General features: G+C 40.0%; 2 protein-coding genes and 2 non-coding genes across 4 annotated transcripts; all 4 read left to right on the plus strand.

Moving 5' to 3' along the window:
• Positions 1–20189: 20189 nt before the first annotated feature.
• HIF1A (hypoxia inducible factor 1 subunit alpha) lies at positions 20190–66718 on the plus strand. The gene is made up of 15 exons (XM_037132376.2): positions 20190–20625; positions 41014–41204; positions 41833–41978; positions 42062–42146; positions 46121–46233; positions 47307–47509; positions 54920–55026; positions 56143–56290; positions 57100–57320; positions 57981–58267; positions 60891–61013; positions 61129–61559; positions 63949–64057; positions 64625–64751; positions 65428–66718. Exons 1-15 carry the CDS (start codon positions 20591–20593, stop codon positions 65577–65579), a joined length of 2478 nt encoding a protein of 825 aa, XP_036988271.2. The 5' UTR covers positions 20190–20590; the 3' UTR covers positions 65580–66718.
• On the plus strand, positions 41528–41691 carry LOC119039637 (U1 spliceosomal RNA). Its single transcript, XR_005080647.2, has one exon. It is a non-coding gene; the product is annotated as a U1 spliceosomal RNA (small nuclear RNA).
• An 18833-nt stretch (positions 66719–85551) lies between the features above and the next one.
• On the plus strand, positions 85552–105393 carry SNAPC1 (small nuclear RNA activating complex polypeptide 1). Its single transcript, XM_037132427.2, has 10 exons — positions 85552–85732; positions 88142–88301; positions 88462–88602; positions 89501–89605; positions 92826–92984; positions 94579–94647; positions 95308–95370; positions 98748–98898; positions 100423–100521; positions 102560–105393. Exons 1-10 carry the CDS (start codon positions 85605–85607, stop codon positions 102610–102612), a joined length of 1128 nt encoding a protein of 375 aa, XP_036988322.2. The 5' UTR covers positions 85552–85604; the 3' UTR covers positions 102613–105393.
• Positions 89830–89960, plus strand: LOC119039638 (small nucleolar RNA SNORA24). Its single transcript, XR_005080648.2, has one exon. It is a non-coding gene; the product is annotated as a small nucleolar RNA SNORA24 (small nucleolar RNA).
• Positions 105394–144179: the final 38786 nt, after the last annotated feature.

A 144179-nucleotide genomic window follows, 5' to 3' on the forward strand; every position in this document is an offset into this window, starting at 1 on the left:
TATAATTAGAATCATGAATAAAACAAAGTCACATAGTAAATATGATGACCTTTTCAGAAAACTTCACATTGATAAGGAGCAATATGTGAGGCTCCTTCTACAAAAAGAAGTTAGATGGCTCTCTGAAGGAAAGTGTTGAACAAAATTTGTAAACCTCTTTGATCTGAAAATTCATTTTTCAGAAAGTAAAGGAGACAGATTCAGTAAAGGAGATCAGCACACACACAAAAAAACAGCTTATATACTATGATTCATGTTTTTCAGACATAATAAAATATCATTTGAACTTTAAATAAAATTATAATATATACATTTAGCAAATTTCACTGAAAAACTGAAGAAATTTTAGATCAATTTAATGAGAAAATGATTTCATGGCATGCAAGAGTTAAGTAAAATGAATAGATTACTCACTGAGAATAAGCTTGACAATTTTTCATAGTTTATGAAGTCAAACTTCTAACCAAAAAGCAAACTAGAGCTGCATGGTTTAAGAGCCAAAATCCAGGGGGGAAAAATTCCTTGTCTTGAAATCCTGCACAACTTTTTTGTTAGTAGAAGATTCCCACCTGTTTAGATAGAAATTCTATTCCCCAAAGTATTTCTGAGAGTGGCTGAGGAGTATCTCATATGCATTAGCTAATTAATTCAGGTCATTCATGGCCTCTGCCCTGCTGGGGCTCTGCTGTGATTAAATGCCAGTTGGAGATCTGCTTAAACGCTTTGGCTCGCTTCTGCATGTTGATGTTCTTTACATGAGGTTCAGATCCTTGCCGAACACTAGCTACCAGTGCTCTTAACCCTTGCTGAGCATAATGGTACAGCGGCAGTGAGCTGCAAGGTGAGAACAGAAACAGCTTTCTCCCCCTGCGCTGGACTGGTAGAGGGTCTCACAGCAACATTCTTAAATGCTAATGTGTTTTTCAAAAAATGCGGAACTGCTTTCTTCAATCCCTTAGTTTATGTTGCTAAACCCAATCCACACCAGACTTCCTCCCTACGGGATGAATAATTGTCTGAGAGTCAGCTGTCCTTTTGTTGTAGTTTGCCCCCACTGGGTTTGTTGCAGTCTGTAGGTGCTTATTATACATGCTTGAAATCCAGTAATTGACACTATGCCAATTACTTCCCCCGAAGGCTTTATCAACACCTGTAGAAATCAAATCAAATAGAATAGGTGTGGGTAGAAAGGGAGTTGCCTGTCCTTGCCCATGGCTGTATTTGCTACATAACTTTATATATATATATACATATATATGCAAACTATTACAATGAGAATTTTTGAAATTTTGGATTCTAGTCTTATGTCTTTTACTGACACAGACTCCACTGCCCATAGTATCCACAGTGTTATGGCTGAGACGAGACAAATTTACAAGGACTACTGAGTCCTGTGGAGGAAAAGGGGTGGCACAGCTACTCTCTCAAGGGGGGAGCACCTCAGAGCCCTCGGCCACTCTCTCAAGAGGAGAGCGCCCCAACCCCTGCCTTGACAGGCTTTCGTTGGATTCAGTTTGCACAGGAATACAGGTTGTATACGTAAAGCTCATCAATCATTGTCAGGCAGTAGGAATCAAACAATAGATAACATTCAAAGAACTATGAGGGCGTATTTATTTATTTATTTATTTATTTTTTATTTTGTTGATTATGCCATTACAGTTGTTCTATTCCCCCCTACATTCCCCTCTGCCCTGCACCCCCCACCCCCACCATTCCCCCCCTTTAGTTTATGACCACGTGTCTCAAGTTCTTTAGATTCTACATTTCCCCTACTATTCTTGCCCCCCCATCTATTTTCTACCTACCATCCATGCTACTTATTTTCTGTACCTTCACCCCCTTCTCCTCCTCCCACTCCCCTGTTGCTAACCTTCCATGTGATCTTCATTTCTATGGTTCTGTTCCTGATCTAGCTGTCCTCTTAGTTTGCTTTTGTTTTAGGTGTGGTTCTTAATAACTGTGCGTTTGCTGCCCTTTCACTGTTCATCTTTTTTATCTTCTTTTTCTTAGATAAGTTCCTTTAACATTTCATATAATAAGGGCTTGGTGATGATGAACTCCTTGAATTTGATCTCATCTGAGAAGCACTTTATCTGTCCTTCCATTCTAAATGAAAGCTTTGCTGGATAGAGCCATCTTGGATGTAGGTCTTTGGATTTCATGACTTGGAATACTTCTTGCCAGCCCCTTCTTGCTGTAAGGCCCCACTTGAAAAATCAGCTGACATTCTGGTGGGAACTCCTTTGTAGGTGACAGTCCCACCTTGAGGGACAGTCTCTATGAGGGCTTATTAGAGTCAGGGTCAGATAGTTAAAGGGCCATAAAACTTTGGGGAAACAAACTCATTTCGTGCTTGGACCCTTATCATTTAAATTGAGGGCATTCTTAGCAAAGTGGGTTTCACAGGATTTTATGTGTTCTTTCTTAGGCCTGATTGCCCCAGGGAACCTGCCCTTTCCAGCACAGGGCTGCACCCACCTCCAGCATTGTTTCAGGCTTAAGTCAGGCAGGGGAAGTAAGTAAGCCAAGAGATTAGGAGACTTCTTGCAGACAGAATGAGGACTCAGGCTATGTCAAAGCCAAAAAGTGAGGGTCCATCACCCGCTTTCCCCATAGCCCCCAAGTCCTTTCCTGAGTGCCTCCACGTGACCATGCCTGTCTTATGTCATCCCTCCCTTGAGAAATCTTACCTGTCCTTGGCTCACTAGTCATCCACTGGGGGCCAAGCAGGGTGAAGTAAAAGGGGGCAGAGGTAGCACCCCTGCCAGGGGGATAAGCTTTGTCTCCCTAGCGGCTTAGGGTCCCAAAGTCCCTTACTCAGCCTTAGCCATGGGGGGGGGTTGGTTACAGCTTCTGAAACCAGGCAGGGCAGTTCCCAACATGTTACTAGTTTTCTGTGTGAATTCATGTCACGAACCTATTTTTTAATACACTAGGTTAATGTGTCACAAGGTGGCTTTGAATATCAAATGGGATGATAGATGTAAATACGCTTTGAATGTGCTTTGAAAATATTAAGTACTGTTCAAATATGAAAGATTCTTATTTTATAATGTTTAATTAAAATTTTGGTCTTTGACTTTAATTGTTCCCCTACTAAGGTATTACATTCATTCTGTTTCTCAGTCTTATTTCTTTAAAGGCTATGTGAGATAATTATTTTAGAGATTGCCATAAAATTTTATAGCTGGAAGGGGCTTTAAAGATTATATAGCTCAGATCACTCAATTTTCAGATGAGGCAATTGCATCCCAAAGAAGGGTAGGTTATCGAGATTGTAGATGGTGTAAGAGGCCAGGAACCCAAGATCCTGATCCATACACAGTACTCATTTCACCACATTGGGGAAGAGTGATCTCAAGGACATTATATCTCCCTTCTTATAGATTATTCAACATGAACAGTTGTCCACCATGCTTATTCACTGGGCCCCCAAGTAGCTATGTGATATTTACTCACACCATTCCTTATTTCCAGAGCTTTTACAAACCTAGAGTTCACAGAGCTCAGTTTTTAGGAGATCAACAAAATTGAATTTATTGGGCTGCTTTTCTGTGCTAGGCGCTATTCAAGGCACTGAAGATATAGCTTTTAATAAGACAGACCTATTATTGCCACAATAGAGTTTATATTCTACTGAATATTAGACATAAAAGCAATATATGTGTTAAAAGGAAAGTAACCTGTTCTCTCAACCTTATAGGACAAATAGCTAATACTCTCCTTGACAGTGTACTTCTTTAGTTGGAAGTCTCTATTGGAACCTTCCTTCTCCATATTGAACCAATTTTTAAGTTTCAATCTTGTTTGAGGTGGTTTCCAAGTTCTTAGGCCATATAAGAATATACATATATGTGGAAGCCCACATGTAATATAAGAACCATTTTATGTCTCATATATTTGCCTTGTTCTCAATGACACACGTATTCTGCTAATATTCTGGGTTGCTTTCATTCCCTAAACATGGAGCAATTCTTGGTTGAGCAGGAAGGAGCAAAGAGCCAGCTTTTACATCTGTATTGAGCCATTTCATTTTCATTCCACATTTTGGAGCAGAGGGAATTCATTCAGCTATTCTGTCTTCCTGAATTCTTCTCCTGTACAACAGCCGACAATTAGCTGCTGCCCATATTCTTCTAGTTGATGTAGTGAGAACAGGGTGTGTAAGGCTCTGAAAAATGAAGCTGGGATCCAGGAGCCAAGGGGCCATAGACAGAGCCAAGATGAACAACCAAAGGGTGGGCTCTTGACAGCATAGACAGTTGAAATATAGCCTGGTGGGAATGATACTAACAAAAAGGTTAGAAATTAGAAGGTGGTCAGCCTCTTTATAATAGTGTCATTTCTAATCAACTTTACTCAGGTATAATTTACATACAATAAAACTAACCCATTTCATGTGAATTCAATGTGTTTTAAAATATGTATATGCTTGTGTACCTACCACCACACTGATATCATAGTATTTTGGATTGAACTCCTGTTTTCCCACCACATAAACTTCTCAGCTATTCCCTTCTGCAGGTCCCAGGTTATCCAAGCTCTGGGATTTGTCTTTGCTTCAATGGAAATTATCAGTGAAATACCAGTAGCAACAAGACCTTGAGATAAACTCCTCCCTGAATCTAATTGCTACAGATCTTGCTAACAGGATTTGTAAAAGGTTTGGAGAATATCCACACAGCAGGGATCACGGATGTTCTACTGCCTGGCCACATGGTCAGTGTAGAGGGAGCAATCAATTCGTAAGTCCAGATACTTATCTGTCCACATACAAAAACTTTTAACAACTCACTGAAGTATCTTTCTTTTATCCCTCATAATCCCAAAAGAGTGGACAGGAAGTGGGGGGTGGAGGTGAGGGTCAAGACTAGAAGGTGTTGATTGAAGTAATGATAGACAATGTCTGTAATTCCCAAAATTCACCCCAACCCTTGGCACACAGTGCACATTTAATATCACGAGCCCTGATAATAAGATAATGCCGTGAAGCTTTGGCTTGCTTGGTAGTGCCATGTAATCTACACACACAGGAGCGTAGCTAACCTGTCTTTGCAAGTCCAGGTCTAAAATTAATCAAATTCTGTGGCTGCATCTGGTTCTTCATAGACAAGTTCCAACACACTTAACCAAAGGAGACTTTTTCACGTTTTCCAATATAAGAGCCAAACAGCTAATATTTCTGCATTCCCCACCAAAGAAATCAAAGGGAAAGCACTACCCACCCTAAATTTGGAAAATATGAGTTGCCAGTTGCTTAGTGCACAAGGAAAGAAAACCAGGCTAGGATAAATATTAAGCAATGTCAAGAGCTTCTTTTCTTTCTGCTTTAATTTCTCTATCACAGTGTTTCATTTAAAATGGTTATTTTAAAATTACTGAGTGAAAAAGACACAACTTGTAGTGAAAATTAACACCTGGAGGAAAATACCTTTTAAATGCCACATTCACTGGAATTTTTAATGTTCTGGTGTTTTGTTTGTTTGGTTTTTTTTTACTGATAGAAACCACAATTGTTTTGGAGAGAATGACTATATCACACAAACAGTTTCTAAAAGTAAACACTTCAGTTCTAAGATTTATTTTGAGATTCTCTCACCTACCCTCCATCGTCTGACTGCCTGGGTTATAATATGAAAAAAAAAAATTTTCCTTGTAGCATCGAAACACATTTGGATGGCGATGCACAATGAGCTGCTGCACATATTCTTCTAGTTGGAGGAGCAAGAGCTTATCTTTTAGCAGGGTTTGGGCCGAGCTTCAGTGGGCTGTATGTAGAACTTGAAGATGTGTCTCCTCTACAGATATACAAACAAATCTGAATTTTGGCCCTAAATAAAAAGTAATTATGTAATATTAATTCATATCAGAGCCATAAATGCTCAAAATCTAGCAAGAAAAGTCTTAAAACTCCTACTGTAGAATTCTTAGATTCATAGTGTACTTTTCACTCCTCACTTTCATAGAAATCAGATGAAGATAAGGTGGTTTGAAATGCATTTTGAAATTGTTAGTTATTTACCACAAAGAGGATTTGTGTCCTTGCATCTGAAAAAATGATGCATGCTATGCAAAATTAGAAACATTCAAAATTATTTGTTCTAGAGTTAGTAAGGACAAAATAATGTTTAACTGGTTAGGATAGTGAATATAGGTAGAAAGCAATAGTCTCTATTTGTAATACATTTAATGTTGGTGGATTTCACAAATGGATAAGAAAATTGAAGCCCTGGCTGGTGTAGCTCAGTGGATTGAGTGTGGGCCTGCGAACCACACAACAGCGGTTTGATTCCCAGTCAGGGCACATGCCTGGGTTGCAGGCCAGTTCCCAGCAGGGGATGCACGAGAGGAAACCATACACTGATGTTTCTCTCCTTCTCTCCTTCCCTTCCTCTCTAAAAATAAGTAAATAAAATCTTTTTTAAAAAAAGAAAGAAAATTGACATGGTAGGGTTTTTCCAAAGCAAACTATTATATATTATAAAAGTTTGTTTTTCTAGCTGTTGTCTCTCTGATAACCTGCCTACAGAAACACAATTTTATATATAATCAAATTGAAAAAATCTTTGTTCATAGATATTAATATTACATTAATCTTATTAAAATTATTTATGATTGTACATTCTACTTCACTGTACATCTGTTTATTATAAATATTGAAAATATTAGATATATATGAACTGATTAAGAGATAATCTCCAAACAACATTGTTATATGAAATAAATTCAAGAAGTACACAAAGTAAAGTGTATAATAGTGTATCATTTGTACAAAACCAAAAGAACACAAAAAGGTCTTTCAATTTTCTAATTCAATATCTCTGGACAGACCTACAAATAATTGGTCGCAGTGGTTCCCTCTATAGAGAAGGAAGAAGCAAAGGAGGCCAAGGGCACTTTTCATATTTGCTCATTTGCTGTATTGAATTTATTGTAGCAAAATGCATAACATACCCATAAACACAGACATAGTTACACATTACTCAATTTATCCTCATTCTAAAATGGATACTCTAGGGAAGATGAACTATGGTTTTGTCCTCCCTACATACACCTTTTATACCCTTGAGCATTTCCTGACACACAGACATCACAGTTTGAGTGAGATAAAGGAGTGGCATGCTTTATAATACTGCTCCCACTGATTCCTAGTTTTATGACTTTTATTTTTACCTCTTTGACTATTAACTTACTAATCCACAATATGATCACCACAATTCTTACCTCACAGGGTTGTCATAGTGCTTAAATGAAAGCATATCTAAAAATGCTTAGCATCATATTTAGAATGTGGCTGGTGCTCAAGAGATTACTTGTTCCTTGTGTGCTCAGCATCATCCTAAATTCTGAGGCTGCTGAGATAAAAGTGTTTCGATCCATAAGGAAGTCACACTCTACAATGGCACACAAACCTACAGATTAAACAAACCTACAGGTTAAAAGGGTTAGTTTTCCTCTTAAAAACCATATGTCTGGTCCATGACAGAATGGACACAATATATGCTGAATTAAAGAATAATATAATGATATACTGTAAGTATGCCAGCATATTGGTATGGCCTGGGATGGGGAATAGAAAGTGGGCAAGGTAGATTCTTTTTTTTTAATTTCTTTTAAAGTTGTTTCTTTTTTAAAAATATATTTTATTGCATATGCTATTACAGTTGTCCCATTTCCCCCCTTCACTCCCCTCCACCCTGCACATCCTCTCCCACCCACATTCCCCCACTTTAATTTATGTCCATGTGTCATACATACAAGTTCTTTAGCTTCTACATTTTCTATACTACTGTTACCCTCCACCTATTTTCTACCTACCATCTATGCTCCTTGTTCTCTATACCTTTTCCCCCTCTCTCCGTGTCCCACTCCCTTCTTGTTAAACCTTCATATGATCTCCATTTCTGTGGTTCTGTTCCTATTCTAGTTGCTTGCTTAGTTTGCTTTTGGTTTTGTTTTAGTTGTGGTTGTTAATAATTGTGAGTTTGCTGTTATTTTACTGTACATATTTTTTATTTTCTTTTTCTTAGATAAATCCCTTTAACATTTTATATAATAAGAGCTTGGTGATGATGAACTCCTTTAACTTGACCTTATCTGAGAAGCACTTTATCTGCCCTTCCATTCTAAATGAAAGCTTTGCTGGATAGAGCAATCTTGGATGTAGGTCCTTGCCTTTCATGACTTGGAATACCTCTTTCCAGCCCCTTCTTGCCTGTAATGTCTCTTTTGAGAAATCCGCTGACAGTCTGATGGGAACTCCTTTGCAGGTGACTGTCCCCTTACCTCTTGCTGCTTCTAGGATTCTTTCCTTCATTTTAATCTTGGCTAATATAATGATGATGTGCCTTGGTGTATTCCTTCTTGGGTCCAACTTCTTTGGGACTCTCTGAGCTTCCTGGATTTCCTGGAAGTCTATTTTCTTTGCCAGATGGGGGAAGTTCTCCTTCATTGTTTGTTCAAATAAGTTTTTCACTTGTTGCTCTTCCTCTTACTCTTCTGGTACCCCTATAATTTTGATGTTGGAATGTTTAAAGATGTCCTGGAGGTTCCTAAGCCTCTCCTCATTTTTTTGAATTCTTGTTTCTTCATTATTTTCTGATTGGGTGTTTCTTTCTTCCTTCTGGTCCACACCATTGACTTGAGTCCCAGTTTCCTTCCCATCATTATTAGTTCCCTGTACATTTTTAAAATTTCACTTAGCTTTCATTTGTTCATCCAATTTGTGACCAAATTCAACCAATTCTGTGAGCATCCTGATAACCAGTGTTTTGAACTGTGCATCTGATAGGTTGGCCACCTCTTCATAGCTTAGTTGTATTTTTTCTGGAGTTTTGATCTGTTCTTTTGTTTGGGCCATTTTTTTTTTTTTTTGTCTTGACGCACCTGTAATGTATGAGGTGTGAAGCCTTAGATGTTCAACTGGGCAGGGCAACCCCCCTTGCTGGGTTGTGATGCTGTATGTGCGGAAGGGGTCTGAGAGGGAACAATGGTGCTTGCTCAGCTCCCCCTGCCAGATTTCAGCCACTTCCCCCGCTTCCCACAAGCAAACTGGGTCCTTCTGGTGTTGATTTTCATGTGGATGAGCTTGTGTATGTTCTAGGACCCTGTGGGTCTCTCCAGCAAACTCTGCTGTGAGGCTGGGAGTCTCTCCCTGCACCTCCACCCACACAGGTGTTTTCAATTGGTGTTTTGAGGCTTTATTTTCCAGCACTGGGACCCTGGGTTGAGAGCTTTATCTCGCTCCCCACTTTCTCTTGGTTTATCTGCATGTGAATGTGGGAACTCCAGGTCTACCAGCTGCCTTGCGCGCTGCACCCCGTTCTACAATTTGCCACCTCACTGGTTCCACCAGCTGCCGCCTGTGTGTCCGAGTCTGCCCCTCCTGCCTGTCTGGATGAATGTGACTTCTTTAACTCCTTTGTTGTCGTGCTTAATTTTAACTTTTAATGTTTAAAAGTTTAAATTTTCTGTAAGTTCTGGTTGTTTTTTGTTTTTAAATTGTTGTCCTTGTTTTGGTTGTACAAGGAGGCAGTGTGTCTACCTCTGCCTCCACCTTGGCTGGAAGTCCATGGATTCTTTTTTGTTTTTTAAGATTTTATTTATTTATTTTTAGAGGGGAAGGGAAGGAGAGAGAGAAATATCAGTGTACAGTTGCCTCTCATGAGTCCCCTGCTGGGAACTGGCCTGCAACCCAGGCATGTGCCCCGATGGGGAATCGAACCACGATCCTTTGGTTCACAGGCCTGTGTTCCATCCACTGAGCTACCCCAGCCAGGGTCCAAGAGAATTAATAAACATCTTTATTTGTTTACTGATGTACCAACTTATATATAGGTGGAAAAAAAGATGTTGAAATCCTATAAATGGAACAAGAGGTAGTATTACCATTAATTTTCAAAGGTATGACTATTCTTTTTTCTCTGGTGTTTTTCTTTATAGAAATGGAAATATCTTATGGAGCTATGGCTTTTCAGAAACTTCCAGTTGACTTTGATATTGGAAAAGTATCCAAATATCATTTTTCTTTGTAGTCAAAGGGATGTTTCATGAAGTTTCATTCTTACTAATTTAATTTAGGAAGATATGAAAACTTGACTTTGGAATGATATTCCTTTTACCTCTTATAATGAATAGACTTTATTTCTTGAAGTAGTTTTAGGCTTACAGAAAAATTAAACAGAAAATACAGAGAGTTCCCATAGCCACCCTCTTCTCCCACACTTTCCCATCTTATTGACATCTTATATTGGTTTGATACATTAGTACAACGGATGAAGCCAATATTGATAGATTATTATTTTTAAAAGTCCATAGTTTACATTAGGGCTCACACTTTGTGTTTTAGAGTTCTATGAGTTTTGTCTAATACACTATTATCATGCATCCACCATTAGAGTATCAGACAGAATAATTTCATTACCTTGAAAATCCTCTGTGCCTCACCTATGCATCTTTCTCTTTCTCCCCCTAGTTCCTGGCAACCACGGATCTTTTTATTTTCTCCATGGTTTTGCCTTTTCTGGAATATCATATAATTAGAATGGTACAGTATGAAGCTTTTTTAAATTGGCCTTTTTTACTTAGCAACATGCATTTAAGGTCTTCCTTAAATACATATTTAATGTCTTTTGGTGCCTTGATAGCATTGAATAGTATTCCATCATCTGGATGTAGCACAGTTTATCAAATTACCTATTGGTATGTCACACTTGCTTTCAAGCCTTGGCAACTATGAATAAAGATGCTATAAACATTCATGTGCAGGTTTTAGCGTGAACATAAGTTTTCAACTATTTGGGTAAACATCTAGAAATATGATTGTTGGATTGTATGGTAAGACCATGTGGCGGGGGGGCAGCTGCCATGGATGAGAATAAATCTACCAAGACATGATCTGCTTGGGAAGGAAAGGTGGCCAATCTCTCAAAGGAGAAGGGCCCAGAGCCTTTTCCTCAATGGGCTTTTGTTCGGTTCATTTGCACAGAAATACAGGTAAAAGCTCATTAATCATTGTTAGGCAGTAAAGATCAAACAATAGATAACATACAAAGAACTCTGAGGGCCTATTCTGAGTCAGGGTCTGTTAGCTAAAGGGCTACAAAACTTTGGGGAACAAACTTACTTCATGCTTGGACCCTTATCATTTAAATTGAAGTTGTTAGCAAAGCAAATTTCATAGGATTTTATGCATTCTTTGTTAGGCCTGATTGCTCTAGGAAACCTGCCCTTTCCAGTACAGGGCTGCACCCACCTCTGGCAGTGTTTCAGGCTTAAGTGAGGCAAGGGAAGTAAGGCAGCTAAGAGATTAGGAGACTTCTTTCAGACAGAATGAGGACTCAGATTATGTCAAAGTTGAGGGGCGAAGGTCCATCACCCCCTTTTGCTATAGCCTCCCATGTCCTTCCCTGGGGCCTCCATGTGATTGTGCCTGTCTTAGGTCATTCCCCCCTTGGGGAAGCTTACCTGTCACTGGCTAACTGATCAGGCATTAGGGGCCAGTTATGGATGAAGTAAAAGGAGCAGAAGCAGCACTCCTGCTAGGGAGATAAGCTTTGTTTCCTTAGTGGCTTACGGTCTGAAGGTCAATCACTTAGCCTTAGTCATGAGGGGGTTACAGCTTCTGAAACTAGGCAGGACGGTTCCCAACAAGACCATGTTTAGCTTTGTAAGTAAACTGAAAAACTGTCTTCCAGAGAAGGTGTAGTAAGCATTTTACATCCTTACCAGCAATAAATGAGTTTCCTATTGCTCCACATCTTAGTGAGAATTTGGTGTTTCAGTGTTCTGGACTTTAGCCATTTTAAGTGTGTAGTAGTATCTCATTGTTATTTAAACCTGCAATTTCTTGCTAATGTATTATATTGAGAATATATTCATATGCTTATTTGCCATCTGTATATCTTAGGTGAGTTGTCTGTTCAGATCTTTTATCTAATTTTTAATTGGTTGTCTATTTTCTTATTGCTGAGTGCTTGTATATTTTGGATACAAGTCCTCTAAAAGATACAAGTCCTCTAAAAGATATTTGTAAATATTTTACAAATATTTTTCCTAGTTTGTGGTTTTATCCTCTATTCTCCTAATAATGCCTTTTGCAGAGAAGTTTTTAACTTAATGGAACAAAATTTAGCTGTCTTTTTGGGTCATGCTTTTGGTGTTGAAGCCAAGGTCACTTAGATTTTCTCCTGTGTTATCAACAAGAAATTTTATAGTTTTGCATTTTACATCTAGGTCCAGAATCCATTCTGAGTTAATTTTTGGGAAAGGTATAGTAAGGTCAGAGTCTAGATTCAATTTTTAATGTGAATGTCCAGTTATTTCAGCATTTTGGTTGCACTGAGTCTATAGATCAATTTGGGGGGGGGTTGAATCTCAAAAATATTAAGTTTTCATATCCATGTACACAAAATATCTTTCTATTATTTAGATTTTCTTTGATTTCTTCCATGAGAGTTTTATAGTTTTCCTCTTTATAGGTCTTGTACATATTAAGTTATATTTATACCTAAGTATTTTCTTTCTTTCTCTTTCTTTCTTTCTTTCTCTCTCTCTCTCTTTCTTTCTTTCCTCCTTTTTCTTTCTTTCTTTTCTAATGCAAATGATACTGTGTTCTTTCCCCCCAGCTTTATTGAGATATGATTGACATGTAACATCATATAAACTTAAGGTATACACTGTGATGATTTGATACACATATATAATGCTAAAGGCTTACCACAATAGAATTAGTTAACACATCCTTTATCTCACATAATTACCATTTTGTTGTCATTTTTTATGGTGAGAACATTAAATATTAAAGCTCAATTCTCATAGCAACTTTTGAGTATACAATACAGAATTGTTAATTATAGTCAATGGTTATGTTTTTAACTCAAATTCTAATCGCTCATTACTGTATAACAGAAGTAATTGACAATTGACTCTTCTATGTTAAATTTATGTCCTGCAATCTATTTTTTTAATCCTCACCCAAGAACAGTAATTTATTGCTTTTTTAGACAGACAGAAAGAGAGAAACATCAATTGTTTGCCTTCTCATTCATGCCCCAACTGAGGATGGAACCCACAACCTTGGTATGTGCCCTGACCAGGAAACAAACCCATGACCTTTCAGTCCATGGGATGATGTTTCAACCAACTAGGGCCTACAATCTTGTTATTGCTTATTCATTCCAGTTTTCCTATTTGTTTTATCTTGTCAGTTCTTTAAAATTTTTTTGCCTTTGTCCTTTCTTTTTTGTCTTCCACTGTTTTTCTGCCTTCTTTGGTTTAAAAAGAAGCATTCCATATGACTTATTCTGTATGATTACATTGCTTTTCTCTCTGAGCATATCAGTTTGAGTTTGCAATATATGAGGTCTGTCCAGAAGGTTTCAGCCATGTAATACGAAAAATAGAGACATTTACTGAAGAAGATACAAGATACAAGAAACACTGTACATAGGATGATGATGCCTCAGTCCCCTTCAAGGTAGGCATCTTGGGACCTCATACAGTTTTCCCAATCATCATATATTCCTGAATCTCATCAATGGTCTATCTTCCCTTTCTAAGGTGATTTTAATTTTGGGAAAAGCCAGAAGCCTCAGAGCATCCAGGTTGTAGGGGGGCTGAGTCACCTGGGTGATTTGATGTTCACCAACAAACTCTGCATGAGATGTGATGCATGAGCAGGAACATTGTCATGGTAAGGCTAACAATTACCTGTTGCCTTAACTGCAGCCTTTTGAATCATCCGAATAGTTTCCATGGAGGAGTGTAAAGTTTGATGCAGATTCATTCCTCTACTTGCTCAGTCATTTTGAATTTGACAGCCACACAGTACACATGCTGAGTCAACAGCATCTACTACTCTCACCGACCAGTACAGTGAAGTCGTCATTATTCACACATGTGCATTCCAGTCCACTCTCCTTGGATACCAGGTTACACTGATGTCATTCAAACTGTTCTCATTTTATTAACGGTGGCTGGACTTTTTCCAGGCAGACCTTGTACATTTATGGCCAATCCAAGTCCACTTTCAAATAACATTATATTACCTCACCAGTAATGCAAACACTTCTTAGGATAAGTTTCCCAATTCCTCTGTGTTGTCCCTTTTAACATCGCTGTCATTCATTTCACTTATCTCTAAAGTATAATCATAGAATATATTTTTACTGTTACTTTTCTGAACAGTGTTATTTGCTAGATTAACTAAGAATATGAAAAAAATTTAATTTATATTGCCTTTATTTATTCTTTCTATAGTGCTCTTCCTTTTATTGTGTAGATTCAAGATTCTAACCTATAGTATTTTTCTTTGCTCTGAAAAACTTCTTTTAACATTTCTTACAAGGCAGTACTGGCAACAAATTTCCTCAATTTTATTTCTCCTTCATATTTGAAGAATAATTTTGCAGGATACAGAATTCCAGGTTGGTGTGTTATTTTTTTCTTTCAACACTTTAAATATGTGACTCCACTCTCTTTTTGCTTGTGTGGTCCCTGGAGAGAAGTCCAATGTAATTCTCATCCTTCTCCTCTATAGGTAAGGTATTTTTCACCATTTCCTTCCACACCCCACTCCCATCCGGCTTCCTTCAAAATTCTTTCTTTTATTTTCTGCAGTTTGAATATGATATATTAATGAGTCTTTTGGTGGAGGGGGAGGGGGAGGTATTTATCCTGCTTGGTGTTCTCTGAGCTTCCTGGATCTGTGGTTTGGTATCTGGCATTAATTTTGGAAAATTGTCAGCCACCATTTCTTCAAACATTTCTTATGTTCCTCTCTCTTCCCTTTCTGGTATTCCCATTACAGTTTTATAATTGTCCCACAGTGCTTGGATATTCTGTTGTATCTTTTTTATTAAATTTTTTCTTTACACTTTAGTTCTCGAAGTTTGTATTGATGTATCTTCAGCGTCATTCATTCTTTCCTCAGCCATGTCCAGTCTACTGAAAAGCCTATCAAAAGCATTCTTCATTTCTGCCACACTGATTTTCATTTCTAGCATTTTCTTTTAATTCTTTCTTAGAGTTTCCGTGTATCTCCTTACATTATTCATCTGGTCTTATATGCTGTTCACTTTTTCCATTTGAGCCCTTAGTATATGAATCATTATTCATTATTTTAAATTTAGGTGTGATAATTCCAAACTCTATGCCATATCTAAATCCAGTTTTGATGTTTTGTTTCTCTTTCCAGACTGTTTTGTTGTTGTCATTGTTGCTTTTTTTGTTTCTTGCTTTTTAGCATGTCTTATAATTTTTTGGTTGAAAGGCAAATATATTGTATCAGGTAAAAGGAACTTAGGTAGACAGGCCTTTAAATAAAGTCTTAAGTGTATCCGGCTAGGAGTTAGGCTGTGTTTCTGTTTACTGCATCTGTGGTGTCAGAAGCTGAAGTTTACTCTAGGGGCCTTGTTTTTGCTTCTTCTTCTCTTGTCTTTGGATGTCCCCAGTGACTCTTTCAATGGGTCTGATGCTTACAGTTCTTTTAGCTATAATCCCTGTTATTACACAAAAACCCTACAGTTGTGGTGTTATGGTAAGGTGTGGGAGGAGGGACAGCATTCTAGAGTCCTATGATTAGGTCTTACTCTTTCAGTGAGCCTGAGTTGAGTATTTCCCTCCTCCCATGCTGAAGGCTAGAGAGGGCTGGAATTGGGTGTTTCCCTTCCCCTCTGATAAAAGTTTCCTCTTGAGGGAAGAACAGATGGCTATGGGAGTATTTTGAAAGGGTTAGTTTTCCCCTCCTCCTAAAAAAAAAAAAAGCAAGAGGAGTTTTTTTGGTTTTGTTTTTTTCTCAGATTTTCACAGTGAGACTCTGTTATGGTTCCTGGAGGTGAAACTCAGAAAACCTGTGGGGACCCTCTAAGGCTGAGCCCCCTTGCAGTTTTTAACTCAGGCTGGTCCACACAGAACCTCCAGCAATTCCTCAGTTACAGTTTAAAATGTTCCAAAAGATATTGGCTTCCCTCAACTACAGTTTAAAGTGAGGATGGTGTCGGCAGCTGACTCCCACTCCTGGTAAATTGTGATCCTCCCGTAAGCTGTGATTCTCCATTTTTCCAGTTTCAGGGCAGGAGTTTTCCCCCATCACCTCGATATTCTCTGATGATCTAAGAAGAGTTGTTGGTGTTAGGTTTATTTAGGTTTTTTTTCCTTTTTGTGATGATGGGAGCCCCCAAACTCTTTACATTTTGGACCAGAAAACAAAAATCCCTTCGTATTTCTTTGTGAATTTATGCTTAAAATGTCTCATAATTATAAAATGCTAGTGACAAATTTTGAGTTTATTCTTATTCTCTACAAATTCAGATGCGTATTTATTTTGTTTCAATCCCTGGGAAAAAAAAGGATTTTTAATGTCTATTATCTTCTAAGTAGTTTCCATCTAAATGATACACATTTCATTGTGTATCAATGAACAAATTTCGTTCATGTTCTTGAACTAGATTAGGACAAAGGGAGGGGAGTGAAAACTAAGGGTAATAATACTCCCCAAAATAAGTTACTGACTGTTAGGTTTTCTTACATAGCTTGATAACATTCTAAATTATCTGAATCTGTTGTGTTTCAGTCTTTAAAAAACTCAGTGGCCTATAGTACTGATCCAAATTTCAAGTTTAACTTGCCTCCTCTTGAATCACTGCCCGTAACCTATTGACCCTTAGCCCATATTCCTACTAAATGTGGGTTAAGAGTCAATTGAGTCATATGCATGTAATCTTTCAGTCTACTTGGTTCTGCAAAGTAGTTTGGAATAAAATTTGAACACTTACAAAGATTACAAAGTGATTGAATTAGGCTGTTTGTTAAGTTTTATTTACATTGTAATAACCTAAATACATTTATTAATAGTTGATTTAAAGAGGATGATTTAAAATTTTTCCCACAGAAAATTTTTCCTTTTTGATTTTTAAACAGGATCGATTACGTTTGGGAATACTATTTGGCTCCTTTATAATTGTGTGAAAACAAGTTGGTTGAATATTACTGCTTTTCACGTTCATATGTGTATGTATGTATACGCATAAACACATAAATACCATTTTTAATATTTTTTTGAAAAGGGAAATTGAACTTTGGGGCAAATTTAATGAATGTTCAAAAATGTCTTTTGCTATTGAACTATTCTGCTTTAAACTTTTGAAATGCTTAAAAAATTTAAATGACTTAGATTTGCTATTACAAAATGCTCAGGTTTTTTTTGATGTACTATTTCACACTTACACTATACTCAGTGGTCAGAGAATTTCTTACAAGTGTAATGAGAAAGGAAATGATTAAATATCTCTGCAGCCCTGCTTTTATGAGGGTGAGAATAATGTGGGCAGTTCCAAAGTTGAAAATAGAGAATATATGTAGATTTATATTGCCATAATTGGAATTCTTTAAAAAAAAATTGTTGTTCAAGTATAGTTTTCTGCCTTTTACTCCCATCCTAGCCCACCCCTATTGCCCAGCCCTCCCCAGGAATTCTTGATAGTTAAAACTGGCTGAATTCTGGCAGAAGCCCATGTAACTGCTATCAGAGGCACAGATTTGGAGTAATAGTAATCATAAGAATAATAAAAGCAAGGCCACCAAAAATACTAATGGCTAACATTTGATTGCCATTAGTATTCAAATGTGGCTTGATTGCTTACTATGTTCCAGGTATTGTTCTAAGTGCTTTACATGTATTATTTCATTTAATCATCCCGTAATTCTGTAGCATGGACACAAATGAGAAAACTGAAGTATCGGAGGTTAAATGACTTGTTAGCCAATGTCAGAGCCTGTATCAAGCTCACTCATGACTCTCACTCCAGAGTTCTTTTTTTTTTTAATTTTTAAAAATAATTTTATTTAGTTATTTTTCAAGTACAGTTTTTTGTCTATTTCTCCCTCCCAGCCCCTCCCCATCCCGTGCTCCCCACCTCCCTCCCATTTCCACCCCCCTTAGTTCTCTTCCCTATGTCCTTCATATTTGTTCCTCCAAATCCCTCCCCTTTTTCCCCCTTAAATTCCCTTCCCTCTCCCCTCTGGTCACTGTCCCCTTGTTCTCTATTTCAGTGTCTTTGTTTTTATTCTGCTTGCTTGTTTGTTCTGTTGTTTAGCTTCCTGTTAAAGGTGAGATCATATGGTATTTGTCTTTCAACACCTGGCCTATTTCACTCAGCATAATGCTCTCCAGTTCCATCCATGTTGTTGCAAAGGGTAGTAGCTCCTTCTTTCTCTCTGCTGCATATAATTCCATTGTGTATATGTACCACAATTTTTTGATCCATTCATTTACTGATGGGCACCTAGGTTGCTTCCAACTCTTGGCAATTGTAAATTGTGCTGCTATGAACATTGTGGTGCATAGGTTCTCTGAAATTGCTGTTTTAGGATTCTTAGGATATAATCCTAGCAGTGTAATTTCTGGGTCAAAAGGCAGGTCGATTTTTATATTTTTCTGAGAAAATTCCATACTGTTTTCCATAATGGTTGTACCAGTCTGCAATCCCACCAACAGTGAACTAAGGACCCCTTTTCCCCACAACCTCTCCAACGTTTGTTGTTTATTGCTTTGTTTATGATAGCCATCCTGACCGGTGTAAAGTGGTATCTCATTGTGGTTTTAATTTGCATCTCACTCCAGAGTTCTTAACACCATGTTTTCAAAATGTCATAAAGTTTGCAGTCGACAGTTGTTCTTTCCACAATTAAAATAGAAAAATGACTAGCTATTATATGGTCCTTTCCTTTTTGGGGGCATTTCTCACAGTACTTTTCAAGAAGACATGTGACTCAGCATTACAGATCTGAAAAAAAAAAAAAAAAGATCAATATTTAACCATTATTTTTATGAGTTTATCAACTAGTTAAAAAGACATGGAATGTGAATTGTTTGTTGTTTTACCAGGATTTAATACTTTATTACATAGATCATTGTTTTTACACACCAATATAACTGAAATTCAATACAGAAATTCACATTTACTTATAACCCAAAGATAGATTGTAACAATATTACTAACAAGGCAAAGGTGAGAAGTGAAATAAGCTAGTATTAAGTGGAGATATATATGCAATACTTCTTTTTTGAGCTCAAAATACGTCCATTTTACTGACAGGTTTGAAATGCATGTTCCAAAGGCAAAAAGCGATTGTCCTATTATTCAGTAGCTTGCAAAGTCATGTTAGCAAACAGGTAATACAGGCCGCCAGCATTCCCAGTTAAGTCCGGTTCAGAGCTCTCTTGCTTAAGATTTGGTGGGGGTATGGAGAATCCTTCCTCTTTCCACTCCGTACAGTGAACTCAATTCCAGGCGGTTAAGTCATAAACCACGGGTCATTTTCCCTCACCCCTCCCTTTTTTGAATACATCTAGGATTATTTTTCACTTCTTTTGAAGCAACAAGAAAGCAAAATAAAAGTCTACCTAAAGCCACTTTTCTTACTCTGTCCCTGAAATTCAGGTTTATGCGCTTTAATAAAAGCCACTTACACCTGTTTGTAAGTGCTTAAAATAATTTCAGATTCGAAGATTTCCCTACTACCTTAACTACTTCTTTAATGCTTCCTTCCTATATGAGAGGATTACACATACAGGAATTTGTGATATATATGTATTTGCTTTCACTCAGTAATCAAACTTCATCACAAAAATTTGGTGGACAAGGAGAGTACCGTTGTATTCTGGCAGAGTGTGGTCGGCGACCTGGCCCGTACCTGGCCAGAAAGACCCCATTGTAACACATCTGAGCAAAGAGACTGATGGGTTTGCTGCCATGACTCGAAAAGTGTGCTTTTTAGAACTGGGACTGGGAAGAGCCGGCGGCAAACAGACACAGCACAGCCTTCAAGGAGCAAGAGAGCGGGAGAGCAGGAAGTGTAATGCAGACTTCGGACCCACAAACTGAGATCCCTTCTCAGCAGCGCCTCCCAAAGTCAGCCACTGCCTTTCCAGCGCAGGGTCCCCAACCCAGGCTGGCCGCACCCCAGATCCTTTCTCTTTTCTCCCCGGCTGCACACAGATGAGCACGTGAGCGCGGTAGCGCGTCCCAGCTGTGTCTCAGCTGACAGGCTCCTGATTGGCTGAGATGGCCGTGGGCTGGGGTGGGGCCTGGTCGTCTGCGTCCTTCACCATTGGCTTTCAGGGAACCCGCCTCCCCCTCAGGTGAGGAGGGCTTGCGGGAGCGCGCGCTGGGCTCCGTGGGCAGGCGCGTCCCCGACACTCTCCTCCCTGCTGGCCTGCGCGCCCCCGAGCGCGCCTCCGCTCCTGCCCGCCCCCTGCCGCTGCCTCTGCTCCACAGTGCACAGAGCCTCCTAGTCTGAGGGGACGCGAGGATCGCCCTCGTTGTGGCTTGAACCAGTCGTTGGCCGGGCCTTGACAAGCAGCCCGAGGGAAGGCTCTTCTGAGCCCAGCCTGGAGTCCTGCGATTGCCGCCTGCTCCTACAGCCTCAGATCTCAAGAGGGGGTTCGCACCTCTGGACGTGCCTCCTCTTCTCTCCCCGCGTGTGGAGGGAGCCAGCGCTTAGGCCGGAGAGAGCTTGGGGGAGAGAGCTTGGGGGGCGACGGCCGTAAAGGCATCGCGGTGACCGACTCGGTGACCGACTCGCCATGGAGGGCGCCGGAGGCGCGAACGACAAGAAAAAGTAAGCCCTCGCCCTCCTCCAGCTCGCCTGTGTGCCCGCCACCCCGGGCTCGCGGGCCGGCCTCGGCGTTCCGGGGGGCCGTCTTTTTGTGTCTGCCTCTTCTCCCCTCCCCTCCGCTCTCTCTCCCCCAACCTCGCGGGCCGGGCTCCCCCTCTGTCCACGTCGCCATCTTGTTGTGGGGGGCGGGAGGCGCATCAAAAGCGCTTTCTGGGGCTGCGGGCTGGACGCAGCTCACCCTCCCTTCCCGGCTGCCGGGGCCTCGCACCGCTCTTCTCGTAGTGCTCTAAAAGCCAGCGTGCCCTGTGCCCCCACCCGGGTGGACTTCCCCTAGCCTGAAACCCCGGGAGAAAAAGGAGCCGCAGCTCGAACATCGCGGTTTGTAGCGAGCTTCCGCTCCTTCCCGCCCCCATCCTCTCGGTTCCGTAGAAAACTCGGCCCCAGGGCGGAACCTGCAGGTCCAGGCTTCCCGTGGGCTCGCCGCCCTGGGTTCCCGACCGAGGAGCTCGTGTGGTCCGATGCGACCCTGCCCTGAGCAGTGCAGCCGCGGCGGGTGTCTGCCTTTGTGCACGAGAGATTTGCCGCGATGGCCTGAAGATGCTAACTTTTTAGTTTGCACGTGTAGGTTTTGGTTTGTTTTAATCGCCTCGAAAAAGTTGCCGAGACTGAGTTGGAGTAACGGGAATTTAGAGAAATAGCAACATTTTAAAGAGGACATCAGAATTGGGTACTTGTGTTCTCTCTCACCTGTCATGAGAACCAAGACGTTACAAATGAACATGCGCCTCATTCTGGGAAGTATTTTAGTGAAAATGTAGCGGCTTTTTCTATTAAGGCAAACATTCTTAATGAGATTGAAAAAAAGCATGTGATCAAAGCAAATGAAATGCACTACTAAAATTTTTAGAAGTCTCATTTTCCTGAAATTGAAGTATATTAAGAGAAAACCTTCAGAATATATCCGAAGAAAATAATCATTGTTAGAACTTAATGTAAGTTAAAAAAAACAAACAAACCTTGAAGGTCTAAGTGGTATATCACAAGATTAAGAATCATTAGTTGGACGGGTGGAATTGAGTGACCATGCACCCCACATACACAGTTTGATACACTTTGGTATTTTAGCCTTTGAGGAAATCATTTTAAGGAATTGAAGACTTACAGTAAGAGTTATGGTTAGTACAGTAGATTGGCTTTACTGTTAAGTCCTTCTGCTCTTCAAGGAGAGATTAATGTTCCTAATCAGTATCAGAAGATAAACTTCTTTATGTTCTTGCTATTTTGTAGGTCCCTTTTTGGTCCTTATTCAGTAGAATGGTGCATTCTCAGTTTGTGTACACCAGGGAAAGCATTTATAAAATTCAAAAAGTGACTAAAGAGGTTTAGACTTAATTCCAAGAGTTACCAGTAATAAATTGCAATTAATTTTGCAGAAATGATTACAGTGCTTTTGATGAAATGATGTGGCTGTGATATTGTAAACCTAAGGCAGATTACCTTTGTATGGTGCCAATTTTCTGTCCTTTTTATATGCTGAATCATACATAATACTGTATATCAGGTTATGCACCAATCACTTCTTTTTCATAGGCAATATTGTACTCATTTTGCCATTCATCAGCTGAGAATGTCATAAGCAGCTTTAATATAAAATGAATTAATTAGGTACTGTACATCACCCCAAGTCTAAACTATTTCTTAGATTTTCCTGTTACTTCAGAATTTTTCTCATTTGAAAATTTAGCAAATTTGGGTCAAATTGAATCGTATTTCTTAATATAGAGGTTCTTAAAAGTGAAAAATTAAGCTAGACACTTAAATGGTGGCTGCTCATTCTTGTTGGATGCTGTTTATTAAAGATGTTTGGGTTTTGTCCTTTTCTAAGCAGTAATTAAAAATTTTTTTTGTAAAGATAACAGATTGTGGGGCAGGGGTTTTCTGTTTCCTTACATTTTAAATGAGACATCAGGATTTGGGCAAGGGACACAAACTTGTCTTTTTTCATGAAAGTCTACCACTTTGGCTGGTGTGGCTCAGTGGATTGAGCACTGTCCTTATGAACCAAAATGTCTCTGGTTCGATTCCCAGTCTGGACACATGCCTGGGTTGCAGGCCAGATCCCCAGTTGGGGTGTGCAAGACGCAGCTAACTGATGTTTCTCTCCTTCACATTAATGTTTCTCTTCCTCTCTTCCCCGCTCTAAAAATAAATAAAATCTTTAAAAAAATGATTTTAAAAAAGAAAACACTAAAGAAAGTGTAAGAAACTTATAGCTGAAGGATTGGAAGAAATCAGAACAGAGGATGGTTATAGTAGATGTAATACAGGGCCTTGGATGTCGACTTCTTAGCGATAGGGGCTGGCTTTAATAGAGCACTGATACAGATTTTCAGATTTCAGAGGAGTGTCAACGGTCCCCTGTTTGGTTTCAGGTTTCAGCCCATACTTCTTCAGAGTTTCCAAAACAGTTAATGGATCATTAAAGTAAAATCTCTGAGAATGAATATTCCTTAACTTCGGTCATTAAAAGTCAAGAAGCTCTCTAGTTTATTAGTCATCTTTTTTATTGTTAGATTTTTACTTTTATTTTTTTATAACTTTTTTTTTTTTTTTAAGATTTTACTTATTTATCTTCAGAAGGGAAGGGAAGGGAAGGAGAGAGGGAGAGAAATATCAATGTATGGTTGCCTCTCATGCGTCCCCTGCTGGGAACTGGCCTGCAACCCAGGCATGTGTGTGAATGGAAATTGAACCGCGATTCTCTGGTTCCCAGGCCTACACTCAAGATTTTTACTTTTATTTTCCACTTGTTTGAAGACCTGCATGCATGGTGGCATAGGATCTTGAGCCAGACACCTCTGAGTTAGAGTCCAGCCTTTCACTTTGTTAGCTTTGTGAGCTTGGACAAATTACTGAATGCCTCTGAGTCTGTGTCCTCTTTTTGAAATAATGATAATAACAGCAGCCAAATTAACAGTTATTGTGAAGATTAAATGAATGAAAATTATGCCCAGTGCCTGGTTTAGGAGTCTTGGTAACTTTTGAAAATGAGCGTTTAAACTAGAACTTGTTAAAGTTCTAGTTTAAACTTCCACACTTAAAACTCTTTTTGCAAGTCCTTCCAAGCATTTGTTTTAGTTTTTCTCATCACCTCATCCATCGTTTCTATACCTCCTAAAAATGAAAAGACTAACATTGGATCCAGATCTTTAGAAGGAGTTCTGTCTGGTTAAAACAGTACATTCCTAGGTTATGTTGGCATCTAGCATCAGTTATTCTTTTTGAGCATCTGATCTGCTGTCTATTTTTGGTCCCCCTTTTCACAGTTTCATACCCCTTATTTCCTCCCCAAGTAGGTCACTTTGAATTTATTTTGCAGTTTAGAGACTAGAATCATAAACACATTCTAGTCATACAGATCATTTTAGCAAGGTATTGTGCAAGGCACTGCTGTCTTGGGACTGGCAGTAACTTAAAACATTTTTGTCTTACTGCTGCAGTTTAGACAATTTTATCAATATCAATCTTTGCTAAACATGCCTTGGTAAAGTATTTATTCCCAATAAAGCGTATGGACCTACATGGTAGAAAAACTATCCTTTGCTTATGAATTTCTGCAGAGTTAAGACCATTGGCTTCCAGCTCAAGGCAAAGCTTCAAGCATGTATTGTCAGTCTAATTTCGGGGCTTGATTTGCATGAAATCTCTATTACTCTTCCACATGTATGTATTTACTGATATATATTGTTTTAGATTGATTCAAGTGTGGTAGTTGATTGCTGTGGTCCACTGTAAAACATTTTGTGCATTTTGGAGAATGTTTAGTTTTTTAGTGTTCATGTTGACTTCCGTTGTCTTTGCAGCTCTGCCTGCGTTTAAGCTCAAGTTTAAGATTTTTGTGGTTACATTTTATTCTTTTTATGTTAGGAATGGTGCTGGTGCGTAGGAAGCCCAAGGGGATTGCTCTCTTGACTGATTTTTTTAAATTTATTTTTTGAAGAGCTTGTAATAATTTATTGTGTTTGGTGGTGAGATTAAAAACTTATACATAGATGTTACAGAGTTGGGTTAGATTACTGTGCTTGTTCATAGATGTGTCTTAAAATATAATTTAAAAATTTGAGGTACTTTAAAAGATTAAAATCTTATCTAAAATTGTTAACATGTCTGTTTCTCAGTTAAGAGGAGAAATAATCTAAGTTAAATGTGATGTTGGATTACTTTTCTACTAAATTCATCTTAATTATTAAAAAGAAGTCTTTTTTCTTTTTGTTTCTTTTTTGACTTTTTTTATATGTTGGGACTATAACTACATCTAGTTGATAGATTTTACCCAGCCTTCTGCTACTTGGGTATGTTTTCTGCTTACCTAGAGGGTTGGAAAAGGAATTGAAACTAAGGTAAGCCAGTCTTTTTGTTGCTCAGTATTTTTGGTACAAGTAGGATGAGGATTTTTAAATTAACTATAGGTATTGGAATTGTAAAAATAATTGTATCTTTCTGTGTCTCTTGGAGCATGAAGAATTAACTATTTTTGTTTGTGCATTGAGTTTAACATTAAAATTTGTGTTTTCTGCAATAAAAATAAATAAACCCATATCTATTTGCCAGACATGACCCTTTTTGAAAAATATGTAAAATCTAAATTTAACTGTGGTAAAAAGAAAAGCCCATAACATTTCCCATTTTAATAATTTCTTATTATAGTTAAATAGTGTTAAATATATTCACATTGAAGTAACCAATCTCCAGAACTCTTCCATTTTGTAAAACTGAAATTCTATAACCATAACAACTACACTCGATTTACCCTCCTCCTCGTCTCTGGCAACCATCATTCTACTTTCTGTTCTTATGAATTAGACTACTAAATACTGCCTATAAGTGGAATCATACAGCTTTTGTGACTGGTTTATTTCACTTAGCATAATGTCCTCAAAGGTTAATCTGTGCTGTAGCATGTGTAAGAATTTCCTTCCTTTTGAGACTTCCTTCAGTTGTATACCACATTTTGTTTATCTGTTCATCTTTCTATGAGCAATTAGGTTGCTTCCACCTGTTGGCTATTGTGAATAATGCTGCTATGAACATGAATTTACAAATGTTTAGGATCTTGGTCGTAGTTATTTTGAATATATCCCCAAGAGTGGTGTTGCTGAATCATACAGTAACTATTTTTAGTTTTTAGTTTTAGTTTTTTTTTTTTTTTTCTTAAATTTTTTATTTAGCCCTGGCTGGTGTGGCTCAGTGGATTGAGCGTGAGCCTGCGAACCAAAGGATTACAGTTCGGTTCCCAGTCAGGGCACATGCCTGGGTTGTAGGCCAGTTCCCAGCAGGGGACACACAAGAGGCAACCATACATTGATATTTCTCTCCCCCTCTCCTTCCCTTCCCCTCTAAAGATAAATGAATAAAATCTTTAAAAAAATTATTTATTTATTTATTTATTTTTAGAGAGAGGGGAAGGGAAGGAGGAAGAGTAGGGGAGAAACATCAATGTGTAGTTGCTTCTTATGTGCCCCCTACTGGGGACCTGGCCTGCAACCCAGGCATGTGCCCTGACTGGGAATCAAACCGAGACCCTTTGCTTCACAGGCCCGTGCTCAAATAACTGAGCTACACCAGCCAGGGCTATTTTCAGTTTTTGAGGGAACCACCATACTGTTTTTTCATCGGTTTGTTTGTTAACCAACTTAAAGCTAACAACAGAGAACAGTTGCCAGGGGAAGCTTTATCAGTAGTAAAGTTAAGCACCTCTAAAGTAAGAATTATGTTTTCTTAATGACTTAGATTTGTTTTGCCAGTACTGTTTCAGAAAAAGTTACTATTTAAAGTGTTCTATACCTATTCTATTGTGGTAAAGCCCTATTCAAATAGTAACTTTGTTTTAAAAGATTTATAAAATAATTTAAATTACTTAACTTTTATAAGCAAACTGTCCCCAGAACTAACTAACTTAAATTTTAGTTATTTGGGTAATCTCAACTGTCAGTTTATGAGTGTGTCTTCAATTTTAAAATTTCACTTGGTTGAAATTATTAAACATAAAAATCATTTCAAAGTATGGTTTTCAAAATTTATTGTTTTATAAATGGGACAAAAATAGTGATGGAACATACTACAGTTCTTCACCCACTCGTTTTGAAAGTAAAAATATATTTAGACAAATTACAAGTGTTTACTAGTTAATGTTGCAATTTTCACTCATTTGTGACAGTTCTCTGCATTTCCCCTTTTCCTAATAGTTTGTGAGAATTTGTTTTTTCAAATGAAAAATAATATGGTAAAAATAAACAAAAGGTTTAATGGTAGAAGGTTTAGCCTTGACTGGCGTGATTCAGTTGGACATCGTTCTGGGAACCAAAAGGGCGCCAGTTCGATCCTTGGTTGTGGTTGTGGCGGCTAGAAGAGGCAAATGATAGATGTTACTCTCTCACATTGATGTTTCTCTTCCTCTTTCTCCCTTCTAAAAATAAATAACTAAAATCTTTTTTAAAAGGTAGAAAGTTAAAGCTTTTAAGAATTAGAGTGTATATATGTCTGTTCTTATAGACCTTTCCTTGTAATTTAGATGTTAAATAAATTTCTTTAACCTGACCTTCTCCTCCCTTTTCAATCATAAAACATGTTTCACTGGGCAAGAGCACAAATAGACTGAATTTGAAACTTATGATATGAAAGAGAATATTGGCACATAGTGCGTTCTTCATAAATATTTGAGCAAAATGAAGCAATAAAAGAATAATTGAACAAAGAGAAAGGTTTTAAGATTTTTTAAAGTTTTTTCGGAAGTCATTGTTCTCTCCTATGTCCTACTTTTCATAGAATTTTTTTTTTTTTGATGCTTAGGAATCTCTTATGTTACTTTGAGACTTTCTTGAATTTTGACTTTTAATTTTTTGGTCATTAAAAATATAGTATTTTTTAGAACTAGGCTAGTAAACAATTTACTAATAAATACATCTGTGTAGTATGTACTTCGCATTGAAAGTAACTCAGTACCCTAGTTTAAGGTATGTTAAAAGTTAGTGCCTGCCCATCTATAATATATATGAGAACACTGAGTAAAACGTTTGCTAGAAGAGGCATATGACTACGCAGAAAATCAGCCAGGTAAATGTGTGGAAAGTATCGTTGCCCTTATTTTATTTTCAGAAAACTACTCAACTCTCCTACAAATGTCCAGAAAGTTTGGGCCACTTTGTATTGCAGCAGTATAAGAGAATGCCATTTTCTTTTACTTTATCATCATTAAGTCTGTTTTTAATTTAAAACACTGCCAATTTGATAAGTGTGCTAGGATTCTTTTTATTTCAAGTGATAAAACACAAACTAGTTTAAGGGGGAAATAAGGTAGTTATGGGCTCACACAATTTAGTTTTGGTTTAAGGGACAGTTAGATCCCGGGTCTTAAGTGCCATCCTCAGAGTATCATCCCTGATTTTCTCTTGAAAATTATGAAGTTTACAAGCCTTTGCTCTATTTGCACGTTGGTCTCATTTTGCCACTTACAGGCCATCTATATGATACGCAAGATGGCCCACTAGCATTTCTGCGCCTGTACCAATATAGTTTTTGAAAATAATAATCAAAAGAATCTTTCTTCTGTTATCCTTATATATCAGTTTTCTGAATGAATGTTGGTTTGCCCTGCTTAGGCTGCTTATTTTTCACTATGCTGGTGGGATTCCCTGATTTCATGAGCTGAATGTCTTATTGTAGATTATTTGATTGTCTTGTTGCAGATTATTATCTCCTTATATGGTACTTTTGATGAGTGCTGGTATTACAATGAATGAACTATAGGTTTTTATTGCAAATCACCTGAATTCATATTCTACAGAGTTTCTGCCAAGCATAATTATTCTCTAATTGCTCTTCCTTTGCCTCTTTGGGAAGCTCAGAGTCTCTTCTACCATGAACTAGGGTTTTTGTTTTATTTCCTTAAGAAAGAGGTACTGATGATTAATGGCTGAGTTTAGGCTCTAGAGATTGCCTGGTTACTTTGCCATTTACTAACTGTGTGATCTTGCACAAGTTGTCTTACGTCTTTCAACTTCTCGCCTTCTTCATTTGTAAAGTAGGAGGATAAGAATAATCGCCTTATTATAGGATTCTTGTGAGGATAAAAAATATTAACCCATGTGAGACATTCAAAACATTTCTTGCTATAAGGTAAAGACTTCATGAATTAGGAACTGTATATTATTATATTCATATTATTATAATACTTATTAAGATATTTTCAGAAAAGTTTTATTCCCTGGGTGTCTCAAGATGTTGCTTAGAATCATTCAAACCTTCTTTGAGACAATCTGACAAAGGCTAATATAGTCCTTTGGTCCAAACTATCAATGAACTTAGAAAGTTAGTACTACTTTTCCTTTACATCTGTATTTTTTCCCATGAGTATCTGGCCTTTGCAAATTAAATGAACTTTGTTTGTTTTTGTACATGTTATTCTAAAATAATTTTCCACATCGATAATAGTAAAAGAAGAAATACATTCTAAAAGGTGTTTATCTGACTGTCAGAAGATGAGAACCTTATTTTTCTGTGCTCTTTTGGTATTAGTTCATTAAATGTTCTTTATTTAATGTGTTGGCAGAAAAAAAGTTGGAAATTGCCCACCTTTGCAGAGAATGTAGCCAAAATGTTTAAATGGGAGACATGTCAAACAAGTCAAAGCATTTGCTGCAAATAGAGGAAAGGGTATATCTTGGGTAATGTAAATAAGTTGATTATTTCTGTGGTTTAAAATTTTTGTCAACCATTTACCTAACCTATTAGGTAGGTCAACCTAGTGTAGCACCTGACCACTCTAACCTATAATGGATTATTGTTTATTAATTTATTCAACCAATATTTGTGCCTCTAATTTGTCAAGCAAAGCATTGAATTGTTGATGGCTCAGACCACAGCTGAATATTCAGTTTCCAGTGTTAAGTGATTCATCCATAACATATGCCATTTTTTATTTTTTAGTGCAGTGTGATTTCAAATTATAGATTCTTACAAAATCCTGAGTTAAAGACTTAAGGTTTTAAAAAATTTAATATAAACCATCACAGGAGCATCTTCTATAGTTGTGTTTACTAATTTGGCCACTCTGCTTTAAGAATTTTCTTAGACACACAAAATTTTTTTCAAAAGACAAGTCTAATTTTTTCGGCAACTGTAAATATCAGAACCTTCTTTATTCCAGTATTTTTCAACCCTGACTAATGTTTAGATCTCTTTCAGATCAAAGGAATCTTTGTAATCCTTTGAGATGTGCCCAGTGACCTCAGTCTGATACCTCATTAAAAAATGTAGCCCTGTTCATTTGATACCAATTTCATCATAAATAAATTAAGCACAGAAGAAGCTTATGGGAAGAATATAGATCTATATAGAGATCATATAGATAATCCAGAATATGCTTTTTCTTTTCACGTGACCAACAGAATGAAAACATACTTTTTAAATTCTCATAGTTTACCATCAATACTACTTTAACTCTACTGAGCAAAGCCCTGCCATGTGGTAAGTCCCACTTGTTAATCACTGGAGTTGCATAAATCACCAAACCTGTCTTCCATTTGACATCCTTTTCAAATATCTGAAGATATTTATCATATCTCATTTTTCTATTTCTAAGTAAAAATGTCCCCAAATTTTCTTTAATCTTTAAATTAAAAATTATATATTGAGCATGTGGTCTATAGATAGGCATGGACTATATTAAATATGGGGAATTCAGTCTCAGGTGGGATCTGAGACCTTCCACTTACTAATAGTGTCATTTACCTCCTTTTTATAGAGAAGGAAACAGGAGCAGAGGATTATTTAGGAAAATTTATTTGGTAGCATTGGATAAGATGGATGAATATAGGTAGAGAACCAAGACATTTGCCTCAGGAGAGCTTCTCCTTTGTCATTGTTTCCAGAATGTTCATCATGATGAGGGCTTTAAACTAAATAGGAGAAATCTTTCAGGTATGATTTCTATGTGTATACATTTATTCTGATACATATGATTTTTTATTATATAAGTACTTGATTATTGTAACTTAAGTATCTTCTATTATATTTAAGTAATTAGGGACACATTCTTCTCAATACACACATACACACAAAACACAAAGTTGAGTGTCACTGACCCCTTAAAGTTCCAGTTTCAGTTCTGTTAATATCAGAAAGCATATAACAAGGGAAATGCAAAGAAAAGTATTTGCTGGCTGAGAGGGGGAGGTAATGGAAAGGGAAGAAGAGTGATAGAGTAAGTGGTACCATTTTGGGAAAGCCATTAACACAGCTGTGACTCAGGGACATTTGATTTTTAGGGCATTCATAAAGGCAATGAAATAATACTGTTTTAAAAATTATTTCAAAGAATTGAGAAAACTATCCCACAGTTAACACAGTTACCATTTTTCATTTGGTCATCTTTGAATCCTAATCATGATCTTATATTTTTGAGGCCAAGTTACTAGATTTTATTAAGCACACACTTTATTACTGGCCTGTCCTTGAACTGTACCTCTAGCTTCTTATTCTCGGCAATTGTACCTTGCTCTGTGTAGTATTGTCCAACCCACTCAGTTCAATGTTCTCTGCCTGACACAGTTGTCATATTATACATATGTAGTTGCAGGTAAAAATAAGTATTTCTTACTTTTTCATAATTTGCTGAATCTCTGCTATAAGATCTGCTAATGGTTCTGAAATTTGTGTTGCTTAAGAATCACTTGGGGATTTAGTTAATATAAGGGGTCCCAGATACCCACCCCCAAAGATTCTCATTTGGTAGTTTTCAGATGGGACTCAGGAATCTGTAAATTTTACAAGCACCCATAGATGAAACACAAACCTGGAACAGATGAAAGTGCTCATCAGAATCATCTTTGAAACTTTTTCAAACAGGCATGCCAGATCTACAATTTGAATTTCCAAGGTTGTGATCTAGGCACGTTTGGGAGGTAAAAGTTCTGTTGGTAATTGTGATATTTACCACAAGTCAGCCATTGACTAATTTAAGTCCTTAGTGTATTTTTATAGTCACTGGGTTCACAGTATGTGGAAATGTAAGTGTTTTAGAGGTTGCTCATGTTTCCTGTATTTGTAAAGCATGTGGACAGAATTTGTAAGAAAAAATTTTAAAAATCCATTTTTGAGTGGGTATGAGCAGTCTTTTATTTTTTTGGGCATTTTTGAAGCACACATATAAAAGTATTGTCTTAGAGCAGAGCAGCTCAAAGCATTCTCCGGACAAGCATCATTGATACCACCCACTAACTTGTTAGATAGAAATGAAGATCTTCAGGTACTGTCTTCCTGAATTAGAAATTGGGGGGAGAGCCCAGTAATCTGTGTTCTGAGTATCCTCCAGGAGATTGTAATGCAAGCTAAATGTTGAGAACCTCCATCTTAGATGAAGAGTTTCATATACACATTTTTGGTTTTATTTACCTGGTATTATACATAGTAGGGGATCAAAGAGTCTTTGCAAGGCTCGTTACCAATTTTGAACCAGGAGAGAGTTGATTGAAATCATTATTTAGGAATAATCATAAAACAAAAGCATATTCTTTTTATAAACAACATAGATACACATTAATGTAAACAGATGTGAATCTGTTAGTTAATTAATACATTTAATTAAGGTATAAGTAGAACATTTACCCATTAATGCTACCTCAGATGTGATACAGATTTCATTTTCAGAATATACCCTCTAATTTAAAACAGTGATTTGTTTTTCCCTATTTATTTTTCTGCAATATTAGAATACCGAGTATTTATTTTTTAAAGTTTTTATTTATTTTTACAGAGGGGGGAAGGGAGGGAGAAAGAGAGGGAGAGAAACATCAGTGTGTGGTTGCCTGTAGAGCACCCCCTACTGGGGACCTGGCCTGCAACACAGGCATGTGCTTTGACTAGGAATCAAACCCAGGAACCTTTGTTTCACAAGCCAGCACTCAGTCCACTGAGCCACACCAGCCAGGGCAAATTTTATTTCCAAAGAGAAGGGGAGGGAGAGAAAAACATCGATGTGAGACAGAAACATGGATTGGTTGCCCCCAGTCGGGACCTGGCCCACAACCCAGGCACATGCCCTGACCAAACATTGAAGCAGGACCCTTCATTTTGAGGAACGGTGCCTGACCCACCAAGCCACACCTGTCAGGGCCCCAAGTTTCACTTTAAAGTACATTGATAATGATTAGAATTCAGAAGACATTTTCCTGGAGAAAATCATTATAAATAAGAGGTAGTTAACTCTTGAAAATGTAATCTGTATTTAATTTGAAATGTCAGATTTCATTTTTGCTGTTTTTTCATTAAGTACAGATTTTAAGTTACCTGTTTGAAGTACTCTGGTTTTGCAGCAATCCTCAGATGGAAAGTATAGCAATAAATCTTATTAATAATAAGAATACTTGTAATAATAGCCCTGGCTGGCGTAGCTCAGTGGATTGAGCGCGGGCCTGCGAACCAGAGTATCGCGGTTCGATTCCCAGTCAGGGCACATGCCTGGGTTGCAGGCCAGTTCCCAGCAGGGGATGCATGAGAGGCAACCATACATTGATATTTCTCTCCCACTCTTTCTTCTTCCCTTCCCCTCTATCAAAAAATAAATAAATAAAATATATTTTTTAAAAAGATTACTTGTAATAATAAATATAAAATAAAATGCATGTCTAAGAGTAAACACCCCCCCCCTTTTTTTGCAGGTAAAAGCCACTAGAATTAGAAACCAACTTAATGAAAAACTTTAATGTCTTAATGATGGAAATTTCAACATTTTCTTGAAAAAGACTGTAGGAAGGCCCTGGCTGGCATAGCTCAGTGGATCGAGCCCGGGCTGTGAACCAAAGGGTCACAGGTTCAATTCCCAGTCAGGGCACACGCCTGGATTTTGGGCCAGGTCCCCCATGGGGGCCACATGAGAGGCAACCACACATTGATGTTTCTCTCTCTCTCTCTTTCTCCCTCCCTTCCCCTCTCTAAAAATAAATAAATAAATAAATAATCTTAATTAAAAAAAAGAAAAAGACTGTAGAAAAACAAAATGCTTCAATCCTTGTTTCTAGCTGGGCTAGGAGGACATTTATAAAAGTGTTAAAGATGTTGATTGTAAATTTGTTAACAACATTAACTACAACTGATATATTTTCCTGACCACATTAGCTTAGGACAAAATAGTAACAGAAATTATAGATTGTAGTGATGAGGGAATAATCTTAAACTTCGAACCTCATTTTAGTAGTCTGGTATCCTGCATTCTCAGCTCTCTCTCCTTGGGTCTAAATCTCCTCACTGGCAAGGTCACTTACTTAACTCTCCTGATGATATTGGTGCTCTTCACTGTAACACTGTTTGCTGGTTTTTTTTTTTTAACCAAGTCCTGTGGAGGAAAAGGGACAGCATGGCCACTCTCTCAAGAGGAGAGCATCCCGACCGTTGCCTTGACAGGCTTTTATTGGGTTCAGTTTGCACAGAAATACAGGGTGTATACATAAAGCTCTTTGATCATTGTCAGGCAGAAATGATTAAACAAAAGATAACATTCAAAGAACTCTGAGGACTTATTCTGAGTCAGGGTCAGATAGTTAAAGGGCCATAAAACTTTGGGGAACAAACTCACTTAATGTTTGGACCCTTATCATTTAAATTGAAGTTGTTAGCAAAGCAAGTTTCATAGGATTTTATGCATTCTTTCTTAGGCCTGATTGTCCTAGGGAACCCGCCCTTTGTAGTACAGGGCTGCACCCACCTCCAGCATTGTTTCAGGCTTAAGGCAGTGTTTCAGGCTTAAGTGAGGCAGGGGAAGTAAGGCAGCCAAGAGATTAGGAGACTTCTTGCAGACAGAATGAGGACTCAGGCTATGTCAAAGCCAAGGGGTGAGGGTCCATCACCCCCTTTTTCTAGAGTCCCCCCAGGTCCTTCCCTTGTGACCATGCCTGTCTTAGGTTGTCCCTCTGAGGAATCTTGCCCTTCATTAGCTAACCAGTCATCCCACCAGGGGCCAAGCACGGTGAAATGAAAGGGGGCAGAGGTGTTGCCCCTACAAGGAAGATAAGCCTTGTCTCCTAAGTGGCCTGTGTTCCCAAGGTCCTTTTCTCAGCCTTAGCCACAGGGGATTACAGCTTCTGAGACCAGGCAAGGCTGTTTCCTAAAGTACTGGCATTGTTATGCTGTTTAATTATTATTGTAATCTATAGGATTTCAGGAGCACTGATGGAAGTGCCAATTCCTGGATCTTAAAAAGAATGTTGAACGACAGTCACCCTTCCATGGGCAAACAGCAGATTTGGGCCAGTACTAAAGCCAAGTAGAATTTAGGCACATCCCTTCTGAAAATACAAAGGCAAATGAGGCAGGTTCCTGTCTCCAAGAAGCTTTAAGGATTGTAGAGGAAGGTAAAAAAATAGCAAAATAACCAAAATGGTCAGATCTAGGAGGGGGAACAGTTTTAGGAGACAGAACAGAAACAAAGTGATGCTGGTGTTAAAACTTGAAATTTTCTCACAAAAATTTACCAGGTTATATATTCAAAAGTGTACTCGAGGCAGAGAGTGTGTGGTGAGTGAACCAGAAAGAATGAAAGCTTATGTTTTTGATTAACTGCAGCAGGGCTGAAAAATCTGGGAAATGACAAGGATGGGGCAAGGAACTACGTAAGGATGGGTTTCATTGGGAAATGATACTTTGTCTTGTGTACTTTTGATGAGATGATAAGCAGGACATAATATCAGATTTCTTATTTTGGAAGGATCATTGTGGTAGTAAGTTGAGGGAGAAATTAAAGTGAAATAAGGGAAGGATGAGTTCCGTCAGTGGTTCCCAAATCCCACTATACATACACTTTTGCAGTTCTTAAAAACCCAGATTTTGGGGTCCTGCTTCAGATTACTGAATCAGAGTTTTAAAAGTTAGAGCCCAGGAATTTGAAATGTTGGCCAGTGTCCCTAAGTGATTATGATGCAACTAAGTGACTAATATTTACTAAGTGACTATTTCTTGACTGAGAGTAAATTATTCAAAGGTTCAGGAAGGCTACTTCCCACCTCGTATTTTGGTACTCTCTAGAGTTAATGATTATTAAATGAGCTAATATATGAAAACACTTAACACAGTGCCTGGTACATAGTAGTACTCAATAAATGTTAGAAGAAGGAAATTCTCTTCATTTTTTTCTTTCATGGTATTTTGTATGATTAAGTATCTTAATAAGGCTTATGCCCAGCCAGATCTCTTGGAGTAGGCAGATTGCTCTTATTTTGGGAATCCAGATATTGAGCAAATAAAACACCAACAATAGTGAGCTAAGATGTTCAAATAGTTTCTCTGTGTGAATTAAAAATATAGTGGGAGTATATGAGGTAGACTGTCCTCTAATTCCCCTTTGTGGTTGGCAATACCCATTAAAGACTGCCTTGCTTTGAAGAACTGGTGGACAGTGAAACAGAGGGCATTGCCATTGTAGATGCCTTTCAATTAGGATTTTGGATTACTGACAGACTCCAGGAGAGGGCCTGACCATGAGTCCCTCTAAATAACTTAGGGTCAAATACTAAATTTAAAGCCAACCCCTATAACTTTTTTTTTTGGCCTTTGGAGATGTGAAGAAAATACATTTTGAACTTTATAATAATGACTTATGAATATTTAACTTGGTAATTAGAATGGGTTTCTGAGAAGCTGTATAGACAATTATTAATAGCATGGTTTTTAGAGCCAGACTTGAATTTGAGTATAGGGTCTACCATTTAGTAACTCTTCGATCTTGGGTAAACTGTTTAACCAGGTTCCTTATCTGTAACATGGTTATGATAATAGAGATTAAATAAATTAATTGATGAAAATGTTTAGAATACCACTGTGTACATACAGTGCACTGTGTATAAATGTTTGAATTTAAAGCTGTAGGCTAAAATGCCAACTAAGAAACATGAAACTTTCCTTGGAATTCCCTTTGGCCTGAGACTTTAAAAGTACGGGCAGTTAAAGTAATGAGGTACAATTTTCACCTATCAGCTTGGCAAAAAGTAGAGATACAAAAGATCTATAAATTACATTACTACAGAGTGCATGGGAAAATGTTTACACACATTAATGGATTGGCAGAGACAAAATTAGGTATAGAACTTTTTGGAAAGGAACATCTAAATGCCACATCATTTTTTTTAAAGATTTTATTTATTTTCTTAGAGGGGAAGGTAGGGTGAAAGGGAGAGAAATGTTGATGTGCAAGAGGAACATCAATCAGTTGCATTTCCATGCCCCAAACCAGGTACCTGGCCCATAATCCAGGCATGTGCCCTGACAGGGAATAGAACTTGTGAGCATTTGGTTTGCAGGCCCATGCCCAACTCACTGAGCCACACCAGACGGTAAAATGCTACATCCTTTAGATCATGGAATTTCACTTCACAATGGCTGTCCAATAGAAATGCTGATTCAAGAAGTACAAAGCAACAACATATCTTCATGGCCCAGAAAGAGTTTTAAAATCACCAAGTATAAAAGAGTTGAGAGTTTTACAATAACTCTGATCATCTTAACTTCTTCAATGATTATGATCTACCTTCAGTTCTTAAAGTCATATTTACAAGTAGGAATACTCACAGGCTTTTCTTTTGCAACCAGTAGGCAACACAGATGCCTTCAGATATCTGTGATTATTTTGTGTTCTTGTTAATCTGAAGATTAATAGTAGGCATTCTCTGTCAAGTGGTTATTTCTTATTCATGAACTCTATACACAAAAAGCTCAGTAAGATAGTGGCTCTAAATCATCTTCGTACGTATATTTCTTATACAAAATAATTTCAATATAAAATTGTTAGTTTCTTGTCCAGTAGTGTAAGTTAAATAATAATAAAATATATAAGTGTATAATAACAGTACCATGAATATTAAGAGTGAGCTGTTTTGCTAGTTTACTCGAACATTGTTCTAGGACAGTCATGGAATTGGGTAAGCAAACTATTCAAAAGGCAGAATTTTTACTGTACTCCTAATTGATTTCCAGTACGACTAGCAGTCTGTGCAATAGCACCTTATACAGATATGTAAGTAGCAGAAAATTACTTGATCTATACTCAATAAAATAAAAACCTAGGTAATTAAAAATTTTGAGTAATACAGTGAGCATATTTCCATGCTGAAAGTCTGCCAGTCTACAAACCTTTTAATGTGGTATCTTAAGTAGTAAGTAAACAAATAAGTACAGGATTCATCTCTTCATTCATCACATGGTCTAACAAATAATTCTTGGTCAACACTGTAATTCTGTGGAGTATGACCTGATAAAAAGAGCCTTCTTGTGAGTACATAAGAAGTTGGGCAGTGCAGATGCTGAAACTCATAAGAACTTGGGAATCTTTAAGCCAGAAGTTATTTAAGAATTCCCATAGTCACATGTGAAGAACATCAGATCAGTTTCTTCATTAAATTTTTATTACAGTTCTCTTAATTGCTTTATGTCCAGATTGATTATGTAGTAGAGGACCTACTGATTTTCATTACCTTCTTCATCTAATTTAGGTTTGTTAACTCTTGAAATACTATATTACTTGTTTTATTGAGGCTTATTTTTCTTCCAAAATCCTGGCATATGCTCAAATTCTTATTCTTATAGACTTCACTGGTTTGAATATATTATCCTTTAAATGTTTTATCCAAGCTCATATTTCTAATAGATTTGTCTTATAAATGTAGTTGCCATATCTTGGACAATCATAATCTTCAAAGTTCTGGACAATACAAGTATTTTTAAAGGTATGGAGATAATCCATCTCCATGGTTAGCTTGATCAGATACAGGTAATAAAAGGATTTAAATGTTTCATAAGATGTTTCATTCGTTAGTAGCTTAGATTTGGTTGAGTAACTAAGCGAAAGGAATAGTAAGTCTGAAAGGTGCTGATAAAATTCTGATCATCTAGACTGATTGTGGTGTTTGAAATAATATTCAAGTTTATCATGAGATCATTGATCAGCACTCTTTTTGTTAGTTTTACTTGAACCAGATTATAGTCTGTTTCCCATTGCCATCACTGCCTCTCACTTGCCAATTCAAGAGGGAAAAAGTGAGGGAAACAGTATCAAAAATGCTAGGGCCAATGGGGACTCACTTGACCTGTCCCCCAAACCCTGCCCCCAGGACCTCTAGTATATATATAAAATAGGTTTTTAACTCTTTTATTATTACATGTTTTTATTTGTAAATTGAAATTTAAAACATTTCTTTAAAGTCAGTGAGAACAATGAGGCAGTTCTAATGCACATAAAAAATGAAGTTTCAGATTATTGACATTGTTGTGTTTACATGATAAGCCCCACATCTAATTTATTTTCATGTTTTTATATAAACTGTACAGTATTGAGAAAACCCTGGTTCACATAAATCAGTAGTTACAAGTAATAATAGTTTTTAGTGGCTTACCTTAAATCTGAAGATACTCAAGTTAAATTAATCTAGATGCTTGAGTTGAAATTTTTTCATATTGAAGTTCAGTTCTAACATGAAATGTTGATATTCCTCATTAAAATACAAGGGTTAGATGAGCACATGAAATTGAGTAAGTGGTAAAAACGATATTATTGCTAATGTCGCAATATAACTGGAGCATGTGCTGAGTGCCCTGCCTGTTTCTTGAGAATGTTGCTTCTAGGATTGAACCTTGCAGCTCTGCAGATCATTTGGAGGAAGGAGAGATTTGAGGTGAAGACAACTATGTACATTCACTCATAGAACATAAAGGACGATTAAGTGAAATAATGTTGTCAAAGTCCTTAGCATATTGCTAAGTCCTCAATGAATGGTAATGGCTATTTTCAACATTTAATAAATAATTGACTTAACAGGATTAATTTGAGGTCATAGGAGAGCAGTCGAGTATTTGTGATAGAAGCGGCATTCTACATTACAAGATAAAACATTACAGAAAAGCAAAGACTTTGGAGGAAAACAAAAACACCTGGGTTCAAAATCCTGTCTCCTACATAATGGCTCTTTTTAACCAACTGCATCCCAGTTTCCTCATCTATAAAATAGGGATGATATTTAACCTACATATGCTGTGTTTTTAGGACTATAAGGTGCACCAAACCACAAGATGCACCTAGGTTTCAGAGGAGGAAAATACGGGGGGAAATTTGAAGCAAAAAATGTGGTAAAATATTTAATAACCTGTGACCCCGCTCCACCACCTCCCCCCCAACAGTGAGCCAGGTAACCTACATTCGGAGTATAAGATGCACCTTCCCCCCTTTTCCTCCCAAATTTCGGGGGGGTGCATCTTATGGTCTGAAAAGTATGGTGGGTTCTTAAGAGAGAACTAGGCACCTAGTTCGGCACATAGTAGGTTTTAATAGGTGTCTATTAAAAAAGAAGCTAAGGACAGAGTCTAGTTTAGTTTTGTTTACCTTTATTTGGGTCAAGAGGAATAGATGTTGCTATGCAGTTAAGCCAAGAATGTCAGTTCTGCTTGGACTGACTTTATTCTTGGAATACTTCCCCAAAGATACATCACTGTATTGACACCTTTATTAATCTTTGTTAACCCATTCCTTCAAATTCTTAGTATTGTGCTATGTCTTTGTTTTTCTCCCATCACCCTGCATTTATTTATCACCTATTGTGCTAGTGTAGATGAGGGGCTGTGAAGGCAGTAAGCAACCTGAAAACGGTAGCTTATTATATCTGCTAATATAAATTCCTGTACCTTACAGTCGCATTGCTCATATACTAAAGTGAAAGGTAGGAGAGTATTGGAGTCAAAAGAAACGAGTCAAAAATCAGTTCGTAGCTATTACTGTTCCATCTGCTTGGGATAGCCAAAGATCATATATGCATAATCCATAAACACAGACAACACTGTGGTGATGACCAGAGGGAAAGGGGGTTGGGCATTGGTTGCAAATGGCAAAGGGGAGGAGGGGATGGGGACATCTGTAATAGTGTCAACAAATTTTTTAAAAACACCTGTTTTCAAGTTACCATGCACAACTTCCATTTATCTTCATGAGTTGTGATTTCTCTATGTTGAGACTTTTTGAATGGCAATGAAGGTGCAGCCTTCATATACAAGGCAGTGTTTCAGATTTGGGCTAAACAAAAACATCCCTTTAAATTTGACATGCTAGGAAGGAAACACCTACTTCAGACAGGTTTAAAGCTTCATCTTGGACTTTTTATGAGACTTCCTTGTGTCTCAAGAATCCAAAAATTTGTATAAGTGCTCCATTAAAAATACTTTCATGTAGCAGACAAATCTATATAATTACGTAGCATCTTCTGATCCTTCTGTGGTAAGCAGAATGTAAAATATGGTCAAGCAAAGGCAAACTAACATAAAATTTCCATCTGTTTTCCCCACCCCCTTCTTTTTGTTAAATAGGATAAGTTCTGAACGTCGAAAAGAAAAGTCTAGAGATGCAGCCAGATCTCGGCGAAGTAAAGAGTCTGAAGTTTTTTATGAGCTTGCTCATCAGTTGCCACTTCCCCATAACGTGAGTTCGCATCTTGATAAGGCTTCTGTTATGAGGCTTACCATCAGCTATTTGCGTGTGAGGAAACTTCTTGATGCTGGTGAGTTGTTTTACAAGGATATAATAGGCCTAAAAATTAGAAATTAAAAGTAATTAGAAACTACATTTAGAGGATGGTTAATTCTTCCTTAATACTACAGCCTTTTTATTACCTGCTTTTAAAGCTTCTGGCCTTTTCCTTCTATTTTCTGCCCCACCCACCTACCTACCTACCTGTCTACCTGTCTTCTAATAACGTGGCCCTTCTTTTCGCTTTTCAATTGTTTGCCTTTCTGTGTTACTTTAAATAATTATTAAAAGCAGCTGGCAAATCTAATTTTAGTTTTCCTGTCCTCTGGCCTTCACTGTTATGTGTTTAAAAGTATACTTAACTGGCAGGAGAGATGCCCTGATCATGAAGGTGGTTTTCCCAGGGCAAGGCTTATCCGTTGCCCTCTGGATGTGCTGACCCCTGCAGTTTCCCCAGATGTGGGAAACTCGACTGCATAATTTGTGGTAGTGGGGGACTGTGTTTGCACTTTCTGCTTAAAAAAAATACGAGTGATGGGAAAAAATATAGGTTGTGAATATTAAATAAAGTATATGGGGAACATTATTAAAACATCTAAACATTATTTAAGTATAACGTTTAAATGAAAATTTTCTCTTTTCTTGTGCTTTGTTTTTAGGTGATTTGGATATTGAAGATGAAATGAAGGCACAAATGAACTGCTTTTATTTGAAAGCCCTGGATGGTTTTGTTATGGTTCTCACAGATGATGGTGATATGATTTACATTTCTGATAATGTGAACAAATATATGGGATTAACTCAGGTAAATACCCATATATTCAGAGTCCTTATTTATATTTTTATAATTTTATGATACAGATCTAATTTTTGAAAATGTGTTTGCAGTTTGAACTAACTGGACACAGTGTGTTTGATTTTACTCATCCGTGTGACCATGAGGAAATGAGAGAAATGCTTACACACAGAAATGGTGAGAAGAAAAGTCTATTGTTTAATTTAATGTGGCAGGTGGCGTTACCTGATCAGATTTGTTACTAATTTTTAAATTTTGTTACTGTAGTAATTTAAGGCAAAACATCATTTTATGTTTAATAAAATGTTACTCCGTTCTTTGTTAAATCTATTATTCTGGTTTTTATAGGAATTTAATTGAAATATGTGAAAAAAAATTTAAAGCCCACATAATGCATATGTGCTATGTGTGTGTGTATGGGGTGTATGAGTAGATGAAATGGAAGAATAAATAAAAACAAGAACCAAGGAAGTTATAAATTAAGTACAACTTTAAGACAAGAAGTCATAATACAAAAAGCAGACAATAGAATCTTTAAATTTATTTTTATTCTTTTAAAGATTTCATTTATTTATTTTGGGGGGGGGCGGGAGAAAGAGAGGGGGAGAAACCTGTTGCCTCTTCCACCTCCCCTGAACTGGGGACCTGGCCTGCAACCCAGGCGTGTGCTGTGACTAGGAATCTAACCGGCGGCCTTTTGGTTTGCAGGCTGGCACTCAATCCAGTGATCCACACAACCAGGGCAGACAATAGGATTTTAGACTTATTGAAATTGAGGTGCATGTTTGGATTTAAGCTTTCTAAAGGCCCAAAGGGGGGGGAGAAGGTGCACCAGGTTTTAAAGAACATAATTTGCTTATTTGACCTTTCATGATGTTTACAATAACTTGAGACTATGTGGTTATATTGCAAAGTATTACATTATGGATACCCCCACATTAGTAGCAACAAAAAAAGACCTCTAACTCTTAAGGTATTTTTAAAAATAATCAAATATTCCAAGATTTTGGGAAAGGGTCTCTTTTTTCCCCACAATTTAAAACATGAATGATTTATTTCTGGAATTTTCCATTTTTTATTTCTGAACCTGAGGTTGACCATGTAATTGAAACTGCAGAAAGCAGAACCACAGATAAGGGGGGGACTACTATACTCCCAGAGCACCCTCTATCACTGCCTCCTATTCATTTTGTGGTGTGTAAAGAAAGTTTTTTCATACCTGTGCTCGCTTAGTGTCCTGATTATAATTTGTAAATTTTCGTTGAATCATTCATGACTGAAATTTACAATGAAAATTTGTCATTATGCTCTATAGTTGCTCTTTTCAGCTAAGTGTACTTCTGTTTACTTCTGTATTAAACAACCTCAAATTTACGTACTTTTGAATAGTTTTTTATGGTTTCTTTTTCATCTCATCTCATTTACAATAATAGTTAACCTCTACTGAGAGAGTATGCTGTGTCAGGACACTGTTCTCTGCATTTATGTGTTTAAAGTCCTTTATTCCTCACAACCCTGTGAAGTTACTGTTATTTCCATTTTCCTGAGGAAACCAAGGCATAGAGTTATCGAGTGGCTTACCAAAGATGACTGGGTTAGTAAGTAGCAGAGCATGTGTTAAACTTGGGTGGACTGGCTCTAGAGTCCACACTTGTTAGCACTTTGAGAGTTCTTTTCATGTTCACCAACTCTCACTACATTTTACTGCCATTTTTCACCTTGTTAGCAGGACCCCTCTACTGTTATTAAATTTCTTACTGTGTGTTTACTGTGAACTTGGAAAGCAAATGCATACTGTTTAAAGGAGGAGTAAATGCATTCTGAGCAGGGACCTAAGTAGGTTGTCAATGAATTTAATATGAGTTCAGGTGGTTAGACTTGAGGGTTTGTAGTGTCTGCTCAGTGCTTCCTTTAGGCTAGACTATAAGTGGATAGATATTAGGAAGTCTTGTTTTGATTTGGTAATGATGTTAATTAATTATTTTAAACCATCTAAGTTGGATATAGTCTGCTTAATATAATTTAAATGTATGTTTTTAACCAAATTCATAAGCACATGAACTTTTTTGAAGTCATTTCTGGTGCATTTATTTATTTATTCATTCATTCATTCACTTATTTTGAGAAATAAAAATGCAGATTTTCACTTACAAAAGCTGCTACAGTACATTACATTTTAATGATACACTAGGAGCCACAGGTATATTTATACAACATAGTCCTATTATTCTTTCAATAATGTTAAAAAAGATGATTTATTTTTAGAAGGCTGAATATTTATTTATTGAAAATGCTTTTTCCATTAGGAAAATACTAGTACTTCTCCACTACCTTAGCATTAAAATTTATGTTTATGTCCCAGTTCAATAGCTTTGTATTTTCAAAGATTGGTCCAATTCAAGCTTAGATTACGAAGTACTGAAAATATCCCAGTTTACATGTGGATCACTGCTGTCACCCCCACCAGTACCACTTCCCCATCCCCCAAACACACACCATTATACTATCACCAAGACCAGTGTGATACTGTTGCATCTTTTTAAAATCCACTGTCAGACACTTCTCAGGAGGGCAAATCCAGTCCTTATTTATATAAACCCGAATAACTTGTATCAGCACCAAGACTGCCCTAACTTGCCTAGTTCTGTTATTATAAGTTTGAACCCTAACTCCTTCCATGAGCCCAGCCAGCATTTCCAGCTAATTAGGCCTGCATTTAAATTTAATTTGATTCTTTTTTAACTTAACACCTTTCTTTCTGAATATTGTCCTTAAAAATCTACAGATTGTAAAATTTTTCTGCTACTTTATTACCATCAGTTTTTAAGTTTATAGGTTCTATTCTACTTCTTCATTTATGTTTTGTCATCTTTTTACTTCTACTGGTCAGGCACTCAGTACCATGATGTATTCTAATTCTTACACATCTTATATGTTGCTGCTAGATTGATGTACTTTAAGTTCCTGATTGTGTTTCTCAATTCATAATCTTTTAGAAGCTCCATGTTGTATACTTAAGGCTGAGTTATGGCTCTAACCTTCTTTTCTAAGTTTGTCTCATTACTCTTCTGCATGTACTTTATATTGTGGCCAAAGTGAACTATCTACTACCGTTCCCTAAATGTGCTATTTTTTTTCCACCTATGTGGTTTTCATTCTCTTCCTTCTGCCTAGCATACCCTTCTAACTCATCTGTACTTATTGAAATTCTAATGTCTTTCTCTAAGAACTTCCTGATTTCTCCATTATTAGAGCTTATTTTCTAAGCTCTCTCTGTACTGGGTTAAAGTGTTCTCATAAGTCTTGGGCACTGACTCTGTCGGCATTGAATTGTTAATTGGCTTCCCTACGTTTGCCAAATGTTTAACTTCTTCAGGACAGGCGGTGTGTCTTATTCATCTTTGTATTGCTTGCAGTACCTAGTCTAGTTCTCGAATAATGAATGCTGAATGAAACTGATCAGTGAAGATAAGAAATGAGGTTGCTATTTGCTTAGTCACCTGAGTGTTGTAATCTCATTTTTCAGTTATGTTAGGTTTGGAATATGAGTAAATAGACCTGAATTGATTTGATTCTAACTTTTCTTTGAAAAGTCATTTACTTTTTTCACCTCGTAATAAAATAGAAATAATTTCTTACCTGCCTTTATAGGGAGATTTAAGGGAAAATCAGATATAAAAAATTGTTTATTTACTATTAAAAATAAATTTTATATTTTAAAAGTTCTATAAATAAATGGAGTGCTTATTATAAATTGAACTAACATTTAGTGAAGGTTTAGAAGAGTTTGCTGAAGCTCCTTCTTTGGGTGTATGATTATACACTGATAGGACATTTACAGGACAAATTTATACCATATTAATATTTCTTTGTAATTTGACCAACTTTACTGGCTTGAATGTGAAATGATTAACTGTTACCCAACTGTGGATACTCTTCCTATCAAATGAGTTAATCACTGCCATTGAAAACCTGTTACTGACCGAGGGGTTAGGTTACTGGATGTGTTGGAGTGGGCAGAGTGAGGGTGTTTCTCTTTGTTTGTGCTGGAATGTCGAATTGAACAGCTCCCAGTTGGACTGTGCTACTCTTACTATAATAAATTTGCATATTTAGTTATGTTTTTTAACTTTATTTCATACTTTCCTTAGGTCTTGTAAAAAAAGGAAAAGAGCAAAATACACAGCGAAGCTTTTTTCTCAGAATGAAGTGTACCCTAACCAGCCGGGGGAGAACTATGAACATCAAGTCTGCAACGTGGAAGGTAAGTAAAAATGATCTGTGAGTGGTGATGCACTTACAGATAATTTCATGCATCTTGACATTGCTAGTATTAAGGTAGCTTTAGAACTGTGAAGGAAAACTTAGAATTGTCCTTTGGCATGTGCAGGTTTAACATCCAAACAGTATAATTAATTTGCCAGTTTAAGACATGAACTTAAATTATGTGAATTATGACAACTGGCTTACTGAGCTAATAGTCAGTTGGCTTTGCCAGCCATCCAGTGTTTGAATCTTGATAGAACTTAATTTTCTATTCATTGTTGTATTTTTTTTGCTCAGTTTTAAAAGTTATTACAGTAAGAAATAACCATCAAACAGCTACAATAACCAGATGAAAGAAAATTTAAGCTCAGGTTTATATGAGGATTTTTTAATGTTTTTTTCTTTTTTATTGCATTTATTGGGGTGACATTGGTTAATAAAATTCTGTAGGTTTCACGCGTACAATTCTATAATATGTCACCTTTATATTGTATTGTGTGTTCACCACCCCAAGTCAAATTTCATTTCATCACTATTTATTCCCCTCATACCCCACACCCACCAAACTATTGTATGTGTCTGAGGTTCTTTTTTTTTTTTTTCGTCACTGTTTTTGCTTCCCTTCACCTTTTTCACCCAGACCTGCAACTCTCCCTCCCCTCTGACAGCTGTCAGTTTGTTCTCTATCTATGGAGTCTGCTTCTATTTTGTTAGTTTATTTTGTTCATTAGATTCCATGTATGAATGAAATAAATTATATGGTCCTTATCTTTCTCTGACTGGCTTGTTTTACTTAGCATAGAACTCTTGTGTCTATCCATGCTGTTACAGAGGGTTAGATTTCCTTCTTTTTCTTTTAAAAGGAAAGATAATTTGTGGTACCTGAGGGGTAGGTCATGGGTAGTTCTGTAGGGAAAATATTTGTTGATTTCCAGAAATATAATTAATCTACTAAGGGCAGTATATATTATCAAAGCTTACTTTCCATATCAGACTCAACTACTTATCTCTGAATTTTTTTTCTAGCATTGTATATATACATTTTTTAAAACTGCTTTTCTTTATACACAGGTGCTTCATTGCACAGGACATATTCATGTGTATGATACCAATGGTAACCAGTCTCAATGTGGGTATAAGAAACCACCTATGACATGCTTGGTGCTCATTTGTGAACCCATTCCTCATCCATCAAATATTGAAATTCCATTAGATAGCAAGACTTTCCTCAGTCGTCACAGTCTGGATATGAAATTTTCTTATTGTGATGAAAGGTAAATGAGATAAAATATAACTTGAAACTTAATTAATCCACAACTTTTTAAAAGCTATTTACTATCTATGAAGACTACTTCCACTACGCTGAGTACCATGATACATCTTAGAACTCTGTAATATCATACTAACTTTGCCACATTGAACATTTACTATGTGCTATGAATACTTGCCCCAGCAGGTGCTTTTCGGAAATTACTAAGATAAGGTCTTTTTCCTTTAGGGACTCTAAACAGGAAACAAGTGTATTTCAAAGATACAATACGTAATTTGAGGAAGGTAGATTACTTTGGTTATAGACTAAAAATGAAAATCCTTGGTCATCTCCTTACCTATGTATTTCCCCTGAGCAGCTTTATCATCTATTGGTTTCTATTTCCATTTCCTAGTTTATAGTCCTAACTATTTCTATTTAATTGCCAATTTGATTATTTTTTCCTGGATAGATAGATACTCATGTGTATTATAAATGAAATATTTCTGTAACTGAACTGTACCAATACTGCCCCAAACAAAAACTACAGCTGGTTTTCTTCCTATAATGTCTACCATGGTTAAATATACCACTATAGACAGATGATTCAAGCAAAAATTTGGAAGTCATCCTTAACTTTTTCTTTACCCTCATTATCTACACTTAGTTGGGCTTTACATTTTATAAATTTACTATCTACTTGTATCTCTTGATCCATTCCCTGCTTTTCACCTTTGTTCTCCTGTCATTGAATTTTTCACCTCATTACTTTTGGCTTAACTGTTGATGTAATCTCTTAAACTGTCTCTCTACCAACAGATTTGTATCCTTTTACTCTGTCATCCAGGTTTCTAAAAGGTGGACTTCCTAATGTGAAAATCAGTTCATGTCATTCTCTGTTGAAAATGCCTCCATGTTTTTTCTTTCATCTTCATATACAAAAACTTAGTTTATAAAATTTTTAGCCCTGGCTGGTGTGACTCAGTGCATTGAGCACCAGCCTGTGAACCCAGAGGTCACCAGTTTGATTCCCAGTCAGGGCACATGGCCTGGATTGCAGGCCAGGTTCCCATTTGGGGATATACAAGAGGCACCCCATCGATGTATCTCTCACACATCCATGTTTCTCTCCCTCTCTTTCTTCCTTCCCCTCTCTCTAAAAAATAAATAATAAAAAATTTTAAAATCTTTAAAAATTTTTAGAGGAGGGCAGGAGAGTTTTATTTATCAAAGAAGACATGCATTTTAAAAAGCCAAAAGAAAAACAGACTATAATATCTAAACTTAGCATGGCAAACAAGTGTATTTACAATCTGGCCCTTGCCCACTTCTTCAGATTAATCAGGAGGGGGGAACCCTTCTGGTGTGTGTGTCCTAAAGCCAGAGAGCTCCATATGCTATTTTGTTGTCTTAGTACCTTGCACTTACTTTCCCATTCTGTGGTGACGTTTTCTTCAACTCCTAACTCGTACTTACCTTCTGAGGGCCACCCACTGCAGTTGTCCTTTGTGAACTTTTCCATGTTACCTAAAATTAAACTTTCACTTTTGTCATAGCATTTATTTGACTGTTGTAATTATTTGCTGTCTTGTCCCCCTTTTTTTTTTTTTTTACTGTAAGGCTATATAACAGTGGCTAAAGGCATAAATTCTGTGGCCAGACTACTAAACCCTAACTTTGCTGCCTTATTTTTAAATGATCTTGGGCTCATTAGTTCTTCTCTTTGAATATCAGTTCATATTTAGTAAACACCTACTTTTTAGGGGTTATCTCAAAGATTATATGAGAAAACCGATTTTAAGCACTTAGTCATAATATAGATAAGAATGCCCCGCCCGATTGGACCAGGAAATTTATAGAGTGCTGGCTTTGGAACAGTACAATCCTGGATTCAGCCCTGGCTTGCAGCTATGGTATTGACTGTGGCCTTGGTCTTAGAACTTAACTGTTCCAAATTTCATATTCCTTACCTAAAATAAGGATCCTATTTCAAAAGCCTGTTCCCAAATTAAGAGTTTGTTGAGTGGTTGCTGTGTAGTGAATGTTTCACCTCTGGTGTCAACTTTAAGAAAAATGAAGATAGAAAAGCTAGATAGAAAAATGAAGATAGAAAAGAAATATGTTATGGCATTTACTGCCCTATTCATGTGAATGTATAATAGAACAGAAATGCCCATCCTTTTTTGAGGAATTATTTTTTATTTTTAGAACTTACTACCAAAGTATAGGGGTACGATAGGGGAAAAGGAAAGTGATGGAGCTAGAAAGAGAAAGGAGATTGGCAAAATGATTATGACAGAGGAGTAAAGACAACCGGTTCAGAGATCAGCAAAGTAAGGTTTTGAGTTTTAGGACTTACTATAGTCATTCTGTACATTTATTTGAACACTTACTATGTGTGTAGCAGTCTAACATACTAAAGTAGAGGTGAAGATTAACAGTCCCTGGCTTCAACACACGTAAAATGAATGGTACATTGCACAGTTGCTTTTTTTAAATGTTTTTATTTTTTTCAAATTATATTTTATTATGTTATTACAGTTGTCCTGTTTTGTTTCTCTTTGTCCCCCTCAGGCTATACCCCTACCATTGCTCAGGTCCACCGGTCATGCATATAAGCTCTGTGGCTACTCCTTTTGCTATACTGTACTTTATATCCCCCTGGCTGTTTTGTAACTACCTATTTGTACTTCTTAATCCCTGCACCTCTCACCCATTCTTCCACACCCCCTCCCATCTGGCAACCGTAAAAACACTCCATATCCATGATTCTATCTATGTTCTTGTTTGCTTGGTTTGTTTTTTTAGATTTAATTATTGATAGATATGTATTTATTGCCATTTTATTCATAGTTTTGATTTTTTCCTTAAATAAGTCTCTTTAACATTTCATACAGTAATGGTTTGGTGATGATGAACTCCTTTAGATTTTTCTTGTCTAGGAAGCTCTTTATCTGCTCTTCAATTCTAAATGATAGCTTTGCTGGGTAGAGCAGTCTTGGCCTTATGTCCCTGCTTTTCATGACTTTGAATACTTTCTGCAAAGTTTCTTTTGAGAAATCAGTGGACGGCCTTATGGGAACTCCGCCATAGGTAACTAACTTCTTTTCTCTTGCCGCTTTTCAGATTTTTTTCTTTATCTTTTAACCTATGGCATTTTAATTATAGTGTGTCTTGGTGTGGGCCTCTTTGTGTCCATCTTGTTTGGGACTCTGCTTCCTGGACTTGCATGTCTGTTTCCTTTACCAAATTAGGGAAGTTTTCTTTCATTATTTTTTCAAATAGATTTCCAATTTCTCCTTCTCTTTTCCTTCTGGCACCCCTATGATGTGAATGTTGGACCTCTTGAAGTTTTCCCAAAGGATGCATATACTACCCTCATTTGGGGGGGGGGTCTTTTTTTATTATCTGATTGGTTTTTTGCTTCCCTATGTTCCATATCTTTGATTTGATTCTTGCATTCATCCACTCTACTGTGGTTTCCTTGTAAAAATGGTTCTTTATTTCAATTAGTGTATCCTTTGTTTCTGACTAGGTCTTTTTTATGCTGCTGAGGTCCTCACTGAGTTTCTTGAGCATCCTTATAACCAGTGTTTTGAATTCTGCATTTGATAGTTTGCTTATCTCCATTTTGTTTAGTTCTTTTTCTAGAGTTTTGATCTCTTCTTTCACTTGGGCCATGTTTATTTGTCTCCTTGTTTGGGCAGCCTCTCTATGTTTGTTTTTAAGTACTAAGAGCTGCTTTGACACTGTGTCTTGGTAGTGTGGCCTAATGTAGTAGGTGTCCTGTAGGGTCCAATGACACAGCCTTCCCCATTGCCCACGCTGGGTACTTGAGGTGTGCCTTTCATGTAGGCTGAGCACTTCCTCCTCTTACAGTTGAGCCTTCGTTTCTGTTGGCAGATCAATGGGAGGGATTTACCAGGCCAGTCAGCTGCAAGAATAAGCTGTGACCACTTACCACCATCCTCTGCTGTCCATGGAGGATCAGCTGTGCAGGAGCAGGGTGGTGGTGGTGCTCGACATGGTCTGTAGTTAGTTGTCCATTGGGTGTGCTGGCCCTGGGGTTTTCCTAGTGGTGCAGGCCAATCACCACACCAGTGTTTTGCTGGGAGCCACCTTTCCTGAGCTGTAAGGCAATCTGAGATGGCTACTTGTACTGGGCTTGGAGATTGCCAGGCAAAGCCAGGTTATGGAACTAGGTTGGCTGCTGCCAAGGGCTGGGCCTGGGACTCACTGAGGCCACCTCTTGCTTGAAAGGATTTAGTAAATTATGCAGTAAGAGCTGAGACCAGCCATTGGTGTTGAAAAGCAGCTTGGGTGGGCCAGTAAATTGGGTGGGGCATGGTCTCTGAGGATCTCCAAGGTGGGTCAGACAGTGTTAGCCCAGTTGATGTAGTCTCAGATATGGTGCCAGCCTACTGGCTCTTGGGGAGGAGGGTTTAGAAAAGGGACTGTAGCCTCTGCTCACCTCGATGCCAGGCACTTCAATTTCTCCCTGTAGGCCACTTAATGCCTTTTAAGCTGCTGCCCTAGTGTTGGAGCTCAGAGAGAGTAAGTCTGAGTAGGCGAGTCCATGTGTTTGTTCTTTAAGATGAACTGCTTGAGGCTCTAGCATTTACTTCCACCAACTCAACCTGGCTTGGGTTTTGCAGCCAGAAGTTGTAGGGACTTATTTACCTGGCACTGGGAGTCTGGGCTGGAGGGTCTGGTACTTCTCACTTTCAAGATGTCCCTCCTGAATTTTTATCTACCACACGTTGGTGTGGGACCAGCCTGTTCCAACTCTAGGCCCTCCTACCAGTGGATGGCTGTGGTTTCTGTAATTCCATAGTTATCAGACTTCCATTGAACTGGATTTCTGATCCTTCTGAGAGGTGGTATGGTTCTGTATTTTATTTGTAATTTTGATGTGGTTGTATGAAGAAACGACCCATGTGAGCCTATATGGCCGTCTTGACCGGAAGTCTGCACAGTTGCTTTAGATCACAGGTTTCCTAGTTCACTTAAAATACTTTTTGATCAAAATTTCTGGATCACTTCTTTCCTTTTTGGTATAGAATATAAGGTGTAAATTCTCTAAAGTTAAATTAACTTTTTACCTTTATTCTTCGAGTATGAATAAAATTGACCTTTTAGGAAAGCATGTGCTATTTATGTTTTGACATCTTGCATTCCTTAGTGGTAGACGTACCTCAACTCTGTTTGAGAAGTACTGATTGACAACTGATTAAATCACAAATTCTTAACGTGATACACAAGGCCCTCATTAATCTGATCCTTCTGCCTACTTTTCCAACCTCATCTCTCTCTGCTTGCTCCCACTGACCACATCAGAGTTTTTGTTGCCTATACAACATCAAGCATTTTCTCACCTCTTTCTTTGCTTTTGATGTATCTTCTTCCTGAAATGGTTTTGCTCTGTCTTTGATTTTCTTCTATATTCAACTCATAAATCTCCTATAGGAACTGTCCTTTATCCCAATATTCCTTTTTTAAGAAACTATATATCAGACAAATAGACTTCTTTTTTCTTCTTTTTTTTTGGTGCCAATTTTGATCTTTATTGTTTATTTTTACATTACCTTTTAGTTTCCTCATATCGCCCTCCCCCCAGCAATCACCACACTGTTGTCCATGTCCATGAGTCCTTTTTCCTTTTTGCTCAATCCCTCCACCCCCTAACCCCCTGCCCCCACCAGCATTCCTTCTTACAGGTAGCGGTGTTGTCTCTGATTCCTGCAGCAGGTTCTTACCACTGTGCTTACCATATTATTTAATAAGTAGTATGGTAAGTGTATCGATGATTAGCCACATATTTTTTACTTCCATTTCACATCTAGAACAGTGCCAGGCATACATAAGTATATAAAGTTTTAAATAATGAAAAATTAATTTAATGATAATATTATTTAAATATATAACCTACATAAGACCAATTAAAATTACTTTTAGAGTATAATTTAAAGAAAGAGCTGGTTTTTAAAAATAAGTTGTCTTTGAAATACTGCCACCTAGTGTAGATGTATTTAGAGAGATCCCTTTGAAAAGAATCTCGATTTTTGGCTTGGTGTTATTTGTTTTTAACAAATTGGCTTTCTGTTTGTCTCTTTATTTTGAAATAAACTGGCAGATCTTGCCCTAAAGTGTGACAACACAACCATATTGTTTTTATACGTTTCTTAAGAGAAGGATATCTTCTCTGTGTGCTTTCTGAAATTAATTGGGGTTTGATTTGAGGGAGTGGGCAGGGCATGATATGTTACATAACTTTTGCTTGTATCTCAGGAAGTTCTTTGAAATCTGAAGTCTGAGAAATCAAAAGCTTAACTCATGTTTTGCTTCCAGAAAAGAAGAGAACATTTGTCTTCTTCGAAGTGCTAAAAAACAGCATTCTCTTTCCCATGAAAAGGCTTCCATTTCAGGCTGTGGTTACAGAGAATAGTAAGGTTTAGTCTGTCCTAAAGAAACTGCCAGAGAATCAGAAAGGGTAACTGGATTACATTTGAGTCCACTTTCAATTTGATATCATTGTTTCATCTGAAGTGAGTTCCTATAATTTTATGTATTAATTTAAAGAATGAAGTATAAGAGCATCTTCCAAAACCAGCATAGAAGGTATTCCTTTATTCCCATTTAGTGTGGATATTCTTTGGTTAATCAAACTGAAATTTTGTAGTTGATACTGATCCTGCAAAGTGAAGCCCCTGCCTAGGGGACCTGTCATACAAAGAATCTGGTTTTTACACACACAAAAGCATTTCATTTTATGGTAAAATAATGCTAAGGATTTAAACTATCAATGTTTTAAATTAAATGTCAGTGACTACCTTTATATCATTTATTATTTAACTTTATGGTATTTTGTAGTAATTTATTGATACCCTGTCTTGTTACCAAAAGTATGTACAATAAAAGGCAGTAAGTTTGAATGAAAGGGATTAAAGGGTCGAATAATAGGATGAATCCAGAGGACTTAAATGGATAGTGCTGTATTTATTAACTGCAGAATTAGTAAAGGTGAGAGGTAAATTTATTTTCGGCAAAGAAAAATGCTCTTTATTTCTCCCCTTACCCAAGGACTTTTTCTTACTGCTCTTTAGAGATAGGAAGGGATAGAGAGAAACTTCAGTGTGGGAAACATCAATTGGTTGCCTCCCATATGCACCTGGACTGGGGATCGTGAACACCCAAACCAGGGATTGAACCCACGACCTAGGCATGTGCCCTGACTGGGAATTGAACCCACAACCTTTTGGTTACTAGACAACGCTCCAACCAACTGAGCCACACTGGCCAGGGCAGATGTGCTTTTCTTTTCTTCCCCTGGAAAATTTACTTGTTTCTAAGATTAATGTATATTTGTTTATCTAGAGAAGCAAAACTTTTCATTCTCATTTAGTTTCTCTTTTTCCTTACATTTTTCACTTAACAGAATTACCGAATTGATGGGGTATGAGCCAGAAGAACTTTTGGGCCGCTCAATTTATGAATATTATCATGCTTTGGACTCTGATCATCTGACCAAAACTCATCATGATAGTAAGTACAATGGAGGAGCTCATAGGTGTTTTATTTAAGTCTTGCTATCTGTCTCTTTAATTTTCGGTCAAACATCTCTAATTTTTTGGTTAATATTAATAAGTCTTTCTATATTAAATATCTTAATAAAACTCTTCTTAAGGGATCTTGACCAATAAATCTGTTTTGTATTTGTTGTAGCAATACCAGTTAAAGCAAAATCATTTGTTATGTAAAACTTCCCAGGTGTTTTAAATACAACAACAAAAAATACATCATAAGATACTATAGCACCGTTTTCAGAATTCATACTTCTTAAGTATTCAGAACAGTGGCTTGCACACAGAAGGCACTCAGAAAATAATCGTTCAGCGGAGTGAGAGTGATCAACAGCATGCACTAGTGGTTATAAGCACTCTTGACACAAGATGTTTCTCAGTTTTACTTAAATGTTATTTGAAGATCCCATGGTCAGTGAAAGTTTGGAATTTCTCACTTGCCTCTTGAATCTGTACTTATACATGGCTTCCCAATGTGGTTGGGAGTGCTTGACTGTCACCGAGTTAGTGTCCTTGAACTATGTATGTAATGGGCCCCCATACACATAATAGTATCATCTTTGCTATTTATCTAGTACTTCCTCCCAAATCAGCAGTCAAGATTGCCTAAAATGACATGATGTCAGTGAGATTCAAATACACTAGCACAGCTCTTTGAAGCATCTTTGGTTATTTGGCAGCTATAGCAGGAATTTATGGAAATGATAGCAGTACTTCTTTCTTGAACGTTCTCTGTGAAATGAAGACTATTCATTCTCTACTCTTTCTGATGCTTTCAACATATAAGTCATTAAAGGAATTTTAGTCACTCTTGTCCCTCATTCCTGGCTTACATTTTATTTAAAGTGAAGATTGGCAGGACAGGAGTTTATTTGGGGGGGTTAGAAAAATGAAATTGGGTGCATTTTCAGCTATGCTGGGGCTTTTCCTCTCACTTTCAATTTAAACAATTACAACTGATTCCATTAATATAAACATTTCTTTTTCTAAAACAGCAATCAACATTTAGCATCCGTTCATTTGATTAACAAGTAAAAGTTATTTTCTCTGCATGACACTTTTTCCATTTTACTCCTAGTGTTTACTAAAGGACAGGTCACCACAGGACAGTACCGGATGCTTGCCAAAAGAGGTGGATATGTCTGGGTTGAAACTCAAGCAACTGTCATATATAACACTAAGAACTCTCAACCACAATGCATCGTATGTGTAAATTATGTTGTGAGGTAAGCTTGGAAAATAAATATTTTAGGGAACAAGTATTAACCCTTTTTCGCACTAACCAGGACATCCATGCTACTTTTAAAAGACCTTGAATAAAACACCAGATCTGTGGATTAGTTTGTTCTTGTCATAGAGCTGTCAGCATATATTATCTCAAGACAGCTACGTTATTTTAGTAGGAACAATACTAGGCTATAAACTTGAGGACAAGGGTTTGATATTTTAATTTTTGTAACAGTTCACTTTACATAGTAGACACTTAATATGTATATTTAAGCCAGATAAATATGGAGCTGTTCATCAACCCTTTCTCTGTCCATATAGATGACATAACCGTTTTTCTACCACCACAGAAAATATGGCATCCCTTTAGAAAGATCTTGGTCATTTATCTACATGTTTTTATATTCTAGGATGATCCTTAGTGCCAAATAGTTTACATGCCAATTTCATTATATGTGAGTCAGCACAAACTTTGGGAAGGTCTATTTATGTCTTTCGTATAGTTGACTGTTGCATCTCTGTCACCACCACTCTTCCCAAAGGGCTAGCTGAAGTTTCTTAATTGAAAGATGTCAAATATACTTGAATTATCTTATACTGTGAGTTTTAATAGGTGTGTATTTCAGGTTGGTATTTTAAACCCTGAATGAATGTGACCAAGTATGCATGAGATTAGGTCAGAGCATCTTAAAGTGTTCTCTTTCATAAAGAATTTCTTGAGGAGACAAGGTCCTTTCAGAGTCCCTTTCCCTCTATCTCCATTGTGTTAAATACTCATTTAAAAATGACTCCTCTCTCTTTTTGACAGTGGTATTATTCAGCACGACTTGATCTTCTCCCTTCAACAAACAGAATGTGTCCTGAAACCAGTTGAATCTTCAGATATGAAAATGACTCAGCTGTTCACCAAAGTTGAATCAGAAGATACAAGTAGCCTCTTTGATAAACTTAAGAAGGAACCTGATGCTTTAACTTTGCTGGCCCCAGCTGCTGGAGACACAATCATATCTTTAGATTTTGGCAGCAATGGTGGGTCTTTAGTTATTTTGTTAATTGCCTAAACTGTCTGCTCATGCAAGCCCATTTTAACTGAACTTCATGGTGACATTTTTTGTTGGTAATCATTTGGACAGTATGATCTTACATATTTTGTTTTTCATAGTCTTCTTGAAAGTATTTTCTTAAATATATTTTGCCCCTCTAATTTCTTAGCATTCCTGCTTTTGTCACATGGGAAATTGCGCTTCATAGTGTCCTTAAGGTACTTCTTCCCACTTTAAATTTCTCAGCCACACTGTATTTCTATATCCTGGTATATTTCCTCCACACTTTAGCAAAGTTATATTGAATAGGTATAGTCACATTAAAGTCAGCAGTCATACCATAATATTAAACACAAAAAATTAACACTATAGTTTCAAACTAGGTTAAATTTTAATGATGAGAAGGTTGGAATTGCTGGGGGTTTTTTGTGTGCCATGTAGATTATAGGAGTTGTCAATAGTGGGTTGGAAAGATAACTTGGACTTAATGGTTATACCACAGTATCTGTAAACTTTCTGATTAAGGAAAATTTGGTGACATTTTAATTATTTTAGTGAACTAGACAAACCTTTGGTAAAAGGGATGTCTACTTCTGTATGTTAAAATCTAGATATTCTTTAAATTGACTAATTTGTTTCCTTACAGACACAGAAACTGATGACCAACAACTTGAGGAAGTTCCACTATATAATGATGTAATGCTCCCCTCATCTAATGAAAGATTACAGAGTATAAACTTGGCAATGTCTCCATTACCTGCCTCTGAAACTCCAGAGCCACTTCGAAGTAGCGCTGACCCTGCACTCAATCAGGAAGTTGCATTAAAATTAGAACCAAATCCAGAGTCACTGGAACTTTCTTTTACTATGCCCCAGATTCAAGATCAGCCAGCTAGTCCTTCTGATGGAAGCACTAGACAAAGTTCACCCGAGGTAGGTGTCATGGTATAATAAAAGGATATGGAGGAACAAATAGGAAGGACACAGGGACAAGAACTAAGGGGGTGGAAATGGAAGGGAGGTGGGGAGCACGGGGTGGGGGAGGCTGGGATGGGAGAAATAGACAAAAACTGTACTTGAAAAATAACTAAATAAAATTTTTAAAAAGATTTCTAAAAAAAAAGAAATGTTTTCATAAAATAAAAAGAAAGAAATTTCAAATGTTAATGTTCAGGAAGGGATGTATTTGTAAGCCCGATTCAGACTTTTATTTGACCCACATGTCATAGCTTTGATTGTGTGCATTTTAGCACTTTAAAACTACTACAAAAATTGCTAATTTAAGAGTTTAGTGCATGTTTTAGTCAAAGATAGGAACATGGGAAGGACTGGCTTAACAAAAATCAAAAGGCAAAACATATATTGCTCCTCTGTATATTTAAATGAATGAGACCAAAAACTTCGTATTTAGACATCCGTAGGGAAAAACTGTGTGCCTACAGTAGCTCTACACACATACATACTGGCTTTCGAGTTGGAGAATTGTCCAGTGAGTGGCAAGGCTTGAAAGGGAAAGGACCCTAAATTCTGTCCAATTTAGTCCAGTTCCCATCACTATTTTGAAATCTGGATAAGTATAACATGAAAATACCAAATCTTACACAGTAAATACCCAATAGCTCTCTTTTATGCGAGTTCTGTCTTGACACTAGTGTTCCTATAGACACAGTAAAAATGCTCCATGGGGGCTAGGTTGGCCTGAGACTAAAGGTCTCACGTAGGGCTCTGCTTCTAAATCTGGGGTGCTTCCATTTCAGAGCTTTCTCTGTCTAAAAATATGTTCAGGACTTGGGTAACTGAGATCTGAATCTGATGATACGATAAGTGAGTCGCAAATAAGCCTTGATAGGTGGTAAGTTAATTTTATATTAAATATTTATAGAGCCAGACTGGCAAGCTAAGAGTAGATTTGACATCTCGTAGCCTTCCAGAGAATACATCCTGTACTGTGGTTGCTCAGTTTCCCTAGCACAAAATGTTTTTGATTTATTTTGTTTTTAATCTAATAAAAATGTTATAATGAGGAAAGCAAAGTTTATGCTCAGAATACATAGCTATAATTTTTTGGTTGGAACTCTTCGATCAGAACTTCTAAAAGAATAGTACATTCAGCCCTGGCCAGTGTGGCTTGGTTGGAGCATTGTCTCATAAACTGAAGGTTGTGGGTTCAGTTCTCTGCCAAGGCACATGCCTAGGTTGCTGGGTCAGTCCCAGGGCAAGGTTCGTATGAGAGGCAACCAATAGATGTTTCTTTCCTCCTCCCTTCCCTTCTCTCTAAAGTGAATTTAAAAAAATTAAAAGAATAAAAAAGAATAGTACATTCATTAAGGTGAATGTAAGTAACAGAACGTAAGTCTCCACGCCCACCCACCGAGTAGCTGTGAGAGTTTTAGGTAGATACCACAGGAACACGCCCTCTCGGTACAGCAGTGGATTCCAGTGAGTATATATCGTCTAGTTGTCGGCCAGTTGGGTACCATGTGGGAGTTGAAATGTATATATGGTAGTTCCCCCTTTCCCATGGGGTCACATTCCAAGAGCTCTAGCTGATGCCTGAAACTGAGGATAGTACTGACCCCAGATATATTTTGTTAGCTTTGCTAGAAATGTGCCAGCAGCTTCTTCACTGGCCAGTGCAGGCTGTCCAGTAATTGTCATATTTTTTATCCCTTGCTTGCAGTAAATGGCTTAGTGACACTTGTTTCTGTGGATCCCTTGCTGAAGTCTTCATGTGGGCTCAGTGCTTTGTGGCACAACTCACTGGCATTGACTGGAACATGTTTTCTGTTTCTGTCTTCCACCCACAAATTTAATGTCGTTTCCATCTTAACTAAGCACTGTCGTGTACTGTGCCTGTAACTTCTGTAGTTTAAGATGGATAGCAGAACTGGCACAAATTTCTTTTTCCTTCTTAGCAATCTCAGCATGTGGGTTTTGTTGTTTTTTTCTTTCCCTATTAAGTCAAGAACTTTTGAAATTTAACTTGAAGGAAGAACTCTCCAGCTTCTCTTTTGGCATATCCAGATTGCCAGCATCACCCACTCTTATACTTTAGGCCATTAAGTAAAATAAGGGTTACTGTGAATGTAAGCACTGTGATACTGTGACAATTGGTCTGGTAACCAAGATGGCTACTAACTGACTAATGGGTGGGTAGAATATGCAGTGTGGGTACGCTGGACAAAGGTATGATTCATGTCTGTGGCAGGATGGAGTGGGACAGTGCAAGATTTCATCACACTACTCAGAACAATGCAAATTTTAAAACTTACAGATTGCTTACTTTTGGAATTTCCTAATATTTTCAGGCCTCAGCTGACCAAAGGTAACTGAAACTGCAGCCAGTGAAACCCTGGATAAGGGGGGAGCTACTATATTAGCAAAATCAGACAAAAATCTAAGTTGAAAAATTTGACTTCTCACTAGTTAGATAAAATTTGATAAAAGAGATGAACTTTATTATGCATTCTCTGAGATCTGGTTTGAGAATTCTGACAACTAGCAAAAACATGCAGGTATCTTCTGGGAGAGTGAACACATTTAATTCCTTTTATAGCCTACCAGTCCCAGTGAATATTGTTTTGATGTGGATAGTGATATGGTCAATGAATTCAAGTTGGAATTGGTAGAGAAACTTTTTGCTGAAGACACAGAAGCAAAGAATCCATTTTCCACTCAGGTATATGAATTCGTTTATTATACTTTATATTAAACCTTATTAATTGCTTTGTGTGGCGTGACTTTGGGTATAAGATGTAGCCATTGTAAAGACTCATGAATTTGTTGTTTTATAGGACACCGACTTAGACTTGGAGATGTTAGCTCCTTATATCCCAATGGATGACGACTTCCAGTTACGTTCCTTTGATCAGTTGTCACCATTGGAAAGCAGTTCTACAAGCCCCCAAAGTACAAGCACAATCACAATCACGGGATTCCAGCCAACTCAAATGCAAGAACCAACTCTTACCACCACCACTACTACCACCACCACTGATGAATTAAAAACACTTGCAAAAGATGGTATGGAAGACATTAAAATATTGATTGCATCTCCATCTCCTACCCACATACCTAAAGAAACTATTAGTACTACAACATCACCATATAGTGATACTCAAAGTCGGACAGCCTCGCCAAACAGAGCAGGAAAAGGAGTTATAGAACAGGCAGAAAAATCTCATCCAAGAAGCCCTAACGTGTTATCTATCACTTTGAGTCCAAGGTATTTATTTATGTGTAACATTAAATTTATACTTTTATTTATTTTTTTAGAAAATGTGTGTGATGATAAATTATTTCTAAATGTAGCAGACTTTCTGATGTGTATATTTTAAGGAGCATAAAATTGATATACAAATTCTGAACTTAAAACAGTAACTCCAAAAACTGCTTCTACATTAGCTTGTGTGTTTGTTTTCTCTAAAATAATCTTATCAACTGTCTGAATGTAGGCTGGTCTTCTAATACCTCTAAAAATAAAATCTAGCCAATAAATTCTGTAAGTGTACAAAAACTGGCCCAGCTTCTTATGGTTGTTTAAATCAGGCTAGTTAACATGTTCTCACTGCTTATGTTTCATGGAGCTGATTTTAAGCTTACCTGAAAAAAAGCCCTTCTGACTTAAGGGTATTTGCACTTCTCTATTCCACATTGAGCCTGATGGTCTTTAGTCCTCAGTATAGATATTTACAAGACCTCTTTTTGAGGTTTATGTGTAGTTATGTTACAGTAGCTTTTATTTTTTATTGCATGTTTATAGAACATTATTATAAGTTAAATAGATTTTTAAGAGCTACAACAAAAATCTAAGCCTGATTTGTGACACTGCTTCTGTGGAAAGAATTTGAGCAAATACCTGGACATCAACCACATTTTAAATTATAATTTCTATATATAATTTATAATGAGATTTAACATATTTTAAATTTGTGGCGATAATCATTGGAAATAATTTTAGCTAGTCATTGGGTCAGTGTGTTGGAGAAACGATTCCTACTCTGCTTTGCCCAGACCTTTCCAGATACCAATAGCAGTAGGAAAAAGCACTGCTATAGCCAGAGCTTACGGTTTGTTTCTCCTTCCTTGCATTACTATGTTGACCCAGAGTGCTGGGAGAGGCCTTTTCCTAGAGCTAAGAAATGATCTTGGGGTTTTATTCTTTTTTTTTTTTTTTTTTTTTCAGTTTAGATTTTATTTATATATCTTTAGAGGAGAAAGGAAGGAGAGAGGGAGAGAAATATCAATGTATGGTTGCTTCTTGTATGTCCCCTGCTTGGGAGCTGGCCAGCAACCCAGGCATGTGCCCTGACTGGGAATCGAACCGAGATCCTTTGGTTCACAGGCCCGTGCTCAATCCACTGAGCTATACCAGCCAGGGCTGATATTGGGGTTTTAGATGAACAAAGAAGAAGCATTTTGCATTACTTTATAAATTACTGTGTCATCACTTGACTTTAGACTTTGAGTTCCTGTAGGGCAATGACAGTGTCTTGGACATTTTAATGGTATTAATACTTAACTCTGTACCTAACATGTAGTAGTTGCTCAATAAGTGATTATTGGATGGACATATGAATGAAAATAGCAGTATAAATGATGATGGTGGTGGCCTGTAATTTACAGTTTACTGTTCACTACAAGAGACTATGGAATACTCAGTTTTCAATATTCTAGCCACGTTGGCAATTTTTTATATCAATTTCTCCATAGTATGCACTAAATATTTTAAGAGATGAATCTTATTAAAAGTACTACTTCATAAAGATAATATAGTTATATAAAGGTTAAAAAACCTGCCTGTCCATATACTGGACACAAAACTGCATGTAGGAAGGCAGAATAATAGATCACCTACCCATATACATTCTCAACTATACAGAACAGCAAGGAGCTGTTTATGATTATGTGTGGATAGGAGAGCTCTTGGGGGAAAAAAAAACAAAATAGCTATGACAGAATTGATGTCTTTGAGCTATAAAACAGTTCTTCACTATTTAACATTAATTTTAGATACGTGCATGTTTGATATCAAGATCGATACTGGAAGCAAAAAATGGCTCAGTAGGAAGATCACTGAGAGGGCCATGGGGATAAAGAGATCCAGAATGTACTTCCATATCTCCAGTTAATTAGAAATAGGACTGTGAGATAGTTAACTCACAGGCCTCAGGTTTCTGATTTGTACAATGGGTATTATATACCTGTCTTTGGGATTGGAGTGAGACTAAAATGAACTGATAAACATGAAATGTTTTATGAACTGAAAATGCTATACAAATGTGAGATTTTTGTATTACAGTATTCTGAAGAATATCTGTATTAGGCAGAATGAAAGGCCAATATTTAAGCTACAAAAATATCAGTCTAATTCTGTCCGCTTTTATTTTATTAATAGGAAAATGCAAACTTTAGGTACTTTGTTTTAAAAATTAAGCTTTGGGTTTTAAAGTGATAAACTTAAAGTTCTCATATATAACACTATATTCCTTAATTGGAAAACAAACATTTTCTGGGAAAAAGCTATTTGGATTTTTTAATAAAAAGATGATTTTTATTTAAAATTTTAAAATAAGACAATATTTAAATTTTTTTATTAAAATTATTCTTTTCAGAACTACTGTTCCTGAGGAAGAACTAAATCCAAAGATACTAGCTTTGCAGAATGCTCAAAGAAAACGAAAAATAGAACATGATGGTTCACTTTTTCAAGCAGTAGGAATTGTAAGTGTGAGAGTATGTGTTTGCTTTTCTAGCTAATGTGTTATTTATAAGTTAAACATATAGGTAATTCTTGTTTCTTCTAAATGCTGCAGTTGTATTTCTTAGAATTTATACATGGTTTTTCACTGTGTATACACCATTTCTTTAAAACACGTAATGAATATATTCTCAGTATAAAACTTTCAGATAACACACATATATTTTGAGTAAAAACTGATGTTCTCCCTCTGTTCCACCCAGTACCAGCACCAGTCTTGTTCTTTTTCCCTTAAAGTTACTTTCTTCTTCTTACCCCCAAAACACAGTAGGTATGTTGTCAGTCTTCATGTAATCCAGGGATATTTCCAGTTTAACCAGGTTCACTGGAAAGAGTTTACAGACAGCCCTGATGTGTGGCAGATAAATGTCTTTATCATGGTGGTGGTAGGAGGAAGAACTAAAACAATCTGGGGCGGTATTGGATTTAAGAAGCCTGTCTGCTCTGTGTTACTAAACTTACAATGATATCAAAGTTTTCTGTTTTTTAAAAAAGGCATAGTAAAATTAAAATAACTTTACTGTTTTTAGGGAACATTATTACAGCAGCCAGATGATCGTGCAACTACTACATCGCTTTCTTGGAAACGCGTAAAAGGATGCAGATCTAGTGAACAGAATGGAATGGAGCAAAAGACTATTATTTTAATACCCTCTGGTTAGTTTATTCTTTTTTGCCCTGAATATCACAAAGAGAATTATATGACTTTTTATTTAGGAGCTTCACTCCAAGTGAGAGTGATTTTCATTCCTTAGCAAGATTAAAGAGGAACGTAGCATTTTTTTGTAATGGCTGTAACATAGAAATAGCTATTTCAAGATGGAACTTGAATTTTTTAGAATTGTCTTTAATAAAGTCAGTGTACTATTAATATTGAATAAAAGCTAAACTTTGTGAGTTTATTTGCCTTTTTCTGAATTCATTTATCACTTCTTTGTGCCTTCATTGTTTCCTGTAAAACCAGGGGGTGTCAAACTCATTTTCACCAGGGTCCATCCACATCAGCCCCACAGTGGCCTTCAAAGGGTCAAAATAATTTTAGGACTGTATAAATGTAACTACTCCTTAACTGTTAAGGAGTTGAAATTGTATTTGAAGGCCACTGTGAGGCTGATGTGGTCCCCACTGAAAATGAGTCTGACACCCTTGCTGTGAACATTTCTGACACAGCACTTGATTGCACTTGTTTCCGTAGCTACGGTTTTGTACCATAGACTGGAAAACTCAGAAAGAGCTTATTAGTCTTGTTTTCCCAACACCTAACGCATAGTGGATGTTTAATAATAATCATTGACTACACGAATGCATACTTAGGTATCTCCTTGTTTTTCAGATTTAGCGTGTAGACTGTTGGGGCAATCGATGGATGAGAGTGGATTACCACAGCTGACCAGTTACGATTGTGAAGTTAACGCTCCTGTGCAAGGCAGCAGAAACCTACTTCAAGGTGAAGAATTACTCAGAGCGTTGGATCAAGTTAACTGAGCTTTTTCGTAATTTCATTCCTTTTCTTGGACACTGGTGGCTCATTACCTAAAGCAGTCTATTTATATTTTCTATATCTAATTTTAGAAGCCTGGCTACAATACTGCACAAACTCTGTTAGTTCAATTTTGATCCCCTTTTACTTAATTTTACATTAATGCCAGATCACAGGTAGCACATTCTCACAGTTCTTTGGTATTTAAACCATTGCATTACAGTAGCATCATTTTTAAAATGCACCTTTTTATTTATTTATTTTGGGCTAGGGAGTTTGTCTCCTATCGAATTATTTTTAATAAGATGCCAACATAGTCTTTTTAAGAAGGTAGTAACCTTTCATCATGATCAGTCTGAAAATTTTTTACTCAGTTTTTTTCACATTTTATGTAAACAATAATGATTTGCCGGCAGTACATGGTAGCCACAATTGCACAATATATTTTCTTAAAAAAAAATACCAGCAGTTACTCATGCAATATATTCTGCATTTATAAAGATAGTTTTTAAGAAGATTTTTTTTTTTTGGCCTATGAAATTGTTAACCCTGGAACATGACATTGTTAATCATATAATGATTCTTAAGTGCTTGCGTGGTTTATTAAATGGGTAAAGCCATTTACGTGATAAAGAAAGATATGCATATATCTGGAAGGTATGTGGCATTTATTTCGATAAAATTCTCAATTCAGAGAAATGAACTTGATGTTTCCATAGTCACTTTGCCAGCTCAAAAGAAAACAACACCTTACATGTAGTTGTGGAAGTTTATGCTAATAATGTGTAATTGATATTAAACCTAAATGTTCTGCCCACCCTGTTGGTATAAAAGATGTTTTGAGCAGATAGTGAACAAAAATCATGCTTTGTTAGCAGAATTGCCTAGTATGTTAATTTGCTCAAAATTTGATGTTTCATTTTATGCACTTTGTCACCATTAACATCCTTTTGTTTTCATGTAGATTTCAGTAATTGAGTGATTTTAGAAGTATTATTTTAGAAATATATAGTTGTCACAGTAAACATCTTGTTTTTTTCTATGTGCATTGTACAAATTTTTCATTCCTTTTGCTCTTTGTGGTTGGATCTAACACTAACTGTATTGTTTTGTTACTTCGAATAAACATCTTTTGTGGACCAGGCCCCCCTTTGATCCGCTTTTATGTTGATGTTTATTTCAGTACCTCCAACTCCTACAATTGTTGGCCAACAGTTAAAGAATTTTATGAACATTACACTGGTGCAGCATTATTTCTCCATTTATCTTTTGCTATCACCTTCATGTACACTGTGTCTCTAAATGTCATGTTAAATAACAAACCATAATGTCCCACTATAAAGAGTATGCTTTTAAAAAAGAAATCTGTTTATAAGTTTACGATCTTATTAAAACAATGTTAATGTTTTAATATGAATGGGATGGGTGAAACAGATCATGAACATTATAGTCACACAATGCTGTAAGGCTAGAAGGTCTTCCAAAGATTCCTATCCATTGTCTGGTAGTTCAGTTGGTTAGATAGAAAGCATTGTCCCAATAAGCTAGGGTTGTGAGTTCGATGCATAAATAACTGGAACAACAAACCAATGTCTTTCTCTCAAATCAATAAAATTTTTTAAATTTAAGAAATGATGATTTCTAATGAAGATTTCCTGTTCTCAGATAAAGAAATTTAGACCTCAGATGATACACGAATTGTCTAAGTCCTAAAGTAATGCCAGGCCAGAGACTTATTAATAAAACTTAGGTTTTCTGACTCTAACATGAAACAGAACTAACCTTGTTTTGTTTTAATGAGACTACATAATTTTTTTAAATAGCTTTGTTTTATCTCATTTCTATGAAATTGCTGTATTTTTTCTAATGATAAAAGCAATACATCCCCCTTTTTTTTTTTTTAAGAGCACAAAACGATATAAAAAAAGAAATAGAAAAGTCACTGTGAATCCCTACACCTAGAGGTAACTGCATACTATTTGTATGGACAAATTACATCCATAGTGCCAGAGTCTTGGGTACGATAGCCTGACATTAGAGGAACAAAAGATCCTCAACAAAATAAGCCATGGATCTTGAGGATCTTGAGCCATTTTTACTGTAGAGTGAATAAAATGTGGAACATTTGCATAAATTTGGGGACAAAGTTTACAACACTAAAACTCGATGCAAGATTTTGGAGTTCGCGTATACTTCAATATAAATACTGTGGTCCAAACTGCTTGTGTAGTTAGCTAATTACAAATAGTACTAGAGGTGGTATTTTAGAATAAAGTAGTTTTTTAATATTCTCAGGTCAAAATATCAAAAATGTGGCTTATACTGATAGCAAATTACTTTTAGTTGAAAACTAGATGTTTACAGTTTTTAAATAGTAGTAAATGGTCAGATTGTGTTAATGTCTGGGGAAATGACTGGTTAGAACAGTGATTTAGAGGAAAAAGCCACTTTAAAGAACAGTAAAGCTGAAAGAACAGAGTACCCACCTCTGGGTCATTAAAAACCAACCCCCCTGGAGTGCTTTAAATTGAAATAGCAAAACCAGCCTTCGTTCCCAGCATTTTGCTAGGGTTTCTTCATTTGTTCTAAGCCTCACTATTAACCTTGGAATTGGAAACAGTTTCTCAAGCAGTCTCCCAGTGCTGGGTGAAATGACAAAGATTAGGAGTTAAAAGTGAATCTAACATCTCTTACATACTATAATGCTAGCTTTGTGCTAAGTATTTTGCATATTATCAGACAATCTTACCAAAAAACCTATGAATTAGTACTTGTATCTCCTGTAGATGAGAAAATAGCTTGGAGAGGTCACCTAAGGTTCAGAGTACTCAAGCAGGTCATCAGTAACTCCCATAACCCAGTGGTGCTAACCACTTTGCCACGCTAGCCAGTCCAGAACATTTCCTCCCATTAACTATTTAAATAGCAAACGGGAAAGCAGTGGGGGTGGAGGGAACTGAGAGTGGGTTGTCTCTTGAAGATAATTAAATCATACAGGACACTGAGGACATGTCCTGAGAGGAATGGAAGACATAAATGGAAATTAATAAAAGTGTTTTGAAGTGCTATTTAGCTGGATTTTAGTATTAACTACAGATTTGAGTGGAGTGGACACGGTAAGTGAGGTGATGTATGAATAGAAGATAAACTAAAATGCTGTATGAATGTATGATATGGTTCTCCCAGAGCTGTTTAACTTCATAGCACAGTAGACATGTTTATTTTCTATTTTGTATAACCTCACAATTTTGCAATTTGCACTTTATTTGCAAATCTTGATTTCCCCCTATAACCTTCAAAACACAGAAAAGATGAACTTAAAGTCACTGGCTTTGCAGAATCTAACAAAATTCTAAAACTTCAAAATTTCCATTACAGCAATAACAAAAACAAATTGCAACGAACATGGAATTTTGTTTTAAACAATTGGATTTGGTTATTGACCTTTGCAAATGCTAGCTGGAACCAACAAAAATGTAAAGAAAATTGTTTTACTTGGTTGTTTTTAAGTCTGCCACTTAATCATTTTGCTCATATTTCACCTCTTTAAATAGCGTTGAACTTGTTCTCCCAGATCATTTTACGGAGAATTAGTTCAATCTGTAGAACTGATACGAAATAAGCCTACCTATAAAATAAAAGCTGCACCTTACCACAAATCTGAATGCCTTCTGGAGCTTTGTTGTGTTCACACCTTTCAAAGGTCTGGACGGAACTTTTATTCTTACCTGTAGTGGACGGTTTTACCCAAGACGCTGCTCAGACACCCGATCTCCTTGCATTATTTTATGTCCTTGTCTTGGCTCCATTCCGGGAAGGAGAAGAAAGGCAGGTGCCTGAGAGCGGTAGCGATCAGACCCTCATCAGGGGAAATACCAAGGATGCGGAAAGGACCTGACACCCCTTTAGTCCCTGGTGCCGCTAGTGCTGCTTCAGGATGCGAAATTTAAGCCGCCAGGAGAAACCCGAGTCCCGCCCACCTCTCTGCAGGCCACGCCCCGATACGTGCTCCGTCGCAGCACCGCAGCCCCAGCCCGCCCTTGGCCCTTTGGAGCCGGCGCGAACCTGCCGCGTCTGCTCCGGGTTCCCGCGTACTCTCGCGTACGTGTGAGATCGCATGTTATGAGGCCGGCCCCTCCCATCCTTTGGACCGGCCGGCTGTGCAGGAGGGTCACCAATTCCCTTTGCCTTCGGTGACTTGTCCATTTCTGGTGCCCAGCCCTTCCCTAAACGTCTTTGGATGGGGGTGGGGGAGGAGGTGGTGCTGAATGTTACTACGTGTGGCTGAAGAACTGCCTCCGTAATTCCCAAGCTAATACTTTGGGGTGTGAAGCTGTGCTTTGTAGAGTAAAAAAAATATTTGAGGTCTTCTAACAGGTTGGACCTTGGTTACCTACATGGTTCTTAAAAAAATAGTTATCTACTAATCTGATCTCTTTAAATATATTCTCAAGGCACTCAAAGATTTAGTTTTTGGGTTTTTTTAAATAAAACACTTTGAGGTGTCTCACATTAAGTAAATGGAAGCGTGAGCTGGCCCAGGTGTTTTTGTTTTGTTTTTTGAATTTGTTGAGTGCACCTTATTAAGGCCAGCTATTGAGAGTCCTTTGGGAGAAGATAATCTTGCTGGGCAGAAGGGCGGTGAGTTTATGAAATACGGAAAAGCTTTGGGCTCTCAGTTTAACCTGCTGTAATTAGTATGTTAAAGTTGCGCAGTTTGTTGTAAAGTACAAAGACAGGTATTATTTTGAATAAACAATCTCTGCATATCCATAGCTGACTACAGTTTACATTTTATTGTAAATTATATTCTTCAGGAAAATTCATTGTTTATAATTTTTCAAATATAATTTCCTAGAAAATAATGGTCTATTTTTAAGTGGTCAAGGTATTTGATTTATTTATTTTTTTACTAATAAAACTGATCAGTAGCCTCAGTCATGGTGTGTTTTTTTTTAATTAGAAAGATGCCATTTAAGGAGAGTGTTACATCTTTCAGTCTTATGGATACTTAATAATCAATGTAAACTGGTGATTCTACATAGAAAACAGGCTGGGGAGGGGGTGGGGTGCAACAAGAGTGGGAATTGTTTATTACAAAGGGAATAATGCATTTTAAAACATTGAGAAAATATCGTATGTAGCCTGGCAAGTAAACTAGACTGTTAGGTCAAATCTATTTTTAGAGATTTTTGAAATATTAAAACATTAAGCAATACTATTTTATGCAGAGATCCTTTCCAAATATTTCTGGATAATATTTATTTGGACTGTGAAACAGATTTCAATGTTTCTACACTCTAATGACAAACTCCAATGGCAAACTCTCATGGGAGCATTGAACAAGCTGTGGGGCGAGCCACTGTGAAGTGTTGCCTCACTCCCTAGTCTGCTGGTAGAATATTTAAAGCAAAAGCCCAACTAGAGTGAGTTACTAACACTGCAAATCAGAGAGGAGCCGGCAATACTGAATTTGCATTTTTTTCTTGCCAAATTCAACTGCAAATATTTGCCACCCCAGAGTACTTACATGTCAGTTCACCTTTAACTTTCTTTTCTTTTTTTTTTAACCTTCTGTGATCATTTATGTATGTCTTATCTCCGCTACTAAACTTATGGTTGCTTCAGAGCATGATTCCTGTCTGATTCACCCTTGACTGTTTTTAAAGCCTTTGCTGTCTTTGCACAAGACCAACTCACACATGATTGAGGTGGGAGAGGAATTCATGTGACATGGGGACCAGAGAAGAATTATGGTCAGAGTTGCAGAATGGGGAAAACAGGGCCGTGTTAAACAAAAACCTTCACAGCCCAAAACTTGTGAAAGAAAGTTTATTGAGCCATATGCCATCAGAAAAAGGGCCAGGTCTTGGGACGTACTGTTTAAACCACCTGCAGCCTCAGAGCTCCTGTATACAATGTTTGGGGAAAGGAAATGGAAATTGTTTTGAAAGAATTTGCATTGACTGCAGAGAAGGTGGTGGAAAAAGATGAAGAAGGGGCAGTTCTAGGATAATTGCCTAGGTTATAAGGAAGAAATATTTACTACTTGATTAGCTGTGGGCAAGAGTCTGAAAGTTCATGCACAAAGCAGGATGCTCAAAGTCTCAATAAGCATCCAAGAGTGTGAATAGTTTTCAGACTTTTTATTGTTACTCTGTTACAGTTGTCCCAGTTTTCCCCTTTGTCCTCCTCTGCCCATCCCATTCCCCACTCCCACAGTTAATTCCCACTCTGTTGTCCATGTCCATGGGTCAGTCGCACATGTTCTTCATCTAGTCCCTTCCCCTGCCTTCCACCATAATCCCTCTCCTTCCTGAATAGTTTTTGGTTAGTTTTGGCCTGCAGATGTTAACTGAGTGCTTTAGTTGTCTCTCCCCCTGCCACTCTTCAGCCCACTGTAGCTTAATTTCGTACATTGAAGAATTTATCTCTTGCCAACCATTTTTAGGCTCTCCCAATGAAATCCATATATTCAATGAACAGTTACTGAGGGTTTGGATGAGTTCAAGATGTTTGTCTTGTTCTGTATGTCTGTATCTCCTGAAATTTATATGTTGAAACCTAACACCCAAGATGATTAGTATTAGAAGGTAGGGACCTTTGGGAGGTGATTAGATCATGTGAATGGAGCCCTCCTGACTGGGACTCATCCCCTTAGAAAAGAGACTCCAGAAAGTTCCATTGCCCCTTTGGCCATGTGAGGATACAGTCAGGACTCAGCAATCTGCAATTTGGAGCAAGGCTCTCACTAGAACTTTGACCGTGCTAACACTCCGAGCTTGGACTGCCAGGCTCTAGAACTGTGAGGAATAAATTATTGTTGTTTATTAGCCATGAAGTCTGTGGTATTTTGCTGTAGCAGCTTGAACAGACTAAAACAGTGTCATTCCAAGATGTAACATTAAGATATAAATATTCTAAAATATGGCAGCTGCCGTTGAGCGTGTGGTTAATTTCCACTCTGTGAGGTAGTCACACATTCACTGGGCAAACAATCAAAGTCTAAAAAGAACTTTTATTAGCCATTTAAGTTGTTCTAAACCACCATTGCCCCCTCCTTTTCATGATGGTCTCTACCTTGATCATCTATATCCAGGCCAGATGCCGCCCCACAGCACAGGTGCCTCAGATTTGGCCTCTCAACAACTAGCTCCAAACGGGTCCTCCTCCTGCATTGAGAGTGGCACTGCCCAGTCTCCAAAATCAGCTCTGGAGGTCACTCGTCATGCCCTTATTCGCCACATCCAGTCTGACTCAGCTCTTTTCTTCCTTTAAAGGTTCATTATGGACGGAGAACATTACGCTAAGTAAAATAAGCCAGTCAGAGAAAGTCAAGTACCATATGATTTCACTCATACAAGGAATCTAATGAACAAACTCTAATAAGCAAAATAGAGACAGACTCATAGAGCAGGCTGACAGCTCTGGGCGGGAGGGCCGGGGGTAGAGGTGGAGAGACTGAGCAAAACAGGGAAAGAGAGAACTCACCCACCAGACAACGGTGCGGTGATTACAGGAGGGGAAGGGGTGTGTGGAGGTGGAAGAGGGTACAGGTAGGATAAGTAGTGATGCAAAGTCTTGACGAATTGAGAGAATGGCAGTTTTGCAGCTTATTTTATACATTAAAGTCAACAGAGAAGATGTAAGGAGGGTTAACTCTGTTAGTGACAGATTAAGGGAATAGGAGGAAGCGAAGTGGGGAAGTGTCTGGGATTTGGGATAAAAAGTAAAACAGAGAGGCATTTATTTATTTTTTTTACATTGGTGGGCACAGGATAATTCACATGTGCAGCAAGAGAACAAGATAACAATGACGGGTTCTGTGGTCTGGTGCTCTGGTGAGAGATGGTGGCCTCCGGAGTCTGGGAAAGGGGCTTACTCTGACATCTCAAAAAGTATGTACTGTCAGAGGCCAGAAGACGGTAGACAGGCCCCCCAAAGGTAAAGACTGACCTTTGTCAAGGAATCTTCAGGCCCAGGATGTGACTACGTGGCCATGACCCCTCGTAGTTAGGGATTTTTACAGTCAGTCCCTCCCATGTGGCTGCTGTCGGTCCCCAAGCCTGTAAGACCGTCATGCCCGCCTCCTCTGAGCTTGCTGGTTTAGGACGTGGTTTCTCTTTCGACCACAGCTCTTCCGTTTTTGTTTCTAGATTTTCTCCAGTCGCCCCCTGTCTACACGTCCACTAAGTGCTGCCTCGGCAGTTCTCGCCTGAGCCTCGTCTGCCTCCCCGTCACCTGCCCCGCCCCTTCCACACTGCCCTGCTGCCAAACGGGCCTTTCTAAAGCAGAACTGCGGTGATGTTATTTCCACACTGAACATTCCCTCAGTGGGTGGGGATGGTGTAATAAATATTGTTAGAAAACAAAATTCAGTCCAGTAGAGTTAGAGATCTAATTGCCTTTATTAAGTGATTCATGAACTGGGCAACACCCCATCTAGCAGTTAGAAGGGGTCTCTGAGGGGCTGCACAGAATGGAAGGATTTTAGAGGCACCAAGAAGGTGTGACTAAGAAGTTGAGTGGATTATTTCAGAGGAGGAGGAGGGGCTCTTACCAGGCTGATGGCCTCACTAGCATGGATTGGGAATTTCCAGACTGATTAGTTTAAAATTCCAGTCCTCAGAGAGGCTGGATGTGTAATTAGGTGAGATATTAAGGGTGGGTCTGGGCCCTGGCTGGTGTGGCTCAGTGGTTTGAGTGCCGGCCTGTGAACCAAAGGGTCACTGGTTCAATTTCCAGTCAGGGCACATGCCTGGGTTGCGGGCCAGCTCCCCTCTCTTTCTCCCTCCCTTCCTCTTTCTCCAAAAATAGAAATAAGTAAACAAATAAAATGTTTAGGTTTGTAATCATGAGCTTTGAGCACAAGTGATGCACTTCGGGGTTTTTCTTTTTGACAATGTCAAACAGCCATCGTCCTTGGGAGGTGGAGGGCCAAAGGATTTTTACTTCCGACATAAAACGTTTCTGTATCTTTGTAATATCTTATAGGCAGTGTGATTGCTTTTGTTAATAGCATTTTTTTAAATTTATTTTTTAAATTGATTATGCTGTTACAGTTGTTCTATTCCCCCCTTCATTCCCCTCCACCCTGCCCCCCATCCCCACCATTACCCCCCTTTAGTTTATGTCCATGTGTCTCAAGTCCTTTAGGTTCTATATTTCCCATGCTATTCTTGCCCCCCCCTTCTATTTTCTATCTACTGTCTATGCTACTTATTTTCTGTACCTTCTCCCCCCATCTCCTCCTCCCACTCCCCTGTTGCTAATCCTCCTTGAGATCTTCATTTCTATATTTCCACTCCTGATCTAGCTGTTCTTTTAGTTTGCTTTCGTTTTAGGTGTGGTTGTTAATAACTGTGAGCTTGTTGTTCTTTCACTGTTCATGTTTCTTTAACTTCTTTTCCTTAGATAAGTCCCTTTAACATTTCATATAATAAGGGCTTGGTGATATGAACTCCTTGAATTTGGTCTTATCTGAGAAGCACCTTATCTGTCCTTCTGTTCTAAATGAAAGTTTTGCTGGATAGAGCAATCTTGGTTGTAGGTCTTTAGATTTCATGACTTGGAATATTTCTTTCCAGCCCCTTCTTGCCTGTAAGGTCTCTTTTGAGAAATCTGCTGACAGTCTGATGGGGACTCCTTTGTAGGTGATTGTCCCCTTAGCTCTTGCTGCTTCTAGGATTCTCTCCTTCATTTTAATTTTGGCTAATGTAATTATGATATGCCTTGGTGTGTTTCTTCTTGAGTCCAACTTTTTTGGTACTCTCTGGGCTTCTTGGATTTCTTGGAAGTCTATTTCCTTTGCCAGATTGGGGAAATTTTCTTTTATTATTTGTTCAAATAATTTTTCCACTGGTGGTTGTGTCTTTCCCCCCTTCTGGTACCCCTATAATTCGGATATTGGAGCGTTTAAAGATGTCCTGGAGGTTCCTAAGACTCTCCTCATTTCTTTGAATTCTTGCTCCTTGACTCTTTTCTGTTTGGCCATTATTTGCTTCCTTCTGGTCCACACCATTGATTTGAGTCCCAGTTTCCTTTTCATCTCTATGGGTTTCCTGTGGAATTCCATTCATTTCCCTTAATTTAGCCTTCATATGTTTCTCTAATTTGTGGCTATAATCAACCAGATCTGTGAGGAAGCTGATGACCAGTGTTTTAAACTGTGCGTCTGAGAGTTTTGCTATTTCTTCGTCGCTTAGATTTATCTCTGGGGCTTTGAGGTCTTCCTGCGACATTTTTGGTCTGTTCTGGCTCTTTAAATGAGAGAAGCGGCGCCTTGGACTCCCAAGTCGCTGGGTTGTGACGCTGTATGTGGGGGCGTGGTCAGAGCGGGGAAATGGCGGCGCCCTGTATCGCCGCTGCGCCGGTCCAACCGCCCACTCCCTTGCTCGCGCGCAATCAGGCAACCGCAGTCAACACGCTGCACCGCCTCCCCACTGTCTCCTCCGCAGTCGCTCACCCGGTGGGTCGCTCGGTCGCTCACCAGGTCCAATCCTGCGTCTGGAACCCACGCGTCCGGATTCGCGCATCTGGATTCCGCGCCCGTCCGACCGAGCCCTCCTTTGCAACTCCTCACAGACGCCGGTTTCGCCCCTTACCGGTCGGGCTGAAGAATTTGTTGTTAGCGGACTTCCGAAAAGTTCAGTTTTCCGTGTTCTGGTTGTGTTTTCTGATGCTAATATTTAGTTGTCCCTAAACTTGGTTGTGTGAGAAGGCACGGCACATCCACCTATACCTCCATCTTGGCGGAAGTCTGTTAATAGCATTTTTTAAAATTAGCTATTGATTTTCTTCAGATGAGAGTTCAAATGCTTTTATATTTGGTGAAGTCCAAAACTGCCAAGGGTCTGCAATTTTTATATGTATACACACTGAAAGAAACGCCAGACCTCTGGAACAGAGAAGAGAGCATTTATTACCCACAGAGCATGTTAATGCTGGCTCCCCAGGCCTCCACTCCCCAGAGGTTACGCAGCGAGGACCTGATATTGACCTGTAAGTGCAGCAGGGTTTGTACCATGGGAGAGGAAAACCCACATGATGAGACTTGAAGCTCAGAGACAGTGGCTGGCCCATCTGCACACCCTCCCTCATAGAACATTGCTATGGAATGTAAACAACTCTGCTCGGGGAGGTGGGGGAAAGGAAGGTCTTTATCTTCTTTTCATCACCCCAGTATGGCTGCAGGGAAGAGAAGTCTCTAAATCCCTTCAGAGTGTTCTATCTTCAGGACTTAATATTCTGGCATCCTTTGCTCAGAAGATTCAGAACGTGCAGGAACACTGAGAAATCCAGGGAGAATCTCCCAGCACGGAGCACGCCAGGCCTTGGGATTTCCAGCCTATTTCGTTCCCTTCCGCCTCCTGCTCGGTGACATATATAACCACCTAACTTGAACTCTTACCCCTTTGTGCCTTTGCACTTTGCTTTTTTCTGTGTCTGTAGCACTCTTCCGATCTCATCTTCACCTTTCTAATTCTTTCCTTAATACGCACAACTCAGTTGTACTTTAGAAAGCTTTTCCTTTCAGGGACTGCTTAGCAGTTCCTCCTAGGTGTTCCTGAGTGGCAGTGTGCTTCCTTCTCTCACAGTATTAATCACAGTAAAGTTGTGATTATCTCCTGGAGGTGGGTTGTTCTATTAGATCGTGAGCAACTTCAGGGCAGCAGTTTGCCTTAAAGTGCATCCCCGGGAAAAGGACAGTATCAGGAGCTCCGGGGATTTACTCTTTCCCAATGAAACAACTGTAACTGGTAAAAAAAAAATAAAACAGTCATTTAAAGTGTTTTGAGACTTTCTAAAGGGAATACAGCACATGAAGAAACATTTATTTGAGAAAATCTACCAACTCTTGGTAGGAACAGTCAGAATCAGTGGGACTTGAGCCATGACCTGCTGCCTCTCCTACCCTGCTCAGGGTATGAACGTTCCATTCTGGGTGAATGTGGCCAAGATGATGGGGCTCCCTGTTCCCCCAGTTCTCAGTAAAAGGCTAAGATATCTCCCTGGGAAGACCAGGATGCCAGCACTTTTCATTCTCCTTAGCTTCATGTTGCAAAGTCCAAACTCCAGATGAGTATAGCTTGGAGATTGCAGAGACTGGGAACTCCTTTCTTCCTTTCAGACACTATACACAGGACAGAGGCCCTATTCCAGGTGCAGCAGGCCAAGAGTGCTGGCCCCAGCTACCCTCACGCCAGCTCACACACATAAGATGGAAGTTCAAAGCCAGCAGAAGTAGCCTGCGAAGAACAGGATGTCCTGCACCCTCCTGGAGCCCTGCCCTCTGAGAGAAGTAGACCCCTCTCCACCATCCCCAGCTCTAGAGCAGTGGCTCAGAGACTTTCCCCAGAGGGAAACAGAGTCCATTAGCACAGAGAGCTTGGAAGCTCTCCCCAGAGGAACCGACTTTACTGGGAAGAGTGTGAAGAAATTCAAACTTAGAGGTCCTCGTGAAAGCAGTGAATATTCTGATGGTAAGTAATTAAAAGGAGGCTGGTGGGTAGGCCCGTGACAACAACAAGCTAAACTTCAGGCCAGCTAGTTTACCAGAGAGAGAAAGAGAGGGCCAGAGAGGGGCAACTAAGAGAGCCCTCCCGGAAGGAAAACTAACCTCAAGGTTGGACTCAAAGACTACTCCTTAAAGGATCCTGTTACCAGGACCCCAGTGTATTTTTCTCGAATCCATTTGCCTGTGCATGCTGGCCCAAAGAAATGCACAAGCAGGAGTTTGCAGGGTAGAAAAAATAAATAGTTTAGTATTGAATTAGCCAATATGAAGGTGGGGTGTGGGAGGGCTCCACCCGCAGGGCCCCCCCAGCCACCACGGATGAGAGTAAGTCTACCAAGACATGATCTGCCTGGGGAGGAAAGGTGGCCGCTCTCTCAAAGGAGAAGGGCCAGGAGCCTGTTCCTCGATGGGCTTTTATTGGGTTCAGTTTGCACAGGAACATAGGTAAAGCTCATCAGTCATTGTCAGGCAGTAAGGATCAAACAACAGATAACATACAAAGAACTATGAGGGCTTATTCTGAGTCAGGGTCAGATAGCTAAAGGGCTATAAAACTTTGGGGGAACAAACTAATTTCCTGTTCAGATGCTTATCAGAAAACTGAGGGCATTCTTAGCAAAGCAGGTTTCACAGGATTTTATATATTCTTTCTCACGCCTGATCCCCCTACAAAACCCGCCCTTTCCAGCACAGGGCTGCACCACCCTCTGTCTTTGTTTCAGGCTTAAATCAAGCAGGGGAAGTAAGGCAGCCAAGAGATTAGGAGACTTCTTGCAGACAGAATGATGACTCAGGCTATGTCAAAGCCAAGGGTCGAGGGTCTACCACTTCCTTTTTCTATAGCCCCCCAAGTTCTCTGAGGGGCCTCTTCATGACCCTGACTGTCTTAGGTCGCCCCTCCCTTGAGGAATCTTACCCATCATTGGCTAACTGGTCAGGCTTTGGGCCAAGCAGGATGAAGGAAAGGGGGCAGAGGTAGCACCCCTTCCAGGGTAATAAGCTTTGTCTCCTTAGTGGTTTAGGTCCCAAGGTCTCTCACTCAGCCTTAGCCACGGGGAATTACAGCTTCTGAAACCAGGCAGGGAAGTTCCTAACAGTGGGGAGCCTATGCCCTAAAGACCTGCCTCTCCAATGCCATGTATGTTACAGAATATATGGGGTGAAAGCACAAGGCAACACAGGTTGGGGGCCAGTGGTGAGGTTATGCTGGGAGCTGATTGATCGTAGGTAAGGGTAATAAATAATTTCTTCAGGTCTCAAGGATGGTTCTGAGGTCTGCTCTGGTGTCCCTCTGTCTGGTCTCATAGGAAAATAGCCAGGGGGTTCTTCCTTTTTTTTTTTTTGGCTCAGAGACAGAAGTTAGGTCTAGATGTTTTCTTCAGCCTGCTAGAGGTTCAGACCTTGTGACCGTGAGTCAGGTCCAGGCCCTTGTCTTTCTGCCTCCCAGGGGAAAGGCTCTGAGGGGTGTGTACAGAGAGAGATAAGATTTTGAGAGCTAGAATTTGCTTTTGATTAAAAGCAATTTAATCAAAGTCATAAGGACTTTTGAAATGTAATAGAATTAGACTGGAGCAATTCATGCCCCAGGATATTGTCAAAGCAATAGAGCAGTCACCAAGCGCTTAGTGGAGCCTGTAGGAGCTGGCTGTGACAGCGGTAGAGGCAGACAGCTGGACAGAGAGATCCGGGAAAGAGCTGGAGAGATCCCTGCCCAAACCACTGTCATTCCAGGTAACTGGGGAGCCGGGGCTGTGCTGTGCTTTCTCTCTCTTTTTAAAAGGATTTATTTATTTTTAGAGAGAGGGGAAAAGAAGGAGAGATATGGAAGAAGAACAAGAGGGAAAGAAACATCAATGTGTGGTTGCCTCTTGTGCTGCTCCCCTTACTGGGGATCCGGCCTGCAACCCAGGCATGTGCCCTGATTGGGAATCAAACTGTGACCCTTTGGTTTACAGGCCCTCGCTCAGTACACTGAGCTACACCAGCCAGGCCTGGGCTGTGCTCTCTGAGAGCTACTTAACAGGCTGCACACTCTGGGGGAAATGGACTTCACTAAAATAGTCCAGCCACATCATTAAACAAATAAACAAGCAACAACAAAGGAACAAGCCCCATGGGACAGGGGGAGCAATCAGTATTCAAAATTGAACAATAAATTGTCTAAAATGTTCAGTTTTTAACAAAAATATTAGGAGCCATGAAAAGAAAGAAGAAAGTTTAGTTCATACATAGTTAAAAAAAAAAAAAAGCAGGCAATAGAAATTACGTATCAGATGGTCCAGATGGCAACCTTCACAGAAAAAGGCTTAAAACACCCATTAGAAATCTGTTCAAAGAACCAAAAGAAACCAGGCTTGAAGATGTAAAGGACTGTATGATGACAACAACTGACCAAATACAGAATATAAACGTAGAAACTAATACAGAACCAGAGAGGAACCATAGAATTGAAAAGTAAACTGAAATGAAAAAGTCAGTCGACTTTTCACGAGCATTTGCTATGCACGAAGCACTTTTAGGTTCTGGTGGCAGAGTAGTGAACAGACACACGCCTGGCTCCTGTGTGTGTGTTTCACGTAGTGTAGGAGGTCGTAGCCAGGGAAACAAACAGGAGAAAAAGAAATAAAGAAATAAGGATTATAAAGGAAAAAGCAATCTATCATTATTCATAGCTGCTAATATCATCTACACATAAACCTATAGGAATCTATAGAAAAACTATTACAATTAATAGACATTTAGGAAGGGCACTGGGTATTAGATCAATATATAAAATTCAATGGCATTTTTATATGTTGTAATCAAGCAGTTAGAAAATGTAAGGAAGTGAAAGATACAAAATACAATAGCTACAGAGAAACAAGGGGTCCAGGGATAAGTCTAACAAAAGATACATGGAATTTCATGGAGGGGGGAGGGGTGGGTAGAGGTGGAAGAGGGTATAAGGGGGATAAATGGTAATGGAAAAAATAGAATAAAAATTAATTTAAAAAGTTTATGGAAAAAGATGACAAATGTATGGGTAGATGTCATATATAATAAAGATGTTATTCTGCCCCAAACTGACACATAAATGTAATGCAATCAGTCAAAATCCAAGTGGCATGATTAGAGACATTTGACAACTTGATTTAAAAATTTCTGTGATTGAAAGTAGGTGAAGGGATCTGTCAAAGAACATATGAAGGACCCACGAACACGGACAATGGTGAGGGGACTGATTATGGAAGTGGGAGGTGGGCTGGGTGGAGGGGACACGGGGGGGGGAAGTGGGACAACTGTAATAGCATAAACAATAAAATAAAAAATAAAGTAAAAATAAAAATTTCTATGAAGAAGCAAAAGCTTAAGAATAATCAAGTTACTCCTGAAGAAAAAGAAGATGAAAGAACTTTTTTTTGTAGATATTTTTAAAGTCATGGTAATCAGAATATGGTATTAATGTAGCAAAATCTAAATCAGCCTTTGGAAGTAGACAGATATCTGTGACCCCAGATACAGACTGAAGCTGGAGTGGGTCTGGAGGCCTCTTCCCGTGCCAGGCTTACCTCTTTCATTTTTGGATCGTGGGGAGGTTTGGGGAATTCAGGGGAGGGGACTGGGTGGCCCAAGTGGTGGTGTTGAGGGTAGTAAGGAGGCTCAGGACAGTAACTATTTACTAACAATAATGGAGATGTTTCGGTATTTTAATGACAGGTACAGAACTGTGGAGTCGTGTACTGGCTTCAGTTAGCCCTGTACACACACGTGACAGAATTGATCACTTGGGAAAGGATGGACCATGCAGCCACAGATGCTGGGAAATTACACATATAGAAAACACATGTACATATACATGGTGTATATATGCAAAAATGTGAAATTAGATCCTTGACTCACACCATCCATAGAAATTATTTTTAGGTGGATACAGAGGATTAAAAAATTGTGGCAGTGAAATTGGCAGTTTAACAGGGATTCTGCACCTTTTTCATAGACTGAAGTTGTGGTTGTGAATGAGTTGCCTTATAAAGGATGAGATGCCAGCCTTACTACTGAAAAACATGGGTGAAAAATGCAATAGTTAACTGCCTGTGCTGCAGGGGCTATAACTTAGCAAACAAAAGGCTCTGAGATGGGCAAGTCCCAGGTGCCTTTCACTGCCGGAGGCCCAATAATATCCAGAAGTTTGTAAGGAAGGGAGCAAAGGAGGTTGCCAGGATAGTGGAGCAGGCCCCTTGGGGCTTCAGGGCAGCAGCTGTCTAGCAAATGAAAGAGAAATGTTTGAGTGGCTTACTTTGGACGCAGTCGTGCTGGTGAATACCGCCTGCACCATTGTCCCAGCTTGGACAAGAGTTTGAACTGACAGAAATGTAACCCCCTACATAAGCCTTCTGTAGGAACTTTGTACAAGCTTGGTGGAATTGGGGGGGGGGTTGGAAATTGAACTCAGAAAGAAGGTGATGCTTCTGCATCCCACTCAATGGGAAGAGGTTGCCCAGACAGGGACTGCACTTCCCAGGTCTCTTTGCTTCTAAATGGTGCCGCTTAAATGAGTTCTGGCCAATGGAATGTGGACTGAAATACAGTAGTGTGCACCAGTGCTTCTCACACTATCTGTGGTAATGCACTCCTTCTTCCCAATTTATCATGGATCAATACTTTCGTAAGCTAAAATAAAAATACTATAGCCAGAAAAATGGAAATTTAAAAGTTCATACCAACAGCCTGGCCATGTAGCTCAATTGGTTAGAGCATTGTCCTGATATGTCAAGTTTGCAGGTTCAATCCCCAGTCAGGGTACATACAAGAAGCAAGCAATTAATGCATAAATAAGTGGAACAATAAGTTGATATTTCGCTCTCTCTCCTTCCTCTCTCTCTAAAATCAATAAATAAAAATAAACAAATAAAAGTTCACACCAAATACAAGCCCATTTTTTTATTATTAGATTCAACAAATTTACTTTGTCAAACTGCTATTAGAAGTTTACCGAACACTTACTTTCTATTTCTGTACTACTGGGTGAGGGAGGGGTAATAAGTTTTCCCACCAGCAGAGGGCAGCAGACTGTCCTCTGAGTGTACACCACTTCCAGACACGGCCCATAAAAACCTCTCACGCAGCCCTTCACATTCTCTTTCTTCCCAAGTCTGCAGGTAGCTGTCTATAATCGGGGTGGCCTGGAAAGCAAATAACTGAAGATTTTAAGTCTCCATTTGCCTGGGTCCCCAGGTGATTTTTTACAGCAGAACCCTTCCCACAACATCTTGCCATTAGGTGAAATTAATGTGAAAGAAAAGTAAAATTAATTTACGTTAAGCCACTGAGAAGTCAAGATTTATAAGCTAATACTATTGGCATTAGCTTAACTGATCATGTAATACAGGGGAAATATTTTGTGGACCTAATACACACAAGTGCTTATCAGAAAAAAATTAAAAATTGACTACACTAAAAATAAGATTTTCTATACATCAAAAATCACCATGAACACAGTAAATAAAGGCAAGTCACAAACTGGGGAAAGATATCTGTAATACATAAAAGAAACCTCAGTTTAGTTTATAGAATATATAAGACGACCTTGCAAATCAATATGAGAAAGGCAAACAACCCAACTGAATATGAACAAAATATATAAACAACATTCACAGAAGAGGAAGTATAAATAAAAATCAGAACTTGAGAAAATGTACAACTATATCAATAGTCAGAGAAATGCATATGAAGACCACAACTATATACCAAGGTTCCGAACTGATATGGCTGAATTGGGAACTGTCACTCACTCATAGTGAAATGTAAACCAGCTCAACCACTCTAGAAAAAAACAATTAAACATTATCTTTTAAAATTTCACATTTGCACCAATTATCATCCAACAATTCCACTCGTAGGTATGTGGACTCTATACTGCTGTTACATATAAGTAGAATTGCCCTGTTTAGCAAACAAAAATAATGGATGGCCAGTTAAACGGTATTTAAGATAAATAATAAATAATTAGAAAATCTGACCTGAAATTCAAATTTTATTGGGCCTCATATACTTTATCTGGTTGGGATCCTACAAACAAGAGGAGGCATGTACAAGTGTTCACGACACTGTTTATAATAGCAACATCTGGAACCCACCAACGTTTGCACTGAGGAAATAATGGATAAACTGTATGTTCACACAATGGAATATTAGGCAGGAGTAAAAATGAATGAACTACAGCTATGAGTAATAACATGAACGCATCTTAGAAACACTGCTAAATTTAATAAGCAATTCAAAGAATATGTTTTATACATTGCACTACCATTTTGATAAAACTCAAAACCATCCATAACTAAACAATATCTGTTTTAGGTAGCCATACACATGTGATAAAGCATTTAAAAGATAGGAACAAAATACGATAGTTGTTATCAAGATAGTGGCAGAGGCGGGGCAAGAGTTTAAGGGAGGAGTTCACACATTAACGTGGCAGTGTTAGTAACATTCTGGTTTCCACACAGGTAGGACACACACGGATCTGCTATGCTTTTTATCGCACACAGTACATGTTATTCTGTATACATAAAATTAAAAAATAGATCAATGATCAGTAAAGTGAATTGAATTTCCATTTACAGACAGAAAACCCATGCTTTCCTATTATATTAGGATACTGCTCCTAGAGAATAAAACCAGCATGCCTTGCAATCAGAGAAATGGTGAAAAGTACAGACTACTACTCCATATCTAGTTCCAGGGATAAGAGGTGGAGTGTATAGAGAAAGCCAATTTAGCCAATAATAAGTACACATAAGGTAAAGACTTTCTGCTAAGCACTATGCTAGATCGTAGAGTAGGCGTGGGTGGGTGGTGGTGGGGAGATGTTTACAAAACAACTCAAGAATGGCTGCAGTAAGCATGTATCTCAAGTCTGGTGAGATCTTGCTTCCAGGTGTATCCTGTTCGCCTCAAATACATTTTTATAAAAATTCTTAACCCGCTCCCCCGGAAAAAAAAAAAAAAAAAGAGTGGTCGCAGAAGACAGCTTGGTCTACAAGGAGAGAGCCTCCCAGTAAACTCCCTACTGCGTTGGTACAGACTGCTAAGAGAATGAGTCCAGTCCATTTCCTAGTAAACCCTCTTTAGACCTCTTTCCACCAGGGGGAGCGTTGAGGTCTGAACTGGTCTTCCCTCTCTACTAAAAGCTGAATTCTGTCGCTCTTCCACCTTAAAGAAGAGTGATGGTAAGGGTAAAGCCAAATTTCATAAGCTAGCCTAATGTATGCCTAAATTCCTTCTTGGGCTCACATGACACTTGAGATACAAACATTCTCAAAGAAATTACAAGAGCTGATCTCAGTCCTTCGACTAACAGAGTGGAAGTATACGCGCAGTGAGAAAAGCGACCGCTTAGGGTGAGCCGATTGGAGGTGGAGCTAACGGAGCCCGACGACCAGTCACGGCGCGCGTGTGCGTCACGTCGTCGGAGGCGGGGCGTCGTGCTACGTTTCCTCGGCGACCGCTCGTGGTTTGCACGGCCTTTGCAGGTATGGGGACCCCTCCAGGCCTGCAGGCCGACTGTGAGACGCTGCTCAGCCGCTTCCAAGAGACTGACAGTGTACGCTTCGAGGACTTCACGGAGGTCTGGAGGAGCATGAAGTTCGGGACTATCTTCTGGTGGGTGTTTCTCGTCCGCTCCTAGCCTGTCTGGTCGCGTCCGCTCAAACGCGGCGCAGGTAGTTGCTAATCACCTCCACTCCTCTCTTCCAAGTCACCGCACCCGTAAAGGGCTTAGGAAAAGGGCTTTCTCTGAAGGCAACCCCCATCTTTCCTGGGGCGCCTTCCTTGCTCAGGCTACGTGCTTTCCCTGGGTGATTTCATTGGCTTCGGTTGCATCCTTTTGCGGCCTCTTCCCGCATATGTGGTTGTGCCTTGCTCCCTCTTTTCCATCCACTGCCAAGCCAGACCTAGGTCACCATCGTTTGCCCTCCTCCAGTCCTGTTCTCCTGGAACCCCATATTTCAAAACGAAAGAAACACCTAAGCAAAGACAACTCACGCTTGAATTCATTTTACCTGTAACAACCAAAGTTCTCTTTCAAAAGTGCAAATTTGACCAGGGCAATCCCTTGCTTACCCCCTCAGTGGTTTCCATTGCCTTTGGGATACAGCTCAGTTTCCTAACGGGGTTGGCTAGACAGGATCGGCCTCTGCCCTTCTCTGCAGCTTCGTTACCAATGTCCGCGCACTCACTCTCTTGCTCCAGCCCCTCTACAGGTGTTTCCAAGGTCTCTAGGCCCCTACAGGCCCCAACTCCCCTTGCCTGGCCACTTCATTCTTCACTCCGTTTAAGTTCAGATGCCCATTCCTCAGGGAAGCCTTCCTTTGCTCTTCTAGACTAAGTGAGGGATTCTGCTCTTTTTTTCCTTATACATTAAAAAATGTGTGTGTAGTTAAAAAAAAAGTATTAGTGTTTAAGAGTACAGATTATGGAGCCCAATTGAATTTGAACCTGAGTCCACTGAATGACTTGTTAAGTGTCTTATCTGGGCTTCCTTATCTGTAAAAGAGGGACAATGGTAATACCTCGGTTCTGATGATTAAATGAGCTAATTAATATATGTTAAGTGCACTCTAAGTGGCTAGTAAATGTTCAGTTTTGCTATTATTTAAAAAATTTTCCTCCATTAGACAGCTCTGAGAGGACAGTGACTGGATGAATTTGGTGTCTATTGGCATAATACATACAATATTGGAAAGGCTAAATAATTGATGAATGAGTTCCTGTGATTGAAACTTTGTTTTGCTGAATAAAATATAGAAGTTCTCTTTTTTCTCTCTGTTGATGTGAATTGCCAGTGTAGTTTGTACTTTGTAGGGATGGAGGATGGAGAGCTGTTTGTTGTACAAATAATGATAGGAGAGAGTTAATTTTTTAACTATTACATGTAATGCATTTATAGCTTCATGTATTTAATCCATAGAACAACTCTGAAAAGCAGGTAGAATGGATGTGTTATAGATGAGGAAATTGAGGTTTAAGGAATTTGAGTAATTTCTCCCTGATCACAAAGCCAGTAGGTAGTAGAGCAGATGTTGAAATCTATATGTTTGCCTCTTTCCAAAACCCATGGTCTTTCATTGCAATCCTCTTGGGAAAAGTGGTAGTTCAGAAACATTTTGCTGGGGTTACCTCAATTTTTAGCTAATGGAAAACTAAAAGGAAGAAAAAGGTAGAGCCACCTGAGGAATGGGGAATTTTCTTTAGAAGTTGCTTTGGTTGTCTATACTTACAGTAGGTATTTTGCATTGTTTTACTGTATTAATTGTTATTTTGAGAGACTAGGCTTTGGGAGTACAGAGGGGTTTACTTCCCTTTGCCCTGAAGAATTAGAAGGAGGGATGGGTTACATTATATTGTAGTCTCTAACTTTTTTACTTTGATGTCCCAAGGGCAAATGAGGTTTCATGTGAGTCCCTGAGAGTATTGAGAAAAATATCAATTATATATTAATATGGGTGTAGCTTGTGTATTTTATTCTGTAACACAACCACGGTTACTTTAATGTATTAAGTGTTTTAAATTCTTTTTTTTAAAGATTTTATTTATTTATCTTTAGAAGGGAAGAGAAGAAGAGAGGGAGAGAAATATCAATGTATGGTTGCCTCTCGTGTGTCCCCTGCTGGGAACTGGCCTGCAACCCAGGCATGTGCCCTGACTAGGAATCAAACCGTGATCGTGTGGTTCGCAGGCCCATGCTCAATCCACTGAGCCATGCCAGTCAGGGCATAAGTGTTTTAAATTCTTGACTTGGAATAATTTGTAACTCCTTCCCTTTTGCTCCCCAGTTCAGCGTGTCAAGTTGATGCTTTATGTAGATGTATCCTGTTTACGTAGCAGATGTTTACCTGTTTACCTGTACCTCCATGGAAGAAACATATCCAAGATTAAGTCTTTGTGCCTGAATCAGGAGGAGATCAGATGTAGGATGCCCATCCAGTTTCTCGTAGCTGCTAGAATATACCTCTTCTAATTTTTGTTCATTACTTATTTAAAGTCATGGCATATTTTCTCTTTGTTTTCTAGTGGTAAAATGAGAAATTTAGAGAAGAACACGTTTACAAAAGAAGCTTTAGCTCTGGCTTGGCGATATTTTCTACCTCCATATACCTTCCAGATCAGAGTTGGTGCTTTGTATTTGCTGTATGGATTATATAACACCCAACTGTGTCAACCGAAACAAAAGGTAATACCGATGAGTTGTTTTCCACCAGCAGAAACATGAAATGGGTACTTATTTTTACTGCAAACTGATTTATGTAGAAATGCCAGTGTTTCAAAATGCTAAAACATTTGTGAGGAAGATTTACATGTAGTAACAACTTTTTTACTTCTCTTGTCCGCAGATTAGAGTTGCCCTGAAGGATTGGGATGAAGTTTTAAAATTTCAGCAGGATTTGATCAATGCCCAGCATTATGACGCAGCCTACATTTTCAGGAAGCTACGACTAGACAAAGCGTTTCACTTCACAGCGATGCCCAAGTTGGTACGGTACCTAAAGTAGATTGTTTCTTCAAAGTGAGAAATTACAGTTCATTGTCCTTAAAAGGTCTCAGTCTCCATAGTGTGGAAAGAACATTATTGTATAGTTTCTAATACTTGCAGAAAGGCTTCTTAAAAAAGGAGAAAATGCTCCTCAATTACTCTTTGTTGGAAACAAAATTCAGTCTCTGCTTTTTTTTTTTTTTTTAATGTTATTTATTTATCTTTAGAAGGGAAGGGAAGGAGAGAGGGAGAGAAATATCAATGTATGGTTGCTTCTTGTGCATCCCTTGCTGGGAACTGGCCTGCAACCCAGGAATGTGCCCTGACTGGGAATCCAGCTGCGATCTTTTGATTTGCAGGCCTGTGCTCAATTCACTGAGCTACACCAGCCGGGGCTCAGTCTCTGCTTTTAAATGTGATGTGTTTCCAGGTGCTGTCTGGTAAAGAGATCGTTAGAAGAGAACGGTACATTCAGCATCTGCATTTGTTCATTGTTTTTTATTCAGACCTCAGAGGGGGTACTGTTGAAAGAGGAACAAAGAATTTGAATGTATGTTGGTGGAAAGTTGAGACTTTCACTAATAAGATATGATATTATTTCTTTGATCTTATGCCAGTTGAGACACTAGATTAGAAGAACGCTAGGTTCTAGGTTTGGCTCTGCCATCAGCTGGCAAGTATATGGGACTTCTCTGAGTCTCATTTGAGTTTCTAAGCACGTGGGTTATTGTCAGGGTTGTTTTAAAAGTCTAATAGTCTTTGAAAAATGGATTATTTAATAAATATACTTAGTGCTGGTTTTGTTTCATTCAGGATTACCGATAGGCAGTTTTTGTTGCTATCATACTTATTTCCATACTCAAAAAAATATACTTTAAAAGACATTCATTATCATATAGCTGTCATGTAGAATGAAGAAAAAAATTCAGCGAGCTGAAGTTACAGAAGAATTTAAGGACCCAAATGATCGTGTAACGAAACTTATCACTTCTGATGTATTAGAGGTAAAATTGCTTTTATTCTCTTTAAATTAAACTGTAAAAAAAGTGTTTTACTATTAATTAAAATGAGGTTATACCTTTTTCTACTGGTTACTGAAAATTTTTTAGTGGCTTTAAACAACTGTCGAATGCATATTATTTGCTCTAAAGTTTTAGAAATAACACAGCCTAACTATATGAAAATTTGTAAAACCTTGAACACAGCTGGAAACAAAGATGTAGCAGAGTTGCACGTGTCTTTGGGACCCATCGGCCCTGGCAGTCTCCCCTCGCAGCCTGGAGGAGCGTATCCTTGCTTATGGGCAAAGCTGGCACCGTTTACCTGGGGTCAGATTCTGACTTGCACAAGTTAACACTCTTAGCTTTTAAAAACCTGGAGGGTGCTGGGTTGTTGCGCAAAGATGGAACTATTTTCCACGTGTTTCTGTGAAGCGGATCTAATTGTTCTGATGGGCGATAGAAAACATTACAAGAGACTGAGGAATTCAGTGACACGGGTGAAGTCTCATTTAGTTTCCTGCAGTGCACAGGACAGATGTGATTTCACATCTCAACAGTTCCAGGATTGAGTGGCAAATGATGTCATGGAAACAAAATAATGTTCCTGGAAACTACCTAGGTAGTAGTTTCAGTATAGGCCTGAGTGTAATTTAGTCTTAAATTAGATTTTATTTATCTTTAGAGAGAGGGAGAGAAACATCGATGTGACAGAGAAACGTCAATAGTTTGCCTTTTATAAGCTCCCAGACAGGACCGAACCTGCAACCCAGGCATGTGCCCTGACTGGGAATTGAACCAGCCCAACCAACTAAGACATACTAGCCAGGGCTGAAAGTTATTTTTTTAAGTAAAGAATAAGCGAGTGCCTCCTTGTTGTAATTAAATAAAATGCTTGATTCATCTGGGGAAAAAAAAAGATGTAGAAGACTGGACTTGGATTCAGGATATTTACATTCAGATACTAAAACCACCATCTGTATTTGATTTTTTGGATAGGTCATAAAACAAGAATTTAAGTGATTTAATTTTAATTTTTTCAACAATACATGTTTATTAAGTTCCTTTTTTACAATGCTTATTTAAAAACTCACTACAAACTAGGAAGATCTAAGAGAACAGAGCCGAGGTGAGGCACAAAGGCCTTTTTTTAATGTTTATTGATTATTAGGGAGAGAGGAAGGGGGAAGAGAGGGAGAGCGACACTGATGTGAGAGAGAAACGCTGATTGGCTGCCTCCCGTACATGCCCCGCCAGAGGATCAAACCCACAACCTAGGTATGTGCCCTGACTGGGGATCAAACCTGCAGCCTTTTGGTATTTGGGGCTATGCTCTAACCACCTGAGCCCCGGCCAGGGCACAAACGCCTATGATTTTAGGGGGATTGCAGAGGAGAGGCCAGGCTTGGAGATGCCTGTTCCTAGCAGCTCCTGGAATGGAGTAGTCTGTGTGAAGCCATCCTGACTTTATCTCCATCTTGGCCTTGCCACAGACCTGCTTTGAGAGCCCTTTCTGTCAATGCCTCTCTCGATTCTCTTTGTCCTTGTAGAGCCTTTGGCCCGTACTCATCGATCGTCCTTAAATTCAGTATTTTTCTACTTTCCATCTACTGCTTGCAAATGCTTTTGTCTCCATGTTAGCACACTTGAATTCTGGTCATCCTTCTGCCACTCATTAGTTCCAGTCTGTGGGTAAGGAGGCATAATGAAATGAAGAGAATAAGATGCTGAATTAAAATGTCCGATTTTTAATTCTAACTCTGCTACTTAAATATGACCTTCAGCTAATTATTTCATTTCTAAGTCAGTTTTTCCATTTATACAGTTATACTAATGACCATTACGTGGTGAGTTTCGAACATGTGCCAGGAACTGTGTTATATGTTCTATGTATGTTTATCTCACTAATCATCATAGTAACCTTGCAGAGGAAGTGGTGTTTTCCTAATTTTAAAAACAAGGAAACTGAGGCCCAGGGAAGTTAAGTAATTTGCAGAAACTAAGGTCCAGATATTTGATTTAAATGTCCAAGTAAGACTCCAAAGTCTGGACATTTTCTTTCATTTCCTAACACTTAACTGTATTAGTGCTTTACATCAGGCAGAACACTCTCGCTTGTATATGCTCACGTAATATTTTCATGGTGGGTTAGGTGGCCTTACTCCATTTTGTACATACGCGGAACATGAGTCTCAGGTTGAGGGATTTGCTCAAGATCACAGCCTAGCAAGTGGCAGAACTCGGGCCCGAACCAGGCCCAGCTAGTGCTCTTTCCCTGGGATGGCGCTGCATGTGGTAAAATAACGGGTGTACAGTGCGTCATAAACTGTGAAAGGTCAGGGGCTCCGCCTGCCTGGGCACCTTCCCTCTGGAGATGCTCCGTGTATGAGCACTCGTCACTACTGAGCAGTTTCTGATTCCTTGAACAAATCCTGCTAATTCTACCCAAATCTCCTAGAAGCGAGCTGAGTAGCCTGATTTAGGGGTGACTCAGATGTCGTGGCCATCTGTGAAAGAAGTATCAGTAGTCCCCTGCTGCTCTTTGAGCCACGTCCCAATACTGGTTTTATTTGATTTCGTAAGTCTGCCTGCAGTGTGCTGCCCTTCTCCGTACCCCTTAGACCTGCCCATGCAGATGGAAGTTTCTGAGGGAGGAAGGTCTAATGAATAAGTAAGGCCTCAAATGGGGTCACAAATCCCCTCTATTTCTTTTAATCCTACATTCTAACACCAAAGTAATGATGAGATACAGGCATATAGGCTTTGAAGTTTGTGAAAGTCATCGGCACATCTCTGGAGGATTAAGTGGAGTCCTCATCCAAGGAACCTCCGGTCGAGGGTAAAGAACTATGTAAATATGCTCAAAATGACAATATAAAAAAATGCTTCTTAGTTATTATCAGTAGTGATATTCAATGATATTTTATTAGCAATTTTGTTATACCCAGGAGTGTAATCCTTTATTAACTGGTTAGTCTTTTCCCAAACAGTGTATGTTACTTCATGTTTGTTGAATTGAATTGAACGATACATACCTCTGAAAGCAGCCCATGCTTCATTACTAAAGCTGTACCGTTTTGTTTACACGGTTATATAATTTTCAATGTACTATAGCATGTTACTCCTTATCAGCAGTCACTTTGGAATGTCATTTTATTTTGTGTTGGTTTTGCCTGTAAATTTCTTCTATAAAGTGGAAATAAAAGACTCATCTTTTCGCCTTTAGGAAATGCTGAATGTTCATGACCATTATCAGAACATGAAACATGTAATTTCAGCGGATAAGTCCAATCCAGACAAAGCCCTCAGCTTGATAAAGGATGATTTTTTTAATAATATTAAGAACATAGTTTTGGAGCATCAGCAGTGGCACAAAGACAGGAAGGTATGTGACTGTTCATTTGATACCTCACCTTGGCATTTCTGCTGCACACGTGGCTGACAAGGGCGAGGACGTTGAGAGGCGGCCTGGCCAAGTGGCTACGTTCCGTGGAGCTGAGGTGTAGAGGGCTTTACTTTCCTTTGACACTTGTTAGCTATGTGATGTTATTTAACCTTATAAGTAAGTTTTGTACATATTGTATATATAATCAAGTAATTCTAATTAATGACAACTTTGTAATGTACAATCAAATTATATAATTATAGAGGAATGAGCCATCTTGGTATACCACAGAGTTATTGCAATGTTTGTAATTTAGCATTTTCCAGAGGATACACAGCCGTCTTTGGGCCACATCCTGCTCACAGAGGTGTTTTGTGTGGCACAGCATCGATCCTGACATGAGCGATTTTGAATCAATTACCGACATTTAAATATTTGCAGACTGCATGTGATATTCCAGACATCCAGCTTCTCTTGAGAGTCCGAGCTTTGGCAGCACTGGTCCCACGCTGCAGACCTGCGTGGTGGCTTCTCCCATGGGCTCCACCAGCCTTGGTTCATTACCCTTTACAAATCCCATCGACACAGACCTGCAGTTTGGTTTTCTGATCCAAATACTGAGGCCAGAGCTACCTGTACGTCACATTAACCTTTCCAGCTGGAGAAACGTTTTTGCTATGGAAACCTGAAGGCTGGCCTTGCTAAATTTACCTTTGAAACCACTACCTCATCTTATTTTAGTAAATACTTCTGAAAATAAGGCAAAAATAAGCAACTTCTAATTATGTACTGTGTGTGCGATAATGTGTTAGTGCTTTCTCAAATGCTAGATAGATATCTTTCATCGTGTTTTCAGAAGTATTTGATGCCGCCTTTTGGCTTTCTGTTATATAAAGGGAACTGGCTGAAATTAATTTGAGTAAAACATACACAAGGAAAGTGACGAGGAGATGACGGTCTTGGGGAGAAGGAAATACTTTGCTTCCTGTACCCACATTTATTTTAATGATGTAGCATTTTAGAATGTTTGAGTAGTACTCTCTTTCATGTTTTTTTAATTAAATATTACTATAAATCCTTACTTTAGTATATATTTACTGATTCTAGAGAGAGAGAGGGAGGGAAGGAAGGAGAGAGAAAGAGAGAAATATTGATGTGAGGGAGAAGCATAGATCAGTTGCCTCCCGTATACGCCCTGATCAGGGCACAGCCTAGGTACATGCCTTGAGGACCAAACCCACAACCCTTTGGTGCACGGGACAACACTCCAACCAACCAAGTCACTCAGCCAGGGCAGTTCTCTTTTTTAACAAACTTTCATGAAGGAAAGAAGAATAAACCAATTTTCTTGACCACATAAGTGTATATTATCCTTCATTTGGAGGATTTAGGCATTTTATTGATGAACTTTAGAACACTTTTGACACCTAACCATGATCTTAATGTCAGGTGGTGAGCTGTACTGAAATAACGTGAAATGATCTTTCAGTTTTTCAGTAGTTAAGTAATTCTCACTGTTATGAAATTGACTTGCAATTAATTTTTAGTTAATTTGAATTGTTAATCTGTATATGTGAAATTTTTGCTCTTTCAGAATTCATCCTTAAAATCAAAAGTTAAGGATGGAGAAGAAAAGAAGGAAGGAAATTCACAAGAATCAGAGGTCAGAAAAATTCACTGATTGCTTCTGGTGTAGTAGTTTGATTAACTTTTTATTTTATGTGTAGCTGTGATTCTGTATACTAAGCATTATGATCCTTGGTCAGTATCTTAGAAAATTCTGAAACATGGGGTTCTGTGAAAAGCTAGTTTGTTTTTTACTGGAAGCCTTGAGTAAGACTATGTCAGGTGTAGACTGGGAGTAGGGTGTTGACTGTTTTCATCGTTGGTGGGCAGGATGATGCTGGAGGTGCCTGAGTCCCTGCAGGGGCAGAGTGAGGATTCTTTCGTATGTCTTTTCTCACTTCCTGTCCATCTTTCAGCTGGTGTGCAGCGTCTTGCCTCAGGAGTTTTCATCTAACTCAGTGGACGAGACAAGGGGCTGGCTGTTTGTGGCCATAGACTGATGAGAAGGGAATGGTTTCATCACGAGTGATCTTTTCCTTTTATCCCCCGTAATACCCAGTGGCTGTGGGGATGGCATCACGGCATCTGCTGTGAGGATGTGGTGCGGGTTTATGTGTCTTTACTCAGTATGTGTCCAATAGGTGTTACTTTCTTATACTCTTCCTCTGTCTAAAATCTTGTTTCTGTGGGTATTCATAATTTCACTTAATGTTTACGTGTTCTAACTTTTTCTTTTCTTGTATATTTTTACTTTTAGAGTTGTGAAAGGGCAGAAACATTAGCAAAAATTAAATCAAAGGCCTTTTCAGTTGTTGTTCAGGTAAGTTATTTCTTTAATAAGGTAATTGAGAAATTGACTTGCCATTTTCTAAATTACACTTTTATTTTTCCTCTAAGTAATACATGTACAGGGTTTAAAATGTCTAATAGTACTGTATGGCTTGTATAACCCAATAATCTCCTGCTCCGGCACTTCCTACCCCTGTATTCTAACCTCAAGAGGCAACCATCTTTAACTTTTTCTCACTTAATTACTTCTGGTATTTACCTGCAATTTTGATGCCATTGTTTTTTATTGTCTTCCAGCTTTTCTTTTCCTGTTCATGGAAGGCTTTAGGAGTTTCTGTTTATCCTTTAAGTTCTGAAAATTCATGATAGTAATAACTTGGTATAGTTATTACAGTGCCCATTGTTGTGGGCATTGTCTGATTCGAGGGCCTTCAGTTGGGAGGAATTTTTTTTTAAGGTTTTATTTATTTATTTTTAGAGAAGGGAGGGGAGGGAGAAAGAGAGGGATAGATCATCACACATCAATGTGTGGCTGCCTCTTGCATGTCCCCCACCAGAGACCTGGCCTGCAACCCAGGCATGCGCCCTGACTAGGAATCGAACTGGCAACCCTTTCGTCCACAGGCTGGCACTCAATCCACTGAGCCACAGCAGCCAGAGCTCAGAGGAATTTTTTGTATTTTTTCTTTGCTTAGAGTTCTTTGCTGCATTTTTGCTCTTTATCTTTTCTTGAACTTTTATTTTATTATTTTCCTTTGTTTTTAATCTCTATTTTCAGGGAGATTTCTTAAACTTTGTTTTCTGAACATTATATTGGATTTTTAAGTTTCCGCTGATGTTTTTTCATTACTAATGTTTTTTTCTTGTTCTATGAATCTTTTTCCACTTAAACATATTCTTTTCTTTTTTTAAAAAAGATTTTATTCATTTTAGAGGAAGGGAGGAAGAAAGAGAGGCAGAGAAACATCAATGTGCGATAGATACATGGATAGGTTGCCCTTTGCACGCCCCCAGTGGGGGACCTGGTCTGCAACCCAGGCGTGTCTCCTGAGAGTTGAACCAGGGACCTTTTCATTGGAAGTGGGCACTCAGTGTGCTGGGCCACACCAGCCAGGGCTTAAAAATATTCGTTATGTCTTTGTTTCTCTAGACGAATTACCTTATCTCTTTGTGCACGTTACAGTTTTTTGACATTTCCTCCTTTCCCTCTGGAGTTCATATTTTGGTGGCTTTTTCAAATGTTTGAAGATCCTTGGATCATATTTAAGAGTGGAGATACAGCTTTTTTAATCTCAGATAAGCCCAGCTGCTGGAGTTTGGAAAGCCTACGGGGAGAATTGGCCAAGAGGCTTACCGTTCCTTACACAGGTTTCACTTCACCTCCCTTTTTACAGTGAGAGGGTCTGTCCCCTTCCTCGGCTTTGCCAGCCTCCTCCGGCCTACAGCCTTTTTGGTTTAGACGCTGCAGAGAGCCAGCCTCCTGTTTTCTATAGGAAGAAGTTGGTTGTTTAATTTTGAGGCTGAGAATTGGGACTGTAATCCCTAAGTAGGTTTTCAACACATCTACCCATTTTTTAGTCCCATTTCTGATGGCTTCAGTTCCTGATCCACTTGGATTAGCTTACTTTCTAGTAACTTCCTCCGTATGGGCAATTAGGTTTCAGCTTTCTTCATTCTGTTGTGACCTGTCATTCACTTCCCCACTTCCAGATTTTTTTCACAGACGCCGTGTTTCTTATTATTTTTGTTTTGTGAGATTTTTCATTTTTGTTCCTTTACTCTCAGTTTAGTGGCACTTCAGAAGGGGGCACTGATAAATTTAGGTGACTAATATTATTTTTTTCCTGGATTTTTTCCATGAATGTAAGAATGTATTCTGTGGGAAAGTACTGTCATTTTTAGTTATAGAAATAAAAAAATAAATAAAAAATTAAAAGTGACTGTAGATTATTTGTTATATATGTACATGCCACAGTAAACTGAGTATAAGGTATTGTTGAATAAAAGCACTAAGAGCAATAAATTAATTGCACGTTCTTTGAAACCAGAACTGTTTCCTTATTATATAGTGGTCACTGATACTTAAGAAATTATGAAATAATTTTTAAAAATCATTTAATTAGAATATAATCCCCATAAATTGTTAGAAGTGAGTTATTGCATTGTTTTGTTTTTTTTCTCTATTGAGATACAGTTAATATACAGCACACAGTAGCTATTAGCCAGTTGTTAATACCTCCCTGCACTGCATATGTGCCATTAACTCAAAGCCACTGTGTTAACCAGGGCTCTGCTTAGGCACTGACTGCTGGACCGCAAACTCCCTGGACTGTCTGGCCACATCTCACCTTTTATGTTGCCTTCACTGTCGTCAAGTGCTCTGCATGACAGCTCCAGCCTTGCATGTTGCCAGGTTCAGGTGCAATAAAAAGGGAGGATTTTATTGCCTAACAATTTAACAGAATTCTGAAATCGAGTCTCATCAGTTATAATGCAGATCATTTGCCCACCCCTGGACAAACTAGAGGTCATGAAATTCACTTTGACTAGATCAGGGCCATTATGGCCAGAGCTGGAGCCAGGCATAAAGTGGTTCCACGCAGACACATGGTGGTAACTAAGGAAAATCAAATTTCAGAAGAAAGGGAGACTAGGTGATTGGGCAGTAAAGCAGAGTACTTGTCCTGTGTGCCTGCACTTCCCAACCGTGCAGCTGCACCCTCACGTCGGTCCAGTCTGAGTGGGCGGTAATGGCGGCTGCAGGAACTTGCTCCTTGTCATGATGCAGGAGTGTGCACGTGTGACAGGTGTTAGCCAGAATAATGGCACAGCACTGAAGACGAAGATGGGCACTGAGTCTGGCACAAATAGTGCTTAAAAAAAAAACTTTATTTATTTAAATATTTTATTTTATTTTTTACGATTACTTATTTATTTTTAGAGAGAGGGAAAGGGAGGGAGAAAGAGAGGGAGAGAAACATCAGTGTGTGGTTGCCTCTCATGTGTCCCCCACTGGGGACCTGGCCTGCAACCCAGGCATGTGCCCTGACTGGGAATTGAACCACAAACCCTTTGGTTTGCAGCCCACGCTCAATCCACTGAGCTACACCAGCCAGGGCTCCTTTTTTTACTACATAAAAATCTTTCATTACAAAATCATAAGCATGTAATTTTATGATATAACAATATCACACTCAAGCACACCATATGACATTTTAGGTGAGATGTTTAAATCGTCGTCCGTCTCATGGGCAACAATCATGGTTGTCCAGCCACACACGGTGGTGTTACTTCTGCCAGACCCTGTGTTTTTCTAACTTTTTTCACATCTTTGATTTTATATTTTGTCTGTATCTGTTGGATTCATTTTGTAATTCATTGTGAGTCATTGAATTTCTAACTCTTAAGGCTTCCAAGTCAAGAAGGCATCGTCAAGTCAAACTTGACTCTTCTGACTCTGATTCTGCATCTGGTCAAGGACAGATCAAAGCAACCAGGAAGAAAAGAAATAAAGAAACGTTGAAATCAGTAGGAAGGAAGTTGTCTTCCAGAAAAAGAGGTAGCTTTTAAAGTCTTTTTGAGACTCAGCAAGGGAGAGTGGGTCTTATTTATAGTCTTCCTTCACTCATTTTTTGTTATAAAAAAGGATTAGATATGTGTTTGAGAACCTCGTGAGATTTAATATAAAAAATAAATGAATTATCTTACATTCTTAGAATTTTACTGCAGAAAGAGAGTTTAAGGAGTCATCAAATTAATCATTTCATAGGTTATGAAATTTACACCCAGACAGATTGATTAGTATAACCTGTTCAAAGTGCTATAGCTAGGTAGTTATAGAATTAGTCTAGAATTTTCCAGATCATACTTTATTAGTAATTTTTGTGTGTGAAACAAACTTACGTATAGAATAAGGTATGGTGAGCAGTAACATTCTATAAACCATATTTCCCTCTAGCTAGAATAGTTAAGCTATACCTGCATTTTTTTGAAATACCAAAGTTATTTGGTATTTGGTTCTTAAAGAAATGACTTATTTAAAAGTTAAAGTTTAAAAAAATATATACAAAAAAAGGATTAGAAACATTAGTAAATACTTAAGCTCCGATATAGGACACTTCTAGCTATTACCAGGAATAGTATGGTAGGTAGTTGGGAACAAACTGAAAATACTGGGTTGACCAAAAAGCTGTGGTTTTTTCCGTAAAATAAAAGACACATTTTTCATTTTCACCAGTAACTTTATTTATCTGGATATTTGAGTACCGGCCATCTCCCACATGGTATAACATTGATCGGTCTCAACTAGTGTCTGGATTTGCTTGCTATCAGCTTCAGCTGGTCTGCACAGCCGTGCAGCATTGTCCAGTGAGAAATATCCAGCATAAAACTTCACAAACCACTTTTGACACCTTTGATCAGTCACAGAGCCTTCTCTGTACACTACACAAATCTTTTCTTTTGCATTTCAGTTGTATTTTTACTTTTCTTGAAATAGTAAAGTATAATATGCCAAAAATGTTGTGTGTTTTTTCCATCTTCAATATTAAAATGGCTACCCTAAACTTCACCTATTTTGATGATTTTTTAAAATTAATTTATTTTTAGAGAGAGGGTTAGGGAGAGAGAAAGAGAGGGAGAGAAACATTAATGTGTGGTTGCCTCTTGTGTGCCCCCTAGAGGGGACCTGGCCCACAATTCCAACATGTGCCCTGATTGGGAATCGAACCAATGACCCTTTGCTTCTCAGGCCTGTGCTGAATCCACTGAGCCAGCCAGGGCACATGAATTATTTTAAAAGCATGCTGTTATGACAGCTGTCACAATACAGTCTAACAAAATTGTTTTGAATGAAGTTAAAGACAAGCACTACTAGAGCCATCTTATGGAAAAAAACAAATGAACTTTTTGGCCAACCCAATACTTAAAAAAGACATTTTGAAATGCACATTTTTGTTTACCATTACAATTTTAGCTTTCAGTTTAGAAATCTAATTTTATATTGTAATAATGACATTGTATAACATTTTTATCAAAGATTAACATTATTTTCATATAAAATCATCTTCCCATCTGTTTTCAGGAGATGTACAGAACCTGCAGAAGGAAGACAAATGTTTGAGTCTGAGTATGCCTGTAATTACGGAAGAGGATGAGGAGAACGGAAGTCAGAGTGAAGCAGGTAGAGACGAGATTTTGTCCTGCTACTGAGGGGAAGCTCGAAGAGCATGGGGTTTGGCTGTGTGTTCTTGTTGTGCTTTCACCTAAGGCACATGGGAGAATTTTAGCATTAATCATACATACTGTTAATGAAGACACTCACAGTAGTAATTGGTAATCCATCAGCGATGGTGAATGTAATATGTATTAAGAACAGCGCCTGTTGACTTTTTTTTCATTTGGGTTCTATATTCATTGAGCAAGCATTCATTTGGTGTGTCTTAGTGTCAAGCACCTAGCAAGGTAGAGGTATATAAAGATACATATGACAAGAATTTAAGAACCATTTTCTTTTAATCATAGTAATTGTAGATGTGAGCACTGTGACTGGCCCACAGTGGACCTAAGTATTTGTTGAATGAATCCTATCAGTCTGTGCCCCCAGTAACCTTACAGTTTAGTGTGGAAGGGAAATAAGCCAGCACATTATGGTGAAGGGAGTCAGGGTGCCGTGAAAGCACATGGAAGACAGAGAACAGACAAGTGAAAGGGAGTGTCTTTCCTTCAGAAATCCGAGTGCTTCTGTGGTTTGCTTACATCAGCACAAAATAGCCCTTTACTGTCTTGTGAGTTTCAGACTCCTTTCTCTCCTGTCTCGCATGCTGGCTTTTACTGTGTGTGCGTGTAAACTATTAGTCACACACGCATCTTTATGGCTAGCCAGCAAGTCCTATTCCAAAATCATTAGCTTGTTACTTCTAAAAAGTTGGTTTTCATTCATCATAATTATATATGCACATAATTTAATAATTCAAATGATTTTTATAATACTCATTATAAGAAGCCAGTCTTCTAACTCTGACCCCCATGTATTACTCCCCAGGGAGGGCCACTTTTAACCCGTTACTAATTATTGTGGCTTACCTCTGTGTCTCTAAATAACCTGTTCATATCGCCATCTGTTCATACTTCAACTCTGTGGATTATGTATTGACTACCACTGAGGAAGGTGAGGATTTAATTCCCTTGTATCCTTTGCTTCCCACCCTAACACCCGAATGCTGTCCAGCCCCACCCTCCCGATATAATTATTATTTAGTTGTGTTGGTATTCAGCATTTACAGAACATTATTGGCAGTAGTGCCATGGATGTGCTATGATTCTTCCTTAACCTCTACGTTTTATTATTTTCTCTAGAGAGTTAATAAATTCTTTTTGCCTTACTAATTTATTTTTTCTGTGTACTTGTCACTGTTATTGACCCCCAGACTCCTCGTCCTCAGTTGTAAGTCCCCTCTTGGTGCGCTCAGGTGCGCCAGGCATCCGCCAGTCGCACCAGTGGGAAGAAGTCTCCTCCAGGCCTGGGGGGTGCTTTCCTCTGGGCGGTTGGTTCACGGGGACCGCTCGCCTTGTCCTGGCGGCTGCATTCTTCTAGGAGTATGTTTTCTTTTTCTTTTCTTATACCTTTTCCTGTTACTCCCCTTTTGTTTTTCATTGGTGGGGAATATTTCTTTTTTTTACATTTTTCATAATTTTCATGTTTTTGTATCTTCTGTTATTTTTCTTGTTTTTAATGACCAGTAACTACTAGGTTTACAACTGTTTCTACATGGACACCTGTTTGCGTGTTGGTTCTGGCGTCTGCTGTGATAGCCAAAAAGATGTATGGTAGTAGTGTTTTGGGTTGCATTTTCAGGTTTAACGGAAATGAAATTGAAATCTCAGGCACTTTATCTCTTGTTGCACTGGCGTGGAGACCTCTCAGGTCTTGCATACTGTGTCCGTGCTAATAATAGGGAGGGCACATATGAAACAACTTCCAAGTAGCTAATTTATTAAGTAGGATTTAAGATAACTAGAGTCTGCATTAGTAAGTTTTCAGCTGCAATAACATTTTGAGGAAAACTCATGTATATATCAGGTTTAAGACTTCTTGTTCCAGCTTTGCTGTGTGGCATTCTTATTTAATACCAGTCTATCATCTGTATAGTTTAAATGCTTATTACCGATTAAGTATTATTTTTGTAGAGCTGACAGACTTCTTAATTTTATGTTTTTAGAGGTCACTGCACCCAAGAAGAAAAGAAAACTCAGAAAAAAGAGTCTGGTGTAGAGTTTGTAATTTCGAACCTTCTGACAGAAGAAAAGATTTATATTTTGTATATTGAACAGAAGACTTCCATTATTAAAAATACTTGTTCTGAGAAACAATAGGTTATTTCTTTGAAATGGCAATACTTTAACGGTTGTAAAATAAAAATACAAAAACTTAGAGTAAGAATTTATTCAAATTTTAACACTTTTTGTGAAATCTGCATAAACGGAGAGAAAAATTTGATTTAGAATGTAATAGAAGTAATCCTGTTATTTAAAAAATTTTAACATTTTTAATAACTTTAGTGATATTTGTTAAGTACAGTTTTGGTAATATATTAAAAAACTTTTTTTTGAAATACTAATGTTTACTGCATATAAATGGCTAATTGTTTTGTATATATAATTTGTTAATGGATTTATGATTTTTATTAACTATATATTATATGGTTAAGTGCACTAAAGTTTTTGCCTTATTTGCTTTATTTTTTAATATATGAAATTTATGTTGTTGGTAACTTATGTGATTGATAGCTTAAGAAGCTTAGTTTCCACTTTTGTAGTCAATTATGTATATTTTGGTGCTTGTTTTAAAGCTCTGTCAGCCTGACATTTACGTGTGTATGTATGTATTCCGTTTATATATGTAGATACATGTAGGTATCTGTCCAAATATATACATATAACATGATTAGTAAATATATTAAGTACAACCTTTAACTACTGATTATTTCTGATAAAATCTTAAATGGAGATTGCCTGAGCTGTGTTGTTTAAATTGCTGGCAGGAGCGGACCATCTCCCTACCGTGTGGGCTCACCTGTCTGACACTCCATTCTGCTCCATGCCATTTTCCAGCATTGTGTGTTCAGGAATTCTGCAAATGCCCTCTGAGTGACAGTGTGTGATACCTATAATCTTTTCAAATGAAACGACTAACTTGCCCAAGTAAAACTTTAATTCATTAGAATCATATGTCATCACACTAGCTACTCAACAAAATTGTTTCCCATGCATGGCATGTGGACATTGGGCAGAGCTTCTGGGATTTAAATATTTTAGGGTTGGGACACTTGGAAGTATGGATCCATTATTGGCCACTTGTAGACCAGGTTATTTGTTAGAACTTGTCCGATCATTAAAGTTTATATCATTGTACAGCTAACACAGTGAGTAGCCCTCTATTTTTTCATAACAATACTTGTAAAACAGTGGGTATCATTTCACATGTACAGTGAAGAAACTATACCTTAGGATGCCTTGCCACACTTTACAGAGTTAGTAAGTGGTGTATCTGTGGGTACAACAGCAGACTCTGGCCTGTCATTTCATTGCCATTTCGTATAAGCCGACAGAAACAGAAATCCAGAGGAGTGCCTTTGACTGTGAGCATTAAACTATTTCCATATGGCTTGAACAATAAAGTGTATTTTAAAACCAGATGAGTCTAGTTATATGCTGTAGTACCTCAGTTCCGTGATGGCTTCATAGACGCAGGTTTGGGTCCTTGGGGAGGGTTTTATGTCAGTGCAGGGGGCTGTTCACCAGCCAGGTCCCAGACACTAGCCAAAAGCCAACCACGCAGGCAGGCCTTCCTAAGGACAGCAGTCTGAAGCCCTGCTGTGTCACCTCTTCTGCACAGGTGGGCTCTTGTCATTTTTTCACTGTTTCCAACAATGCTGGGTTGACCTTTGTGTGTACATCTCGGCTCACTGAGGTTGGTGTTTCTGTTGGATAGATTTACATGTGAGTGTGCTCATCAAATTGTGTGTGTGTGTATACACACACATACAATTTTGATAATTGTTGCCAAATTGTTCTCCAAAAATACTGCCAATTTACATTTCTACTGTTTTTGCGAGGGACTGTATACTGTTTATCTTCGTAATTGTCAGTTGAATATATCCTAAATCTTAACAACAGCAAATGTAGAAAGATAGATAAAAGTAACAAAATTATACTGAGGAAATGTGAGTCGGTAAAGCATCTGTAGTGTTCTAGCTGATAGCAAGTTTTTCATGAATATATTATGAAAATATGGTGTGAATCACTTGATAGCCTTGTTTCAAATGTGAAATCGGAACTTACTGAACAGAGTTGAAATAGAAAATATTTGTGTTCAACAGTAGGTTTTCAGAATTAAAATGTGTTCAAATACTAACTACCTGTTAAATTAAGCTGTTTCCATTTTCAACTTAATTGTAATAAAATGGCTGTATGAACTCATAAATACATGATTTTAATATTAGTTATTAAATTAATGTTTTGTAAGGGAAGAGGCAGTGTGGCAATGTTCATAAACAAGCTGCATTTTAAAATCATACCACTTCCAGAAACCTGAATACATGAAAGTATTGCTCAAAGTAGAGAATTGGGATTACAGTAGTTTATAATGTTATATGCCAGTTTTACTTGGATCTGAAAAGCAAAGCAGGAATAAAAGAAGTTGGGACCATAAAGGAAATGGAGCTTCTATGGATGCTGACGGAGGAATCGTTTTCATTTTGAAAATAAGGTATCGGAATTGATTTCTTCAGAAGGAAGCTACTCTGAAAACGTGCAGTTGTGTTGAGAAATCCTTGTGTGTTGTTTTTGTTTTCTGGTACTGTTACAGGTTTTCTTTGTTTTCTGGTGCTGTTACAGGTTTATGTTGTGTGAGCACACCTGAGCTCCCATTGGGGTTTATAACCTTTCTCTTGATGCGTCAGAGGCTTCCTAACTGTGTGTGGGTACATTCAGTGGGAGGAGACACTCCCAATCTCTTTAACAACCGATTAAAGCGCTCCTTCCCTGAAACAAACACAGTTGTATGGCCTGCAAGGTATTTTCTACTGCCAAAGAAGGGGTAATAAACCAACTTTTAGGCAAAGACTCTGTCTTACGCAGCAGGGGTCCCCAACCTCCGGGCATGGTGTACGGGTGGGGCCTGTTAGGTACCAGGCTACACAGCAGGAGGTGAGCTTGAATGTAATGTGCTTGAATTGTCCCCAAACCATCCCCCTACCCTCAGTGTGTGGAAAAATTGTCTTCCATGAAACCAGTCCCTGGTGCCAAAAAAGTTGGGGGCCGCTGTTATACAGGGATTTCTAGAGCAGTAATATAATGGGGAAATACATTAAAAATTCATTTATCTCAATGGTTTGAATACTTGTATTTACATAGGTACTGGAAAATCAAAAACTTGTATCCTAGTTTGGCCACTGACTGTGTATCCTTAAGACATTATTTTTTTTATTAAATTCTTTTTTCAGCTGTAAATTCGAAATAAAACAACTATATTACTGACTTGTCAAAAATATTAAGAACTGCATAATGCTTTAAAAATGCAAAGATGTGAATGCTCAGCTTCAAAATAATTACCACTGGAAAGTGTAAGCTTTTAAAATCTACTTGGATGCCAAGGAAACCAGAATGATAATTAGTGCTTCATGTGGTTTTTTAAAAAAATTGAATATATTGGGGTGACATCTACTCACAAAACCATACAGGTTTTCAAGTTCACAACTTGATAAAACATCATCTGCACAGTGCATTGTGCACCCATCGCCCCAAGCAAAGTCTCTTATGTGGAATCTCAACGTAATTTTTTCAAGTGATTTTCTCGTCATAATAATTGAAAATATGTGTTTACAAAGATCCTCAGATTGGCATGAGACAAATCTTTTGGCTGAACAGACAATTTAAGGGGCACCTGGTTTTCTTTTTTTTCCAGTTGGATTAAGTACAGTATATGAGGTCTGTCCAGAAAAAGTCCAGCCATTGTTAATATCATGATGGTTTATATGACATCAATGTAACCTGGTAGCCACGGACTGGACTGGAATGCAAATGTGTGAACAATGATGACTTCACTGTACTAGTCAGTGGGGGCGGTAGACACTGCTGAGTGAGCATGTGTACGGTGTGGCCGTTGCATTCCAAATGATTGAGCGACTAGAGCAACAAATCTGCATCAGATTTTGTGTTCAGCTTGAACACTCCTCCACAGAATTGTTCAGATGTTTCAGAAGGCTGCAGCTTCGTCATGACAATGACCTCACTCATGCATCACTTCTAGAGCAGAGTTTTTTAGTGAAACATCAAATCACCCAGGTGACTCAGTCCCTGGGTACAGGCCAGGTTTGGGGCCTATTAACTTCTGGCTTTTCCCAAAACTAAAATCACCTTAGAAAGGGAAGAGATTTCAGGACATTGATGAAATTCAGGAAAATACGACAGGGCAGCTGATGGTGATTGGAAGGACTGTATGAGGTCCCAAGGTGCCCACTTTGAGACTGAAACATCTCTGTCCTATGTACAATGTTTCTTGTAGCTTCTTCAAAACCTGTCTATTTTTCATATTACATGGCTGGATACCTTCTGGACAGACCTTGTATATCCTCTTCCTAATAGCCTATTTTGGTTATGACAGATTGAAGAGAGACACAATGCATATATAGAGAGATAACACTATTTTTAACAGATGTATCTTTAAAAACTAATTTTATGAGCTGAAAATTACTTTTTAAAAAAATTTTATTTTATTGATTATGCCATTACAGTTGTTCTATTCCCCCCTTCATTCCCCTCCACCCTGCACCCCCCCACTCCTACAGTTCCCCCCTTTAGTTTATGACCATGTGTTTCAAGTTCTTTGGATTCTATATTTCCCATACTACTCTTGCCCTCCCCCTATCTATTTTCTACCTACCATCTTTGCTACTTATTTTCTGTACCTTCTCCCCCCTTCTCCTCCCATTCCCCTGTTGCTAACCCTCCATGAGATCTTCATTTCTATGGTTCTGCTCCTGATCTAGCTGTCCTTTTAGCTTGCTTTTGTTTTAGATGTGGTTGTTAATAACTGTGCATTTGCCCACCTTTCACTGTTCATCTTTTTTATGTTCTTTTTCTTAGATAAGTCCCTTCAACATTTCATACAATAAGGGCTTGGTGATGATGAACTCCTTGAATCTGATCTTATCTGAGAAGCACTTTATCTGCCCTTCCATTCTAAATGAAAGCTTTGCTGGATAGAGCAATCTTGGTTGTAGGTCTTTGGATTTCATTATTTGGAATACCTCTTTCCAGCCCCTTCTTGCCTGTAAGGTCTCTTTTGAGAAATCAGCTGACAGTTTGATGGGAACTCCTTTGTAGGTGACTGTCCCCTTATCTCTTGCTGCTTCTAGGATTCTCTCCTTCATTTTAATCTTGGCTAATGTAATGATGATGTGCCTTGGTGTGTTTCTTCTTGGGTCCAACTTCTTTGGGACTCTCTGAGCTTCCTGGATTTCCTGGAAGTCTATTTCCTTTGCCAGATTGGGGAAATTCTCCTTTATTATTTGTTCAAATAAGGTTTCCACTGGTGGCTGTTCCTTTCCCCCTTGTGGTACCCCTATAATTCGGATGTTGGAGCGCTTAAAGATGTCCTGGAGGTTCCTAAGTCTCCTCATTTTTTTGAATTCTTGTTTCTTCGTTCTTTTCTGGTTGGTCATTTTTATCCTCCTTCTGGTCCACTCCTTTGATTTGAGTCCCAGTTTCCTTTCCATTACTGTTGGTTTCCTGTGCATTGCCATTCATTTCAATTAGTTTAGCCTTCATACATTCCTCTAATTTGTGACTAAAATTAACCAGTTCTGTGAGCATTCTGATCACCAGTGTTTTGAACTGTGCATCTGAAAGTTTTGCTATTTCTTCATGACTTAGATTTATGGGCTCTGGGACTTTGAGATCTTGAGCCATTTTTGGTCTGTTCTCGCCCATTAAGTATGAGGAGCGGAGCCTTAGGGGCAGGGCAGGGCCTTCAGGGCGGGGTCACTGGGTTGTGACTCTGTATGTGGTGGCGTGGTTAGAGTGGGGAAATGGCGTCCCCCTCTCCTACTTCCTGCCGCTGGGTGAGGAGCGAAGCCTTAGGTGTACTCCAAGGCAGGGTTGCTCAGGTCGCTGGGTTGTGCCGCTGTATGTGGGGGCGGGGTCAGAGCCGGGAACTGGCGGCCGTCTCTGCTGCCTCCCGTCGCTGGGACCCACTCGGTCCCATCTCTCTGCCCACTCCCTCCCCGGTCTATCTGCACAGGAATGCGCCAGCACAGTCAACCCACCGCCCTTCACCCTCGCAGGATCCGCCGGTTGCTCACTGGGTCGGCCCTTTGCAATCCCACGCCTGGGATCCGTGTGCCTGAGTCCGTCTGACCGAGTTTTTCTGTGCAACCCCGCTCCGCCAGCTGCTGGTTTCGCCCCTCTTACCGGTCAGGCTGAAGCATTCGTTGTTATCGGACTTCCGAAAAGTTCAATTTTCTGTGTTCTGGCTGTGTTTTCTGTTGCTAATATTTTGTTGTCTCTCAACTTGGTTGTGTGAGAAAGCATGGCGACTCCACCTGTGCCTCCATCTTGGTGGAAGTCCTGAAAATTACTTTTGCTTTGACATTAAGAGCTCAGGAAAGTATGTGGAGTTATTAGTGCCTTCTGAATATACCCTTGTTTCTTGTATTGAATGTTTGAAGAATTCTCTTTTTTCACGGCATTGAGAGGACTCTGTGGGAGCTTAACTATTCACATTTTCATTTATCTTTGACCAACTATGTAATAATTGTCAGCACATTAGAAAGAATTCCCTGTAGTTAAGTATGTGCCATTGCCTCAGGCTGTATAACCCCTTTTACATCTTATTTTTTATGCCTGAAATACTCGGTTTAATGTTCTGTGTATCGAGGTCTGATTTTTTTTTTTTTAATGTAAGTTTGGACAGGCTTCTTGAAGTTGCAAGGAACAAAGGCATGTTATCTTAAATGCTGGAAGCTTATTTTAAGAATACAGAAGCCAGTAAGGCCATTGTCTCTTAAGAGGCACAGTTCCTTGGAAAGCTGAGAAAATAGATCTTTGTCATATACAAAACCCAGAAGCTCCAATGTATGGGTCATGTCCTCATCTCGAAATGGACGTCCAGTGCTGTGTAGTCACAATACGCGCATGTGTTTTCCAGCTTCTCGCTGCACATTTCTTCTACTTCTCTCTGAAAGAGGTCTGATTGATTCTATTAGTCATAATCCAAAAGAGAGTTCCCTGATTGGGCACAGACTACAGGGTCATTCTGGTCTCTTATGTCCATCCAGAGGATGGCCATTTTTAACTAAGCCATAGATCCCTGGTATAGTCACTTGTGGCCAGTACAGCAGGGCCACAAGCCACTGAGCACAGGAAATTCTGTGGAAGGACCCAACTCTGGCACCTTAGAAGAGGTTGTGAGCAGGATAGGTCTTTGGAATCTCATGGATTTCTTGGTCCAATCACAATTTGATTAAACTGATAAGGATACTTATCATTTTTGTATAAGGATACTTTTACATTATTGTCAGTATTGCAGTTTTGTAAAGGAATCAAGTAGTGGCAAAAGTGTTCATTTGACAAACAGCAGCATTGCTAAGTGGCTCAGAGAAATTGCTTGGGACCCAGACTGCCTGGGTTTGCTTTGGGTAATTAATTAGTTAGGGACATATATCCTTCATTTAATGTAATTCCACTTGATACCCCTTCTATCTCTTGTGATAGTGTTATATGTTTTACTTCTTTATGGTATAAACCTCATCATACATTTTTGTGGCTTTAAACAAAAAAAAATTCATATGTGGGTAATAAATATTTACCCACATATGAAGCTTTTCTAGTGCTCTTTTTACTTCATGCAAACCTGTGCTTGCATTTTGGAATAATTTTTCTTCAGTCTGTAGAATTTCTTTTAATATTAATTTCTTGTAACTCAGCTCTGTTGGAGACAGATTCTATGAGCTTTTGTTTGTCTGAGAATGTCTTTATTTCACCTGCATGTTTGAAAGATGTTTTTGCTGGATTTAGAATTTCAGGTTGACAGCTGTTTCTTTCAGCACTTTAAAAATGGTTCTATTGTCTTCAGCCTTCATTGCTTCAGATGAAAGTTTTTATTCTCAGCATTAATCCTTCGTATATGATACACCTCCTCTTTTTTTTTTTTTTTTTTTTTTTGCTGCTTTTAAGATATATTTTTTTGGACTTCGAAGCTCCAGGAAAAATACAACTAAGTGATGAAGAGATAGCCAACCTATCAGGTGCACAGTTCAAAACAATGGTAATCAGGATGCTCACAGAATTGGTTGAGTATGGTCACAAAATAGGGGAAAAATGAAGGCTATGAAAAATAAAATAAAGGAAAATGTACAGGGAACCAACAGTGACAGGAAGGAAACCGGGACTCAAATCCATGGTTTGGAGCAGAAAGAAGAAATAAACATTTAATAGGAACAGAATGAAGAAACAAGAATTCAAAAAAAAAAAAAAAAAAAAAAGAAGAGAGGCTTAGGAATTTCCAGGACAACTTTAAACAGTCCAACATCTGAATCAGGGGGTGCCAGAAGGAGAAGAGTAAGAGCAAGAACTTAAAAACTTATTTGAACAAATAATGAAGGAAAACTTCCCCATTTTGGCAAAGGAAATAGACTTCCAAGAAGTCTAGGAAGCTCAGAGAGTCCCAAAGAAGTTGGGCCCGAGGAAGCACATAGCAAGACACATCATCATCGCTTTACCCAAGATGAAAGATAAGGAGAGAATCCTAAAAGCAGCAAGAGAAAAGGGGACAGTTACTTACAAAGGAGTGCCATAAGACTGTCAGGTGTTTTCTCAAAAGAAACCTTGCAGGTAAGAAGGGGCTGGAAAGAAGTATTCAAAGTCATGAAAGGCAAGGACCTACACCCAGGATTACTCTATCCAGCAAAGCTTTCATTCAGAATAGAAGGGCAGATAGTGCTTCCCGGATAAGGTCAAGTTAAAGGAGTTAATTATCACCAAGCTCTTATTATATGAAATGTTAAAGGGACTTCTCTAAGAAATAGAAGAAGATAAAAAACTATGAACAGTAAAATGACAACAAACTCACAACTATCAACTGAACCTAAAAAACCCCACAAAAACAAACTAAGCAAACAACTAGAACAGGAACAGAATCACAGAAATGGAGATCACATGGAGGGTTAGCAGTGGGGAGAGCGGGGAGAATGGGGCAAAAGGTACAGGGAATAAGAAGCATAAATGGTAGTAGGTGCAAAATAGATGGGGAGGTTAAGAATAGTATAGGAAATGAAGCCAAAGAACTTATATGTATGACCCATGCACATGAACTAGGAGGGATGCTGGAGGATGTGGAGGGTACAGGGCAGAGGGGGATAAAGAGGAGAAAAAAATGAGACAACTGAATAACAATCAATAAAATACATTAAAAAATTTATTTTTGATTTTCAGCACTTTGATATGTGTCTATTGTGGTATATTTTCTCAGTCTGTCATCTATTTTTCTGCACTGGTGTCACGCTTCACTTTTTAGGATTTCAATTATATATGTGTTGACTGCTTGGTACTATCCCATAGGTCACTGTAACTCCTCCCAGCCTTTAATTTTTCTGTTATTCAGGCTTGATGATTCCTTGCAACTTGTTTTCAAGGTCACAAATCCTTTCTTCTCATGTATTCACCCTGCTATTCATCTCATCTAATAACTTAAAATTTAGATATAAGGTTTTTTAATTTTTGGATGTTCCCTGTGGTTCTTTTTTAATGCTTTTCATATCTGCAGAAATTCTCCTTTTCTTTACCCATTATATCCATCTTTTACTACAGATGGTTTAATATACTCATGTAGTTATTTTGAAGTCTTTGCTAGTTACAACATTGGGGACATCAGTATATGCGTTTTTGTTGAATCTTTTTTTTATAGACTATTGGATCACATTTTCTTGTTTTTTCCCTTCATGTAGTAATTTTTTTTAATTTGTAACTTTAAAAAATTTATTGTTCTTTGTTTCCTTTTCCTCCTTTTTATTGGATTTATTGGGGTGACACTGGTTAACAAAATTATACAGGTTTCGGGTGCACAGCTCTACAGCCCATCCTCTGCGTACTGCATTGTGTATCCAGTAAGTTTTTACTGTGTGTGATACATATTAGAGGCACTGTACTTCCTTGTCTGTCTCTGAAGGATGTGGGGCTTTGTTCTAGGAGACGGTTAAATTCCTGGTGCAGCATCTTGAACTAGATTGTAGGCTTTGTTAGCTGGATTCGTTTTGGTTTGGTCTTTAGTTTTATGGCTAATGTGACCTTTATTTCTAAGGATGTGGCCCTTCTTAAGTTTTCATGGAAAGCCCACAGTGTTTGCCACATTGCTCTATCCTGGCAGGACTTGAAGTTTGAACTCTGGAGAGCCCTGAGTGGGCAGCTGCTGAAATATCTGCTCAGCACTGTCCATTCTGCAGTAGTTTATTTGGCCTGGAATCAATGGAGTTCTCATCTTGCTTGCAGCCTAAGACGTGAGGGGATTTCACACTCACATTTTGGGGTGACCTCTCTGTAATTGCTGCTTTCAGGGATTTTCTGTCTTGATTTCCATCCACCCTGAGTTCTGCCTTCCCTGTTTCATGGACATGGTGTATGCTCAAGGCCCAGCTGCATAAACATGGCTCTCTCCTGTCAAGGGCTGCATGCCCTACAGGTTTTACTGCAGAGAAGAACGAGACCATAGCCTCCCATCCATCCAGAAGTTATTGAACCTTCTTCACTGCCTCTGTGCTCTGAGGGTCTCCCAGATTACTGTGATTTCCCTTAAGTGTTCTTTGGGAGTTTATGGACTAGTTTAAGTCACCCAAGTGCCCTGTGATCATAATTTAGTATCATAATACCTAATGGCTTGAAAGAATTTGGAAAAGCTTTGTTTATTATCATAATCTGTGCCATATTTAAACATTCTGAAGAAGTTTTGTCCAGAAGCTTAGGACAGATACAGAGACTGAGTGGAAATCAAAGGCAAGTCTTACACAAATCAATCAAAAACTTCTCTCTTGTCAGATAAAACAGTAGCTCGCCAGCTATATGCACAAATCATAGTTAAAATAAGTTTTCTATTTTTACCTACTCCAACAAAAAGACAAAGCAATAGCCATATAAACCAAAAATAGTCTCCGCGGTGACGCAGACCCACTCAGTATGTGGCTTCAGCCCTGCACCCTTTCCTGACCTCATTTATCGTTATAGCCTGAGTGTCGACAAAGTCAACAGGAAGTGGTCACAGGCCAAGGGTCAGAGAGCCTATGTGGTAGTTTCCTCAGGGTGTGTATGAGAGATATTTGTCCTGTCTTACACTGCAAATGAACTGAAGCGATGTGGATGGTGAATCACAATAAGATCCCTGCAATAATCATAAATTACTTAACTAAAGATTTTGTTTTCTTTACAAATTATTTTTTGTTTTTTAAGACATTTAATTTTCAATTGCAGTTGATATACAATGTTATATTAGTTCCAGGTGAACAACATAGTGATTAGACATCTATTTACCTTATGAAATGATTGCCTGCTAAGCCTAGTACCCGCCTGGCACCCTACATAGTTATGATATTATTGACTATATTTCCTGTGCTGCATTTTATATCCTTGTGACTACAAACTGACAATTTGGAAAGGGAATTGGGGGGTGATTTCCATCTGGCAAACTATCAATTTTTATCTTAAGCAACTGCCCAGTCCTGTCCTTTCTCTGTCCTGTGTACAGAGCCCTCAAAGCTAATGCTCCCCTAGACCATTCGAGCCTGTCTTCCTACTTGCCATCCTCAGGGTCTCCAGGCCCTGGGCCCCTCCGTACCCTCCCAGTCCATCCTCACTTCCACTGTGGCTCTACTTATCCCTCCAACCACCCCTATCCACAACCCGCTTCTGCTAGTGGGGAGGACACAGTAATTTAGAATCTCTCCACAGCCCTGGCTGGGTGGCTCAGTGAATTGAGTGCTGGCCTGTGAACTAAAGGGTTGCCTGCCAGTTTGATTCCCAGTCAGGGCACTTGCCTGGGTTTTGGGCCAGGTTCCCAGTGGGGGGTGTGCGAGAGGCAACCACATATTAATGTTTCTCTCCCTCTCCTTCTCCTCATTTCCCCTCTCTCTAAAAATAAAGAAATAAAATCTTAAAAAAAAAAAAAAAAAGAATCCGCCTCATTTGGCCTTTCTTCAAGTCCCATCTCCTCCCATTACCTGCTTTCCCAGCAATGGTGGAGGAAGCTTCCACATGGCCACCTTGCTGCCTGTGCTCCTAAAGTCTAATCTCCTGAGGTTTAATTCCAGGTGGGCCCTCACTGGGGCTGGAACCCTCAAATTCCTTCTCACTTTCCTAACAGGCAGCTTAAAATCCTTCCCACTGTCCTAAGTCCTCCGCCTCCTTCCTTCTTGGCAACTAATTACAGAGAGCTTGGGGCCAACATAGCGTGCCTGAGCCCCCTTTTGTGTCATTGGTTTCTTTGTCTCAACTTGAGTTCCTGAGTCTGAAAATGGGGCTTTCTCTCTAAGGTGCAGAAACCCTGCCTGCACTGGCGATGCCAGCCACTCTTTCTCAGATGCCCTCTCCTGCCTCTCTCTACTTCAGATGGCTCCTCCCCCTCCAGTAGCTCCTCCTCCCTTTGGAACTACTGGCACCCTAGCTTGTTACTGACATGTAGTTTTCATTCCTGTTGTGTAATATCTTTGACCTGTGGGTCTCCTGGGCATCTATAGCCTTGGGTTGTATGTAGAAACATAGAAGCCAAAATCCTGGCTTTTGAATTTTAAAAGCTATGGTCTAGGTAAAAGATACAAAGATTTGCAAGAATGTAGGATCTCTGGGGAGTCAGTTTTCCAGCCCCTTAGGCAGATTTCTTGGGCCATGGGGAGAGGGAGGGTCATGAAGCAGAGCGATGAGGTGAGATACTACTGGGGTGTGAGAAGATAAAGGCAGGCGTTGATGCTGGGTGCCCTTCCCTACCCCCTTCTTCCTTGCTGGCAGAACCTACCTCATGTCATAGAAGCTCAGACACTCAGAAAGAACAGACACTTCCTTTCCCAGCCTCCATTGCAGCTAGAATTGATGGAGAAAACTTCTGAGGGCTTTTACAAAGATTGTCTTCATTAATAAAAAGAGAGTGATGAGAAGGCACACCCCCTCTCCTGGATTTTGGGATATTTTTGTGTGAGGACATGAGATTTTGTGCTGCAGCAATCTCTCACTGTGATCATGAGGGGACCTGCTGACAGGCTGCAGCTGGCAGCGTAGGCAGACAGAAAGAGTCTGAGTCTCCATGGATGTCGCTGAGATGCTAAACCAACCATGGGACCACCCCTCTCTGTGTGCCGTGTTACATGAGATAGTAAGTTCTTACTGTGCAGTCTACCCTTATGCAGTTATGTGTAGTTGAAAACATCCATACCCACTTCCTCCTTGCTTTCTTAGAGAAAAATCCCATTGCCAAGGCCTGGGCAGTGGGTGCAGGGGTAATAGAACCCCAGATAGATTAGAGAAGCTGAGAACTAAGGGAGCCTTTGTCTCACATCTTATTCAACATCTTATTTGCTGGTGAAGTATGTGGTCCCCATTAGGCACCATGCTAAGGGAAGGGTGAGCAAGGAATGGCTGCATGGCCTGCTAGAAAAGGCCTGAGACCGCGCAGACTTCCTGAGAAGGACATGGGCAGATAGCCCTATTTCCCCATGGGAAAGTCAAAGGGAAAAGTCAGACCTGGGGAGGCTTTGGGTGCGGGCGAGAGGACAGAGCCGTGGATGTCGCACTTGGACTGATAACCGGAGGCCATCTGCAAGTGAGGGGGCGTGAGGAGCTTGGAAGTCCAGACAGAGGAAGTCCATCACGGTGTGGCCCTCTGTGGTCCAGACACCGCCTCACATCCCTGATGCTCTCCGACCCTTTCCTCCAGAGTGGGGTGCAACCCCCAGTACAAAGTGGGGAAGGGCAACTCTGAATTGCATGAGGAAAACCTGAATGGATGGAGTTGACCCTGAACTGACTAAAATCAAACTCCTAATAACAGGCAGAATGAGCACTTGGGCCCAAAGGTTAATTTAGTTATAGGGAGTTCAGGACAGATAATGCCTCTTTTTCATTACAAAATCTTTTATTACAAAATCATGAGCATGTAACTCTGTAACATAACAATTACAGCTCAGGCACACCATATGACATTTTAGGTGAAATACTCAAATTAAAGTTCTAAATTATTACACCCCTGTCATTACCAACCACACTCAAGCAAGCCTTACTTCCGTCGGACCCCATAGAAAAGTGAATTTTTTTTCCTTTTATGAACTTGAATGTGCAGATAGAAATATCTTTCCTGTTAAACAATCCTCTATCTTAAAAAAAACAAATAACCCAAACCAGACCCAAAATTCAGTCTTACCTCAATCCTGCTCTCCCCTAAAGCTCTCCACCTCCTTTGATTCCTTTCCCTTCCAAACTTTTTGAGAGAATTATTTCTCCTTTGCCCTTCACCTCTTTAAAATCTACTTACTCCTCAATCCTTTCTCTTCTAACATCTAGCTCCAGGCTAATAAATTTGCTAACAGGTCAGTCATCCAGAATACATTTATTGAACTTACACTTTGAATTACCATTTTTCCTCTTTCTGACTGAGAAAAGTAGGTTCAACTGATGAGTAAAGAGCCTCTCAAATGTCCTACTGATTTTCAAATGAGTCCAATCCCAACTTACCATCTTTAACCTCAAACAAGCTTGACTTCCTCATTTCTGAGCTTCAAGTAGGCTCAAAGCTCCAGGCTCATTTTTAATTCTTTTTTCCCCCTTTTCTTGTCTAACTCATTTCAAATCTTTTGGCTTTGGGGCCTGCCACAGAAGGCTGTTGTGAAAGATAAATGGGCCAGATCCCTGTGGTTGTTAGCTAGGGGGGGCTTCAGAATCACCTGTTCTAAACACACACAGATTAAAAAGAAAAATGACACACCAATGCCCCTAGGTCCCACTCCAGATGTACTGACTCTGGATGCGGAGTCCACTCAGAATATCCGTGGCTGCCTTACCTGTGCTCTGTGACCTTTTAGAAAGGATGGCTGTGCTGTTCTCTGGTTGTGTCCTGTGTGTGCCCAGCCAAGGGGGAGCCGCTTCTGATGGCACCTACTCCGGTGTCTTCTCAGTGTTCTAGCCCAGGGCTGCTGCGACCCGCACTGAGGGGGTTGAATACACATCCCCGAGTGCATCAGATTGTATCTGTGAGAAGTAAATACCCTGCCATATGCTTCAGGACACATGTTTGCTTCTTTACAGAAGGGATCTATCTGGAAGTCTCATGTACCACTCTCCCTGACATATGAAGAGTCAGTCCATCAGAAATCGGCTCCTGGACTTCAAGAAGATGTAGTAGACATTGGTAGAGAGCTTCAGCTCAGAGTCCCCCTGAAACACAAATGGCTTTTAAGGTACAAAACAGCCCGGTCCGCTCATTCAGGCTGATCCACTGATTCCAGCATCCACTCCTGGTCTGCTGGCAGGGCTGTGGTTTGTCCCCTGGTCATATGCCAGCTAGTTGTTCATCCCCGTTGGCATCCAGTCAGTCAGTTGGCCATTCATTCATTTACTCATGCAAGTCTCCAGTCACATAGCACTCACCCAGCAGGTATGTACTGAGAGCCTACTATGTGCCAGACGCTGTTTTCCCACTGGAGACAAAACAGATGATAATAAGCACAACACAGGACCCTTGGGACGTAACAGGATGGTGTGTTGGGCAGGTTTCCCTAAAGTTCCCGCGCGCTGAAGGATTAATGCCGGGCACCTGGCCCAGGGTGCCTTCCACTCTCAATTCTGTCAGGTTTTGCTCCTTACAGCTGGACCTAAGCACTGACTAGTGCATCCGAAGCTACAGGTAGGAAGCTCAAGGCAAGAATTTCCAGATGGAAACTGGAAAAGATGACAGGAAAACTAGTATGTAGTCGTGAATAGAGTGGGAAAGGTAGCCTGGAGAGGTGACCCTGGTGTGGCCAGGAGCGTTTCCAAGTGGCTGCATTCACTGTAGTGGGGGAGGGGTGGTAGGGGGTGCGGATGCTGCTAGGCGGGGTTGGGGTGGGTCAGCTGCCAGGCACCAGCAACTCAGCCGCTCTGCTCTGCTCTGCTCTGCTCTGCTCGCGGGGATGAGCTCTCAGGGCCCCCGCGGGGCGGTGGTGGGGAGGCAGCGGCGGGGCGCAGGGCGGCGCGGCGGGGGCGCGCGGCGGGAGGGGCTGTGCGCGGCGCGGCCCCCGAGCGCGCGGGGCCTGGCGAGCAGCGCGCTCCTGGCTGGGCTTCGCGCAGGGTCCCCCAGCCGCGGGCGGCCGCCCCGCAGCCCCTAGCCGAACCATGGCGACTGACAGTAAGTGCGCTCGTTCTGTGGAGGCCCGGGTGGGAGGCCGCAGGGACCAGGGGTGGGAAGTTCTCCTCTTTGCGACGCCAGTCTTTATGCCGGGCTTGCGGGACCAGTGGCTGGGGTCTCCCTTTGCCCCCGGATGCTCCCTTGCTCCTCTGCCCTACGAGGCAGGACTTCAGAGGTTCAGGTATTCCTGGCAGCCAGCTCCGGAGGGCTGTGGAAGAAGGGTGTGCGCCGCGCAGAGATGGAGGGGAGGATGCGATGCGGTGGGGCAGAGGGGCCTGCTATCGCAGCCCTTGGGGGGCATTGCCCTCAGGCCCAGAGCCAGTCTTTGGGGACTCTTGCCACCAAGGCGCCACTGGCTCTTGGAGCTGTGAGTTCAAGGTTCGCCTCGAGTTCTGGGTTGGGTTTACAGGCTCGTCTCCTGGGGATAAGGGTACCCGGACTGCAGGGCGGCCCTGTGGCCCCACTTGGGCCATGTTCCCAACGGGCAGCTGAGGGCCGGCCAAAGACCACACTGGTCGCTACGGGCAGTGAATGTGGTCAGCACGTAGACATGTCAGGTTAAAGCTACTGAATGCGAGTGTTGGAAGGCGTTGGGTTGGCCTGCTTTTGGCATCTTGGCATCACCGCTTCGTTGGCTCAGTGCTTTTGGAAATGGGGTCACGTCTATGAAAGCCGGTTAAGTTAGATGGATGGGAAGCTACATATTATTGTTATGTTACACATATATTATATGTATTAGTGGGGTCTCAAAGGGAGATCCGAGTAGAACTTCTAGTCACACCTGCTGCATGCGCAGAATGTACAATAGAAGGTGCTCAGTTCAAAGCCATAGTACACATGTTAGAAACTCGTAGAATGAACGAATGGTGTACTGATTCGAGACACCCTTTGGTAGGCATCTTTGAGAAGTGAGAAGGGACAAAGACGGGGGCCAACATTTCTGCAATCATTTATTATTAGTTTTCTCTTAAACCATCTATTATCCCAGCAAGAATACGACTTTAGTGTGGTACAGAAAGCATGGGTTTTTATAGCTACACAGACCTGTATTTTTTAAAAGATTTTATTTATTTATCTTTAGAGAGGAAGGAGAGAAGGAGAGAAATATCAATGTATGGTTGCCTCTCGGGAGTCCCCTGCTGGGAACTGGCCTGCAACCCGGGCATGTGCCCTGACTGGGAATCAAACCGTGGTCCTTTGGATCGCAGGCCCATGCTCAATCCACCGAGCTACACCAGCCAGGGCTTCTACAGACCTGTATTTTAAACCTCCGAAATTCACTAGACATCAGGACAGAGCTGTCATAGCTCTTGCACGGTGATGGGCACAGGGCCGGCCCCCAGTTAAGGGTGGTTGCTCTCCCTTCCCTCTTTGCCATCATTTTGCATGTGTGGAGATGCCAACACGTTCTCCCCCTTTTCAAATCAAATGAATGCAGATCAATTGTTTATAATAAAATCAGCTAATCTGGGCTAAGTCTCCCATATTCTCTGCTCATTTGTAAAGGGTATAGTCTGGCTTAACTTTTTTTTTGTGGTCCAGAAGAAGAAAGAATGGATTTCAGCTTTTATTGACAAAATAAGACTCAGCAAAGAGGAAGATAATTAGGTTTGGCCTATTCCTGTATTTCTTAAGAAAAACAAAGGCAAAGGGGTTTGACATATTTATAGGCTTGACACAGTGGGACAGTAGTCTGTTATTCATTGTTTTTATATTTTGGGTAAAGATGATACATTAGATTCCTAGGAAAAAGTTGTTCATGCTCTTTGCCAGTTTATCTAGACAATTGTTTCCTCTACTTCCTTAAATGGTGTATTCAACTGTACTGAAGAACCCAAATTTATGCCATTGGTTTTGTTTATGGAAAAAAAATATGGTGATATTCAACCAGCTTAGCCCTCGAGTTAATCTTTAGGCTCAATCTTAATTGTGTTCATTCTCAGCTGGGATGGAACTCTGAAAGGTTTCCAGAATGTAGGGGTAATTAGTTCATTTTTGCTGTTATTCGGAAGTAACTATGTGTCCCTACTTTAGAAATGAGGAGAAGGGACATAATCTCAGCCAGCGTCTTGGCACATTCTCCACAAATCCTGACCATGTCTCCACCTTAAAGCCCCACAGTCTGCAGCCAGAAGCGCAGGGCCCCTCCCCCACACGCAGTCCTCTGGTTAGCTCTGGTTCTCAGCCTGGCTGCTCATTAGAATCATTCCAAGAGCTTCAAAAATATGCTGGATTTAGTTTTTCCTAAAGGTGGTAAGTCTCAGACTTTAATGTGCATTATAATCACCTGGAGTTTGTTAAAAACAGATTGCCTGCCCTGACTGGTGTGGCTCAGTGAGATGGGCGTTGTACCGCAAACCAAAAGGTCACCGGTTCAATTCCCTGGTCAGGGTTATAGGCCAGGTCTCCCATTAGGAGCATAGGAGAGGCAACAGATCCATGTTTCTCTGCGACATCGATGTTCTTCTCCCTCACTTTCTCTCCTCATTGCCCTCACTCTGAAAATAAAACAAAATCTTTAAAAACATATATATTGCCAGGTCCTACCCCCAGAGTCTCTGATTCGGTAAGTCTGGGATACAGCCTGAGAATTTCCACTCCTAACAAAGTTCCAGGTGCTGACGAAGCTGCCGCCCCCCCCCCCCCCCCCCCCAATCCCCCTTCTTCCCTTTGCAGTGACAGAATGGCAGGGGAGAAGCAGGTAGGATCACAGAGCGGCAGTCCTGTCCGGCCACCCTGCCTGGGGCACATGGCCTCATTCAGACATATCGCACCTGGGCACGGTATTGCCTTGGGCTGGAACTGAGAGCTTTCTCTGTTTTAAGACATTTCTCTTGAGAGAAAAATTGAACTGGTTCTAAGCCAGGCTAAGTCCGAATCCTCTTCTCCAGTCATTTTTGGAGGGAATCCAGAAGGACCTTCCTTATGAATGTGCATGTAAATATATACAAAATGCAAAGGTATTTTAAAAATGTTTGCCTGGGAACTTATAACATTCACAACAAAGAATCAATAGAAAGAAAATGCCCTTGTGTGGGAACAGTGTGCTGTTTCAGGGCAGATTCCAGAGAAATCTGAGCACCTTCACTCTGTCTCAGTGAGTTATGAGATGGGAGTTTGAAATCCTCACACTAAATTCCCCTGGAGTGATTCAGATTTTTATTTGGATAAGTCAGGCTTATGAGATCTTTAAAAGGTTAAAAAATGGGGAGAAATGATACTAGAAAACAGACAAGGGACTAACAGCAAAAAACCCCATTTGCACAAGCAGCTGGTTTATTATACAAAGTGGTGGTACTTAAGTATCTGAACTATGCTTCATGACTTCCTCTGTGACGGGCGTTCCAGATAATTTTGTGTTTCCAGACCAGAGTGAAGTATTTTTCTTCCATTTATGTCACTTGTTGCATTTTTAATACTTCTCCTTAGGAGTCATTATTGTTGAACTCATTGTAGTTTGTTGATGAGAATAATTTCTCAGGAACAGCCAGACACGTTTGGGCAATGTTGGAAATATGTAACTATATTATTCCCCAGAAATCTCATGCAATTCTTGGGTGGGTGGGTCTTGGGGGCTGTCGCTGATGACCAATTGGCATCATAGGTGACACATCTGGTGTCCTTATCTGGTTGCTCCTGGCTTACTGGTTGGTCTGATGTCACTTGGCCTGGTCCATCCACAAGCTGATTGTTGCTGACCCCCAGGTAACTCCCACCAGTGGCTGTTCCGCTCTCTCTCCTCTATTTACTGGTCAGCGAGCTGAAGTTTCCTCTCTCCTTCTCCCGCCTACTCCGTCAGCAGTTTCTACTCTGTGTTTATTGCTGGAGGATGGACGGAAGAGAGAGCAGGGGAGAGAAAACCAAGTTTAGACCCCAAGCTGGTAAAAGTGATGAAGCTCTCCCAGCTAGTTGAGTGCTCAGGATGTAGGATGTATAGGATTTCAAAGGAAATTGCTTGACTTTGATTGGAAATGCACTCATATTCTTAAGTAAAATTATTTTCAGTCATAATTATTAAAAAGTATATGAATGATGCCACCTAGAAACTATGCAGGCTAAGTTTGAAAATTCCTACTTTGCACCTGTTCTAGTAACAGTTGATTCAAGCAAGAATCAACCATAAATGCTAAACTGTTTTGTGAAACCTCGAAGACAGTCAGAATATTCACATCCTTGGAGGCGTCCCCCACAGGTCACTTATCAATTGCGAAGGGGACAATGGCAGTTTTACAGTGGAGGGTACTGGGGCACAGTCACTAGGACCGGGGCCAGCTGATGTCCTGTGCTCCCCGATACGGAGCGCTGAGAAGGACACAATGCCCCTCATGCCAAAAACGCATAACCTCGTCCTAATTAGGAGGAAATATGGACAAACCTAAACCGAGGGATGTGGCATCAGAGTGAGCGTCATGAGAGGCGATGGCGGAGGCGTAGTTCCAGACTGAAGTGGCCCGGCATGGGCAAGTGCCACGAGGAATGGTCATTGGTGGAATTTGAGTGCCGGTTGGGTATCGGAGCCTTGCAACCATGTTAACTCCATAAATGTGCTATTTTTATTGCAGTTTGGAGGGGAATAGCTTTCTTCTTTGGGGAAACTGAGGAATTTAGGGGTAAGAAGACACGATGTCTGCAACTAAATCTCATGTTTAGGGAAAAATGTATGTATAAATGTGCACATTTATATGTATATGTGTGTTATACAAGAAAGAAAGAGTTAAAGAAAATGTGGCAAATTTTAACATTTGGTGAATCTAGGAGTTCTTTGTATTGTTTGTGCAACTCATTTGGAAATTTGAAAAAGAAACAAAAATGACAGCCCTTGGATACCGATCTGTAATTCTAGGCATTGTGGTCTCATTCTACTGAGTTTACTTTCTGAGAGAAATAATATTGGAAGACTCCTACGTCTGGTTTGAGACAATAATATCAGCAAAACTGCTTATTGCAGAAAATTTTGTGTACATACAAAAGAAGAGAGAACAGTGTAACAACCCCCCATCTACTCAGGTTACCCAGGGTTGACAATGAACATTTTTGCCATTCTTATAGCTGCTCTCTCTCACTTTTTTGGGGAGGAGGTATCCTGCAAGCGAATGTAAGGCATCATATTATTACAACTATTCCTTTCCCCCTTTTTTGTTTTCCATTTTTCCTCTTTTTTTGTTGTTAATGTCACAGAACAGCAGCCGGAGCTTGGAGAAGTGCGCCGGTCTGATGCTCCCGGGCTGGGCGCTGGAGCCGGGCTGGCCAGGCTGGGGGCCCTGGCTGATGGTAACCGGTGCAGAGGCGAGGTTCTGAGCAGCTGCGTGTTCTGGTCCTGTTTTCCAACCCCCTCCTCCTGTTATTAAACCAAGGATTAGATTTTTGAAGAAAACCATACCTGTGAGTCTGGAGGCAGTAATCTGGACTGATTTAGTTATTAGATGTTACCCTCATAAAACATTTTGAAAGTCAGAATGACTAATTTCATCCTGTTTGAGTAGAATCTCATGTGTTTTCATTTCAGGCTGGAGTCTTTGATGGACTAAGCCCAGCAAAGCCTTTTCTTGACTGAGCTGATTTTCAGTTTCAGGATGGAATTGGGCCAGATCTCCTGGGACCAATAAACCTCCTCCCGGATGTGGTAGATTTGGATGACATCTGTCCTTCTAGGCCACTTGGCTATCATTTAGTAACTAACTACTATTCCTTAGCATTACGAATTGATAAAAAGATGCCCACTGTGCCATTTAACAATGCTTATCCATATGTTAAAATGACAGTACAAATCACTGACAGCTCTTTCTAATCAATTAAGGAAGTATCAGAAGCACATATGGCAAATAAAATTCTTCCGTGCAGCATCATCCTCCCGTTAAGGGATTACATACATCTGATTTAGGCGGTTTAGAGGGAGGCACAGATATCATCCTTTTACAATAGATTTGCTTTCTTTTTCTTTTTTTATAACCCCAATTTATTTATTTATTTATTTATTTACTTACTTACTTACTTACTTATAGATAGAGGGGAAGGGAGGAAGAAAGAGAGGGAGAGAAACATTGATGCGTGGTTGCCTCTCACGTGGCTCCCACTGGGGACCTGGCCTGCAGTGCAACCCAGGCATGTGCCCTGACCAGGAATTGAACTGGTGACCCTTTGGTTCACAGCCTGCGCTCAATCCACTGAGCTACACCAGCCAGGGCTACAATAGATTTTTATTGCCAACATACAATATTCATGAGAGTTCCAATTTTAGGGCAGCAATAAATCACATTTTGTAGTTTGATTTATAATGGAGCAAAGGTTAAGAGACAGCAAAATATTTTTCCCACCCTATGTAAAAATTCCCCTCGCTTATATACTAGTAGATTTATATTCTGCTTTAAATATAATCTATTTCCAACCACAGTTAGGTAAAGTCAACTCAACTCAGTAGAAATTCCCAAAGATTGATGGACCCGCTGTAGGATGGTAGAAGAAGGCAGAGGCTGTTTCAGAGGTGCCCAAGTTCTGGACTCTGACCTTGGGTAAATTCCTTCTCTTCCTGGAGGCTTTGGCTTATTCCCCAGAAGGCCCGCAGGCTGAATCCGGCCCTCCACCTTGTTTTATCCGGCCCTGTACCTTGTGTCTACCCAGTGGCAATGCCCAGCTCTTGCTTAACTGTTAAGGAGTTACATTTATACAGTCCTCAAGTTATATTAGGCCCTTTGAAGGCAACAGTGAGGCTGATGTGGCCCCCCGGTGAACATGAGTTTGATACCCCTGGCTTATTCCATGCTGAGTTGCAAGAATTACGTGAGGTGGTGCACATAGTAGATATTAAGTTAACACTTGTCTCCTTGTCCCCACAAGATCCTACCCATAGTGCATGCCTAATACTACAAGAACAGTCTGACTTTCAGAGATGGGGTCTCCAGTCATCGATCCCACTTTTCTCTGTGAAAAATATAAAATTAGGACCAAAGGACCTGTTCAGCAAGATAAGACTCTAGGGATGAGGATCTCGGTGAAATCCCCAAAGGGTGCGGAACTCAGATTTAAATAGAAGCAGTCATCATGACATACTCTTTCCCCGAGCTTATTGCTGTGCCCAGGTGTGTGCAGGGTGTGCTCTTTCCCAGTGCTGATTGCAGTGCCCAGGTGTATACAGTGAGCATGTGGGTCTGTGGTGTACCTGCACACGTACGACTTTTAATAACCGAGGGAGAGTTCAGTGGTGGGCTCTTGGAGGGGTTACAACAGCTGCCTCTTACATTGGAGATCCGGGGCGATTCTGGGACCGCTCTGCTGACTTACTCTCAGCGAGCTCTTTGGGCTTTGCAGCCCGCCCCTCTCCTGGGCATGGCCCATGTGGCTGCAGCTCTGGGTAGATGTTGCTTCAGGGTGTCTCCCCAGTGTTTAATGCCCCCTGGCTCTGAAGTCGTATAAAAGCCTCTCTAACGATGTTGATAAACCTGAGGGAATTGCTGGCTATCCCATCACTGAGCTTCAAAAAGGCTTAATCTTCTAGTAATGGCCCCATATAATGACCCCATCTGCCTGGTGTCCGATAGCCCTGACCTTGGCCATTCAGGTTCTGAGAGGAGCCTTTGTCTGTCTCACAGTCCTGCCCTGGGAGGCCCTCCCACTGACAATGTTTTAAAAAAAATTTAGTTATTTATTGATTTTAGAGAGAGAAGTGGGGGAGAGAGAAACATGGAGAAACATCAATGTGAGAGAGAAACATCGATTGGTTGTCTCCCACACATGCCCTGAAAGGTTTGTTTTCCTACTTATTCATGCATTTCCACTGGTTGCTTCCTGTATGTTTCCTGACCAGAGCTTGAACCTTCAATCTTGGGGGATCGGGATGATGCTGTAACCAACTGAGCTACCTGGCCGGGGCCCCACTGCCCATCATGACGTGCCCTGTTTCCCTTGCCTCCCACCTCATGCTCTAAATTCTCCCATCTGCCAATCTGTGTTTTCCTTCCGTTTCACTATTCCTTTCAATTTTGGCTTAGACACACTGGCTCTGTCAGTCTTGGGTTCGTAGAGTCGCCAGCAGTGGGCCTGCCTTTAACCAGCCCTTCCCTCCCCTTCCACAGGGAGGGGGGAGCACACAACCCTCAGCCCTCACCATCCTGTCCCTGGGCTTTTGAGGGGTACATTGGAATGTCTCTCCCAAATAGTCCATTAGCATAAAATTGATTGTTAGATTTAGTGGTGATAATTTTGGTCATAATGATAGTTATATGGTTATTTTTTTATTCGTACCCCCCTGTATTTGTTAGCTATTGCTGCCTAACAAATTACCACAAACCTAGAGGCCTTTTAAAAAAAGATTTTATTTATTTATTTTTAGAGAGAGAGGAAGGGAAGGAGAAAGAGTCGGAGAGAAACATCGATGTGTGGTTGCCTTTCAAAGGACCCCACACTGGGGACCTGGCCGGCAACCCACGCATGTGCCTCGAATGAGAATCAAACCAGCCACTCTGTGGTTCACAGGCCAGCACTCAATCCACTGAGCCACACCAGCCAGGGCTCAGAGAGGCTTTTAACAACACACATTTGTCACTCACAGCTCTGGAAGCCGGGAGTCTGGGCAGGGACTCTCGGAGTCAGGAGTCTGCAAGGCCGGCACTAAAGTGTCAGCCAGTGCTGGGTTTTCCTCTGAAGGCCTGAGGCTTGACTGGGGAGGAAGGGTTCAGGGCTTTGCAGACCACTGAGGAACTGCTTTTTTGCTGGCTGTTGGCTAGAGCCTGCCCTCAGGTCCTGCCTGCGTGAGCTTCCCCCAGAGGGCCATTTCCTCCTTCAAAGCTAGCAAGGGACAGAGTGTCCTAGCAAGAGTGGTATTAAAATCCTACGTGATAGAATCATGGAACTGACACCCTATTACCTTTGACATATTTTATTGGTTAGGAGCAAGATGTGGAGTCTGCCTCAAGTCCAAAGGAAGGGATGAAGTAAGAACATTAGTACTAGGAGGTGGAGACAATTGGTGGTGGTTCTAAGACAATTGGTTCTGTCTTAGAACATGGAGATAGTATAGCCTGAAATGATAACTGCCTTGCTTGGAAAAGAAACGCTTTTTTAAAAAAGATTTCATTTATTTATTTTTAAAGAGGAGGGAAGGGAGGAAGAAAGAGAGGGAGAGAACCATTGATAGGTTGCTTCTCTCACATGCCCCCAACTAGGGACCTGGCCCACAAACTAGACATGTGCCCTGTCTGGGAATTGAACTGGTGACCTTTCGGTTTGTGGGATCATGCCCAGCCCACTGACCTACACCAGTCAGGGCTTGGAAAAAAGAAATATCCTAATATTAACCACAGTTGCATTGCCAGCTCCGACATACTGAGCAACTCCTGGAGCGAGCTCAGCAGTCTGCTGAACGGCCGGCCCTGTGACCCCAATGCCGGCCAAGTCTGAGAGCCACAGCGTCAGAAGCAGTTGTGTTTGTGTGACTCAGAGGTCGGCTCCAGTTTGGTACTCTCACATCCTCCTTCCTACAAATTAGAAAAATCGAATTCCCGGAGCTTGATTGGTCACTGTCTCGTCCGACCCTCTGTTCTAGATTCTGTGCTTTTCCTCTGGCGAGTGCTCTTGCATCTGAATTGCACTGACCCAGATGAGGAAATGAATCCATTTTTCTTACCTCACACATACAATTCATTCACTTGAAGGACACTTGAATGTGTAGACCAGTCGGTAGTTTGAGGCAATTGAAAGAAATGTGTGTTTTAGTAACAGAAACAGCTTGATGCTGAATGTTAGGTGGCCCATTCTAAAATCCATTGGCCTTCCTTAGCCATCCTCTCCTCATTGTCCTCTCTGACCTCTTTGATTATGTTTTTTCTATAGAGTGATGTGGCAATTCATCCATTTCCTTGTCTTCTGTAATCATCAGGGTTTTTATTGCAGACACTAGATTTTCTTCAATTACTTTAACAAAAAGGGATTTAACTATGGCGTGTACTACTGCTGACAGAATTGGGTGAGGCAGGGGCAGGGAAATAAGCTTGTTGGCCCCTCAGTCACAGGTAGTACTGCTCTGCATTTATTTATGTCTGTCCTTGTTTCTTCCACTAGGATTTTTCTACACTTATTTGAGTAAATTTTCTTGTATTCAACTTAATATTGAATTAGGTGTTTATTTTCTTGCATGAGTTCATGGCCGTTTTCTGGTTGCCGTCTGTGGATTTCGCCGTCTCCACTGCCGAAGGAGCGGCAACCCATCCTGACAGCAGTGAGGCCAGAGGTGTGAGGACAGTGGCTCGATGGCCTTGGATTAAATGTTTGACATTGAGCTTGTCTTTTCTTTCTGCCTTTTTGGAGGCCTGTGAGATAGAGGGGGTTTCAAATTACACTTCTACGCAGCGGTAACTGTGCTAGTGAGCAGGGCCAGGCCTCACGACAGGTATTGATCCTCTACTGCGCATGGGGTTGCTGATCCTTGAGCCGTGCCTTAATGTCTGAAAGCTACCAACGTCACAGTAAGGCTCTCTATAAAATGGGAATATGAGAATAAACCCCTCAGCAGAAAAGTCCTCCAGAAACAGCTTTCTAACCTACGCCAAATGTCTCCTGGATTCTGTACAAAGCCCAGGTCCCAGAACGCTTAGATGTAGAGGATATGCTCTGGCGGACGGAGTCACTCTGCCACCTTGTGGCCACGCTTGAGAACTGTACTTCCCCAAGTGTCAGATTGCTTCTTAGAACCTGGTCTCCTGCAAAGTTGGAATGGGTCAGAACCCAAAGTTGGGTTTTTTTGGCCTTTGGCTTTGTGAACCAGTATGATTTGAAGAGATACAACGCAGCACATACTATGAGAAGACTTTATAATAGTTTTAAACAGATATATCTGTGCAAGAAATTTTATCACCTGTGTAATATGGCGTCTTGGCTTGTTAGATGTGTGTTCAAAATAAGGGGCTGATATGTCCCAAAGCTGTTTCCAAGATACTCTGATCCTGTAATTTTCCTGGGGATTTGCAAGGGCATTGTGTAGTTGGTATTAATTTTAGATCCCAATACTATTTTAGGTCACATGACCTTATTTTTCTAAATTACATTGACTTAGTCGCCCAGCCAGAAGAAAATTCAATGTCAATCATTGCCGAGGTAGCTTGACTCACTCCATGGGATCATGTAAGAACCCCAGACCAGGGCAGAGCCCCAGATTTCGGGTGGGGCCCAGTCTGCTCCTCCGTGACAGCCCCACAGTCTGATATGCTGCAGTGTCAGTGCCGAGTCAGATGACCCCCGCCCCGTCCCCCAGGCCGTTCACGCCACTGATCACTCTGGGACATAGTGTCCCTCCACTGTAGGCTTTCTGAAACACTCCCACCCCCAAGTCCAGGCACGCTGGGAACAGGGCCTGGGTTTCTGGCAAGGTGCAGTCTTTCACACTCATTCCTTTCCTCTCTTAGAAGGTCCCTGTTCTTCCCCTTATGGCAGAGGCCCTCGTATGTCTGGATGGGAACTTCTGTTTATGAACCGACAATACATGAAAGCCACTGAAATCTCCTATGACTCCGGCCAAGGAGCTCAGAACTCCAAATGTGCAGTTGTCTTGGAAGGGAGAAGGAAAAATGCTGATAAGAGTAGTAGCAGCAGGAAGAAAGGACAAATGCACATCCCAATAAGTCACCCTGTTCCATTGTGTTTGGTGCCAGTCCGAGCTGTGGAATCGAGGTTCTCTCATCGAGTTTGGACCGTAGGCTAAGTATGGTGCTGGGCTAAGTACGGTACTGGCTTCTTGCAACATGAAGAGGACCTCCCAGTCACAATCACAGCATGTAAATGGGGTACAGGTGCTAGGAGAGGGGTACATTCAGAGTGCTGAAGGAAGTGCTAATACTCCACTCAGTGGGGCAGGAGGAGTTACCCACAGGAGATGACTTTTGAGCAGGGCCAGGCGCCAGGAGAGCATGTGCATGGTGTGGAAGAAGGGGAGGCACAGCCCACTCCCGGCAGCGGGAGCTGTGGGAGCTGTGTGGGGGTCTGGGGTCCCCACACTGCTGGGTTCCTGGCGGGATGCTTTGTGGCTCAGTGTGCTGCCTGTGTAGGAATTACTTGGGAGAGTGAGTGAGTGCCGGTGAGCTGGGTTGGAGCCCAATCCCAGAGGACCTCATTTATTATACTAAGAAAATTTTTATTTATCTTTTAGGCCAGCAAGGCACGGTCCATTTGCTGTTGTGTCAGATTCCCAGGGGCTTACTTAGGGAAATGTGCCAGTCCCTCGGGTCTAACTACACTCGTACCTATATCTCTCCTGCTCAAGGAACTGTATTTAATGTGGGAGGGAGTGTTGTGGGACGTCCATGGGAGGTGGGGTGAGTTAGCAATTGGTGGACCACGACAAGCAGGACATGTTCAGGGGCTGAACCCAGGCAACACATGAGGAACACATGGATGTAAGAGACATTTTGAAGATAGAATCCAGGGCTTTAGAGATCTCAGATTAGATATGTGAGTTAAGGAGGAAATAAAGGTTGTTAGGTTTTTATAGATGGTTGGATGAAAATTGTATTTTTTTAAGTAGGAGGTAAGGGAACAAGCACATTTGGAGGCCAAGATAAGAATAGCTCTGGCCAGCTAGCTGAGTTGATTTGAGTGTCTTCTGGGTATGCCAAGGTTGCAGGTTCAAATCCTTCTTTCTGACTCTGTGACAGGGTGAAGGGGCTGAACTGGCTGTTACGAAAATGACAGTTGCTCTGAAGGACTATTTAAAAATGCAAGCCATCTTTTTATTTGAAAGAAAGCTAATTGTTTTTTTTTTTTGAGTCAATTTGATACTGTAAGCACAGAGTTTTGTTGCCTGTTGAATTACTGATGATTTAAAGTGTGGAGTTTGACTTTTTGTTATTCTTTATTTGTCCCAACCAGAAGCAGCTGCACAGGCAGAAGAATTGAAACCATTTTGGACCCTTGAACCACTGGGCTCTTCCTAGACTGGGTGTCTTGTCTGTGCTGCTATGCTCAAGGGCAGGTTTTTGTTTTTGTTTTTTTTTTTAAGATTTTATTTATTTATTCATAGAGAGACAGGAAGGAAGGGAAAAAGAGAGGGAGAGAAACATTGATGTGTGAGAAAGACTTAGATTGGTTGCCTCTCTCATGCCCCCAACTGGGGACCTGGCCTGCGACCCAGGCTTGTGCCCTGGCTGGGAATCGAACCCGCAACCTTTCAGTTCACAAGCCAGCGATCAATCCGCTGAGCCGCACCAGCCAGGGTAAGGTCAGTTTTTATGCACAACAATGGGAAGAGATGAGAGGGCAAGTTTTCAAATGTGAAAACTCAAGCGCAGAGAACAACCAGTTCTGCAGGAGTTTACCTCAATTTTGCAAACAGTTGCTTCTTCTCTCTCGGCTGGCCCTGGCAGGCACTACAAGCACCCCCCACGCCTGACCTCACTTGTGCAGAAAGGAGTTCAGGATCTTACTCTTGTTTGACTCATAGTAATGATAATTCTAGCACTTGCTTCTTGAGCGGGAGACTCTGTTCTTGGTTTTTTCTTTCATCGCACTTGCTTTCATAGGCAATGGAGGCAGCAAGATTATATGAACCACGAATGCTGTATTGAATAAAGGTTCTCCTTCTGAAAGTACCCAGATAAGTTTATTGATTGTTTGCTTGGTGTCTAAAAAGCTTTTCTTTTTTTATAATTCATTAACTACAAATCAAAAACAAAGTCCTTCAAGTCAAGAGGCAGACATGCTATGTTTACACTGTCAGACTCTATTCAATACTCTCCAAATCCAAGTTCATTTCCTAAGGACAGTTAAAGGGACAAGCTTATGCCTATTGGTGGCTTGATAAACGATGATTTTGCAGGGAGCTACACACGTAAATGTGTGTATAGTAAGATGATTATTAAGTTACTAAAAACTATTATGCAAAATAGTTTACCCCACGAGTAGTAATTAGGTTGCTATTTACTTATTAGTTTTAATATCCAGCCAAGGTTTTCCTGTTTCTCAGTGGTTTTGGATCAAAATCCAACAGATTTCACCCAAGGGGATCCAGTCCTTTTGCAATAAGCCTGAATGGTTTGATTAAGCCTAAACCTGGCACAGCTGGAAAAGAAAAAGGCTCTCACAACGAACATATCCGATAACACATACGTTTTTTATCTTCCCACTCACATGCTATACCTGCAGTCCTCGAACGCATATGGGAAGGCTCAGCCTAAACGGGCCTGGTGGGCTGAAGAGCAGCAGGGAGGCCAGCGTGCAGGGAGCAGGGCAGGGGAAGCGAGAGGGGAAGGAGGCGCGCTTAGAAGATGGGGCAGGGTGGCAGGGTGGCGTGAGGACTTTGAATTTTCCTTCCAGCGAGGACTGAAGCTGTGGCGGATGTTGAGAACGGAACTAATGGGATCTAACGCACATTGACTAATGGGATCTAATGCACATTGTAACAGTGCGGCTCGGGCTGCTTGTTTGAGGGCTGAGTGAAGGCGGATGAGGGCGGACGCCAGTTGGGTGGAGCGGGTCCAAGGTGATGGTAGCTCGATTCCTGGGGGAGCGCACAGCCACTCCCACACATCTCCAATATGACCTGTATATTATTTTGAGGACTGAATGGACAGAATTCACTGATAGGCTGCATATGGGGTATGAGACAAAGAGATACCAAGGATCATTCTAAGGATTTTGGCCCGAGCAACTGGAAGGAAGGCACTGCTATGAATTTGGAGAGAAGGTGGAAGGAGTTTTGGGCAGCTGAGGGTTGGTGGGGAGTCTAGTTTCGGAAGCGTCGGGTCTGAGATGTCTGGTAAACATTTTGTTCTGGTAGAGATATTTAATAGGCAGCTGGATGTCCGAGTTTGGGAAAGCCCTGGTCTCAGTTTCAGAACTGTGGGAGTCCTCAGCATTTGGGTGACACACGAAGCCATGCTCCTGGCTCGTGTCCCCAAAGGACTGAGCATGAGCACGGGAAGGGCGTGGCCGGGCACCCAGAGGTCAGGGAGGAGGACCAGCTGGACCGAGAAGGAGCAATCTGTGAAGTAGGAGGAAAAACAGGAGAGTTGATATCTGAGAAGCCAAGTGTAACTCTGTTTCAAGGAAGAGAGAATGACCAGCCTTGCCAAATGTGCTTCATAACTTAGGCGAGGACCACCTTAGTGTGGGCTCCTTTAAAAGCAGAGCCTGTGGACCAGGTCTCTGGGACAGATATTTGGGAGGCAGTGCGAGGAGGAGGAATGAGAGAATGGGAAAGCAGCGGCTGTGGAGGATGCAAGGAATTGTGGGAAGCGTCAGTTAGGCGGCTGCTCTAGGTTAGGGAGTCCGCAACACCAGGATGTCTGGGAAGGGGACAGAGTGCCTCCAGGACATCAAAAGAGGGGAACCTGGGACACGTATCTAGTACCCCATTGATTTAGGGTTTTCTGGGGAGTGTCAGCTCCCCTGTATTTCTGTACTTTGCAAGCTCCTTGAGGCAGAAAAGCAGAGAGAGGTGAGGTAGGTGCTGTAGTGAGGTTGGGGGCTGGGTGAGAAGGGTGCAAGAAAAAAAAAGGAGGAGGAAAAGGAGAAGGAGATGAAGAAAATGACTCATGGTCACAGATAACAGTACGGTGCTTGCCAGAGGGAAAGGAGGGGTGGGAGAAGGTGGAAGGTAAAAGGGAGATAAATGGTGATGGAAAGAGACTTGACCTTGGGTGGTAAACACACAATACGGTGTACAAATGATATATTACAGAATTGCACACCTGAAACCTGTATAATTTTATTAACCAATTGCCCCCCAAAACTCAATTAAAAATTAGTTTAAAAAAAGATCCTCTAGGAATAGAAAAAGGACATTGAGTAGAAACTTAGGAAATCTTTAAAGGTCCTTAGAATGGAACCACATTTTGAAGTGAAATCTAACAAAAGTAAACACACCAGCATTATGTATGAAAACGGATAATCACTTTGGCATGTTTTCTAGTATAAAAGTCTGGAAAAAAGTAATTGCCACTCGTTACAAAAAAAGATGCTGTAGTGAGCATGGAAGTTCGTGCGGCAGCTGTGGCTAACATCCCAGGTGGGCCCGGGGAACCCAAGGCAGGCAGAGCATCACAGGTGTCTGCGGCAAAGACTGACAGTGGCTGGAATTTTGCAAAGTGCTTTTCTTTGACCTTGAGAAAGCAGATAAGGGAGTGGCAGGAGAGCCTGATTTTGAGTAAGTCAAGGAAAGGAGAAAGCGGAACAGCACGAAAGGTGGTGGAAAAAGGTTTGCTTGCTTGCTTCCTTCCTTCCTTCCTCCCTTGTAGTATTGCTATGTCTTCAATCTTACCTAGTATATTTTTCAGCCCAAGCATTATATTATTCACCTTCGTAAATTTTATTTAAGTTCTTTTTATCTTCCACTTCTATCCTCACCATGCTCCTATGGGTTATAGCAGGTCCTCAAATAACATTGTTCTATTCAGTGTTGTTGCATTGTAACATCGATGAGATGCTGTAGGAATTTAACTCTTGTTTATGTAACTAGTCTGTGGTAAAATTGGTTTTGTTATATGTCATTTTGCCACAGTTCCAAGAACCCATTACTGATGTTAAATGAGGACATAAAGCACATTTAAAGTAGCTGCTTCAACCTCCCTAATAATCCTATGATCTCGCTCATTACGGAGTCTCTTCTTATTTATTGATCTCTCTCCTGGTTATGTTGTTTTGCTTGTCTGATAATTTTTGACTGGATACCAAACATTGTGAATTTTACATTGTTGGCAGTGGTTTGTTTTATTTCTTTAAATGTTTTGGGCTTTGGTTTGGAATGCAGTGAAGTCGGTTTGAATTAGTCTAACCTTGTCGAGGCTTGCTTTTTTTAAAAAATATTTTATTTATTTATCCTTAGAGAGGGGGGAAGGGAAGGAGAAAGAGAGTTAGAGAAACATCAGTGTGTGGTTGCCTCTCATGTGGCCCCCACCGAGGACCTGGCCTGCAGCCCAGGCATGTGCCCTGACTGGGAATTGAACTGGTGACTCTTTGGTTTGCAGCCCACACTCAATCCACTGAGCTACACCAGCCAGGGCTCGAGGCTTGCTTTTAACCTGTGTCAGGTAGGTAGAGCTCCATTTTTAAGGTACTGCTAGTTTGACTCCGCTGTTGGGGCAATCAATGTACTTCTAATGTTTCTACTTCATTCTCTGCTGACATTTTACACGCTGGCTAGTGGGAAGACATAGTGTTCCCAGGCATTTGTGAGCTTTAGGGATTTTTTAAACTGTACCTTTCTTGTGGTCCTTTCTTTGGCTGGTAGTTTCTTCATCCTCGTGTGCCGAGCAGGCTCAGGCAGAGACTCAAAGGAAACTCTGCAGGTTTCCAGAGGTCTCCACACAGCTCTCCTCTGCAGTACTTTATGCCCCAAATTCTGGTCACTTTGGCTTCCCCAGTTTTCCACATTCTTTTTATTCAACTCAGCAAGACTCAATTCTGGCTTTGTTTGGGTTTTGCCTGTTTTCCTATGTCTTTATAACATACTTTGTTTAGTGTTTGATTTAAGGCAGAAGAATAAATTTGATCCCTGTTACTACATTATGGTCAAAATTAGATTTCTTGCCTAATTTTTTCCACATAACATTATAATAATAATAATACCACCTTATAGACAATAAAAATAATACAATGCCATTATATAAACACTGTCACTACCTTGGCACATTTCTTGCAAGTTTTTTTTTCTTATGGAAATTTTAAGCAGTTTTGTTAATGAAATGATTTCAAAATCATCAGTTTTCAATTTTTTACTCTTTTCTTTATTTTGGACGAGTTACTTCTTTAAGCCTCATTTTCTTACCTGTAAAATGGATGATTTCATCTCCCTTGGCATATTGTGGCATAAACTAGAAATGAAATATGAAAAGTATTGAACAGTAGTTATTATTAATAGTTGTAATCACACAATGTATACAGCTCCACATCCTGAATTTAAATGCAATTATAAACATTTTATGCATCATTCCACAGTGTTCACTGATGTGGAATGAATTACCAAAAGCATAATCATAAACTATTCTCTGGACTATACACATAAACTATGTCTGGGTTATTTACAGTTTTCCCTATGAACACAATGCATCTTCATACCAATAGCTGTCTTATTGAAAATTAAAAATTTTTAATGTAGCCTATTTGAAGGTCGGCCCTGCCTTAAATCATGTACAGGAGGTAGCCTTGCTCAAGTCCCCCTGAATTAACTGGACCTCAGCAGGCCAAATCCTTACTGTCTTCCCCATCTCTTTTTATTTCTTTTCAAGAGCAAAACATTTCTTACCGTGCCTGGGTGCAGGTTTGGTCCCTGGCGGGGGGTGTGTGTGAGAGGCAGCCAGCCAATCACTGTTTCTCTCCCTCTCTTTCTCACTTCCTTCCCTCACCCTCACTCTAAAAATAACTAAATAAAAAAATTTTAAAAAGAGCAGAACATTTCTTGCTCACTGTTTTCCATGGTAGCTGAGAAGAGGGGCTGAGCAGCAGGGAGCTGGCCTGCGGAGACCAGGGGTGCATCCGGCTTTGGACTCTCTCTATACTTGTGTTGAGGAAAAGCCAAGTGCGGCTTCCCAGTTCAGGCTCTCCCTGGTTTTCTTCGCCAGGAAGAGGGGATAACCCCGTCTGCTTGGATGTGTACTTCAGTCTCTAAAAACTGAGTTTAGTTTCCCACGATTTGCTTACATCTTGGTGAAAATGCTTCATTAATCATTTCTGTTATGTGATTAAGTTTAAACGATCTGATTTTGCATATAGCAGAGAAGAGAATCATACTCAAACATTATATTCATAGATAAAGAGCCATATTAGCAAATGAATTAGCTTTATCAGTTTGATGTTCTCACGAAAGGTGATTACTTGTTAAGGAGGGCCTAATGTTTTACTGAAAATGGGCTAAAATATTGACTGTTGATAGATCTTTCCTGGGGAACGAGAACATGTGAATTGGAAAAACCTGTGATGTTTGAGTATGTGATTTCAGATGGATTCTAATGGTTGCCATTGCAAACTTAGAGGCTTTGGCTGGAAGAATGTAACTCTGAAGTTCTACCCCAAACAGAGGGAAAGGCTCATAAGCTTATCCCACGACCTGAACAGAACCCGCTGCACTTGCAGCGGCCACGAGTGCACTGTGGGTCCAGAGGAGGGCCAGGCATTTCTTCCCGGCGCACCTGCAGCTCCTCGTTGTCTGTGCTGTGTCTGCACGGCGTCCGCTTAACCTGCCCCTCTCCTTCCTCATCTAAGCTCTTTCCACCAGAGCCCCCGCTGTTGCTTCTCTGTCCTTGTACTTTCTGTCCAGCCCCGTTGGCCATTGCCCTTTTGTAGGCTATCCACCAGGAAACAGATCTCTTTTCTGAATAACATTTACTCAAAGCATAACTTTGGTGCATTTTTTTATGCCAAAAACCTTTTCTCACCTGAATAGAGACAGTACAAAGAGGGCAATGAGGGCAGAGAACCCACTCATGGCACATAAGGGATTAATATTCACAATAAAAGTGCTAAAATTCCCATAATTTGTGAACCGTTTCTTACTTTGGCTGCTACTCTAAAGTGTCCATCATAATACAAAAAGATAACGTTCAGATTAGAATGGCTAGAAGTAAGGTGATGTTCTTTCCTACCCTGTGGCCTCCTAGGAAAAGACTGCAGTCATTTCTAAAGGCATAAAAAAGGGATTGTCGGCACCTTCTTAATTTTCTTATGTGTTGTGGAATCTTGGACATGTTTCGTGAGGAGTTACCAGTGTTACATACAAAGCAGAATCCATTCTGCCTTCCGAAACTCCATTGATTAATGCTTAGAAAAGGCTGGTTTTGGAGGTAAAAGTTTCTGAAGTGGTATCTGGACTCTGTAGAGAATGTGGATATGAACTCTAATTGGGCACCATGTTGTAGGACAATTTGGTTGATACTGAAAAGAAATGACCTTCCCCTTTGGAGGTCATTGCTGTGGAGAATTCCATCAAGTGCAAGCGAGGAAAGTGAGATAAGACAATACATGCAGAATGTACTTTTGCATGAAGACGAGGTGTAGAGAATATTTCTTTTTGTGCCTTGTGCCCTCATGACCAGGGATTGCTATGCATCAAAGAGAAGCCTTCATTTTATTTTATTTACAAAATTTTTAATAGTTTATTTTTATTGTATTTTTCTTTTTAAAAAAGATTTTATTTATTTTTAGAAAGAGGGGAAGGGAGGGAGAAAGAGAGGGAGAGAAACATCAGTCAGTTGCCACCTGCATACCCCCAAGCAGGGACCTGGCCCACCACCCAGGTATGTGCCCCTGATTGGGAATCGAACCAGTTACCTTTCGGTTTGCAGGACAACAACCAGTCCACTAAGTCACACGAGTCGGCCCATATTTTTTTTTCTCAATACTATTTATTCTCCTTCTACCCTCTTCCACCTCCAACCACATTTTAAGTCCACCTAAGCAAGAATCCTGGGAGCCATGAAATAGTAGACATCCCTAATTCCATTTACTCCGTACGGTCCAAAGCGAGAGCCCACAGGGCCTTTGTATTAAAGATGCTTTGTTGTAGAGGATTTAACATTTTCAGAACCAATGAAGCAATATCTAATTTGTTTGATATTTTCTAGCACTTTGCATGCAAGAAATTTTCCATTCGGTGTGAGTTGTGTGCCAAATGGTGGAATGTATCGTCACTTTAGAGTCTAGTTATTCTAAATATAAATTCAAAAGAGATGTGGGGGAGATGAGCTCCAGAAAATGGAGAACACATTGAGGGTTTTTTTTTCGTCCGAGACAGTTTTATTTTAGTGACTTAGGAGCAGTGCCTGAGTGCCTGACTGCCTCGCTGTGCAAAGTGCAGTGGTGGGCTTGGCAGCCTGGCAGCACCTGGGAGCTTGGGAGAGCTGTAGAGTCACAGACCCACGGACTCGGAGTGTGCATTTGACACAGTCCCCAGGAGGTTCAAAGACACATTACAGTTTGAGAGGAGCTGCTCAAAAAGGATGAGGTCTGCCTACGCAGTGTTGCGGTTTCAGCATGTAGACATTTAATCCCTCTTGATCACCCAGGGACTAGGCATATAAGAAAGTGGCATGTGAATCTGCATCTTCTTCCTGTGATTTTTATTTCCTGCTTTTGGGTACATTCCTGGTTGAAAATGAGGACTCAAGGAATTTGGGGGAGATTATTGAAATTTCTGTGGGTTGGGTGCATATAATATGAAATCTAAAAACTCAGGAGTTGGAAAAGAGCTGGAACGTTTTGGAGGATGACAAAAACTCCAAGCATATTGTTGGTCTTTACATGGTTAAAATACTGAATAAATACTTTTGACTTAGAGCTTTGGGTTGTAGCAATCGAGCAGCGCTAGCTGGTTTGAGCAGTAAATGGTTATTGAGAGGGTCTTGTGTGCTTCACAGGGTCTCTGGGTGGGCTGGAGAGCCAGGGACAGAGCCCGAGACAGCCTGCGGAGCTGGTCTGCGGGGCACTCCCGTTCTGGCAGGGCTTGGAGCCCACAGCCAGGCGCCATTGCTATCAAATGCTGCATTTATTCCCTGATGCATCTCTGTTCCCAGAGGGAGCCCTGTGTGATCTCTAGCTCTTGGGTGGCTTCATCAGACTGGTGGTGCTTAGATCTTGTGCCTTTGTCTCAAGTGCAAGGGAAGCTAGGAAAGCAAGCCTGGCATTTTCACTCTCACCATGAGAGGTGAGCACTGCCTGGTTAGGCTGGGAATTCCCCATACATGAGACGGGGGTTGAGTGCAGGTGGACAAAAAGGATGACAAATGTTTGACAGAGTTGCCTGCGTGCATGAGTGTGTATACATGCATGTGCAGATGAATGTGTGTGTTCGGTTTACTGGAGACTTTTATTTCAGATGAAATCTGGCATGTTTAGGGTGGTATGGCCATAGACTAGAGACTTTTATTTCAGTAGGACACTTTTCTGATTTTATAGTGAAGTGAAGGTTAGTAAAGGGAAAATAGGACTCATTTGGCAGAATTCTTCTTTTTTGTTTAATGTGCTAACATATATAAAAATCATGAGTTGCAGACATCCTTTTAGATCAGATTTAGCCAGGAGTAGACTTAGTGTTTTCTGTGAAATAAAACTTCTTAAGACTCACTCGGAAATATGGAATTCATCGCATCCCCTTTCTAAATGAGAGCTGTATTTAGTGAAACCCTGACCATGTAATCAAGACAACGAGAGCTTTTCTCATCTGCCCGAGCGACTCAGTTGTGGAGTGCACGCACGCTTTGACTTGTGCTCCGATGGGAGGGTGAGGAAGCGTCACGGCCTTGGTAGACACATGACACAGAGCACAAAACAAAATCAGCAGGCACTGTGTCATATCTGCACTGAGATAACACCAAGGAACAGCTGTGACTCCTTCAAATGATTCCGTTTGTTTGATAATTGTTGGGTAAAAATAGTGCCACTACTGGGTATTTCAGGATGACAGATGGCATTCTGGATTATGTTCCTTTCCTTGTACCCAAAAAGGAGAGGACCAAGTCTTCTAGAAAATTATGGTGTGTGTGCGAGATAGCATCAGGTAAGGGGCGGGGCACTGTTTCAAGCTTCTGTTCTGCAGGTAGGTAAGGGGCAGGGGGTGAGCTGTAGGGAATTGAATTATTCCAGCTTGAGCAATGATGGGAAATAAAGGCAGCTGCCTGTTGCTTAGGAACAGAAATATCTCATGTCTTTGCTGCAGCTGGAGGTACCAAGTTGTTTACTTTTGGAGGTCACCTATTGGTTATTCAGACAGAACTGAAGTGAGCTCTCTTCTCTCCTTGGCTTTGTGGCGTGTGTGTGTGTGTGTGTGTGTGTGTGTGTGTGTGTGTGTGTGTTGGAGGTTCCATTAGATTCCTTAGCTTTCTTCCACTCAGCAAACTTCTCTGTTGCTCCTAATGCATGGTCTGGAAATGTGCCAATAAAAGTCTGTATTAACTGTGTATGAGTGAGTGTGTGTGTGTGTGAGTGTGTGTGTGTGGCAGTGGATTTTCTGCAGGAGTGGCCCTTGGGTATTTGTTTCTGCCAGGAAGCCAGTGGAGCCCATATAGTGGAGTGTACTATTCAGTCTTTTATCTGAATGGCATGTACTGTTAGATACCTTGTTGACACTCTCACCTGCACCTCGAGAAGGAAAGGTTCACACACACACACACACAAACATACACACACACACTCACATTTTGGTCTGAGGTCAAGGAGGGAAGCAGAAACAGTGATCCTTTGCGAAGTCTGAGGGGTCCACTTCTTGGTACTAAGAAGGCAGGACAAAAATTTGCAGTCTGACTTGTGTATATGAATCCCTTTTGGAACTGTACAAAATATACATTCCTGAGTCCTAACCTTAAAATTCTGATTTATTGGTTCTTTGAGATAGCCTGAGCCCCTGTGGGTTTAAAAGTTTCCCGGGTGATTAGAGCTCAGAGGTCATTTCCATTTCCTCCCTTCTCAGCCCCTGCTAAAGAGCGGTGGCCCCCAGAACCAGGCTGTGGACAGAAGGGCCTGGACACAAGGTTCGTGGGCTTCCTTGTTCCTGCCCAGAGCTGAGTGCTCGGCCTCTGTCCCGGGCAGCTGTGTGCACGAGTGGTCACGTGGTTCCCGCAAGGGAGGGTTCCGTGGTCTTCACGATTTGAGTGGGAATACTTACTCTCTCAGGAGCACTCAGGGGGACTGAGGCTTACAGCTGGAGAGAAACACAGTGGAGATATTTAGGAGGTGACGACGTTACGGGAAACCGAGTAGAAGAGGCCTAATCCCTGGGTGTTTCTGACCAGGAAGAGCGAGAAGAACAGAATATTCTAGGCCCAGAGGCAAACATCATACATATATCTGGGCTGAGCAAGGCCCCGGGAGTGTATAAATACCACTGCGTTTCACTCACCCTTTTCTAGGGTCCTTAAAACCAAACAGCTGAAATCAGAGCATCAAAGCTACAGCAGCAATTTTCAAAGGAAATGAGATGTGGTTCCTATTTACCTCTTTTTTGTCTTCATAAGCGAAGTCAGTGATTATTACATTGGAAATGAAGGCGATTATATAATCTTTAAAACATTCTCAGTATAATGGTAAAGGAAATGTCGACCATTTTTCCTAAAAAGCCTCAAGCCAAAGGCAGATATTTCTTGGCTGTTTTTGCTCGGTTGTATAAGCGTCCATCTGTGGAAACACGAGAGTTGATCTGGAAATCTCATTTTAAAGAGAGCTGAGCGGTGGCCCTCCTACCACAGGCGTGGGAGGGAACTCCGTGGGCGGCTGTGCTTTGCATGATTCCCAAACACAGGGATGTGACGGAAGCCTAATTGGTCTGATTTTCAGGTGTACCTGACCTGAAATCAATGTGAGATCAATGTCAATGGCTACATGGTCACACTTGAAACAAACTCACGTTTCTCACACTGGCTTGCTGACTCCTGAGGACTTTGATTTGAAAAAGAAGAAAAATAAGAAATTTCAACCAGATTCACAGCAAAACCTGGGTTTGAAGTAATTTGAGCTTCTGATTCTTTTTTTCCGGCCCCCTACGCCTTGCATATGAGCCCAGACTCCAAAATGGGCTTGAAGTTCTCCCTCTTCTGGTGACGTCAAAGAGCCTAAGAGAAAGAATATTAGAAAGAGTTCAGCCAGCCTGTAGTGGAAGGGGTAGAGATGCAAAATGAGAGGGGCTTGAAGTGGCGGTCTGGGGGCTGCTAGCAGATTTCTCTAGAGACACGTCTGCGTAGCAGGCTCACTGAGGTTGTAATGTTTATTTAGGATGATGAGAGCGATGGCTGAACACCACCAGGCCATCCACTGGGGATACCACTGTAAACTACTGACAGTCTTTGATGCGCAAAGTTGGGTACCTCTCTCCCACCATGAGTTTGGTTTCCCTTTCTCCCAGTGCATAGACTCAATGGGCCTCTAAGGAAGAGGTCAGGCCTATCCCACTTCAGAATATCACCAAAGCAGCTCCCACAGTGTTCACACATAGCAAGCACTTAGTGACTTTATTACTAATTGTTTTCCTAGTTGGCTTCCATAATGACTTCAAGCAGAAAAAAGCAGTGTGTTTTTCCTTGCCTCTGCGTTTGTAAAATGAGTGACAGTGAGGTTGCCGCTGCCGAGAAGGAAGGACCCGCTTTCAGTTGTGTGCCAGGGACTTCTGTTCATGGCACACCGTAAGAGCTCAAAACACGTGCTCCCTCGGCGCTTTTGGCAAGTCTCTTTACCTCTCTGACCTCAGCAGTAACCTTCTCTGATCCATGATTGTGTCACCTAAAGAATATTATCCCCTGGTCTCCCATTTCCATGGTCCCTTGACCTTACATCATCCCCAAATGGCACCATCACCAACATCTTCCTTTTGAGGAGCCCGCTCTCTAACACGGGCCCTATCTTCCCAGCTCACCCCCTTTAGCACGGTCACCCTAGCAGACTCTAATTCATTGCCTCTCCACATGGTCCATGACCTCCCTTTTTCTCCTTACATTCTTTTTTTTTTTTAAATACCTAGTTTAGAGTTC

The sequence above is a fragment of the Artibeus jamaicensis genome, unplaced genomic scaffold (assembly GCF_021234435.1).
Source record: "Artibeus jamaicensis isolate MK-2021 breed Jamaican fruit bat unplaced genomic scaffold, CSHL_Jam_final contig_851, whole genome shotgun sequence".
Classification (NCBI taxonomy): Eukaryota; Metazoa; Chordata; class Mammalia; order Chiroptera; family Phyllostomidae; genus Artibeus; species Artibeus jamaicensis.

Bases quoted from the DNA above. Each gene is read 5' to 3' on its own strand.
- HIF1A (XM_037132376.2), top strand. From the start codon at position 20,591: ATGGAGGGCGCCGGAGGCGCGAACGACAAGAAAAA. The intron at 42,147-46,120 runs GTGAGAAGAAAA...TACTTTCCTTAG, and splicing joins AATGCTTACACACAGAAATG to GTCTTGTAAAAAAAGGAAAA. The intron at 61,560-63,948 runs GTATTTATTTAT...TATTCTTTTCAG, and splicing joins TCTATCACTTTGAGTCCAAG to AACTACTGTTCCTGAGGAAG.
- SNAPC1 (XM_037132427.2), top strand. From the start codon at position 85,605: ATGGGGACCCCTCCAGGCCTGCAGGCCGACTGTGAGACGCTGCTCAGC. The intron at 88,603-89,500 runs GTACGGTACCTA...ATTATCATATAG, and splicing joins TCACAGCGATGCCCAAGTTG to CTGTCATGTAGAATGAAGAA. The intron at 98,899-100,422 runs GTAGCTTTTAAA...ATCTGTTTTCAG, and splicing joins GTTGTCTTCCAGAAAAAGAG to GAGATGTACAGAACCTGCAG.